At 37.6% G+C, this 121,896-nt stretch overlaps 4 protein-coding genes across 13 annotated transcripts in view; 1 reads left to right on the plus strand and 3 right to left on the minus strand.

The window, feature by feature from the left end:
* The window catches only part of ALDH18A1 (aldehyde dehydrogenase 18 family member A1), a 32,676-nt gene extending 20,875 nt beyond the window's left edge, over positions 1 to 11,801 (minus strand). For 2 of the 9 annotated variants that reach the window (XM_038140761.1, XM_038140760.1), the window contains exons 1-2: positions 11,256 to 11,748; positions 2,336 to 2,459 (exon numbers count right to left, since the gene is read on the minus strand). In XM_038140761.1, coding sequence (XP_037996689.1) covers positions 2,336 to 2,459; positions 11,256 to 11,498 — 367 coding nt within the window. In that variant the 5' untranslated portion in view covers positions 11,499 to 11,748. The other 7 variants (XM_038140766.1, XM_038140767.1, XM_038140768.1 and 4 more) reach the window with 7 other exon arrangements.
* A 554-nt stretch (positions 11,802 to 12,355) lies between these two features.
* TCTN3 (tectonic family member 3) lies at positions 12,356 to 28,137 on the minus strand. Its single transcript, XM_038140770.1, has 13 exons — positions 27,995 to 28,137; positions 27,167 to 27,288; positions 24,457 to 24,587; positions 23,441 to 23,549; positions 23,248 to 23,366; positions 21,748 to 21,783; positions 21,333 to 21,407; positions 21,106 to 21,231; positions 19,825 to 19,920; positions 19,525 to 19,622; positions 18,783 to 18,948; positions 17,917 to 18,054; positions 12,356 to 14,496 (listed from the first exon to the last, which is right to left on the minus strand). The coding sequence occupies exons 1-13, from the start codon at positions 28,135 to 28,137 to the stop codon at positions 14,275 to 14,277; spliced, it is 1,581 nt and encodes a 526-aa protein (XP_037996698.1). The 3' UTR covers positions 12,356 to 14,274.
* Positions 28,138 to 33,104: 4,967 nt separating this feature from the next.
* CFAP46 (cilia and flagella associated protein 46) lies at positions 33,105 to 101,168 on the plus strand. The gene is made up of 59 exons (XM_038141536.1): positions 33,105 to 33,298; positions 33,631 to 33,755; positions 34,715 to 34,846; positions 37,673 to 37,737; positions 38,275 to 38,439; positions 39,739 to 39,862; positions 41,063 to 41,157; positions 41,931 to 42,038; positions 43,072 to 43,171; positions 44,832 to 44,930; positions 46,286 to 46,476; positions 48,401 to 48,629; positions 49,664 to 49,784; positions 51,535 to 51,658; positions 52,578 to 52,708; positions 54,053 to 54,198; positions 54,725 to 54,858; positions 56,404 to 56,616; positions 57,886 to 58,096; positions 58,445 to 58,594; positions 59,329 to 59,436; positions 60,962 to 61,143; positions 63,329 to 63,460; positions 64,792 to 64,957; positions 67,693 to 67,777; positions 67,885 to 68,023; positions 68,543 to 68,726; positions 69,153 to 69,312; positions 69,811 to 70,034; positions 71,999 to 72,121; positions 72,506 to 72,673; positions 73,029 to 73,177; positions 74,542 to 74,640; positions 74,907 to 75,036; positions 75,958 to 76,104; positions 76,795 to 76,995; positions 78,184 to 78,290; positions 79,102 to 79,284; positions 80,735 to 80,870; positions 81,597 to 81,776; positions 82,200 to 82,388; positions 83,111 to 83,245; positions 84,136 to 84,315; positions 85,258 to 85,425; positions 86,246 to 86,343; positions 87,033 to 87,112; positions 87,526 to 87,677; positions 89,208 to 89,329; positions 89,706 to 89,791; positions 90,722 to 90,886; positions 92,538 to 92,614; positions 93,165 to 93,225; positions 93,317 to 93,352; positions 94,518 to 94,620; positions 95,812 to 95,924; positions 98,083 to 98,164; positions 99,196 to 99,332; positions 99,820 to 99,906; positions 100,686 to 101,168. The coding sequence occupies exons 1-59, from the start codon at positions 33,250 to 33,252 to the stop codon at positions 100,820 to 100,822; spliced, it is 7,923 nt and encodes a 2,640-aa protein (XP_037997464.1). The 5' UTR covers positions 33,105 to 33,249; the 3' UTR covers positions 100,823 to 101,168.
* Positions 101,169 to 110,203: 9,035 nt separating this feature from the next.
* On the minus strand, positions 110,204 to 117,750 carry LOC119702879 (vertebrate ancient opsin-like). 2 transcript variants are annotated; one of them, XM_038141541.1, is made up of 5 exons: positions 116,970 to 117,750; positions 115,769 to 115,979; positions 115,015 to 115,070; positions 112,424 to 112,536; positions 110,204 to 111,319 (listed from the first exon to the last, which is right to left on the minus strand). In XM_038141541.1, the coding sequence occupies exons 1-5, from the start codon at positions 117,358 to 117,360 to the stop codon at positions 111,092 to 111,094; spliced, it is 999 nt and encodes a 332-aa protein (XP_037997469.1). In that variant the 5' UTR covers positions 117,361 to 117,750; the 3' UTR covers positions 110,204 to 111,091. The 2 variants fall into 2 exon arrangements, with proteins under 2 accessions (XP_037997469.1, XP_037997468.1); XM_038141540.1 differs by having other exon boundaries at positions 112,424 to 112,663; positions 115,015 to 115,132.
* Positions 117,751 to 121,896: the final 4,146 nt, after the last annotated feature.

Genomic DNA, 121,896 nt, shown 5'->3' on the forward strand with positions numbered 1-121,896 from the left:
GAATGAGAAGCTAGCCTTCAATTCGCCAAAACAAAGAGAGAAACAGGAGTATCTGAGCAGCATTAACCATCCCCAAGGCACAGAAGGCAATATCCCATGCAACACAGAGCTCTGATTCTGGGAATCTAGAAGACCACACTGAAAGACACTGTAAAAGAGCCTATACAGCTCACATCTCAAGGACTAGTTTTAAAAACAATCTCTTTTGCCTTGCCTCATTAGGTAACAGTTTAAGAGAGTTTTCCTTTCTGAAGCAGCACAGAAAGCCTGATTTTTAGAAAAGAAACATAGCTTTTACAACATCTCTAAGCCAGGTATTTTTGCACATTGCTCAACTAACCCTAACCCTCAACTAGATGCAGAGGCATCTTTACAAATGAGTGAACATTACACCTTACTATTTAGTACTACTGTTTAGTATTTGCCTAACCTACACAGTATAACCAAAAAGGAGTTTATTTCCAGTTCTCTTGGCTTCAGGGTTTACAAGGTTCCACAAAGGTAGCTGTTGAGAGCTAACCAGTATCTGAAAAGAAACCATGTACTTTTTAAAAGAAAAATAAGGGAAAAGATCACAGTTCTAGAACAAGCAGAGAATTCAATTCATCCCCACTAAAGTCCTAATCATCCCCACAAATGTCTTGCTCTATGGCCACATAAATCTACCTCTTTCAGTTATTTACACTGGACGGAGATGTGAAATTGGCTCCCACATTACACATGCAAAACATTTATGGGGATGCAAGCCCATTAACTTGCTCCACATGCAATTAGGGAGGAACTGACATAGCCATCCAGTCCAGGTATTGAACAAGTAGTCTAAAGGGATTCCAGTTTTTATATCCCATACCTGTCAACAGTTTCAATTCCTTAATAAAGAAAGGGACACTGTGGTCTTTGCAGAGCAGCCAGGATGAGGGAAGAGACGAGAATTTTGACTCCATGTTTCAGAAAGCTGATTTATTATGTTGTGATATATATTATATTAAAATGCAAAACTAAAACTATACTAAAAGAATAGAGAGAAAGGAATCATCAGAATGCTAGGCAAGAATAGAATGGAATGAATAACAAAATCTTGTGACTGACTGAGACAATCCGGACAGCTGGACTGTGATTGGCCATTAAATAGAAACAACTACATAAGAGCAATCACAGATTCACCTGTTGCATTCTACAGCAGCAAATAATCATTGTTTACATTTTGTTCTTGAAATCTTTCAGCTTTTCAGGAGAAAAATCTTAAGGAAAAGATTTTTTCATAAAACATGTCTGTTACAGACACATATGAAACAAACTTAAGTATTTGGAACTGCAGATCCTTCACTGTGTAACTTGCACAAGGCTTGCTTCTCAGGAGTAAAGAAGCAGAATTTCAAAACACACAAGCTGAGCAGAACAGAAAAAAAAAACAACAAAACAAAAACGTGGAGAACAAACAGAAAACAGTGGAGAACAGAAAAAGAATCCCTGTGATAAATGATGACTCCAGCTTTAGATCACACCTGATGAAGTGACAAAGAGTTGCTCCACTGCAGGATACTGTCAATACTTGGGAACAAACTTCTCATAGGTAGCACTGTCAAAATTACTGACTTCAGAAAATGAAGAATACTTAGACATGTTACAAATATAGAAGTCAACAGAGCTGAAGCTCATAAATAAAAAGTTTAGAATTTTCAAGATTTTAACATCTAATTCATATAGTTATTAATGAAAGAGAACTGTTAATAGACAGACCAGTGGGAAATCATTCTTGCATGCAATGGTAAACAGCTACTCTCTTGATCCAATAGAGTTTATCCATCCTTACCTTTTGTAATTCAGACCATTAATCAAGCAGACATTGAATGGTTCTCTTAGATTAGGTTTTCAGGGAAGAACATACAGGGCACCTACATATTTAAACTCAGGTTTCCTGCATGCACTTTCCACTTGAATTTAATCCAAGTAAATATGAGTTTTGTTCTTTGCTTTACTCAAGACATCTGAAAATGTAGATAGGGGAGCAGACACAATCAGATCTTGTTTTCCAGAAATGTATGAGGTTGAAATAAGGAACTTTTACAGCAGCAGTACTTTTACAACTTGTTTTTTTTTCCTTGAAATGTATGTCAGAATGAAAAATATACAGACATCCAGCTGAATAGTATTGAGTTAAGGGAGAAAGTAACATCGAGAAAGTAGAGCTTCAACTACAGCTCACTTCAGAGGTTGTGTAAGTTTTCAACGATGTTAATGAGGTGGTTTTCCTTTCAACATAGGAAAGAGCAGAGGCATGCCCAGACACATATTGACCCACATTTTAGAAATGTGTGCTTTCTCTCATACATACATAAACGGGAAATGGCTGCGATGACATGTGGCGGTGAGACAAAGCACCATCCAGGGGAACGGACAAGAGGGCTCAGAGCAGCTCGACACAACATTGTGAGATGCCTTCTGCAAATCAAGGATATCTGCAAGTTAAAATGAAGGGAGGATGGTTAAATAGCAATGACTTTCCATCTATATTTCTCTCCTCGCCCACTCCCTCAGTCCAACTCCTCTTTTCCTGTACCATCTTAATACAATTTCCTCATGCCCACTCTCCATTTTGCAGAATTTGCACACGGACTATGATATAGAAGAACTGAAGGGCCCTCTTCCTTACCTGCTGCCAGATCTTTATTAAAGGTAAAGAATAAAACATGGCTCCCTGAGAAGCGAAAACACTATTAGTGAATGTACCTATAATAGATAAAAGTAATATTTCTTTTCATGGAGAAGCCTGGAAGTAAAAGATAAAAGTAGAGAGGTTGTATCATACAGACTTCTCTGTATACCTCACAACAGAGCATCTACTGTACTTCTCATGAATCTCAGCCCTATTCAATACAGGAAATATGCTCATTCACTTTCCCCTGAGCACTATCAAATTACAAGATCTTATCCATGATTACAAGTAAAGACAAAAAATTTCCAAGCACTTGGCATTAGTTTCCCTTGACTGAACCTTTCAACACTCAGGATTCTTCTAACCCTAAAATTCACTAGAGTAAGTACACGGCAAACAAGGGATATACAATTAACCATCTCCTATGACAGGTCTAGCCAATAATGCATCTAGTCTCGCCATAGAAACAAACAAGATTAAGAAGAATCCAGTTCTCCCAGACAGACAGTATTTAAATCACAAGACCTCTCCTTCCCCTTTTACAAAACTTTCCTTCCTTTCCTTGCTTTCAATCCATTTTCCAGCACCATTGAAATAAAGCAAACAAAACTGCACAAACTATGGTACAGAGAAAGCATTGTAAAGAGGACACTTGAAGAGGCCTCATTACCCTGCATCAGCATACTGCTATCCCTCACTATAATCCTTACCAAAATATACACGTCTACATTAGACCAGGCAGCCACCAGCACATAATGCTCCTCCTGTTTTGTCTACTAAAGCTTACATTGCACAGCATTTTAATAATATTGATCTGCAATATCCCTCACAGTTCAGTATTTCATGGGAAATACCGGCCATTGCCAGGATGAGGCAGACAAAGGACTCTGAGCAGATCATGCAACTAAGCAAGTAGTCAAAGTTCTCTTTTCATAACAGGGTAAGCTTAAAGCTGGGGAACAGTAGTATGTAGACAAAGGTTCCCCCTTTGAACCCTTACCTCACGCACCTGCCTCCGGGGTTGCACAATTCCCACTGAAGGCTGAATGTTTCAGCCTTCTACCTTGAACTCTTCTGTTAGACACTGTCTTCTCAAGGGGGTCTTTGCTGGGTCTCAGAGAGATGCTCCAGATCCAGCAGCTCCTGACATGAGCTGGCAAACGCCAGCTTCTTTATCCAGACCCCCTTCCACAACAAATACCCTGAGTGGAACTGCCCGGTCCCCTTCAGCTCCCTCAACAGACTATGCCCCTTAAAGGACAGAAACAGGCATGCTACCTAAAGTTTCACCTCCAGACACCTCCTTTTACCTCTCCTGTCAGACCTTCAACTCCTGCTACAGTAATAACCTCCACCTGGCACACTGCTGTCACAGAATACAGACCCACACTGGCCAGATCAAACTGTGCCATCTCCTGGGCTGCTCCTACTGATCTGCTGGAGAACCACTTCACACTCTCACTACAGGCTGCTTGCAACTAAGAGCAACCTTGTCCTTCTGGAAGACTGTCTCCCGTTTCCCTTTGCCGGAGACAACTTTGCTAAAAGCAGGCAGACAATGAAGAGTAAGAAGTGTCAGTGTGGATCTTTTGAAGGAAAAAGATTATAAAATCCAGCATGTTTCTAAAAGGTTGTGAGAGAAGGCAAAGAGAGCAAGTAAACAAGAAAACAGAGAGTTTAAAACAGCAGTAGGTATCAGTACGTGAAATGGAAATGGATGCTGCCAGAAGGCACAGACAGAGCACAGTTTACGGTATGATGTAAACTACAGGCTTTCTTTCAGGCTAATCAAACTCCTCTCCTCTCACTCAGTCAAGGATTTAAAGTTAATTTTAATCCTCATTTTCCATTCCACTCACATTTCCACCACTTCCATAGCTGGAAGGGTTCTGAGATTCAGTGACAAAAAAAAAAAAAAATGTAAAAATGCATAGAATTAAAAATAATTTTAAAAAAATAAAGCTTTCCTGCCTTACTCGGAGGAAGCAATAAAAAAAAAGCAAAATGCATTATTCAGGTATTCCTCCTAGCATCAGTTTAAAAATTTTTTCCACTACCAGAAAAATCTAATTCTTCCGAACTAGTCTCCAAACATGACCTTTAAAAATATCATTTTCCTATTATCTTTTTAAACAATCTTTTTAAATAAAGCTATCCTTGTATTATTGCTCATAGAAAGCAATACCATGACCTAGTTTTCATCTATTTATTACCATAAAAACAGCTGTTAGGTAGCATAGTACATTTGCATGCTGTTCCAGATCAGTGTAAAGAGACATAGTTACTCTCCAAAGCAAAAAGCGATGTCAAATCCTAAAATCTGTGCCTTGAAAACCAGAGTCCATAACCACTGTTTGTTCAGTCTGTTGGCTGCGGAGCCATAGCATGTCCACAATTACTTTTAGTGAATTGATTAAACTAAATAAACTGTTTTCACAGTTTTAGATATAAAGGCAAATATCTGAGCATCAAGACATTCTACAAGTGAAAAAATCTGGAATTCAAATCCTGATCAATAGAACTATTTTGCAAACACTTAAGGGCAGAAACAGAGACAAATCAAGTTCAAAGAAAATGCACACAATTTCTATGAAGTAAGTATTTCCCAGCACACAAATTTTAAGTCCTCGGCAACATTCAGAGGCTTTTACTATTTGAACCGCTTCATTACCTTACCAGCTGCAACTTCTGCAAGGGATTAAAAAAAAACCGATCTGCAGCTCTTCGTCCAAACTTTAACCCTAGAAACATTCCCAGAGAGAAGCCAGTTCAGAAGAGCTGACTACAATAAATGAAAACTTCAAATAAATGGTCTTTAGAGCAGCTCGCATGTAGGCGCACCCGGGTTCTGCAGATAGCATATGCGCAGAGAAGCGGCAATTCAAAGCAGCAAGCACCGTGCGATCCCTTTCTCTCAAGAACGCACCGCAGCAGCACAGCGCGGTCACGGCAGCACTGCCCGGCGCGAAAGAGCAGCAGCTTGTCGTGGCCTCGGAACCCTTCCGAGCGCCTCACAGGGCAGGACCTGCAGGAGCCTGGTGTTAGTCCATTCTGCCAGATCCAGCCCACAGACGAGTTCTGCGGCTCAGGAGGGGCTGTGCAGCAGCAGCGCGGGCGGCGGCGCCGGCCCTCAGCGGCCTCCGCGCGGCTCCCCCGGCGCTTTCGCAGCCCGCGGAGCAGCACGCGCACGGACCCCGGCCACGCACGGGCGCGCTCCCGCCGCCGCGGCCCCGCCGCAGCCAATCCCCGCCCGGAGCGGCCTCGGCCGCAGCCAATCCGCGGCCGCGGCGGCAGCAGCCGCGTCACGTGACCGACCGCCGCTCGCCGTCCCCGCCCGCGCTAGCGGGAGATGATGTAATTCCAGTCCACGTTGCAGCACAAAATCCTGGCCTCTCTAAGTTACAGCATTAACAACTGTTTAGTCTAGCCTCAGACTAGTTCAGACAGCCCTACCCAAAGCACAAACTGCTGAGCCATCTCCCACAGCGGCCTGCCTTAACCTAGAGTCTCCTCGCTCTCACATGTTTGCAGTCTGGTGCACAGCAGATAAAAGGGATCTGCAGCCAATCTCAGATTGGCTTTAGCTCCTTAGCCGTTTACATCCTTTCTTTTCTCCACTGCAGCCCAAACCTCTTCACAAGTGCAAGAGTGCTGGTTTTGCTCTCCACTTACCTCCCACATCCCATTTGAAGTCACTTCTAAATTAAGGGAACTGGGGTAATTTAAAACCACAAAATATTCTGAGCACTGAAGGACCCACAGGGATCATCAAGTCCAGCTCCTGGCCCTGCATAGGACAGCCCCAACCATCACACCACATGCCTGAGAGTTGTCCAAATGCTTCTTGAACTCTGTCAGCCTTGGGCCCATGACCAGGGCCTTACCAACCTCTAGGGGATGAACCTTTTCCTGATGTCCAGCCTAAACGTCCCTTGACACAGCTCCAGCAGTTCCTCAGGTCCTGTGACTGGTCACAGAGAGAGGAGGTCATTGTCTTGTCCCTCCGCTGGCCCTTGAGAGAAAGCTGCAGAGGGTGATGACGTCTCCCCTCAGACTCCTCCAGACCAAACAAGCCAAGTGCCCTATACAGCTCCACGTATGACTTTGGCCTGGAAACCTGTCACCATCTTTGCAGCCCTCTTTTGGATGCTCTACAATAGCTCTGTATCTTCCTTATGTTATGGCGCCAGAAGTGCACACAGTAGGTGTGATCTGCACACTTTTAGGAATTTGGAAAACATCTTTAAGATCATCGAGTCCAACCACAAGCCTAATGCCATCAAGTCCACCAATCCCTGCCTGCAGTGGCCTTGGATGCAGCCAATCTGCAACGGTGGTGGACCTAATCCAACCCTAAGTGTCATCTACACAGCTAGGAAAAGCACTGTCAGCTACCATGGGCACTGCTGGGTGCTTTAGATCCCTCCAGGGATGGTGACTCTACCACTGCTGTGAGCAGTGAAAGGGTGCCAGTGCCTGACCACCCCTTCTGTGAAGACGTTTTTCCTAATATCCAACCTAAACCTCCCTTGGCACTTCTTGAGGCCATTTCCTCTCATCTTGTCACTGGTTCCTGGGGAACAGAGCCAGACTCCCACCCGGCTGCATCCTCCTGTAAGGGAGGATAGTACAGAGCAAAGTTTCCCCCTGAGCCTCCTTTTCTTCAGGCTGAACCGCCTCAGCTACCCCAGCTGCTCCTCATGAGACTTGTGCTCCACACCGTTCCCTAGCTCCATTCCCTTCTCTGGACACACTCTAGTCCCACTGTCCTTCTTACAGTGAAGAGCCCCAAAACTGACTTCAGGATTAAAGCTGCAGGTCTCACCAGGGCCAGTGAAGGGCAATGGTCACTACCCTGGGCATGTGGCCACACCATGGCTGATACAAGCCAGATGCCCCTGGTGTTCTTCATCATGTGGGCTCATATTCAGCCAGTGGACCAGCACACCCTCCCTTTCCTGTCATTCTTCCCCCAGCCTGGAGCACTCCATGGGGCTGTTGTCACCCATGGGCAGGACCAGCACTTCACCTTGTTGACCCTCATACCACTGGTCTTAGCCCATCAATCCAGCCTGTCCAGATCCTTCTGGAGAGCCTTCCTGCACAACTGCAGATAAACACTCCTGCCCAACTCAGTGTAATCTTCAAGCACTCATCACTGCAATTGGTAGAAAGCACAAATCTACAGCTTTTCATCTTCAAAGACACCACCAAATCCACAGCAGTCCCACAGTTTAACTCAGACACTAGTTATACTGTTACCTCTTCACCTATGTTATATTACCACTATTGTATTCCTATTAGAATTCAAACAAATTCCAAGAGTATCAATTCCCATATTGTTGCAAGGCAGTTGTTCTGTAGGCTATTTTTGTTTATTTGTTTGGGGGGCTGTTTATTTTTTAGTTTTGTTTTGTTTTCTTAAATTGTAAACATCACCTTCTGGGATCAGGAAATAATCTTAAATGAAGGTCTCAAAATCATGGAGAAAACTTCACAAAGAATATAGAATATTCAAGTGGTGTAAAGTGGAGTTCAAGACATTTGGAAAAACTTCAGTGTCTCAAGAATTAACAGAAAATCCAACTCACAATTATCTGACATTAACATATCACTCTCTCCGAACAAAGGAAATTAAACAACTCCCCCAGCTCCTGCTAAAAAGAAGAAAAAATACCAAAAACCACAAGATCCTCCCCATCCTTCTCCCCCAAAAACCCCAAACAAACAAAAAAACCTTACCCCAAAAATAAGGTCATCATAAGGTCTTTGTTAGAAGACTATTTGGAAAACTTTAATTTGCCAGAAGTGGAATTTGGTTTAACCATTATAATGCATGTAAGCCCTGCTCTCTCCTCCTCCCCACTCCAATTATTAGCAATTGCAGAGTGACAACACCAAAAATGAATGACAATACCAGAGTGTTGATCACTCACAAAAAAATCAGAACGGTAACTAAAGATATATCACAACAGTTGACTTATATTTTTTTTTAATATTAAGTCAAGCCTTTCAGGAGGTAGACTTGGCTGATCCTTGTAGGTCCCTTCCAACACAGAATATTCTGTGATTTTGTGATTCATTTCAAAAAGCTAACAAGAAATGGGAATGCTCTCATTTTAAGCTCACCTGGCCAATTTTTAGCACGTGCAACTTCTCTAAAATGTGCTTCCAAATAAAAAAACAACAGGTTCCCCATAACCATTGCAGATACTGAGGAGGTGGTTTTCTTTTTCAGATACTCGAATAGGTATCAAATTGGTAAGAGAAAGTGCATACAAAATAAATCAGTACTTTCATTTGCCACATGAAACCAGTACTTTTTATGGAAGGACCCTTGTTAGTGGCAGGGAATCCTCGATTTCCTATTTGGCAAGAAGTTACTTACCTTAGTGTACTTCGCAAGCATACTAAGAAGTGATCAATGTAAAACTGCAATTTCAGACAGTTAAAGGTAGTGAACCTTCAGTAATCCTAAAAAGAGCTCCATGTTGAAGAAAAAGCATGGAACTATCCTAATGGTAATAACCATATGCATAGGCACACATGCTTCAGTCCACCTACCTGCATCCCAGACATAATTGCAAGGAACGCAAGTACATCTCTGTGCAAATACTGTATTCCCCAGCTAATTAAAAAGACAAAAAAAGAGGAAAAAAAAGACACAGAGTATCTGCTTTAATCAAACTTTCTAAGTGAGGAACACAAGGACGGGTTAATTTAATCAAGCATGATTAAACTACTAATAAACCTCAAGATAGAATTAATTAGCATCTTTCAAGCATTTCCTTTTTCCTAACATCTCTTTACTCTTGCCTCAATCAAATCTTGCTACTTTCTCCTACCACCAGTTTTGCGCACTGAGCAGCAAAACATCAGGTTGCACCAGCTGTTAAGATAAAGATGACACAACTAGCATCCCATTCTGTTCCAGTTCCCCTACAATCCATCAAATGGAGGCTGTAGAATTCACAGACATCACATAGGTAAACAAATAAAGTAAAACTCATAGGTAGAACAGCAGTCTATCAGATGACCAGATAAAGTACATGGGTAAGACAAGAAAGCAATCAAAACTAGTATAATACTCTCCTAGTTTCCAGCTTTGTGGAGGCTGGGGTTATTCATCTTCATACCACTGATGATTTTACAGACTTGCAGTGTTAACTACCTCCTCATTCCTCCATCTGCTGTCATGCTCGAGTTGTCCCTGAACAATTCTAGCACCAGAGGTGCACCAGTTTTGCCATCCCTTCTGGTCAAAGCCGTAATTCCTGTCCCCAGGCAAGACAGCTTGATGATGGTAATATTATGGTCAGAGACTAACTGACCCACGCATCTATACAAGTGAATATTAGCACCAGAAAAAGAGAAGCACAGCGATTCCTTACACTACACTGCCTCAAGACATCAGCACAGGATGCTCTTTCTTTCCTTATATCAAGGCTATTTCATTTACGTGTAACGATCTCCACTGCTCTTCCTTCACCTCCTTGATTAGCCCAAACACAGTGCCTCCTGCTAGCCAAGGGAGAGCCCGGAACGGCAGCAGAGAACAGAGTACTCAAATTTGGACGAAGAAAGGATTAATATACTGGCATAATATGGTCTTTTATTCTGCATTTCATTCCTTAAGTGATAACTTCTACCACTCTATTTACTTTTTTTTTCACTACATCTTGAACTGACTTTTAAGAGTATCACGCACAGTGACTCTCAGATGTTTTCTTCCCCAGATGCTGCAGAAAACCATAAAAATACCATTGTTTTTGTATTCCTAGTAACACAACATGCTAAGATCAGCTGAACAATTACAGAAGATAAGCCTGAAAGATGCTTACTTTGCTATTGAACACAATTTTTATGACAATCGTGACAAAACAGTAGCTTAGAAGAGCAAGGAAATACAGCAAAAAAATAAACCAGCAAAGCAGTTTACACAAGAAAAATATTCACTGACACAAATATGGAACAGGTAATACTGTTTCCAAAGTGACTAAACATAAATAGTTTACTACAGAGCAGAAAAGAAGAAAAGTTTATTTTAACCCTTCGTAAATTTCTTCTCAGTATCCTCAAGAGCAAATCTGGGAAGAGGAAGAAGGTAAACACTCTAAGTATCCATCAATTTTAGCGTACAGCATCGGCACAGGCATAATAAGCATGTGGAAAATTTTTATAAGCGTATGGAAATATTTGAGTTATTTTTAATAATTAAAACTCTTGACTTCATAATATAGAAACAGTTGTCAAATAATTCTGGTAAACCATGTAAGCTTTGCTTAAGTTTCCATTATCTAGAGTTTGATTACTCTTTCCAGAGAGCTATCAGGTTACTTAAAAAAACCTCTAATCTGATCCTGTTCTGTCTACTGTGAAGAAACAGTATGTGAAGAACACAGGCTTATCACAAAGTCGGGTCAAAACCTAGGGAGTGACTGTTAGCTGTCATGCAAGTGTCAGGAGGGTTTAAATACTTTGGGCATGGAGAAATCTCGTAAGTAGGCACAAGAGACCAGCAAGGAAAAAAAAACCTCTAGAGAAGCAACAGCTCTGCTTTCTCAGATCTCCGGATGGATGAGGCCCGTGCAGCTCTTACCAGCTCGTCGGGTGCTCGCAGGGGATCAAACTGCAATTTCAGACTGTCGGTAACTCCCCGCAGCAGTAACGCTCTGAGACTGCCGAGAAAAAGCGACCCCGAATCTGCGCAGCTCGGGAGAGTCTGCGGGGTCCGAGAGACCGGCGGTGTGCGGTGCACCCCGGCAGGTCCAAGGCTGCACACCTCGGCAGTTCCGAGGCTGAGCTCACTTCTTTCCCTCCAGAGCTCCCAACCTTCTCTCATGAGCGGCACAGCGGCCGCTCCCGGCTCCCCACGCGGAAGGGAACGGGCAGCAGCCAGCACGGGCCGCCCTCCGCGCAGGAACCCCCGCGCTCCCTCTGCCAGCTCCGCGTGGCGGGCCGGGCCGAGCCGAGCCGGGCCGAGCCGAGCCGCAAGCCCGCGCCCGACGCCCAGCCCACTCCTCCGCTCCGGGCCCGGCCGAGGCCGCTGTGGCCAGCTCGGCTCGGCGCTGCCCAGCCCGGCTCGCCTCGGCACTCACCTGCCCGGATCCGCGCGGCGCGGCCCCGCTCCCCGCTGCCTCCCGCCGCTTCCGGCCCCGCCCCGCCCCCGGCTTCCACAGCTGCTCCTGCTTTGAAATTTAAAATTACGTCTTCTAAAGAAACGAGGGTTATGTTTGGAAAGAACTTAAAAAAAAAATTACTTAGTAAAGATCGTCTTCACTCGGACAGTGTAACAACAGACCTACTGCCCCAAAAAAGGGAGATGTTGGAAAGATGGCTAGAATGCTGGCAGTAGAAAAAGAGTTTTGTCTCAGCCCTTTGACATGGAATACAAACACTCCATTCCTGTACATCCGACATATGAGTCTGCCTCATTGTGCGTGACAGTGTCATAATGTTGCCTGATACTGAATTGCAACACAGGCGATTTCAGATCAGGCAGGGGGGAAAAACACAACATACTGATAAAGTAGACACGAAATGCACTGCCAGGAAACTGCAGATTCTAAACACACAAGCACTGCTGTCATGTGGCCAGAATATGAATATGTCTTACTTCAGGCTGGACCAGAATATGGACAAGGCTCTTTCCAGCTCTTATTTCTTGCCATGACAAAATGTGAAAGGAGACAAACATGAGCTAAAAAATAGGACGTGCTGGAGGTTAGATAATTATGGCAGATAATTACAGTATGTAAGGTGATACATTCTTACAGGATTTCGTGTGTTTGCATAGAGAGAACAGTATCTCTGTGGTTATACCTAAGTGAATTACCTCAATAATGCAGAAAACAAGGAGGCCAGATCCTTTTCATTCAAGCCCTATGCCAACACATTTAGCATTGACATGTTACATTTGGGAAGTTTCTCCAGCTAACCCTTTGTAATTCAGTTACTGTCACCTCTAAATTAATTTCCTGGATTCCACAAGTTAGGGACATGAGAGGACATGGGACACACTACAAATATGTTCTGAGAAAAGCTTTTCAAAGGTATTACAGGCACATCTGAGAAGCCATATCTATCTAAAAATCAAAGATTGTTGTTGTACTGTGTAATACTGGAATGCACAACCGTTCTGAGTGTTCACTCCAGCTTGGTTGGGCTGCCCCACAGTAGGAATCAACAGACACTGCAGACACTTGCACAGAATTCGTTCCCAGCTAATAAACCATGAAAATAATGACAAAGATAAATATGTGACATTAACCCAGAAGCTTTTAGATGGGCTGTAGTTTTGCTTTACTTATCTCTTTTGATATCCTGACTAATTACTAGTTTTTCAGATTATTTTTGCATTATTTTTTAAGTTTGTAATGAGGAGAAGCAACAGAGTTGTTATGTGCAGTATAGATACAAAAGCAACAAATACATTTTATTAAAACTAGGCTCTGAAATTTCTGGCCCTTATCAATTCCATTGGAGCATCTGGCATCAGATGGGGCAGATTTTTCCATCATCTGAAGAAGATAAATAAAAAAATCTTCTGCTAAAAAAATATACATTCATCCAACAGCTTCCTGGAACAATTAAGCAGATTTCCTTTGTGATGGTAGAGGGCAGCCTAGACAATCAGACCACCTTTAACTTCAAAAACAATTCGCTTATTTCCTAGTCCCAGACATTGAGCCAGAGGTAAGGTATTGCAGCAAGCTTCAGTCTCAATACACCTACAAATTTTCCTAAAATATTCAATGTTTTAGCTTCAGAACTATTCCTAAGTCTCTCTGATAGTAGTTATCATTCACTTCAGTAGTTATAATTTTCAGTTTAGTTCCCATCTGAAAGAAGAGAATGTTTCTTTTCTAGGAAAAACTCCATTCAAGCCCATTTCTTCCAAGGGGAAAAAAAAGATCAGGAATATGCTTTGACACACCACTAAAATTCAACTGTATTTCAGAGCATTCACAATTACTTTGGTCCGTGCAACAGTGCTGCTAATGTAAAAAGTAATTAAACCATGAAAATTTCAATTGAATATCTGTATTTGAAAAGACACAAAAAACAAGATTCAAAAAATGTCACAGAGGTGCAGTTGTCATCATCTAACAAGGACAGGTTAGGGGTGACTGGTACACATGTTTACTCATAAAATAAGAATTCAGGCCACCTGGGAGAGCTCCTGTATTTTAAATGTTTGATTAGTTTCACATAGAAAAATCAGATGCTTCTCCAACTGAAAGCAGCTCCAAAAAGCTTTGATGGAACTTTGCTTCTCTCTCCATACTCCCTGGTTTAGAGAGCATTCTTGGGTTTCTGGGAACATGGAATAATAGTTTTAACGTTCTCTTCCTTGTCTCTCATTAACACAATCTCCCTGGATCTCTACATTTCTCAAGTGTGTCACTGCAATGATGTTCACAGATTCACATACAGGTTCACATACAAACAACAGGAACATGAGAGGTCAAGCAGCCCACACGGCTTAATCCAATAACAGAAGGCACACAGATATCACAGAAATAGTATAAAAACCTGATGACAAAAGTCCATCATCTGGGTCATATCCTGAATATATCAACTCACTCACCACACTTTAAATACAGGCTCCATCTATTTCAAAAGCAGAAAATACTAGACATTATTAGAATCAACAATAAATACCCAGCCAGATCACATCTGTAAGTTCTTTCTACATTCAGGGATACCTTGAATGGAAAAAATATGTCAAATGGGAGTTTCCAGTGCATTTGGGGCTGGCCTCGTGGAGGTTCTGGCCAATCCGTCATGTCAGTGAAGGTAACGACAGTTGTCACAGGTACCGTGCTCATGTTTGGAAACTGCAGCAAGAAGGGAAGCAAAAATAGTTTAGCAGTCTTAATACAAAAGGAATACCCCTCCTCAATTTTCTAATGGCAACTCACTGTAGATGACTGGCAAGCATGACATCTTTGGGATGGTAAGAGTTAAGCGTCTGAAGTTTTCAGAGGAGTAAGACATCTTTCCCAAAATTGATACTTAGCAGGTAAATTGAGGGTGTAGTAAAGATCAGTTGCTACTGTGCATCGTATGCTAGAGATCTCCAAAATGGCAGCAGTGACTTAAGCCCTGCTACAGTAAGCCTTCTACTCAGAGGAAAGACATACCAGCTAATTAGTAATAAGAATAGATGCAAGCTAGCTTTATTTTTTACAAAAGATCAGCTGGCTCCTTGGACAAGTGCTTGCTACCAGAAAGAACTGCCACAAGATGCAATCCTATCAATAAATGACAATAAACTACAGCAGGGACCCAATACAATATAAATTTATTTGCTCACATTTTAGGATGTTGTTTGAGGAAGGAGACAGATCAGTGAAGATCACACAGGGGACTGAACCTCTAATGTCTCAGTTCTATTTTGTTTTAACAGAATGCTGCAAGAAAACTAATACACTAGCTCTTTGAACTGCATGGAGTTTCATGGCTACCTTGGGCTGATTTAAGACCATGCTGCTGCCAAAAGAGCAACCTCACTCCCTGCCCCACTTCCCAGCTCTGCATGCTAATATTGAGAGGGCATTTACTGGCAGCATGCCTTCTGTGCTTGCACTGGTTTAAGCCAACCTGTGAAATTACCACCTCAATCACTTTCCTGAGAAGAATTTCAAAGATTGCCTTTAGAGCAAATTCTGGAGGAAGCATTCAAAAAATTTGCAAGATAGAGTTCATGACTCTTAAGAAAAAAATATTGCGATTCCTCTTGGGGAATTTTTGTGACATCCCTCAAGGCGAATTAAAAAATACTTTTGTGCTTTAATAAAAAAGAAAAAAATGAACAATGCATTGAGTACAGTCTTGGTTCTACAGGGAATGTGCAAAGAGGCATCATGAGCAGATTCCTTGTGCACCTTTGCATCTGCAGCACCAGTCCTGAGAGCATCAGCATGGGGCACTTCAGCCTGCTGTGGCTTCATCCCCCAGGCCTGCTCTGCTGCCCAAAGGTGGCCCCTGAGCAGTTCCCATTCCAGAATGGCTACAAGACAATGCTGAGGCTACTTCTTCTCTCATCACCTGGAAACTTTGCTCACTTGCAAGGTGTCCTAACATTCCTGCTTCCAGCCAGTTTAACACCTTCTTGCCCTCCATGCCAGATCAGTCCTTGATCACAATTCATCACTGTTGATCAGTTATAAGTAGAATTTCCCAAACACTTCTGATTGATATAAATTCTCTTATCAATGAGTAAACACACTCAAAAATAGGCCAAGTCACCCTAGTCAACAAGAAGCTTCAAGATGATTGATTTAAGTGTCTGGAACTTCAAAAACTGCCTTAAAATCAGAGAGTAGTGCAGGGAAAAAAACCTCCATACACAATCCCTCCTGAACAGCTGGAAGAAGGCAACCATTAGCAACTTCCAGCATGCTATTGTAGAACTCTACATCATTTTAGAACATCCTGTATTTTCATAAAGTCCAAATATACCTGTTATCTGATATTGTGGATGGGTGTGGAAATCGGGATGTCTTCCCTGGGTTCTCTGATTTCTGATCAGTTACTTAGGGAACTTTCCAGTGATGTAGTGTTGTCTAAATAAAAAAAGGTTTCTCTAAAGAATATTAAAGGAACTAAAGGATAGTTCTCAGATAAAGAATCTGTAGGCTAAAGCTGGGAAGTGGCATAATTTGAAAGTAATGTGCAACCTGGTATGTTTACAAATAGTTGCACTTCATAACTGCTGGCTATAGAGCAAGTTGGTTCTTTCCTAAAATGTCTTTACTAACAATCCTAATTTGTGAATTTGTGATGTCACTGATGAAGTCAGTACTGATTTTAATGACATGGGTTTTTTTTGCTGTCAGAAACTTGCTTTCTTATAATTAGCTTTGCAATATACCTTAAGGGTCTAAAGTAATTAGCATCAGTTGCTCAAGCAAATCAAATCTGAATCTCATTCTTCTTGATTAGCGAATCCTGAGGGATTTGCACCCTACACTTTTACTAGGAATACAAGTCTTCTTCCTCAGACATAAGTTTTGTTAATGAAGCCATGTAACAGGCAATTTAAAAAATATTTTCATGGGGTGGGAGTATCACTTTGCCTCAGGGCAATACGAGTTTCACATCTTCCTATCCTCTTTTCTTCATGTATTTTGCAAGAAGGGACAACAAAAGGATACCACGAGATGCATTCAAACAAGTATGTAACATCTCATTTAGAGTGAGCCTGAAGTTCAAAGAGTGTTAACAGATCAGACAGACACCTTCCTCACAGTCATGAAGATGCCTGGGCAGGTGTCAGCTGCTTCCCCTAAAGTCCTTAAGAGAAGTGTAAGCCTTGAAATATTTCTGCTGCCCAAAAGATATGTGATATTAAAAAAAAAAAAACAAAAAAAAACAACCACAAAAACAAAACAAACAAACAACCAAAAAACCAACCAAAAAACCAACAACAACAAAACCACAAAAAAAAAAAAAAAAAAAAAAAAAAAAAAAAAAAAAAAAAAAAACCACAAACCACAATGGGATCCACTGACACATGCCTGAAAAAGACTGCTCATTGTCCTCTGTGGTATTTGGTATTGTCCTCTGGGGTCATGTGAGCTGAGACATTCCTGCTGACATCACAAAATCACAGAATGGTCTGGGCTGGAAGGGACCTTTAAAGGTCACCTAGTTCAAACCTTCTATGATGAGCAAGGATGCCTTCAACTAGATCAGGTAGTTCAGAACTCCATCCAACCTGGCCTTGAATACCTTCTTTCTGGCTTACAGCCTTCCTCCTCAATTCTCCAAATATGCTGCCATCAGCATTAGTCACTTCCTCAGCTATCTGTTGGTGATTTCAGAAGCTCTAGAGGAATCATCTGCACAGATTATCAGCATTCTGTGGAGTCTATGAAATATTCCTAAACTCAAATCTCATATCAAGGCTTTAAGAGACAACTAAATATTATGCATGGAGTTACTGGATGTTTGTAACTACAACTTTATACCGACCATAACTGAAAGTTTAAAGATTGAGTCCTTAAGTGGCAGAAAGTGGTTCAGGGTTGGAAAGAAGGTATCTTTTCCAGTTACACAACTGAATGAGGACAGTACTGAAAAGACCACAAATCAACTTTCCTCTATAGAAGGCTACCACTGCAGACAGACAACTGCTAAAATTCAATAATCCTCAATTTAGTTTCAAGACCATTTGATTTCTTGGTTCTTAAATAACCTGTAAACCCCCTTTTATTACCTCTGTGTGTGAGGGAGGGTTTTTGATTTCATACCTTGAGGGGCCGACACTGGTAAAAGTGCCGTGTACCCAGTACTTGAGCTTGTGGGTTGGATAGGAGGCCCACTTTAGCCCACAATATCTGTATCTCCAGGGTCACAGGAACCATACAAGAGGAAGTGCAATTCACAGCCTGAAAATAAAATATATGCTGATGAATTTAATATAGTATTTTAAAAGTGATAAAGAACCATTATGGCCAAAGTCTAATATTTTGGATAATACAAGTCATAAAACATGAATCAATCACTTCAGTACTATCTCTGTAACTTCTGGTCATGTAAACCACCCATTCTGGAGCTACATACATCTATCCCTATTCCAATTAGAATTTGTCTCAGCTTTACCTCTTGGATTTCACATTCCACTTAGCCATCCCCCTACAGATTAACAATTATTAAAATACAATTGGCTCACAAATGTCAACCTTATTAGATAATATAATAGGATATAAATATCCCTACAAAAATATTCCCTATTCTGGAAAAGCAGAAAGGATTATAATAATAACTAACAGGAAGTAGCCAGCTACTATCAGTTCCAAAAGGCTGTCAGAAAATTATATAACATAACACTGGATTCAGTATTTAACTATTTTTGCCCATTTAAATAGCAGGAACAGCATTCTGATAGGAATGAGTAGGATAGATAGGAAATCTGTCAGGGTTTGTTGGGTTTGAGTTGGTTTTTTTTGTTAAGTACTCTAATAACATGAACCATAATGACTGCTTTCACATATTAAGACCCCTGAGAGTCATAGGATCATTATACAAAAAAGTCCAGATACCCCCACCTCCCCAAGGCAATACAACGATATGAAAGGAAAAATATTTACAGTTGGTCTTTTTGCATTCATACTACCTGCACACTGCAGTTCTTAATCAGAATGGTCATCCACTCTTCTGCCTGGCTTAAATGAGCACTGCCAGTTATAGCAAAGTCTTCTGTTCTGTTCATCCCCTGAAAAGCCTTGTATAACTTCTGCTGTATGTAACTACAGTTACTGTCTTCCAGTATTGGGGATAGGCTGGAAATGAGAAAAGAACACCTTTAAGAAAGTGATTTCCAGGAAAAAAAAAAAAAAAACCAAACCACTATCAACATCCTTTCTTTGCAGTAAGTATTTCTTCTGTTCTTATAATGAGTCAACAAGTATTGGTATTAAACAGATGCAGTTTCAATCCTCTCAGCAATGAGAAAGGAGAAAAATATGGCAGGGATAATGATAAGGAAAATTGACACCTCTTCAGCCATCTTATCTCATCAGTGGTCCTACACTTGCCCTTTCAAAGGAACAATCAAAATAATCAAAACAACCACTTTTTAAGATTGACTCCTCAACTCTACTCTTGCCCAAGACATAATGCCAGACTAGAGCCTCAAAATGTCCCAGAAGACCTTCATAATGTTCAGATTATTCTAGCAGTCCACCATCTTTCCTATATTCATGTTGTCTTAGAAGCATGTGAAGGATCTGTAGAGACACATCGGTGACCTCAGGGAAGGACCTAGGCTCCACACAGTACATGCAAGACTACAGAAAAACATGCTGAGTCCACAACTTCCAACTGTTAGAAAGGATGACTGCAGAATGTGTTGTTACCTGATTTTGCAGCCTGTTCTCATATTCCTTCCAAATTGCACGGTGTGCCTGAGGAATTGTGAACAACTTCCATCACTTTCACTCCTTAATATGCTCATCTGACAGACTGCATATCAAGAAGCCAAACAAAAGTATAAACAGACAACATACAACACACATCTTGTATTTAACAATCCACTCACCCCATTTTCATCCTTTTCCCTACTGGGACACTATAAAAGTTCAGACAGTGCAGTAACAGAAATAAAATAAAAAAAAAAACCCACTGATAAACAAAAACTCATAGCAGAAAAGGGATACATGTTGCTTGGCACCATTGGTTGCAATCAACAGTGGTGCTCCAGTGATATAGCCAGGGTTTCCACTTCTAGGCAACATACGAGAAATAGTCCTGGTCTACAAAGAGACAAAGAGAAGAAATAGAAAAAGAGGAAAATATTAGCACCAATGACATCCATTCATCTCCAAAGATCAAATTTGCATTCTCAAAAATGTAAATGTAAGCTGTTTTTTGAGTGACAGATTATTATATACTACTTAAACTATTTGTTTCCAAGGACTCTTTCTTACCTGGCCAATTTCATTTGCAGTCCAGGAGGTAAAAAACTAAATGTCAGTATCCTGAAATGCGGAAAGCTCTCAATACAATGAATTGCTATTGCTCAACATTTGTCTCTGAGGAAGTGAACATATCAGCCAGGGCAATTCTACGGAAGAACTGCAGAACAAACCCTGCCTTAACCCTGATTCTGAGTGGACCATTCTACTTCTAAATGGTTGCATGGCACTCTGGGCATTGCACACTTACCAACCCCTGAGGTCATCACTTATTCAATTTTACACTGCCTCCATGGGACATGATTTCTGTGAACTTAACAGACATTAGTATTTCCCAGATTTCTACCCCCTTCAAAGTAACTTTCTTTCTTGCTGCAAAGTTAAGTACCTGGAATAAATTTAGTAACTTCTTTCACAAACACTAAACGCATCAGATACAGCCCTAGCTTCAACCCTTTCCTTCACAAGGCCATGCTGCTGACTTATTATCTTCCCTTCTACCTCAACAAACAAACAAACAAAAACAAAAAACAACACCCCCCCCAAAAAACCAAACCCAAATGCCTCAACGAAACAAACCAAAAACCAAAACAACCCCACCAACACAAACAAAAAAAGACCCCAAACAAAATAAAACAGCGCCAAAAAGCCCAAAACCAAACCAACCAATCAAAAAAAAAAAATACCAAAATCCCACCCTCAAAAAAAAACACCAAAAACCCCCAAACTAACAAAAAACACCTAAACCAAACCAAGAGCAAAAACAGTCATATAAAAATATTCAGCTCCTTGAAATTTTTGCAATGAAAGACTGCATGCTTGTGCTGAGCCTGGATTTTTCTACTAGCATGCTTTGAGACCAGAAATGCCTCCCCTCTTCAATCATCTGTACCCCAGGGTTCTGTTACTACTGTACCACAGTGAAACTGCTCCAACCTCTTCAGGCGTCTTCTGTGCAAAAAATTAATCACATGCTACAGACTACAAATGTGGTAAAATTCCAGGGAGGATGGGGATACTAACCCAGAAGTGCATGGTGAAGTGCTGCTGCAGAGAGGATCTGGAGTTCACAGAGATGTTGCTGACTTTGAACTGGACAGAAACACTCTGAATCCCATTTGTGCCACTATATTCTATCTCATAGATCACCTGAAAGTCAAATTTAGAGAATAACAGGAGACAGAGTAAGGTAATAGGGCAATGGCTTTAAGATGGTGGTAAGCTGCTCATAAAGGAAACGATTCACATACCTCAGAAACAACATTGATGCATGTATTGTCTTTCATGAGGGGAGCTCCAGGTGGTGAGACTGCAGTGACATTTACCTGGAGACAGTAAGCATATTAACAATCAGTAACTGTTTAAAAGGAGTGTGCACATTTTACTCTTTTTCACTGCTTTTCCATCCAAGTCAGATTTACCTCCTTGCTATGATCTGGGGGGCACATCACACTGCTCCAGATCCCCAGTCTTTTTCCAGAAAAATAAGCTACCTCCCTGACTTTAGTCCTATATATTACCCATTAATTCAAAAATACACCCTTACTTATGTCCTTTTTTTCTATAATGTCGTACTTTTGTCAAGAAAAATCTTGTCTTAGACATAGCACATTCCCATTTTCCCTTCAGAACCAGAAATTCTTTTCATTGGCAACAGAGACTGACCTTCATGGATGGCATAATGGTGTCATTAATTGGGACCTGGGGAAAATAAGCAAACCGTTTTACAATACCAACAGAAAGAGAAGTAAATTGCTGTGTTTGCAACTAAAGCCATAAAATCATTACAAAAGAACCTGAATACTATATTGACAAAATTACTTTGTTTATTCCACATGTGAAAACGTCATCATTTTGCAATCTATAAATCACAGACATAGTCCACAGAAGGCATTTTAAAATACCAAAAGACAAATTTAAGTTTGGCCTAGCTAATGTCCTGCAGAATGCAGGTACTTTTCAGTGTCACATGTCTGATCCATTCCTGAAACTCCATCTTCTGCAATCAAGTACTTCAGCGTTCAGTTAAGGAAAAACTGTACTTTGGCAACAGTGACAAAGAAAGTCCTGAAAACATTAATTAAATCTGATCAATAGACTATTCTCTACTAGTTAAGTAGATTTAGATTTCCAGTATAAGGGTATACTGACTCATCAGCCTTAATAAGTACTCCTATTTACAATATTGTTTCCTCTTGGAAAACCAGAAAAAGTCTATAAGATGAGAGGAGACATTTTCATATAAGCATTCAGTAAAACCAGTGGGCTGAACCCACAACAGTAAACTGGTTATTTTGAATTTATTGTCAGGATAAATAGTAGAGAAACTGATATGGATATAAATAGAGCTCATATTAATAAGGGGGCATCAGTATGATTTTAGAGACAGCACTTTATGTAAAAAAACCACCCCAATTCTTTACTGAGAACATGTACTGCTTGGTTGATCAAGCTGATGGAACACACAGGATTTACTTTGATAAACAATCTGTTTAAAATGCAAGAGAATTTTATATAGGCCATTAGAACTATGAAATATCAATTAAGTACCTGTTAAATACATTAAGAATTTGTTAATAATCGAAGTTGATTGGAAAGTAGTTTGAATTGAAGGATTACCACCAGTCATGACATTTTTAAGTGGTTTCCTGTTGTAGCACAGCGTCCCTGACGTGGTGATAATTAGCATTGACTCTATGATTCAAGAAGGCTGACCAATCACTTTATTATACACTTAAGAAACTCATCATCCTTTCCAACAGTCTAATACAGTTTTTCTTAATTGGTCCTTGAATCTAAACACTATCACCATTGGCCAATTAAGAAATCACCCTTTGGTAAACAAATCTCCTCTCCATAACACATTCTACACGTTCACAACAATAGGTGCAGGAAGTGAAGGTAAGAATTGTTTATCATTCTTTTCTCTGATCTTCCCACAGTCTTCCCTAGAACAATGCCTGGGAAAGTTGTGCCTGCTGCTCTCTGTGGCCAGAGAGCAGCTACTACAGTTTCCCAGCAAGAAGGCTGTTTCCCAGCAACTGGGAGATCAGGAATGACATACCAAATGACCTTCAGTTTTACAGTTATCTGAAGTCCCAGTGGAAGGCAATGCAAAGTCAAACACCTAAGATTTTGAACAAAAGCAAGAAATCTGAAATGCACCTTTAGCACAGTGAAGTCATGGTAGTAGGAAGCAGCATCTAGGGCAGGGTCAGTCATGCAGCTCCTGCTCAAGTTGGCAAAAATCCGAGTACAGCTGGTGCTTTTACTGTCCAGGAAGCCTGGGTGAGTAAAGACATGTCAACAGCTAAAACAGAAGAAAACCACCCTAAGATATTCTTCCTCCTTTACTAACCAGCAGGATTTCCATCAACACAAAGTCCACTGGCTCCCATTTTTATTGGCTGCCTAAGCACGCTCAATACAGATGACGAATCGAAGTAGATGAGGATTGGATCACCAGCCTGAAAAGAGAATTTGGAGAAATCACAAAGTTACAGTGGAATACTAACGCCAAGGGCAAGAGACAGATCTATACTTCTTGGTGTGCAACTGGTTTTGCCTAAAAGGTTGTCCAACCTTTTAAATACATGGCAACTGACCAGAAATACTTTATACACTAAGGAATGGAAAGTACTGAAAGATAAACAGTTCAACAATGTGCTCTGGTAGCCAGGAGGTGCATCTGTGTACTGGGGTGCATCTGCCTCAGCACCACCAGCTGCTACCACTCTGCTCTGCACGCTGGTATGGCCTCCCCTTGAGTCCTGAGGGCACTTTTGGGTGTCACAACATAAGCCATAAAGCCGCTGGAGAGCATCCAAAAGAGGGCTACAAAGATGGTGAAGGGTCTCCAGGGGAAGCCATACAAGGAATGGATAAAGTCACTTGGCTTGTTGAGCCTGGAGGAGACTGAGGGGAAACCTCATTGCACTCTGCAGCTTCCTCCCAAGGGGCAGACACTGACCTCTGCTCTCTGTGACAAGGGACAGGATTCAAAGAAACTGCTGGAAGTGTGTCAGGGGAGGCTCAGGCTGCATATCAGGAAAAGGTTCTTCTCCAGAGGGTGGCTGGGCCCTGAACAGGCTCCTCAGGGAATGGTCCCAGTCCCAAGGCTGACAGAGCCCAAGAAGCATTTGGACAACACTCTCAGACACAGGGTGGGATTGCTGGGGCGTCCTGTGCAGGGCCAGCAGCTGGACTCAATGATCCTTGTGGGTCCCACCCAATTCAAGACATGCTATGATCCTATGATAGTATGGCTTCTAGGTTAAAAAAAATAATCGTTCAATCTGTTCTCATTAGACATCATTACAGACAGGTTTAGTAAAAGCACATGTGCAAATTGATTGCTATTTTCTTTCAACTCACACGGTAAAAAGCAGAGAACGATGGCTGAACTTGTGATGGTGCTAAGAAAGAGTGCCTGCCATACTTCTCTAAGAACTCTGCAAAATCAGATTCTTTGATATCCTGCGGCTGTTGAAAATAGTTCAGCTTTGCTAGAGTTTGAAAAGAGAAAAAAAAGAAATCCACCAATATTAAGTTAGTAGAAAAGATAAGAGTAAATACTGTGCCAATATTTTTAAAAGGAATAACTTTAGTAATTGTAAGCTAGTTGGTGCCTTATATTAATTAATCCATAGTCATGAGTACAGTTCATAGGAAACAAATATTAGGACACAAAGTGACTTTCCAAAAAGCATGAGACTCCTTAACAGCTATATTAATATGTCCTGTAATTTCCATGAGATGCCTGTATTAGACACACATGAAATCTGAATTACAAATTTAATTACCCATTTGTGAGTTCACTAAAAGCAACATTAAATGGATTCAAAATAATTAAGTAAAACTGGTAACTGGTAAAACTCAAGATAAGTATGAACAGATAATAGGCATCCTAAAAAAAGACCAGACTTTCTATTGGTATCCTACAGTGATAGCTTCCTGACCTGGTGGTATTCAATGGTATGGTTATGATGCTATAATGTAATAATTTCTTACTGCTAAAGCACTGTAATAAAATGGCAAATTATTAAAGGCATGCTACATAGACTCATCCTAATATGAATAACTTTTCAGTGCATTTAAATAAAGCATCTTACAAGATTCAAGGATTACATGTTCTACTGATAACAGGAACAAGCGGCAGTCTCAATTACAGTAGTACCAAAAAGAATTTACATAAACCAGTGGATTTTGGGGAAAAAAAGAACCTTAAGCTCTCAATACAATTCTGCTGTCCAAAGGCAGAGTGGATGCTCAAAGGTACAGCACAGCTAGAAGAAACAAAAGCTTTTTAATATCCAAATACACTATTAATTAAGCAGTAAAATCTTTCAAGGAAATAAAAATCAAAGAAAATATTAAGCTCCTACAAGGTTCACAAAAATAGGTGTGCACAGCAGCTTGCTTAATATTCACTTGAGAGCATCATCATTAGACTGAAAAAGAAAACATTTGCAGTTGCACTACTCACCGCCATTTAACTGATTTGGGATCCAGTTCATCCCATACTCTTCCATTACCAAAGTTGAACACTTGCTACCACAGGTTATCAACATTACATAATGCAAAATATATCTGAAAACTGGAAGGAAATACCTTCTGCAACAAAACTTAAAATATTCAAACTGCTTAAGTTTAGGTACTAAAGGCTATTTAACCTCATAGGAAAAGGCAAAATAAAATTTAATCTGCTAGCAATGGTTTCAACAACGTGAAGTCAACTTGTGCATGACTTTCACTGGCCACAATAATTCATCGGGCTTGATTATATCTCTGGCAATGGTAGCTCATCACACCATCCTGGAAAAGCTGCTGCCACAATCAGTTGGATAAAATATATGTGTTTCTGTGTTTCCATAGGAAAGGCCACTAGGAATGTTATGATCCTTCAGGTGATCTCAAATAAAAGTCTTCCCCATATGTTCTTCCAACAACAAGCAGAGAAAAGGCTGTATGAACAGTGAATTCTCTTCCCAGGTGCGCTACAAGTAACATACACATTCAGTCAAATGTTTAGGCCTCTTCAGTGGCCTAATCATGTGATAGATACAGGGTCCAAATATCAAATGACTAAAAAAATCTGGTGCCATCAATCTAGACACGGATGTTTTTTTCTGTGCATAACATTGAAAATTCAGAACTCTTTTAATCTTACTTTTAGGATATTATAAGTGGTGTGAGAAAAGGGTAAAATTTAGATTCCAAGTTACAGGCTGAAAAGCCCAGGACCCTGACAGCACTTTAAGCTGTGGTGACTCTAAATTCATCTTTACTGTGAGACCTACTGAAAACTAGAACAGGTAAAGTTCTAGTGCTACTACCTATCATACTATATATTATTAAGCTCTTATAATTTCTTTGTTCTTCTCTGTATGCAAAACACCCAGACAAAATCTGTAAAGAACTTGGCTAGCTGTTGTACCTGTTAACCTCCTGAGCCCCTCTCAACCTAAAACACTCAAAGATTTATGTCAGAAGCAGATGGAACTGTGGGTCACAATTCCCAAACAAATAACTCAAAAGAGAAAATGGTAAGTGTTCAAATGTGAGACCACAGCAATTGTACTAAATGCCAGGAACTCAACATTGAATCACACAAATGAAGTACAATGTGGAAAGCAAAAAGAGTAAAGAATGTTAATGGCATATCCTACAGGATATATGATTACCAGTGAAAAAAATCACCACCAGCAGAGAAGAAAGAATGAAATTAAGCATATATAATAAAGAATCCAAGACACAATAAGAAAAACAATTTTTGAAAATTATAGTAGTGGGATACTTTAAACGTCAACCCTTATCTGCTGCTCTATGTGTAGCCAACTATGTAAGATAGCTCAGATACATAAGCAATTGAAAAAGACTTATTTGTGCTCAGCCAGAAACCCTACCCTTAATAACAGTGCAATAATCTTTGTCTTTGGTGATCAGACCCTGATTCACCTTGGTCTCTCCGAAAATCTCTCCGAAGTCAAAATAATTAGCAACAATTACAACGCGTAGTTCAAAGAAATATTCCCTAAGCAGAGGCAATCTATGAACAAAATACATGAAAAGAAAGATTGCTTACAGTTATCCAACTGCACACAGAACAGTGGATCTCGTCCACCAGGGTCAGAAACGATGTCTGTAGAATAAGGAGTATTACTTCTGAAAATTAGTGACTTTTCCACACACACTTGACTCACAGACCTGTAAAGACAAGCCCCCCCCCATCCAGCAAACTATCAAATGGACCATACTTGCATAATTTCATATTTTACATTACATAATGCCAACAACACAACACAGTTTTATCTGACTAAAATTAACTTTTCATCAGTTTAGATGAGCTGTTGTACAATCTGTATTGATAATCAATTACAGAAAGCCTCTCTTGCCATGGTAGTAACTTTGTGGACACTCGGTTAGTGCAATTAAAAATCACTCTGACATTTCCTGGAAAAAAAAAGTGATTAAAACCAAAATCAATGCCCATACATTACAGCTCCTCCTGGTCCTCATCACAAGGCCAATCTGCAAAGACAGATTTTACTCTCTAATAGCTGAAACCATCTTCCTCACTGACAGCCCGTTGCAGTCTGTACTTGTCTGACCGTCTCCTCATAACACTCCAAAGCTCCTTTTACCTAAACCCAGACTTCCCAGCTCCCACCGTCAGCTGCCTCAATACGGAGTAACCAAGCCTCGCTTCATCTCGGCCACTGTGCCGTGGGCCCCGGGAAGCCTTTCCCAGTCCCGGCCCAGCGCTAAGATGTCCCTGGGCCCGGGGGCGCGGCAGCACCACCGCGAAGCACAGGCAGCCAAGCCACGGCTCCCGCCGGCATCGCGGCCCGAGCCCGCTCTCCGGGCCCGCCTCGGGCCGCTGCGGCAGCGGCAAAACCCATCCCCTACGCACCTGCTGCCGCCGGAGCGCTGGGACGCGCCCGTGGGGCTGAGGGCGGGCAGCAGCAGCGGCAGCAGCGACAGGGACACGGACAGGGGCAGGGACAGAGACACGGGCAGGGGCAGGGGCAAGGGCACCGCGCGGGACCCGCGCATGGCCGCGCACCAGAGCGGGACCGCCCGCGGAGCCACAGCGCCTGCGCGGCACTAAGGGGCGGGGCTGGCGGGGCGGGGCGGGGCTAGCGGGGCGGGGCGGCGCTCCGCTGCAATAGCGCGTTTAAAAGATTTAATCTCAGGTAACTGTGGCCGCGCTGTGTTCACAGCTACTGGCAATCATCAACCGTTCAGGAATTCATATTGTGTTACAATGACTGCGTTAAGAGCAGTTGCGTCTAACATTCAACATGAGCTACCCTACTGTGCGATCATTTATATAATTTATATTAAATTATTTAAATTGAGTGGATCACTAAGCAATCAGTGCTTTACATTACGTTAGAGTGCATAAATTGGTCTGCAGAGCTGCCTAGGTAAAAACACAGTGTTTCATTAATTCTAGACTTTGTATCACAAGCATTTCTACACAGTAGACTAGATGGGAGAAGATTCTTGATTTTGTCGTCATGAAAATTTTTCCCAAACAAATGCCAGAGCTTAGTTAAAATTCCACACAGATAAGTCCTGGGAGAGTTTGGCTTTTACAGTTGAATCTTTTACATAAAATTATTTTTCGAGGTAGTGTTTGTGAGGTTCTTTTTCATGCAATATTTATCTAACATCTGAATCTGACTGGCACAATATAGTGGAGATTAAAAAGTCAGAATGTGTTCAAGGAGTCAAATAAGCCAAATTCATTAAAGGAAGCATGCCAAAGGTTGCCAAAAATGCAGGTACTGTAACAGGGCCTGCTCAAGTTTGCTGGTTTTAAGGTGTTGGATGCTTCAGGGATTCCTTACTCTGGAAATATTGCAGTACCCTGTTTGAAACTCTTCCTTAGCCTTCTAGTACTCATTTCTGTCAAAGAAAAAGTCTAGGCCTTTATTCTGATCTAATTTCATTCCTATGTTCAGTGTGTACTAGATTTTCATCAGAAGCCAAGGTGGAGAAGAGATGCCTTAAGCCATTATATTTTGGCAAGTAAGGACAGCACAGACAACAGAGGCAATGTGTCATTGGATATTTACTTATCATTTACTGTCTTTTATTCAATATAAAATACACCCACTCCTCAGTAGATTAACTGCTTCAGGGATTTTGTTATAAGTGCTTTCTAGGAACAAGTGTTTAAACTTAAATAAAACCAGATTGATTTAAACTTTTATTCAGATTGATAATGGAAAATAATTTAATAATACAAGTTATGTGATCATGATCAATTTCTGAACAAAGACAATAAGATGCATAGTGTCTATAGATAATACTTCCAGTTTGTCTAAATCTCTTTGCAACCTTTTGTTTCTCCCCTTCATTGCCCAAATGTGCATTCATGGCTCTACATGAGTATGCAGCTTGGGAATAAACAGAATCTATATGTCTAGTCTCCTCAGGGTCACTCATGAATTCCATGGCATGTGATGAGATGTGTGAGATGCACTCACAGTACAGATAAGTTGGCCTTAAACTGCCTTAGGACAGAACAGAATGAAAGGAGCAACAGGTGAGAAAATGTTACGGAAAAGCATTTTTGTATTTTCTAACATGTTAAAAAAGCACACTGCGTCAGAGGCCTCTGAGAAGGACAAAGATGTAACATGAAATGAGATGTTTGAACCTGCAAACCAGAGTGCAAAAGAATCAAGAAGTAATTATAATAAAAAAAGCAGATGGAGCAAACCAATGGTTCCTTTGACATCTATATAATTCTCATTAGAGTATTTGGTCTGTACCATTTCTCATTCTCTCTAGATTCACCTTGCCTGTAGGAGGACAGGAATCAGGCATGTTATCTAGTACCTCATCTATTCAAGGAAAATAAAAGAAATCCTTTAGCAGGCAAGTGGACTGTAAAGTAATCCCCCTGGTGCACTTTCTTTTGACCATTTACAGGAGATGCTTTATTTTTAAAGTTTTTTAACCACTATGTGGGTTAATATGACTACTTTAATCTCTCATTTATACAGACATGTGACTCTAGTGGCAGTAAAGGACACAAACCCTTTACCATAAGATGATACCAGCAATTTGCTACTGGTTTCTGTTTTATAAAATATCAGGAGATCATAATTGTTTTTGCATAACAACTGGGAGGACAAATACCTGTTTCTTAAGTTTTCAGATTTGAATACCACTCATTTTATATTGGGTTATGATTTTAGAAAAGTCAGAAAGCTTAGTGAGGTGATATATGACCATCGCCCAAATATACAATTATTATTTTTTTCTTTAGCCAGTTCCTTGATTTAATTCCTTTCAGTTAACTTAAAAATTAATTCAAATTATTGATTTTAACTTGGTCTTGTTTGTTGCCTTCCCATGTTTTCCTGGTCATTTCACCATGACATAATTAGTAGATTTTGATAGTCACAAAGCATGTGACCACTTTTCATTATATAGCAGCCAGTAGTTTTCCATTGAAATTGGAGATAAGACAGCCAGACTCTTAGCACAGTGTCAGAGACTGAAATATTATAGTTTATCACTTAAACATTTTCATTAAAGACTTTTGTCTATTGTAGCAGAACTGTACTACAAAAGCTGCAGAGAAGACCACCACACTGAGACTTTCTGCGGCTCACTGATGAACATAAAGCATCAACTCAGGGCTGGGGACCTTCACAAAGCACAAGCGTAACGCCTTCAGGGTGGAGATCCCAGCCCCAGGGCTATCAGCTGCCGGGCTTCGCACAGACCCTGGCACCAAAGGGTGGGAGGAAAAAGGCTTTGTGCGTGTGTTGGAAAATCCTCCGGTCAGAGGCGCAGCGGCCGCCCATCCTGCGCTGTGCAAGGAGCCCAGCGGAGGGACCCCTTCGCCCGGGGAAAAGCCGCAGCACCGAAGGACGGCAGAAGGGGGGTCACGGCCCATCAGAGGCCCCGCAAAAGGGTCCCCAGAGCCTGCACCAGAGCACTGCAGCTCGATGCAACAAATCCAGTCTTGCAGGAGACACTGTCAAACTGGCCCCCGGCGAGGGAGGCACGTGGCCGTTCCCACCTGGCCCAAAGCCATATTAATCCACGGGATTCCATTCTCTTCGGCGCGGGGTGGGGGGACGGGGGACTCTCACCGCCAGGAAAACCAGATCGAAGGGAGCAACGAGAAGCCGCTGGGACGCACGGATGGGTGATACGCTTCCACCTAACCCTTGTCAGTCTCCCCCGGTTCCCCCAACTCCCATGCTTTTTCTATTTCTTTTTCTATTTCTTTCTTTATTTTCTCTTTCTTTCTATTTATTTGCCTCTTTTACTATTAAATAAAAGATATCAATTTTCGGCAACAATATTTGACCTCGTTTGGTTTTAGTCACGTTTTTTGGATATATTTTGAACCTTCAAAGTTCTTTCTATTTTATGCAGAGAGACTTAGTTTTCTTTGCTCTTCTGGGTTTAAACTGGATCATAACACACAGGTATTTCATGAGGATGAATAAGTAATAGAAAAAAATTAGATGTTTATACTATGGAGGTGCCATTTTGGCTATTATCTACATTACAGAACTTAGTTGAGCTTTCACATACTTATTTGTATATGAGGAGACACTAGTCTTACCTGAGTCTGGAATTCTGCCAAGAGACATTCAGAAGTGTCTGGGCTGTAGCCAAGTAAGAGTTACAAAGTTTGGGTACGAACATGTGTGTGTGTTTGTGTGTGTGTCTGTGTGTGTGTGTATATCACAGTAAGCCATTGTTATTATTATCTAACATGATTACACAAGACCAATATATTGCTTTCTGCTTCAGAAATCAACACAGATTTGCTATAGAGTTTTATGCTTGCCCACCTAATTTCAGATTAGTTTTATTTATGTTCATGAATATTCATAGAAGCAAGACAGTTACTTGATTTAAATGGGTAGTGTGGCCAGGGAAGGTTATGTAGTACAGTGTAGTGGTTGTGAGGGTCCCCAGGACGAGGGAAGAGATGAGGAATCTGACTCCGTGTTTCAGAAGGCTGATTTATTATTTTATTATATTATTTTTAAAATGCTATACTAAAACTATACTAAAGAATAGAAGAAAAGAATTCATCAGAAGGCTAGAAGAGAGAATGATAATGAAAGCTCGTGACTGACTCCTCAGAGTCCAACACAGCTGATGGTGATTTGGTCATTAAATTAAACCATTCACATGGAACCAATCAAACAACCACCTACCACATTCCAAAGCAGGAGACAATTATTGTTTACATTTCTTTTCTGAGGCTTCTCAGGAGAAAAAATCCTGGCGAAAGGATTTTTCATAAAATATGGTGACAGTAGAGGTAGGGATTGAGTCTACTCCTGAATTCTTTACAGACCCTTGTACTGGAGCAGCCTACTAGTACAGAGTTGCAGTCTAGTTCGAAGTGGAAAGGGTTTAGGTTTAAAATTGAATTTATGTACATAAGCCTTTAAATTGTCTTCATGACCACAATGATTTCTCTCACAGACTCTGGTATGACTCAGCAGGTGAGGGGCAGTGCTGAGGCTCTAAACACTTCATTTGTTATGTGTTGATGTCAGTGTAGTCAGGCAGCTTTTTCTTTCTTTCTTTCCTTTTTCCTTCTTCTTTTCCTTCTTCTTTCCCTTCACCTATGACATCTTCCTGCACTGGCAGATGTGATCCCAACGTTCTTGGGCGTTTCGTTCTGCTTTAGGTGGCGTATGCTTTATCCCCAAGGTTTCATGTTAGAAACTCTCAACACGGGGACAAAAATTACTGGTGTCAGCATTTCTTAGCACTGCGTTGATGGGCAGGAAGGCACCGGCCGTTGCGGCGTGCCCGTGCCCGCTCCGGGGCTGCCCGTTGCCGCGGCGGTTTCCCAGCGGCTCCCCCGCCCCGAGCGCAGCCCGGCCCGCGGGGGCGATCCCTGCCGGCTCGCCCGGCCCCTCGAGCGAGGCCGAGGGCGACAGGGAGAGGGGCCAAGTCCGCGTGCGTCGCGGGAGCGCTGCCGGGATACCGCCTGTGTTGTGGGAACCGCGGGCGGCCGAGGCGCAGCTGCGGGTGTGTGGCGGGCGCCTCCGGCAGCCGCAGCCCTGGGCTGCCCGGGCAAGCGCTCGGGACCTTGGGGAAAGCCAGCGCTGGCGACTCGGAGCTGCCCCCCGGCACTGGCGGCGAAGCCTCGTCCAGCCGGGAATGGAGCTGGCGGTGAGGGAGCGGCTGCTCGCCGCGGAGAGCGCCGGAGGTGAGCGGCGGCACCGCGACCGCGCGACCGGCTTTAAAAAGAAGTGAAATTAAAATCCGACTTCAAATAGGAAAACAGCTTGATCCTAATCTGTTTGTTAAATGCTCTTCCTAGTGTGCTAAAGTTGGTGACTTTAAACAGTAAGAGAGTTGTTAATGCTTCGTCTTAGAACTATGCCTAACTTCAAACAACTTGTGTGTGACATTATTTTCCTTAAACATTCTTAATTTATTTCTGCAGAGGAGAGACTGGATATCGTGTACCTCATTTGAATGCAATCATGTTGGTACACCTGGAAACAAAGACTTCTTTATTCCTTTTTTTAATTTCAGATGTTCAGGCCTTGAAGAATGCTTATGAGTTAATCAAATTAGCCAGTGAAGGAGAATCTGCATTTGATTCAACAGATAACATCAGCACCGATTTATATGTTCTATGTGCTGAACAAGCGCTTCAGGTTTGTAATTTAGGTATTTTATCTGTATTAAATAAAAACATGTATACCATGCCCTGTATTTTCAGCTGTTACAGTTACTATTTTAAAAATCTCAGAACTACCTGAGGAAAGTATTACAACATTCTGGTTTTGGAGAGCAATTGTTTAAACATGCATTTTCCAATAAAAGTCTGTGGTTTGTGAATTTTGTAATTGTACCAAAATTAGCAAGGTGTACTGTGATATATACAAAAATGTTTGCCATGCCTGTTTTTTTCTTGTTATGGAAAATTAAGCAGTTTTGTTATGACTGAAAGAAATACATTTGTGAACATCCGTACCAGGCAAAAGAACCCTAATAAAAATAAACATAACCCTGGTCCATTCTAATGATGAAAGGCTGTTGCCAATTGAAATACTGAAATTACTTCCATAAAATGTGGTCGTGATTTTAAATGTTTAATTATTTGTTAATATTCAATTTATGATCATAAGTGATTGGGTTTTAAGCAGACAGAGTTTGTAGTAAAACTTTTTTTTTTTTCCCCCAAGCTGCAATCCAGTCAAAATCTGCCTGTGGACTGAAAATTGAGACGTAGCACTGACAAATCCTGCCTTCTTAAAAAAAAAAAAAAACAACAACCCAGTATTCTTTTAAGAATTTTGTCTTTATGTTAGCAATTGTGTTTAAAAAGGAAACATTTTTTGGATATTGTAAGCAATTCTATGACTGGATGAGAAGTTTTGTTAAATAAAGAGGCTTTTTTTATCAAATGCATTTGGAATGACAAAACTATGCCTTTAATAAATGGTAATAGGCTTATATCACAACCGGTATGCATCTCTATGGAATATTGCTTACATACTGGTAAGGAGTTAGATGTTACCCTTGATTAGGCATGCATTTAAAAAACCTAACAATTCTTAATTATTTGTTGTAATTTTTAAAATATTTAAATGCTTTTTTTTTTTTGTTTTAGCTGGGATATCTGGAAATTAGCCGTGATTGTCTACAGATGTATTTTAAAGGAAGACTTCCTGTGAACCAGTTTCTTGGCAGAGCATATTTGTGCCAAGGCCAGTTGCATGCACCACATTCTACAGATAATTTGGTGAGAAATCATTAAGGTTGCTCTATATTAAGCCTGGTTTTACAGGTATTTACTCCTAGGTTTTTATGTGTTGCTTTCAGTAATTTAAAATACACAAGGATAATCAGGACTGTGCAAAAAATCCAAGGAAATATACTAACAAGTAATTTGGGAGTAAACAAAACTTACCATCTGAATCAGACTAATATTTCAAATATTTTGGAGAAGACAAAAAAAAAGAATACTTGTAAACTTTTTCAGCTTGATTGTTTTAAGTCAACCTCTTAACTTTTTACTTAAAAATTAAATGTTCAGACCAAATTAGCTGTAACTGTTAAAATAATCACCGATTTCATTTGGGAAGCATTTACATAGGCTTATGGGATGTGGAGGACTGAAGAGGCCCTCAGAGAGGTTGTACAGCTCATTTCTGTGGCAGTGTAGTTCCAGCACTCATCAGTAACATGTCCATGTAGTACTTGGATGTGGCTTTTTGTAATGAGTGATGGTAGCATCTCAGCAGGATACTTCTGCTTCTGTGTATTGCTTTGAGGTGTTGCAATTCCCTGTATATGAAAAGTAGTTTTTATCTCCTGCTGCTTTTGAAATGGAATGGGATCTGTTTTCTGTCTTCAGTATTTCACTTGTCCTTGTACTGTGATCAGTCAGTTTTGATGATCTGTGAATGATATCTGTCCCGCCAAAATAGCTTTAACAGATGTTTAGAATCATAGAGTATTCTGAGTTGGAGGGGACCCACGAGGATCATCAAAGTCCAACTCCTGGCTCTGCACAGGACTACCCCAAAAATCCCACCCTGTGCTGAGAGTATTGTTCAAATGTTCCTTGAGTTCTGTCGACCTTGGGGCCATGACCACTGCTCAGGGGAACCTGTTCAGTGCCCAGCCATCCTCTGGGAGAAGAACCTTTTCCTGATATCCAGCCTAAACATTCCCTGACAGCTCCAGTGGTTCCCTTGGATCCTGGCACTGGTCACAGAGAGCAGAGGTCGGTGCTGCCCCTCCACTGCCTCTGAGGAGGAAGCTGCAGAGTGCAATGAGGTCTCCCCTCAGACTCCACCAGGCTGAACAAACCAAGGGACCTCAGCCAGTCCTTACATGGCTTCCCCACTAGGCCTTTATCATCTTTGTAGCTCATAGTTTGTGTTACTTGTGTTCACAAAAATACCTAAGAAAAGTTTTAGTAGTTTCTTTGAATAATGTGTTTGAATTAACTTTCAAACTAGAATCTTTTCCCTGTTACGCTTTCTGTATCATCTTTCTTCTATGAGCACATGTGCAGAATAACTGGTCAGTGGTCACTTTAAAACTTCATGCATGTTTGACACATCCAATGTCCAGTTATGTTTCTAAATTAACAAATTATGCTGTTATGTTTTGTGAATCTCAATCAATATTTGCTGTTTTCTTCTTGGCTCTTGCAAACTTCTTTGAAGTTGAAAATGATCCCAGATTGTACAGTCCTGCTTGGTTCCTTGTGTCATTTGTTGTAATGGTCTTTTAAGATCCACTTCGCGTCAGTTGTAAAGTTTTTTCACTGCTGTGTTCCTAGATAATTTGTGAAAGTATGAGTGGCACAACATCTCATGCTGTGTGACTAAGTAATCATAATTCCCTTAAAAAAGATAAATTTGTCCTTGTTTTGATTTCCATCCTAAGGAATCTTTCTTAATTAACATGCTTTTGTTCTTAAGGGCCAAGTGCAACTTCTCTACTTTAGTACATATTTCATCTCTGTTTTTATCTAGGCAGTTCCCATTTATTGCTCAGTACCCTTCTTATGGCAACCCAGAGCCCAGTAAGCCAGTCCCAGTTCTCTTGGAGATTTTAGTTTCTCTTTTCTAGCATAGTGCAGAGACCCCCTCTGGTGTCATCCCATTCCTGCTCATCCAGCTCCACCTTGGCTTTCCTATTTGCACTGCATCCTGCTCCTAGACTTTCAAAAATACCTTTACAACACTATCTCTCCCATCTTCTTTACACCCTGCCTTCAGGAACTTGTACATACTGATGAAATCTTCCCTGAGCTGCCTTATTCAGGCTCAACAGTCTCAGCTCTGTCTTTCCCCGTAGGAGACATACTTCAGTTCTTTCTTGAACTTTGCAGCTCTGTCTTGGACTCTCCACAGCAACCATGTCTCTCTCCTCCTGAGGAGCCCAGAACTGGGAACAGTGCTCCTCACCTGTGCTGAGTAGAAGGGAAAGATCACATCCCTCAGCCTGCTGGCCGTGCTCCTCCGAAGGTGTCCCTGAACACTGCCAGCCACCTTTGCAGAGAGGGAACGCTGCTGGCTGGTGTTCCTTGCCTCGGTGTCCACCGGGACGCCTAGTTCCTCCTCTGAAGAGCTGGTTCCCAGCTCCTTTCATGATAAAAAGGGCATGCCTGTCACAATTTTCTGTTGACAAACTCCTGTTAGAGCCTTTTTGAAGAAAATAATTCCTCAAGATTCTTAATGGGACAAAAAAATATAACTTTTTTCCCTGCTGGATTTGCTCTTGGATATTTCTGAAGTTTCTTTTCTGAAAGCTTAAAAAGTATGCAGCTTTCTAGTTTTGGAACATTTCAGTCCTGGTAATTAATATTTGGCAGAAATCAAGTAAGTTGAAAATACAGTCTTAAAATTTAAAATCACGAAAACATATAAATAGGCTATCAACCAGTTTTTAGTTATTCTGTTTCTATAGCAGCAACTTATTTTGAGGGTATATTTTAGTTGTGATTGGTCTGAAAATTTATGAAATATGTTCATATTGAAATAGGAAAAGAATCTACTGATTTATAAAATCTATATTCAAATTGCACTTGCTTTTCTTTGTTCTGTTCTAGGAAGAGTTTGAAAAGTTTGTGCTGTTTTTTATGAAGGCGATAGATTTTGCAACCTGTGAAAGAAGGTAGGCCCTACTGACAGGATTAACTCTAAATCCCTATGGAATTCCCTCTAAATTCCCTCAGGAAATGCTACTGATCTGTCTTTTCAATTGTTTGTCTTGATTTTCATTAGGTAGCATGGAGTTGTGTTGTTTGGGTTTTTCCTTTAGATTTTTCCTTCCATTTTGTAATGTCTGTTTCTGCTGTGTGGGCTGTAACAACATAAGGATACTGCAGTCCTACATTAACAGAATGTAAAGTCCTGTTTAGAGCTGTTAGATATCTCAGCATTTCTTACCCTTTTATGATCTATAGGATGAAAGCAGAGTGTTAGCTTATTTTTAAGTAGTTAATTATTGACTAGAGTATAGTTGCAAGAGTTACCATATTCTTCTTGTGCTGTACTTGTCTTCTCAGTTCTTAGTCAGGATTGCTTCCAATGAAAAGTCAAAGTTGCACTTTTTAACTTCTTAGAAGTGTCTTACAGTACTCAAGCTGTAATTTTATGTTTATTCAAGTTCATAAAATACTAATTCTTTTTAATTCGTTTTTTTTTTCAGGTATTTTTTTTTGGTATATAATGCCTCAGTTCTTTATTGGCAACTTGTGAGGCCATTTCTTAAGCCTGGATTCCGCTATTGCCTTATTCCCAGCCTTTCACAGATTATTACAGCATTAAACCAAATTGAAGAGCAAGACAATGAATGGCGAGCAGAACTTATGATGTAAGTTTAATTGTATTTTTTCATATCGGCATTCTGTAGTCCTTTTGGGACTGCTAGCTGAGGTGGCCTTTAATAAAGTATATTTCACTGGTAATGTTGTAGATGTATTTATTGTGAAAAGCTTAATTAATAACTTTTTGAAGAGACATAAATGTACTGAATGTAAAAAGGTGCTTCATTTCTATCTTTACTTTAAGCTTGAACTTTTAGTGACAGAGAGCAGTGCCCTAGATGGGTTCTGAAGTTTCAGAGTAATTTTGGACGTAGTGTTTGAGTCATTGATAGTAATTGGAAATAAAAGGTGTATAAATATCAATGTATTACCATTCTCGCATTTCCTGAGCAAAGCTGGAGCATAAACCTTGAGATAACTGTACTGAAAAAACCCATTTTTATGTGTAAAAGCAGGAGTGCCTATGTAATTTTTCAGGGTCCCAGAACCTTTTGGCAGAGATGTTTTGATCCCCTGTTCAACAGACTGATTACAGTTCCTCTTTTACTCCTACCATAGTTTTCTCCCTTTCTCTTTGTGAAAATTTCTGTTTCTGTGGCCTTTGACTGCGGTTTATTGCTATGTAGCATTTTCTTTATAAACTGAAACTGGAGGAAAGTAACAAAACATTCCAAGGGGTGTGCTAAGGACTATCTGTAACACCATGCATACAGTTTCCTGGTATCAAACTCTTGCTAGGGTATTGATGAAAACAAACAAATGCACACAGTGTGTTTATGTTATAAAACTAATGGTTGTAATTTTTTAAAGTTGTATTTATTAATAAAGTTTTTTAAAATAATGATTATTGTTGTTGTTAATTTATGTTGTGGAGTCACAGGCTCTTTTTCAGTCAAATCAGGTAAAGTATAGAAAGTCCAGTAGATATATTGCTGTTTCCAATGTGAATAGTTTTCTTTTGCTAAATGGCTTTGAAATACTAGCCTTTCCAGTAGTTAAGGGAGAATCTTACAATATGTCTCACAGAAATGTTTTCCTCATACACTTTTAAATAATTAATCTTTTAAATTCCAGGTATCTTATTGAGAAAAGTTTTCACAAAAAACCTCCAAATTTTCCAAGATTCTTATTGTGATCTGCACTAAATAGGTGTATATATCTGGAAGAAGCAAAAATGTAGAAATTAGAGGGTCTCTTTCGTGTTGAGTCAATGCTTTATAGCATTAATTGCTTGTACTGCATTGAGAAGTAGTATCTTGAATACAAGGAGTGTTAAAAAATATAACTAAGGATTATTTTGGAAAGTGTTAATAAATATTTAATACAAACATTTATTTGATCCGCAGAAATTTACTTGAGTGCTTCCTCGACGCTTCAAAACTGGAAGAAGCAAAAGTGTTTTCATCTAATGCAGCAGTCTTTATTAAGGAAAATGTTCCGCATAAATACTCCCAAATATTTTCTTTAATGGTAATGATGAAAAATATTTTAAATTCCCATTAAGACAGGAGCTCTCTTTACCTTTCATAAGATCATAATTATAATTGTTATATAAGATGTTTTCTTCACTTAATTTTTGTGCTCTACTAAAAATTCCGTAGATATGCAGAGATTTTCACTAATTGTATATTTTTGATACTATAAGCTAAAGAGCTCCTTCCTCGTCCTTGTTCTTCTGGCACATCATAGTATAATGGGGATAACTGTGGCTAACCCTAAAAATTCCATTGGGATTAATTACTATTGAAAGAGAAGGTGTAGTAAGAGCAATTTAACCTGACTTATGCCACTAAGGGCATATTTAGTATCTGTTTAGTATTTCTCATGCTGATAAATACTTCTGTGATTCAGCTTGAACCATTTAAATAATTCTGAAAATTGGAGGAGATGACAAAAGTTTGCATTTCTTGCATGCCCTTAATTTAGGAAATAAGAGGGCGAAGACAAATGTGGCAAAAGCAGAAAGAAGCAAATAAAACTCAGAAGATGTGTGCAGGCATATTTCTTTCATTCTACTACACTATCTGTTGTCTTTTTCTGTCTACCCCCAGTCACTGTATTCTAAAAGTGTATGTTTATATTACAAATTTCTCTAACATTTGAATTAAGAGAACCAATATGCAGCACTCCAGAGGTGTGATAATAATGAAGCAATCCCCCTGGGGCAAGCTTGAAATTGCTTTTGTATTTTGATAAGAATTATTGAGCAGAGCAGAGCCGTTTGACAATGTCCTTAAAGAGAAGAATGAAGTAGTTCTAAAACTCTGCTTGGGCTGCAGAAGTAAGATCCAAGCTATTGAATGCTTTACTAGCAGCATACTGGAGTCCTGCAAAACTTAGTGTTCCAGTACAGCTTAAGTAATGAGATGAGATGATTTCAGAATGAGTTCTATCACAAGGTGTTAAAAATGCATTAATTAGGATTCTAACTCAGAAAGCAGTTCCACATTTATATTTCTGCTTATAGTTCTGATCCTGACTCTTTGAAGGTCAGTATAGCTCTACTGGGTGATCTTTGTATTATCTATGCTGAACAACATAGATTATCATAGTAGCCACATTGCCCTTAAAGTCCATGAAAACAGTCAACATACCTGCTTTATTTTAGCCCTGTTGAATGTTGGTCCTTTGCTAATTTAATGAAATAATAAGTAAATTGTTATTTTATAGGTGTATCACAAACTAATGGATACTTCCCAGGTAGAGAAGGAAATACAAAATTCCATCTGCCTTTCAGTTATTTATAAAATGCAGATGTTAAAATTGTAAGTATGAAAGTGTATCCTTTCACTTGTACTTTGATGCTGCATATTACAGAGGAAGGATCAGGTTCGGGCATCCCATATGCTTGTAGAAAAAATCAACTGCAGAGTTTAATTCCTCAAAAGGAAAATCATAATGACATTTTGGGTAGTAACAGTCAAGTCTGTCTAAACAGCCTCATCAAAAAAGTGAGTTAGCTCTTTGGGAATGTAGGGATTAGTGTGTTGTACAGATATTGCCAGGAGAAAGAATTTAGGAGTCTGAAAGATATTTTAATATCAAATGGACTCCAGTTCCATCCCCAAGCTGTGTACAAGAAACTAAAGTGGAGAAATCACTTAAAATACAATGTACAAATAATGGAGCATAATGCTTTTTAAATTCTTTACATTTTAAAGGTATAAGAAAAATTTGAAAATTAGACTTCATAGCAAAATCTCATGTAATTTTTTTCAGTGTCTCAAGATTTCTCCATTTTAAAAATATTGATACTTTTCTTACTAGCAGTGGATTAATCTATAATGACATTATGGGAAAGGAGTCTTGCACACCTGGTTTTTTTCCTTCTGGATTAAAATTTATTGTCTGAAATATTAATTCACATACTGAAGTTAGGTTTTCTAGATTTTTTTTCTTGTTATTTCAATATCCAGGTAGCCCACTGATACTTTGGAATAAGAGTCATCCGTTCTGAAGTTAGGAGAGTTATTTTGAATTTTTAATGCAATAACATTTCTCCAAAAAAAATTATGACCCAATTCCTCATATGTTGCAGGCAGTGGAACACAAATGTATTTCCAAGTGATGCCACCGCAAATCTGAATTCTTTATATGTGCTTTTGAAACAATATGATGTACCTCCAGCATCTGTTCTCAATGTGAAGTGAGTTTTATTTGTCATAGCCCCTTGGAAATTGATGATGAAGCTGATCCTGCTTCCATTGAAGTCTGTCAAAATTCCTGACGACCTTGCAGAGATCGAACTCTTACTTAGTTGTTTGTATTGTGTTAACACATAGGTCATCTTAAAAAAGGACAAAATCCTGTTAAGCTTTATGACAGAACCCAAGATTAAATACCTTTTTCCACACAGCTATTTGTATAACATGATTAAATCTTTCCATAATAATTTCTTGTTGATAAAATGAGATTTTTAGAAGGTCTTAAAATTGACACGTACTTTTCAGACTGTAGTTAATTTTTAACTTTTCCTGGGGCCCTTCCCAACTCTTCAGCATAAGTTTGAAAGACTAAACTGACCACTATTCCAGTAGTTACATCACAGCTGTTACATATGGAAGTAATATTACATCTTTACTTGTTAAGGTAAACACTCTTTGACAATATTCAGGTATCATCACTTCTTCTGTTCCAGACAGTACGCTATGCTCACCCTGTTATTTACAGATATCCAAACAGTTAGAACATAGTCTCCATCTCTGTGTCTGTGTTCTTAGTTCCTGGGTAGCAGATTGATGGATTTAACTGCTTTGTGTGCCAGTTCATTGAATTGTATTTCCAAAATTCTGCAATCTGTCTGCAATCTGAAGTTTCTTACTTCACCATGTCTGTGCTTCATGCATTTCCTTCTGTATTTCTTGTCTTCTTCAGGGACTGTTTGTACAGACTGCATAGGAGTGTGCTAATTATTTTCCATAAAAAGATTAGCTTTTGTATTTTTCATGTAGCCAACTTTAAACTCTTTCTTTTTTCCTTGTTAACTGTGGGCATTACTGGTATTATTGTAACAATGATAGCTATAATAGTATTTAACATTATAATAATAATTCTAATAGTCATATGACTTTAAGGTTTTCAGATGCATTGCACAGTTACTTTCAAAAAATGTTTTTTAATTCCATGGAAAAGCAATATCAAATTCTCTGAATGATTTTTTTTTTTTTGTATTTTTGAAGGATTCCTTTGATTCTGGAATTAGCTCATTTTTCTCTGAAAATAAACTGCACTGAGCTTGCAGGTCATTGTATACTTGATTTGAAGAGCGCTCCAATTACTGTAAGTTTTAATTCTGTGGGTTTGGATTTTTTTACATGCACTCCCACACCGCTTTTGTGTTTACATTTAAAAAATAGTAGTAATGGTTCTACAGTATTCTGTCCATCTGTGTGTTGTTTATATATTCATTGATATATAATTATTGTGATACTTGATCTATTCCTAAACTAGAGAAGTAGATGCAAGGTCAGAAAGTAGGCTGTGGGTAGACTAGGGTGATTAGCAGTGCAGTTTATTTTGGCAAATAAATATTGACTGTAAATTTTTGCTATGTTTTTAGAATGTTACCTGTGCAAGAGTATGATTAGAAGTTAAACTCTAATTTCTATTATAATGATCCCACTTAGAGCTACTCATAAAATTTAACTTACTCTCACAGAAATTTTTTTTTAAATTCCAGATGTCTGAATCAGGCCCATTATTCTGAACATTTCCTGAAAGTCTAAAATCATATACAAATCCATAGCATTCCACTGGAAGATGTTTAAATCCCCTAGATCAAAGATTCACAAGGATTAATCTAAGTATTTGTGTAGACAGTAGTGGGAAGTATCTGTTGTGTGGCAGTAACAGAGCAACTTGGTTTCTATTTCAACATTTTCCATTGGAGTTAATGTATTTTTAAGTGACCATCTTGTGATTGCTCAGCATCGCTTGACAGTGATTTCTTGTTATAGCAGAGTAAGAGAAATCTATGTCAAAATTTCAGTTCCTTGTCTTTTGCCAAGTACTGCAAATTTCTCAGTCATATCATGAATTCCATCTCAGTGTGTATTTGTCATCAAGTTTTTCATGATCTCTTTTCTCTTTTCCAGTCATGGGGATGTTCAGTTACCAAAGGTCATTCTGAGTGATTTGATAATAGCTCATAATGAATTAGGAATGGAGAGGCTGTCTAAATTTCCTTACTACACCAATTTAACCAATTTAACAAATACAGCATAACTTCGGTGTTTCTGTGATCCATACATATAATTTATATGATTTAATAGTCAGCTCTTTCCTAAGCTGTTAAAAGTCTAACCTCATTTTTCACTTAAAAGTTTTACTGCCCATCAAGCTGAATCCTTTCTATTTATTCCAAGCATGTACATTTTTAATAACATTAGTGAGTAAATGGAAGAGGGCAGATTTAAATCAGATATTGTGAAAATATCACTGCTTGTGATAATGGTGAGGCCCTGGCACAGGTTGCCTGGAAATTCTGTGGCTGCTTCATGCCTGGAAGTGTTCAAGATAGGTTGGATGGGGTTTGAGGCATATTGGGATAGTGGCAGGTGTCGCTGCCCATAAGCAGGATGTTGGAACTGGATGGGGTTTAAGGCCCCTTCCAACCCAAACCATTCTGTGATTCTATGATTCTATTAGAACTGAAATCAAATTACAGTATAGGAGGAATCAGGTGTACACTGTTTTTCTTACTGCAAATTCTGGCAATGAACAGCTTAAAAGTTATTTTGCAGCTTCCAGTGAGTAAAAAGTGACTGCAGTTCAAACAACAAATTCTATTCCCTTTGTATCATTGCAGTTAACTGGCTAGTATAGTGGGATTATCAGTAGGAAAGTACAGTGGTGTGTTACTGTAATTGCATAGGTTTAGCCTTTATAGTATTTATTTTTAATTATTAAAATTAGCATTTTGTGTATTAATACTTTGTAGGAGCAAGGAAAACTTATTGAGATAGAATGTCTGGAATGTGAATATGAAATGAAGAAAAATGGCACTGAAATTGTGACTTATACCAAAGGAGTTGTTGAGGTACATTCTTTAACTTTGAGAAAAAAAGTAATAGTTTTATTTTGATAAATGTGGAATATTGCATTTGACTGTATGTCTTAATTACATTATACTGATAAGGAATTCTTTTAACCATCATATTCTTTTAAATTGTACTTCCAAGAAGGAAACAGAGAAAAAAATAAATCGCGGTTGTATGTTGCTCCCTTAAGTTTTGTGTCTGACCGTAAAGGTTCATAATATATTATAATATAATATATAATATAATATAATATAATATAAAACCATAATATAAAGGTTCATAATATATCTTGCTTTCCAAGAGCAAAGATGGTAGCATTGAGGCATGTTTCCATATTTTGCCTTCATGGGACCTCTTCTCATGGAATATCTTGCATTGGAAAGGACCACTAGGGATCATTGAGTCCCATCTCAACTGTGATTGCATGTTATGGTCAATCTCGTACAAATTCTTAGGTCAGAGAAATGTGGATTGTTCCTGATAAATTGACACACTAGGAAGGATTTTCTTGAATTTCTGTGGTTGGTTGGCTCAGTTGTAATTCAGACCATCAAAGTTAGAAGACTAAATATGACTATTATCAATGGTGTTAGAGAGATACCTACAATGAGCAGTTTAGAGCTGTTAGAGTCGCCTTAAGTTCCTTCAGTGGGAAGTGGGAATATGTTTAATGGAACTTGGTAGTGCAAAGACTTACTCCTATCTAGGACTATTATCATCTTGGGGTTCAGAAATTCCACTCACCTTTTGAAAAAAAACCCCTCTTTTTAATGAATTCTTCATAATATGAAGCACTACTGATACTAAAATGTAAAACAAGATATTTAGGTATTTCTAAACTTTAAGTCTACAGTGTATGCAGTTGGAGAGGGATTTAATTTGATTTTTTTTTTACTGATTTTTTTTTTAATTGCATAACCTCTAAAAATAATGTAATAAATGAAAAGTCTGTTACTGCAGGTAATATTGGCTTCTGGATTAAATAAGAACCAAGTTTAATTGACAGTATGGCAAATTCCATTCATAATATTTATTTTTGTCCTCTTTTGTACTGCATCTGTAGCTGAATATAAAAAAAAAAAAAAACAAACAACCCAAAATGTCTAAACCCTCTGAATTCACAAGTATTCACAATTATCAATTTTTGTTTATCATAAGAATGGGGAGTAGCTGACAGACTTCTGCCAGAAATATGTGATAGCAGCCTGGAGCACCTAAAAGAAGTACTTTCCAAAGTTTGCTGACTGAGGGACTGCTTTCTACTGAAAACAGTCCTAAGATGAAAACTTGGAGAAACATGTAAGAAATTTCATTTATTAATGCAGTGGTGCTATTTAATTCTTCATGTATGTAGGCTCAGCTGAAATTGATCAAGAATCTTGAATTAATGTTAAAACGTGCAGTTCAGTTGGGAGATCCTGGTGTGATTCAGGTTGTTTGTGCAACCCAGTGGAATCTGTGCTTACCACTTCTTCAACACAATTTGCATCAACATGTACGAAAGCCATTGATCTCAGTTGCTGATGTCCTTGAAGAGATTGACAGGTAATTTTCAATGCTGTGTAATTTTCTGAAAGGTCTCAAAGCATCAAACTCGTTTAAAACCTCAAGTTCTGTGATATTAAATGTCTTTGAGAATTTTCCACTAGCTTGTAATAAATGCATGTCTGCATGTTGCATACATTTCCCTGTTAATAATTTAAAGAAAGGTTCCTTTCAGGCACAATCTTACACTGTTTATTGACCCATAACAAATATTGTAATATTTTAGGAATTTAAAAATACTCTAATTAATCAAAATTATGTGAAAAAATTCCAAAGCTGCAGTATATGTGTTGGATTGTGGTCAAGATTCTTGCGTTAACATCGCTTTTGTTGGTTACAAAAATAAAACTTAAAAAATTGCTTCTGAAAAAACGTCATGGCTTCTATATTATATGTCAAAATAGACTCTTGCAAGATACTTTTGTATCATTGGTGATACTTTTTTTTAATTAAAAAACCTCCAGTATTAAGAAAACGTTTTTTAAGGTACATTCTTCGATTTGCTATTATGCTGTATTTAACCTTAAGCACCTAAATATGTTCATATTTTTTGTTAATTTGAGTTGACAAGTAAACACTACTATTCAGTACTTTACGTTTGGACCTATGCATCATCTGACTGTTAAAAACAGAGATCAGAACCTTTGCAGTAGAGTGAGTCACAATTGACACAGTCTGCCATTTGAGCAGGACAGTAGGTGGTTGCTGCATGTATTGCAGAGGAAGATGAGGAATCTAGTTTCAGTGTTTTTAAAATTTTTTTCAGTTGCATAAGGAGTGGATATACACATGCATGAAAGCACTATATTGTATTACTGTACTGTTACTCTCTTTCCATACAGAGAATTCAAGATCACCATAGGCAACTTTGAAATTTGTACTAAATGTTAGTACTGGCAATTTTTCTGTAAAAGCCTGCAGGGAGATTTTGGAGAGATTAGGGTTTGAGGGTTTGTCACTTGTGTATTCATAACAATTCTGCAGACTCAGCCTCAATTCCGATGTGGTACTGTCTCTAGAGACTGAATGAAGTAATTTGTATCTATTAATTTGCCTGTCTTAATTTTTGGTTTGATAGCAGCATTAATTGTGGCTACTTTGGTCCACAGGAAAAGGTTGCTACTTGCTCAGTCAGGCTGGCTCTGATGTGGACACACATTATTTCTATGGCATGATATTTGATAGGCTTGAAAACCTTTCTTCTCTCTCTTTTTTGTAACATTGCTTTAATTTATCTGATGTTTTGCTTTTTTTCCTGAAAATAATCAGCAGTGCTATGTAGAGGTCTGAGCTGTCATGAGCAGCTTCCTGGGGCAGGTGATGGATAGGGAGCTGGGCATACCTGAGACTGGAGAACGTGCAATTTTTGGTGAAGATATGGTGGCTTCATAGAGTGAAGTCAACAACATCTGGGTAGAGACCGTACTTAGAGTGAATGTGTGGGCCTGAGGTGAGCCCCATCTTTAAAAGAGCTGAGCAAGCATGACCAGGGCTAGAGTTTCAGGAGTATTAGCATCTCCTTAAATGTTAGGAGCAGAGAATAAACTTTTGTCAGAAGTCCTTATTCAGCACATTATAGTTTCTCTGTCAGTTAACTACTTTTGAAAACCTCTTCACCTGATTTGCAAGCCTAGGCACTACTGAAAAAGAGTTCCACACATATGTAAAGACCAGTTAGTCCACAAGATGTGTTGCTTTCTCCTGCAGGGTCAATGAAAGTAATACGCAGTAAAATTTTCTTATTAATTTCAGTTTAAAAGGCATGATAGTGAAAATTAAAGCAACAAATCAGTTAAAAAGAGAATATCAATTTTAATACTGGAGTCACTTTTAATTACTGAGTTTCACCTTCGGGTGAGTTTTAGGTCTAAGAATTTTAGTGTGCCTTATTTTAACAGTTTACACTTAAATTTGTAATCCTTAGCATGTTGATTTTGTTGCGTTGTCAAGTTCATATGGAAATAGCTCATATTGAAGAAGATGGGGATAGACTAGAGGCTGCTCTGGAACATTTGCAAAAAGCTCTGCGCCTGAACAGCAGTGGGCAGTATCAAGAACATCTAAGACTGAGTTTTAACCGCCTTCGTTTGAGCACTATGCTGTACGAGTCACCCGAGCATCTAGAGGATCAGGCAGTAATGCTGATTGAGCAGGTAAGCATGGAGAACAAAGTCTGTAGCTGGAATAGGCTTGCTTATTGAATTCCAGCAGAGGAGAGACAGCTGTTTAGTAGAACTGCATATTAGTAGAGCCAGCATCAGTTTGTTTTCAGCAAACTGTCTTTGCTTTGTTGCCTTGAAGTGGTTGTGCTGCTTCACAGTCTGAAGATCATAATAAAGGACTTTTTTTCCCAGTTCTTTCAAAGCTTATTTCTTGGGAAAGGCAGGGAGTTGTTAATTAGCAGAAATAGCAGCAAAAAAAAAAAAAAAGAGAGAAAAAAAAAAAAGAATAGCAGTTGTCAATAATTAGGATTTCATTGCATGAAACAGTTTTATTTAATGAGAAGCACAATGTCCAAATTGCTAAACATCCTCACTGGCTATGAGATAAATCAATATCATGTGGCTCTCACAAATGCCACTAAATAATATACTCTGCAGTCACAATATGGGCACTGTCAAAAGTTACTGCATCTAATTCTGTTGTGTTGCCTTAACACCTGAACAAAAATCATACTGGCAACTGATTTATTTATTTTTCTGGTTTAAATGCTTTTCCATGCAAGCTTAGTTTAAATGTTGCTTCAAAAAACCCACACCTCCTCTGACTTTAGTTAGTTCTTAGCAGACCAGGATTTTTTTTCTATTTTATAGCAATTCGTAGCTACTGCACACTGGATATGTTACTCTTGGTTGTGAATAAATTCTGTTCTTTGTTTGAAAAGGTATAACATAATGTCAGGTTATATACTGAGGAATATACTGTAAAGATTCATGAGAAGCAGAAATGGCACTTTGTATTAAATTATCTGTGGTGTAATCATGTGAATATCAACAGAAGTTTCACAGTCACTTTCAACGACAGTCATGCTGTATAATGATGTGTAAGATACCTAAAGATACACAATTCTATGGGTATTTTTTGGTTGTTGCAAGTTATATGATGTGTATTATGTTATGTTTAGTAAACAAGATCTAGTTCGAATATAAAATTAACCTTATGACAATGAGTTCTTTTCTTTATGTAGGCTAAAAGGGGAAAACAGAAGGATAACGTGAGGAAAAAGAGATCACTTCTGGTAAATGCAGGTCTTGCTTTAGCTCCTGACACATTTCAAATAGTCCTTGACAGTGAAAATGAAGCTAAAGGTAAAGTTTGTGCATGTGACTTAAAGTTACTAACTTTGCTGTGCACACTCTTAAAGGCTGGACGTGGCATCCAGTGGCAACATATAGGGAATATTGCAATACGGATGAAGTGATAGTTCTGCTGAATTCTGTGGCAGACTTACTATTATTTTCATTAGGGATAAGAAAGTTGTATGGTGATACTGGAAAAGGTGTTGATTTCCCCTCCAAATTCCTCTGAATCCTACTGTTGTGCTGTAGTGTGCTGTAAGTAGTTCTATTTTCACTATGTACAATTCCTGAATGTTTTTAACCAAGGTGGTTAACCTCATTTTTAAGTGGTGTTTTCAGAAATTTCACGCAATAATACCCAGTGTTAATTACACTGGGTATTCTTTCTGTATTGTAATTGTCTTTCACTTCTAAGATGTTGCCTTTGAGAGTTATAGTTTTGCACAGAGATTTAGGTGTGAATTCATTATTTACTTTCTAAAACATGGAACATAAATGGATACATTCCTTATGCCCAAACAGAAAAACAAAATCAGTTTGTGATTATACAGCCTCTGGTTGAGGAAGAGGGGACAAGGAACAGACTTTCCAGATTGCTTAAACTATTTTGTACTATCTTGGCAATCAAGCAAGTGTGTGTAAGTGACTAATTTTATTAACTTTGAGTAAAACCAGTGTACTCCTGTAGTAGAGATTATGCTGGAGGAAGGGAATGCTGCAGAAGGAGTCCTGTTGCTTCCAGAGCAGCCTGTGTGTGCTGTAGAACACCATGCAGCTCTCTCATGCTGTCTGTTCAGCCAGGCCACAAAGTCCACCTTGCATATCCCCATTTCAAACTTGATCAACTAATCACTTACAGGCCAGAGTCATATTTATACATCAGCTATTCCACTCTGCGCAGTCCTTTTAAGAATATGAAAACTCTGTTGCTGGAAAACATTTTCATAGATTATTTAAAGTGATAAAATTTATCATATTTGTGAAATGAAGAGAATTAAAATAATGGACATCTTGTTGTTAAATTTTAACTTGACAACTGTACAATTGCTTTTGAAGTTCCTCTGAGAATAAATCTGAGCACACATTCGCCTTCTGGGCTGAGTCTTTAAAATGAGTCAGATTATTACTACATTGAAGCTATTACAAGACTTCTTTTGACATATTTAAAAAATTTTGTTCTGAAAATTTTCAGTTGTTTCTTAGGCTGTCATCCAAGCAATGAGTTTTTGCTTTCTCTATGACTTAAGTTGCCACAAGCTTATACATGTGTATTGAAGGAGTAAGAAAATATATATGCAAATTTATTATATTAAATGTACGCAGGACAGAACATCGGATTTATATGGTTATTTTTTCTTTTCAGTAGCAAAAAAAAAAATTCTGTTTTCAGAATGAGTGTGTACTTTGCATATTACATGGTTCACTTGCTCTTGAATGAACCTAACTAGAGCACTACATGTCCTGTCAGAAAAGAGGTGTATTTGAGATACTTGGATACTAAACAAGCACAGGACAGTTTTGGATGGGACAACTGTATTTCAAGATACAGGAAAAAACCAAAACAGATGTTGGTAGAGTACATACATGATTTTATGTTGGTTAAATGGTTTGGGGAAAGCTTGAAGAAATGAGAAAAGGGCTGGATTTTGAGTGTTTCAGCAGGGAATTATGGATCTAATTCCTTGCCATTCTTGCGGATTTAAAAATTTCTAATATATAAAAACTATTAACTATTGTTAATTTTTATTTCATTACCAAGTTTTCTCCGGTAAAAGTAATAGTCAAATAAGCTACCTCTGTGCAAAAGCCCAACATCATACTAAAAGTGTGAAGAAAGTTGATGAACATTTGAAACACTTAAGAAATGGAAATAGCAGAGAAAGGTAATTGCTACAGACCAGAAGTGTCCCTTTCATCTTTTGTAGAAGTCTTTAAGAGGAAAGGTTCTGTCTCAGAGGTTTTTAGTGGATGGTGCCTTGTAAGAGGTTGAATATTTCAGCCTCTGGCAACATATTGAAGCGTGTGTATAATTTCTTGTTCAAAAAGCTCTGTTACATTTCCATGCTATGCAGAATTTTATTCTTTCCTTCTTTCTAATCTCCTCTCTCACATGCACACTTAAACTCACCTGTTCTATTGATATGAGCCCAACATACAGAGGGATGCGTGGATTAAGGCTTGTACTTGATGAAGAATTGATACTTGCAAGTGTCTTTTTAAGTCCTTCACCTAAAAAGCACAGCATGTGCCACAGCTTTTTTGGTAAAAAAACTAAGAAGTTCATTTTGAGAGTCAGAAAGATTAATCTGTAGAAAAATGACAGTTTTAATTTTGACTATTTATATACCATTTTGTTATTCTTTAGTTAAAAGGATGTGTCTACCTTTTTGCTGCACTAAAAATTCCTGTCCTGAAATTTAAAGGCAGTTGTTTTCTAAAAGATTCTAAATCCAAACTAGTTTTCAAGACTTATTTTTAAATTCTCAGCATTAGTTGTGAAATATTTAGTTTAGTTTATGACATAGAAAATTAGGGTTGTCACACATGTTTTGAAACTTCAGTAGAATTACCATCCAAGAGAAGAATTCTGTCTCTTGGTGTGCTGAAGAGATTATTTTTAATAGATAAAGTAATAGTGTTGCCTTTGCTACTGACAAGACATCTTCCACTTACTAATTTTGATTAGATGTAATTTTTTTTACTGATGGCCATCATTATTGACATGATTATTTTTGTCAGTCCTGAACTGTGGAATCTAATCCTGCTTATTAACTAATTTTATTTATGCTTTTTCTTTGGTAGAATTATACTTTGGGCAGATTTGGCAAAAGTTGCACGTAAACAGGAAGTATGGGATGTCTGTCGTGCAGCATGTAGATTTTGCCTCTTGTATGATGATATTTTGTTTGGGGAGGCAACAAAGCATAAAGAAAGTAAGTGACAAATCATTTTCAATGTTGTAAGGAACTTTTTAATCGTTTATTTAAGTTACTAAAAGGAGACAGACAGTATTGTTTTCTTTCCTCCCATTCCCAAAGTTCCCTGAGTTTCTTTTCTGACACTGCATGTTGGCATACATGGAATATTCTTTATACTTCCAAATCTAGAAATCAGTCATTATGGTTTTTTGTAGAAGCCATACTCTGCTGTCAGAAGTGTTTCACTAGCACTGTAGAGAAGCACTTCTTTGAAATACATCTACCTGTCTTAAGAACACAGGCAAATTCCCTCATGGTCTTTAAGTCCATATCATTCCTGTCTGATGGAGCTGTAGAAAAATGGGTTGTAAGCCACTCGGTATGAGGCCCGCGTGTTGACATCTTTTACCCTTTAATCCCCTGTTAGGGAGTGGTTCCTCTGAGGTATCCAGTGTTGTTCCTTGAGGGTCTACTGGAAACCTAGTACACATTAAGAGTTTTTAATTTGGGGAAAAGCACTTTCAAATTACTCTCTGCTTATTGGCTTTTAAAGTTGGCTTTGTCAGGGAATTTGTAAAACTCACATTTAAGAATAAATGAAATGGATTTTCTTTTCACTAGCCAAAGTTAATCAAACCTATTCCATATTTTTTCCAAAGTCCACTTAAAATAGCACATCAATTTGCTGGTTTTCTTTCACAAGTTTTGCATCTTCAGACTAGCCATGTTTAGTCTTTTGTCTTCTTTCCAAAAAAAAAAAAAAGGGAAAAATAAATACACTTACCAGAAACTGATGGCAACCATGCACCAAAAGCATCATTAATAGAAACTGGTGTGTTCTTACAAACTTTGTGTTTATATTAAAACAATCTTAGTCCTTTCTCTTCTTTATTAAACTAAAGAAAAAGAATGCTGTTTTTTGTCTTTACCAATGTGTGCATTACCAGAAAGTCAACCCAGTGCATCATTCAAATGCACAAAGACTTTAACCTCTGCATAATCCAGTTCTATGCTCCACTTCCATTTATGCAACAAAATTGAACTAGAGGCCATGGAGTCTATGCACACTGAAACTTCAGTATGCATACCATGACTGGAGCAAGTTATTTGCTGCAAATATTGAAGATGTAAATAAATTGAAATGCAGCAAAATGACAAGTAACAAATGCCTCAGCAATGTTTGAGAGCAGGTTTTGAGTGCAATAAACAGTAATAATGTAAAAGTTAGTTACTTGAAATAGTTAAAAATCTTTTCTTGCTGACTATTCCTTGTGAATTTAAGAATATGTAGGGATTTGTAAATTTAAAAATGAAGATGATGATTTGCATGGAAATATTAATGGGTTTATTTATTTTTAGCACAGAAGAAAAAAGCTACTGCAACTGTGATGATTGATGGTCAAGGTGACAGCTCATCAGGAGAATCATTGTTGCCTACTAAATCCTTTTCTTTTGAAGCATATTTACTCAGAATACTAGCAGAAATAAGATTTATTAATGCAGAGGTAAATAAACTACACAACTGTCATTCATATTTGTTTAGTTTTGTTTTACATACCAATCTTGAATCACTGGAATTTTGAGTTTAGTTATTTTCTATCTCCAGAGGAAGTAAATGAAGAAGTGGTTTCATGAAGCAATCTTATCAAAATACTGTGCGAAAGTAACTGTAGCAATAGTTTTACTGCAGGTGCTGTTAACACTTCTTAACAAGAGATTCTACTGTAAATTTTTGACATCTGACATTACATTTCTGGATCCATGAAGTTCCAGCATGATTGAAAAACTTACATATATAAATTATGGGGTTTTCTCCATGTAATTTTTTTAGTAAAATTAGCTGTAGACAATTGTAAGCTTATGAAGTACTGAGCATTGTATTTCATATACTTGTACATGCCTGTACAGCATTTGAAAAACACTTTTTTTTTTTTTTTAATTTTTGAAGCGGTAACAGCACTAATATGAAGTAATAATCTGTTTTTACATTGATAACCAGGGTAGAAAATTTATTTCTATGTGTCTTTTCAGGCAACTGTTCATTTATTAAGATTGCAGGGAGTCAAACTGAATGATCATGCTGTACCTCCAGAAGCTGCATACCAGCGTCGTCCAGGATGTGTTTCATATCTTCCTGACAGTGATCCAGAATGGAGAGCATACAGGTACTTTTTTGTAATACATATCAAGACCAAGGAACTCTTAACAGATCATTATTATGAGACACTGATGATAACTTTAAAAACTGTTTCTCCTTAGAAAAATTGTCAACAGATTCTTCATTTTTGTGGGTAGTCATGGGAAACAGGAAAAAGATATAAAATATAGTTTGAGATATTTTTTGTTAGGTTTCCTTTCATTCTGGAGTGTGGATTTTATTTTTCATTTAACATTTATTTCTCTGAGACTAGAAGCTAGTGTTCCAAGCTGAAAAATAATTAAATGGTTGCACTTTGACACTTAGATAATTAAATTCTGTATTTAAAAATATGTTTTCTCAAATCAAAAAGAAAGCTCTTTTTTTCTTGCTTTATAACTCCTAGACATCTAATGATTTCATAGTACTGAATGCATGCGATGAATTATTCCAGTTTGCAAATCTAGTGTGCTCCATCCAATCAACTGAAATGAATTTTGGAGAGTAGAATATAGCAAGCTCTGTTTTTTTCTAGTCTGACATGATTATTTATTGCGAAGGAGAAGAAGGAGGAGAGAGATTTCTGAAGATGATGCTTAGACTCTCTGCTGTTAACATTCATAGTAATACCAGCCTTATTGTTACAGTGGTCATGTCCTGAGAGATCAGGATGGCAGAGTTGTGTCCCTAGGTCTGTTCATTAAATCTGAAAATTAAGTAAAGTTTCTCACACTATCTGCTTGCAAATGTTCAGTAGAATGGGAAAATTATAAACTGATCAGAGCCAAGGGGCAAGGAAGGTGAGAACGCTGTTCCAAAATTTGATACTAGCTATTTTTGAGTTTGCATAATTAGATTAAAAACCCATAGGAAGAAGAGGACTTTGGTCTGGTACTGTGTCCTGTACCATTGTTGACACAGTAATACCCATTGTCAGTTTGTGCTTTTGAGTTTATGACTTTGGAACCATGGCAATTCTGTATGATCATTCAAGACTGTATTTTTAGTATTGTTTCTTTCAAAGTAATAATACATTTTGATAATTAAGAAAGAAAATAAACTTACTGAAAGTTATTGCATAGACTGTGAAAAAAATGTTATTCTATTTAAAACTATTACAGCATTTCAAAGCACCTGGAAATGTGTTTGAGTGCAACAACACATACAGTTTTGAGTAAAAAAGACTTACCTCTCAGATGGCATGCCTCACTCATATCTGTGTTCAAGTAGAGCCTTGACATGGTTATTTGATTTCTAGCACTGATGCATGGATTCACACACGCATTTAAAAAACCCAAACGTGTGGATGAAACATGAACCATAGACACTTTTTTAAGCCAATAGCATTTGAATGTCAGAGACTACTCATTTCATGTTGATACTACTTCCTTTTCTGAACCATCTTCTCATTGAAGTAAAATATAAGTCAGTGGATGAGAACTTAATAAATGCAACTGGAAAGTAATTAAATTTTTGGTTTTGTTGTTGGTAGTACTGCATATTTAACCTTATGATAGAATTCCTTCCAGTGTTGGAGCTTTGGAATAACAGCTTCTTTATACTAATTTTATAGTTTATGGATAGACAACTTATCTCGGTATGCTATGGAAAACTTCCAACGTGCAGCTGAAATAGGAGAAGAATTGAATGAAGCCTGGATTGTTCACAACGCTGTGGTGTATGTCTTAAATTATAACAGACATGTGATTTCTTCAGGAAGACAGAGGGACATTATTGAGTATCTGCAGACTCTTCTTGGAGCCATCAAGACTGTTGGGCACAACGGGTAAATTGAGATGTTTGGATATGAACATACTCTTTTTTCTAAAACACAGAAAATATTATTGCAAGCATGGAAAGCCACTTTGTGCTGTGAAATATTTATTGCTGGCTTTCATTGGCAGTGAAGGAGCCTTGGTATATATAGAGTAGCTCAGGAGATAAATTGTGAACATTAAGTGTTAATCCTTTCTGTTTGTTCTTTGTTACTATACACTGTAAGCCATGCTAACTTTAGACCAATAAATATTACTTTCTCTTCAGTGTGGAATAGCAACATGTGAATGCAAAGTAGCATTTTGTTAAGTTAGTCAGAAAATTGGGAAAATTCTCTGAGACTCTGAATTTGCACAACAGCTCAAAATGCATTTGCTTACTGTCAGTTCTCTGAACTTGAATTGTTTTGTAAATATAGTTCATTGCAAATAGTTCTAACCAGTGTATGGTGATTACTGCTGGTTCTGAAATACAAGAAAATAATAAAAAAAAAAAAGAAATAAAGGGAATGTGCTCATTAGTAGACCATGAAAATGGGAACATGGATTTCACACTGGTTTAGAGAAATCCTGTTCTGCAGTAAATGCAATGGGAGAATGATCAAGCATTGTGGAGTAGATACTCTAGTCAAAGTCTGACTATAGAACAAATTCCTAGATGTTTTGGAACTTGGTTGAGAGTGACTTCACCACTAGGTAATGACCAGCAGCAAATAAATCTCTTTTAACAGTACTGGGGAATAAAATTAAAATTTCAGTTTGTGTAGAGATGAAGGCTGGCAATACCTGCTTGTTTATTTTGATACTTGTATCAATATGTTCTTGCAATAATCTCTTAGATATAATTAGGTTTATGTTTTCTCAAAAAACCCCCCAAAAAACAAAAAAAAACCACCAAAAAACCCACAAAAAAAAACCCCACAAAAAAACCCCAAACACCAAAACCCAAAAAACCCAAAAATTTCAGCTTGGCAGTGGATTGGCATGATAACCATAAAAAATGTGAAGCGCTTTGTTTAGGATACTTTTTTAGAAAATAGTTGCTCTTTTCATATGAGAAAAATTGATCCTAACTGAAAAACTGATTCTGGGTTTCGTAGTTTTAGTCATTAAACTGCTTTACCAACAGGCAGGTTTTTTGGGTAATATCCATCATTTTGCTTTCTAGGAAAAAACTAGATTTTCAAGTCATGCTGACTTCCTGAAATCAATAACTTTATTCCTGCCTTTTGTTTTCATCTGATGCAGTATGCACTTCTGATTTTTGTTTTCTTCTACAGAAGTACTGACATTTTACTGATGTTATGTAATGCTGTGGCTCGAGGCCTAATTATTTCTTGGATTCCAAAGCCAAAACCTGCTGAGAAGATAGAAGATACAGCAGTAGAGAGTAGCAGAAAAGCTGCAGCAAAGAAACAGGAAAAAGCAGATATCATCCACTCTTTTTCAGTAGATCCTAGTGGATTTCCTGACATCAAAGCTGCCTTAGAGGTGCAAACCCCTGATTCTTTATAGTCCCTTTCATTCTGCTGTCATATATTACAGCAGAATGAATTCCTATAAATTCAAGAGTACGAGTTTATTTTTAAAAAAACTACCTTCTTTTACAGTTTCTGTCCCCACACATCCTCCCCAAATGCACATTGGAGCTCCTTACCAACTTGGGGCTGAGGATTGTAACTTCTGTTTGCCTTGGGTTGACTTAAAGGAGATGTTAGGCTTAGAGATGCATGTGCAATAATCTAAAAATAACTAATGGATAGCATGTCCCATACAAGAAACTTTCCACATTCTCCTGTATTTCACTTTTTTTTTTTTTTTTCTCTTCTTGGTGTTTAGATTTGTGAATTTGCCCTAAATGCAATGACTGGAACCATACCTAATGAAAAAGTCTCTATTGCTGCACAACAACAGATCATTGCTACCTGGGTGAAAGCAAAGCAGTTAAATCAGCAGCAGATCAGACATCATCTTGGGACTCGGGAGGAGGTATGATTTCCCTGAAATCCTGTATAATGCTGAAACTTTACAAAGAAAAGTTAAATTCGTAAATTCGTTTAATAATGACTGATGTTATCAAGGTACATTTTCTTCTGTATATTTGATTGTCATGTAAAAATGAATTTTGTCTGCAGCTCCTTGTGGAACACAGCAAATTTTTCACACTGGGTATAGCAGTGAGTCTACATTTCTTAATTCTTCCTTATGCTGTTAGCTGCCATGGTGATGTTTGTCATATGATGACTGTGGAGCAAAACTGCTTTTGAATTCACAAATGTAAAATAATAAAATAGCTGCATTAAAAGTGTTAAGAAAAATCAGCTATATTAATGTCAACATTTACTATGGCCTCTTTATATATATACATTATATACCTAGCAAGCTGGAAAGAAATATTTAATTCTTATATTTTTATTTTATAGTGTCTATAAAACTGGAAACCCTCAGGGGCATATGAAATTTGCCTTCACTGTATTGTTGATGTGGGCTTTTAGTGTTGAAACTAATAGTTCAGAGCTCACAGTGTTAATTAAAAATATATAAATACAAAAAACCAACCATTTTAAGGACACAGTAGAGAGCAGGAATTGCTTAGAGCAAACTGATGTTTTCAAATATTATTATTATTATTATTATTATTATTATGTCATCTCAATTAATGTCCTTAATAATATTAACGTGCAAAAAAAATCTCTGAATATGAATTTTTTATTTCTGCTTAGAATAATCATGAAGCACAAAATCCTCTGGCAAGAATTCTTGTTGGTCTGGAAATGTATTCATGTAATGGCTTGGGTCTCATGGATTTCACTGTTCCTAGCTTATCTCAGGTATTTAGGGTTTATTTTATAAGCTCTTGAGTTTTAAGAAATTGTGTACTATGAATTTGATTTCAAATTCAATTTTAAATGGAGTTTAATTATTTTTGAATCTTTTATTGTACCATTATTTTCTTTAACCAAGAGATTAAGTATTTATGACAGGAAGGAGATTTTTGTGACAGAATAATTTTATTTATCCAAAGACCAGATACCATTAGAATATAAATATGCAGTTTATGCTTATGTTGCTCTAGCAGATGGCTTCAGTAACCATTAGATGAGCATAATGGGTTCAGGTGAATTCTGTACAGAACCATACTTCTAACCTTTCATCTTTCTCTGGAGAAAACTTAATGGAAGCTTAAAGTTGTTTAGGTTAGAAAAGCCCTCTGAGATCACAGAGTCCAACTGTTCCCCCAGCACTGCCAAGGTCACCAAGTGCCACATCCACAAGACTTTTAAATTCATCCAGGGATGGGGATTCCCTTTCAGTGAAGGAATTTTCCCAATATCCGACCTAAACCTCCCCTGGTGTGACTTGAGGCTGCTTCCGCTTGCCCTGTCTCTTGGTACCTGGGAAGAGGCACTGACCCCTCCCTGGCTCCAGCCTCATTTCAGGTAGTTGCAGTGAGGTTTGGCTTTGTATTAGAAGCATTCAACATTTCAACAGAAAACTTCACGTTAGAGTGAATTTACTTTTTTCAGTTTCAAGTAGAACACAACTACACTTGGTTACTATTGATTGACTGTGTAAAATAAAACTAGCAGGTTGCCAGGACAACCACAAACTATTACTGACAACTGGGAACTGGGTCCTTATGAATATATAGGTATCTAATTCTAGTAGGTGTACAGATTTATGTCAAATATTATGAGTTAACTTTAGTTATCACTTCACTGGCATAGTTTTGTATAGCAGTGTTGTAGTATCTTCATTTGGACCAATTCATTAACAGTTACCACTATCCTAAGAAGGAGGGCCTTTGACACGTACAAAAGAAATGAAATGAAAACGTTGAGATCCTATAATGAAACTATATGTAACTATCTATATCTGTATGTGTATATATATGTTTAGGTTGGAAAAGACCTCTAAGATTATGGAGCCCGAGCTCTCCCATGCTGCCACGTATATAACAGCATACACAGCAACTGCTTATTACAATTACTGGTTGTTGCAAAACCACTTCTATGTCCCATTCTTACTTTTGGCCTAACTAAAATGGGCTCTGAGTTTTGAAAGTCTTATTCCACTGGTTTTTGAAAGATGACTGAGGACATAGAACAAGTCCTGGCAGACACTTCTGGCCAAAAGGCATGCACAATTATACCTGGATTTGCACACACTATGTTAATACTTACTACACTGTGAACGAGGCCTCTCTATTGTATATTTTGATTGTACTTGTAGCTCTTCCATTTTCTAGATGGCTTTATCATATACTTTTTCCATGCCCAGGTGGGTTGTAAAAAAAAAAAAAAGCATATAAAAACTTTGAATTTAAACCTTTTTTTTTTTTTTTTTTAATCCTAGTTACTGGATTTGGCTTTAGAATGCAGTTGGTCAGATTCCTTAGTGGAATTGCAAACACTGACACGACTTACATATTTTGCGTATGTATCACAAGACTATAAAAGAGTGATGACTTGTTCCAAAAGGATCTTGGAATCAGATGAGAATTTTGTCCTCAATAGAAATATTAAGAAATATGATGTGTAAGTACATAGAATTTCCTATGATATGGTAATGTACTTGAACTAAGTTTTGAAGAAAGTAAAGAGGGTAAATGTGTCTGGTCACATAAACAAAAATGGAAGAATCTTTTTTCCAAAAAAATTTTGCAGCTACAGATGAAAATGAAAGTAAAAGGCACTGGGAGATCCAGATTGTGGCTCTGAACCCCGTTCAGATAGATGAAGCTTGCTATGCAAGGGAGTCAGAAGCTTGTACATCTCTGCGTTTGGGTGTCTTCCTGGAGCACTGCTGCTCTGAAATGATCTCTGGCAATCATAGTATTTTGACTCTTTTATAATCTCTAAGCAGAAAATAGCTGATTCTACTTCTTTTGATGAAGCGAATTGCTTTCAGTGCTCATCTGGCCCTACTACACTGAAGGGCTACGTAGTTCATGGACTAAGTTGAAGCTGGGGGTGATGAAAGATACGAGCAGTTCCTGTATTCCAGGCTCTGCTGTCAGGTAGTCTGACAGCACTAAATTGCCACCTATGCATATGGGTACAATAGGAGTGTAACTAATTCCTTTAAAAGCCCACTCTCTTACTTAACTGATATTTTGAAACTTGGCTTAAAAAAAAAAAAAGCATATATAAACGGATCTATTAGTGGAGTCCTTTATTATAAAAAAGGTCATACCCTTTGAGCCCTCTATTTTGAAAAAGAATTTCCTCCAAAAGCAGAATTTAATTTTATCCAAAGAGGAAAGAATCAACTCCATTTAATAGCAGTTTTTTCTGAATCTAGGAAGTTTGAAATAAACACGTGAAAGATTTCAGATACAATATAGCGTTCATTTTTTTCTCTGCAAAATAATTGACCTTATAAAAACAGTATTCTGTTCCTTGAAACTCGTAGTTGTTTTCTACGTGGGTTTAAAAACACGTAAAACCAAATAAATTATCTTAATATTATATAGATCATTTCAGAACTTCACAGAAATTCAGAGACTACTTGCTGCACGTGTAGCAGTGTGCAGAGTACTGCGAGGTAGAACGCTGGCTTGCGCGGCCGCGCCTCGGTGCTGCTGGCGAGCGGCGGGCACGCGGCTGGCGAGCGGCGGGCACGCGGCTGGCGAGCGGCGGGCACGCGGCTGGCGAGCGCGGGCACGCGGCTGGCGAGCGGCGGGCACGCGGCTGGCGAGCGCGGGCACGCGGCTGGCGAGCGGCGGGCACGCGGCTGGCGAGCGCGGGCACGCGCCTGGCGAGCGCGGGCACGCGCCTGGCGAGCGGCGGGCACGCGGCTGGCGAGCGGCGGGCACGCGGCTGGCGAGCGCGGGCACGCGGCTGGCGAGCGGCGGCACACGGCTGGCGAGCGCGGGCACGCGGCTGGCGAGCGGCGGGCACGCGGCTGGCGAGCGGCGGGCACGCGGCTGGCGAGCGCGGGCACGCGGCTGGCGAGCGCGGGCCGTCCCTCCGCGGCAGAGCGCGGAGCCGCGCGCGGGGCGGTCCGAGCCGGCGCTGCGGGCAGCGCGCCCTCTGGTGGGCACCGCCGCGGCTGCGCGCGGCTCTCCCGGGCGGCGCTCGGTGGCCGCCGCGCTGGAACTCCTGCCAGTCGGATTTATTCTTTTCTTACTAAGCTGCTATTAATCAATGGCATCAAGCAGTGATATCAGTTTATTTGTGTATTGATTTTTAACTGATTAACTCTGGAACTGAAATCTATATGGGTTTTCTTTTACATGTAGTGGAGTGGGATCCATATCAATTTCTCCAGAGCCCTGGGCATACTTTACCAGACACAAGCATGACAAATCTCAAAATAAAGTATCAAAAATTATCTCATTTTCCTGATTTCTGTTTTTAATTGCTTGGTGTATAAGTTCGACTTAGACGTAATACTTTTTTTGATGTACAATAGTGAAAAATAGGGAAAAAATTACAAATCTATGTTCTTTCCTTGCTGAATACAGGTAATAGTTTTTTTAAATCTGATGTCACAGTTATTTTCTGTAGAGGTGTGAAAAAGATATTTTAGTCTACCTTTTCACAAAATATTCCGTTTTTGAAATGTTTTCTAATTTTAAAAGAAAGCTCAATAAAAAGATTTGTAATTTCCTAAGCAAGGGACATCTATATAGAAACATCTTGAATATATCATAATAGAAATTGATATCATCTTCGCCTGTAAGACTTAGCACTTCTTGAAATATTTGCCTTTATGCAGGCTTGGTAACAGGGTGAGACAAGAAATGTTAAGCATTGCAGCCTGTATACAAGGGAAGAGCATAATGGAGAATTTGTCTGGAAGAAAACATCTCCGTGTAGCAGCATCAAAAACCTTTGTTCAGAGTGCCAGGTATGTTCTATGTTGAGAGAAAACTAACATAAAACAGATCTAAAATTTAATTACAGTTTTGGGGATCATCATATTTTCTCCCAAGGCGGATAAAAATCAGCATAATTGTGAGTTGAAATCTTTAACAAAGGATTGGACAGATTTTTGCACTTCAGTAAATTTATCAACTACTTTCCACATAGCTGACTTTGCAGTGTCAGAGAATCATACCATCCTCAGAAGGGATCTAGTTCGGACTCCTGCTCAAAGCAGGGCCAGTCCAGGGCTTTATCCAGTCTGGCTGTGAAAACCTCAAGGAATGGAGACATGCAGCTTCTGTGAATAACCTCCTCCACTGCGTGGTTGTACCCATGGGGGACATTTCTGAACCCTTCTCGTTTTAACTTATTATTTAACCTGTTCTTGCTTGTCCTGCCTTTCACTGGGAAGAGCCTGACTGTTGCTGCTCAATAACTTTGTTAGGTTATTGAGAAACTCCCCCTTGTTAGGACCCCTAAAGCCACCTCTTCAACTAGCCCTCTTCTCAAGGCAAATGCAGTCCAGTCCTTGGATCATCTCAGTGGCCCTTCACTGAGCTCCTCGTGGTTTCTGTGTGCCTGGCATGTATTGGGTGGCGTAGAACCAGATATAACAGTCTAAATGGGATCTCAAGAGTGCTATCTAGAGGGTGATCATATTGACAGTTTCAAAAAACTGCTTTTTTAAAAACAGTAACACTATTCAATTGATGATTACATTACATCAATCTGTAATGTTTCACTAAAATGACAAGTTTTATTCTCACTCAGATGAGTACTGTGTTGTGTCACAATCTGGAGGATTATTAACTTTGATTAATTCAAAGTATCATTTGCAGAAATATGCTCAAAGCAATTTGGATGCAGCTAGTGCCATTTGGGTCATATTCTTGTGTTACAGTGGTACTGCACTAAGCAAAATCCGCAGTACTGTAATAATTATTATGTTTTATTTTTAATGGTTTTTTAGAATGAGAAATTAATATTATAGGAAGCCAAATAAAGTGCATTATTCCAACAAGAACATCTTTCTGCTATTGTTTAAATGAATGCTCTTGAGCTAAGATTATGCAGAAATAAAATTAATTATTATCATTAATATGCTACTTATTTATTCCTAGTTCTGCTGAGTGTGTGAAATTGTTTGGTATATCAAAATGGAAAACAGCTTTTCTATGAAGCTCTTATGCTAAGTCGTCATTGCTGAGGTGATCCACACATCAGCTAAACTCAAATGTTCCTAAAAGTAAAATTCTTTATCATAGCTGAAGTGTGGCTGTTTTTCCTTATAAAGTTCTATTTCCCTTTCTTCAGGCATGCAGGTGAAGCTGGAAATTATTCCCTTGTAATGTTTGCAGCTACACACTTTTGGAATGCATGTTTACCTTTGCTAGGCTCACCACATGACAGAGAACAGTTTAAAGAACCTACCAAAATAATTCTTAAGAGTATAATTAAAGCAGAAACTAAAAACAAACAGGTAAGAATTTCTAATAGGTATTGCTTCTTTTTAGTGACTGATGCTGATGGTAGAGAAACCTCAAGATAGTTTTCCTAAGAGGTAAAAGTGACTTATTTGTCATAAATACATTTCTGGTTTCTTACCTGTAGTCACACACTCTTGTATTCCATTTGGTGACTCTTTTAGTTTTGGTCAATTGTCAAACTCTCAACAGTTTTCTGCAAAGTAATTTGCTGTCTGATTTTCACTGTAGTGTTTCACTTCATGAAGCTTACAAAAAAGAATTTTTAGAAAATATTCAAAATCCAGAAAAAAAGCCACTTCTGGCAAGTATGATAATAGATTTGGAAAATATAATAATAGATCCTAAAACACTAATTTAGGGGGAAAAAAGTTACTGAGTTAAGGTTTCTCCCACCTGCAGACTCAAATTTCTTCTACCTGCAAAAGGAAAGTTTTACTTTGCATATCTTCAGGTTTTTAACAGACTGTTTAGGACTTTGGCAGTAGGAAGGAGTCAAAATTTAGACTGTGCTGGGAATCTGTGATAAAATTAAATACTTGTTGATTATGAACAGCATGTGTATTCCAAAGAAGTCATCCTCTTGAAACACTATGCAGGTAATGTCTGTCATATAGCACATGGTTATATTCACCAGGTGGAATTTCTTCTGCACACTGAAACCTCTATGCACATTTACAACTTTTCTTACGTCAGAACTCCGTAATGGAGTTACAGAGCTTATCCATTTCTCTTTCTAGATTTGATTTACATGTCAGTGGAGCTGCTGTGAGTTTTCCTGTACATTTCCATGGGCACAATTGTTGTTGACTTTTGCATCCAAGCTTAATGGTACAAATATGAGTCTGCGTCCCAGATTATCAAGGGGGATAATGCAAGAATCAAAACCTTTTTATTTCTCGTCAAGCCATGTATAAATCACAAATAATCAGTGTTAGTGACTGGCCTGCTTATTCTGGGTGTGTAGGAACTGATGAGTACAATGTGTACTTGAAAGCACTGTGATAATTGTGAGTTTAATGGAACTTTGACAGTGTTTAGATACATAACGGTAATTGCCCATAGACACAGTCCTAAAGTTTGTTATTTGTAGAGGTACATTTAAAACCAGTAAAAAGGAATACTTCATTATGACTATATAGGAAATTGCCACCATAGCATAATTTCAGAGTGAATCCTTAATAAGTGGTATTAAAAAGTAATTATATGTAGATGATGAAAATTTACAGTTACAAGTAGCATAGGTATTTTTATGTCTGCAAATGTTAGTAATTCTTATGAGTTAGAAGTGAGTAACTTCTGATAGCAATTAGGAACAAAATTCCTGTTAACAGAGTGATCTATATTTGATTATTTCTGGAGCTACTGAGCTTTTAAAATACATATACACTGTAGTAACCATTGTGAGAGGCAGGAACTGATTTCCAGTGATCCTTGACCAGGATAACTATTCAATTTTTAAATGCAGTCACATCTGGAGAAGGCTCTACCAGCAGATGTCCAGATTCTCATCTACCAGTACTCCCAAATCCTTCACCACAGGACTGCTCTTGTTTCATCCCCTGGGCTGCACTGATTCTGGGGTTTGCCCTGACTCAGGTGGAGGCCCTTGCACTTGATCTTATTGAACTTCTAAAGGTTGCCTTGGGCCCACTCACTGAGCCTGTCAGTCCCTCTAGGTGACATCCCTACCCTCTCATCAATCAACCACTCACCTCGGTGTCATCAGCAGATTTGCTGAGGTGCACTCAATCCCCTTGCTATGTCAGCAAGGAAGATTTGAACAATATTGGTTCCAGTATCCCTGGTATTGGTATCCCTTGAGGTATACCACTTGTAACTGGTTTCTTCTGGATATTGAGTCATTTGGACATTGAGCCAGTGACTGTAATTCTTATCCACTGAACATCCATCAAACTTCTGTCTGTCCAACTCAGTAGCAACAAGGTTACAGACCACCATATCAAAGGCCTTACAGAAATCCAGGTGGATGACATCTGTAGTTTGTGTCCATTGGTGCAGCCACTCCATTGTGGAAGGCCACTAAATTAGACAAACTTTGTGCCTTCATGGAAGTAAATGCTTATTAGATCAAATCTGATAGATCTTTGATGATGCTGATATAATACTTATGCAAATGTTGTGGCTACAGGTTAGTTAACTTCTTAGCATCATCCTACATGTATTTAATGGTTAGTGAGTCATATATGGATCTCTTTTTGAAACAAGACAGTAAATTTTTCATTGAAGATGCAGAATTGTGCTGTAGAGGAGAGGGAAACGAAGGTCTTTGACCTTTGGGTGAGAATTGTGACAGTCAAATTTTCACAGGTGAAGAGTGGAGCCTGCTTTAGGTAGGCATGTAGGCAGACAGCTCTGTAGGATCTCTGCCAACCTCAGCTACTCTGTGACTTGCTAAGAGTACTTCAGGATTTAATGTTATTTAATGAGTGTAAGAAATTTAATATTACTTAGTCTGGTTATTTTTGTATTGGGTTTGTAGTATAGGACTCACTCTGGAGAAATGCTTGTGGCTTTCATCTGGTCAAGAAATTATTCAAATTACAGGTTACTATTCATACCATTGATATGGGTATGGAACCATGGATATGGTTCACAGACAAAATAGAAGTTCAGTAATACTTAGAGATATATGTCATCTGAAAGATAAAGGGTTTTTTGTGTTTTGTTTTGGTTTTTGTGTTTTGATTTTTTAAATTTTTTTTTTAAGGAAAAGAAAGATACATGTCCTTTGCATCAATGGATTACAAAGGATTTTCAAAATATTGAGTTATCAGTTGGATGCTTTCTCCCAGGCATGTTCTTCCTTCTGTTGATCTGGTAATAAAAGAAAACCCAGTATTTTGTAATCATTATTCTAATTCTGCAGTATATTAATAAATAATTTGAATATACTTCAAAGGTGCTGAGGAAGATCTGACATTAAGAACCTCCTTATATGGTCTATTATTCCACATTTATGCTGATAAATCTGACTGGGAGACAGCACTAAAACTCCTGGATGAAGCTATTCAAGTTTTGCCTCAGACAAGACACAAACTGTAAGCTAGTTGACTTACTTTTATTAAAATAAGTATTTTGGTTTTTAAGAAGTATAAAACTTTTGAGTATTTTTCATTTTATGTGCATTGGGAAAGTATTATGATTACTTTAAAGCATCCTGTCTTTAAAACACAAAACATTCTTGTGTCTTTTCCCCGAAAAAGACACACATAGGCAGTGCTTCCTATCATTAATCTGCTAATTCTTGTAAATTTAATTTTTAAAAAACTTAAATAAAAGTAGTATCTTGCTTCCCAAGCAAATAGATGCATGAAATGTGGCTGTATAGCAGAAGCTTTAGTTTTCCTAATTGCAAACCCTTCTTCATTAAATGGAAACAAAATTATCTGGGGTACTGTTTGTATAATCTTGTCTGAGTTGGTTTCATGCCCCTTTATGCCAGTTTATAAGTTTTGCATCTTTGTACTATACAGATGTGAACTAGTATATGTGTCTTACAAAGTAACTTGACAGGTACAGATGCAAGTAATTTGTAATTTGTTTGATCTTTTTTCTAGCCTAATTTTCAAACTTATGGCTACAGTGATGGCAGGATCAGGATGCAATTTTATGAGGGCCATTCAGAAAGTCAGTCATGAAAGTGAAGATTACTTGTCACAAATGTGGCGACACTTGGTAACAGTCTCCAGAAGTATTGGTGGACAGTTAAGCTGTTTTCAAAGTGCTGTCATTGCTTTGCAGGTTTGTCAGCTCTTACTGTTTGTTCCCATGCTGATAGAGTGATGTTTCTAGAGTGATTCATAGGACTACAAGTTCCTGAATGGGTAGGGAGGCCATATACTTAACCATTGCTTTTTATAATTTTGAGATTACTCTTCAGTAGGAAAACTCTCTATGGCTGAATTTTTATATCCAGTTAAATTTTTGTTGAGTTCTGCCAAAGAAAAATGTCTAAGAGAAGCAAGTAGTTTAAATAAAATGAAGATTTTACTGGTGGTGGAGTTTTCTGTTACAATTTGTCATAATTCTGATTATGTGATACCAATGAAACTGCATAATGTCAAATTATTAATTTTTGCTTCTATTAGGACTATATGAAACTTTAGAATATAATTTTGATGGTTTACATAAACAAACAAATTAACTCCTCCTTTATTACTTTTATAGAAACAAGAAGATGATTGGCAGAGAGTTGATTACCTGATGGAGTTTGCTGAATGTTTATATTGCAATCAGTTTCCCCTCAATGATGCTATTAAACCTCTGGAGTGGGCAGTAGATCTCCTCCTTTGTATGAAATTCCCTATGCAGTCCTCACAAGAGGAAGGTATGTAATGGATGTTTCTCCTTTAGAGCAATTTCTCAGCAGGAAACACAAGTGAGATTTTAAATTTGCAGCTTAGTTATCAAAAGGAATGGTACAAGCTTGCTTGTATTTTCTCGTGCACTTACTGTCATTTATTCAATGCAAAGTCAGTTTATCTGTGAATTCTGTGTTATGCTATGGAGAATTACCCTCAGTCTTTTGCTATGGTAAGACACTGTGCCCTCTGACACAGGGATTCCTGAGATGTGAGATGCTTCCAGAAAGCAGTGCTGGACAGTTTGCTTCGAGTCCTCAGGGAGGGACAGATGAAACTGAAGGATTAAAAACATGGTACAAGTAGCATTGCGTCACTTTAACAAGAACATCTTTAGCAGATAGATTTCCATTTTTCTTTTTTCCCCCTAAATATTTTCATTTTCAATTCAGAAATTTTAACTTTTAAATACATTTTTACAATGCTGTCACTGTGAGCATATGTTTGCTGTATTTTTTTAACAGAAAGCAATGCTTTACCAAAATTGTTGCCTACAGAAAATGCTAAGATGGACAATGGAGCAAATGGTACCATGCCCCAAATGAATTTGGAAGATTTGAGTAATATTAAACAACTGGAAGCTTTGTTTAGAGCACAGACATTAATGGCTATATTTTCTGGTCATGGATCTTCTTTTCATCAGCAGCACTGTTTGATGGCATATGCTTGTATCATCCGTATCTGGCAGGTGAGATTATTGTAACACAATACAACATATAATCTCATACAATGTGGGTAGTATATTTCACATTTCCTTGTGTAATTATGGTAGCAGATACTCATTTGGTGTTTTTCCTTGCCCTTAGAGTTTTCTGTTGTATGGTGCAGTTAGTGTATTTTCTCAGGTTTAAGGATTAAACAAGAAAATTGTTTCTCTTAGGCAAATGGAGAGGAGACACTAAAAGCAGTGGGCCATTGTTTCTCAGGAGACCATTCATATGTTTAGTGCAATAGGTTCTCAAATTTTGTATTTTTAATTTGTTAAGGAATCTCAGTAGTGGCAGAATACATACTGAAGACATTTCTGTCAGTTCTGAAGGTGAAATTCATGAAATTGAACCAAAAGGACTGTCATTTGACTGAAAGGGATTGTAGAGGCTGGCAGTGTTCACTGATTGATTTCTCTAATTACTTTTTCATAGTTAGAGCATTTCAAATCAATCAAATCTACTTCACTTCTCATAGACATGCTCAATTGAAATGTCTACTCAGAATCACAGCAATGATCATAGGAAAACAATTATATGTTAAGTAAAGTAAATATTTGGAGGGACTAAATATGTACTTGATAATAGTAATGCAACAAATCATTACAGGAACAGTCTCAGCTGGGACCTACCAAGTAGATTGGCAAGCTAAGGCTTGTGTATGATTTTACTCCAATTAGAAGTGAAAGGCTGCAACTTGTTACCACTTATTTGTGGTAATAATGAGCAAGAATTTAAAATAAAATAAAGGTCAGTTTAACATGTGATGTGAGACAGGAATTTGCAAAATAAAAATGGAATATTGATGGTTTCAAATTTACACAAGCATAATTTTTAATATCCAGCACTTGACTGTGCATCTTACTAGGGAAAAAAATCTACCTGAAGAGAATACTACTGTTTGAATAAGCTATTAAAACTAAAACTTAGAGTTGATGCTGCCATCAGTGCCAGTTGTAAGATAATGATAGTAATTCTAAGAATCATATTTATAGCTGAACAGTATTGTGAGAAAAGAAATAACCATGTGGTATTAAAGGAATTCAAGTACCACAGGATACCTTGTTTTGGCTTTACAAAGTTAAGCAGACCTGACTGCAGACATCGTCTTGAAAGCAGGCTCTTTAGTGCTAAGATTCCATAAATAACTCAGTAGAAGATCCTAAAATGTTCTCTGAAAAAATCAGCTGCCTCTGACTTTTTAAAGATGTATTACCTTTAATTTGAAATTTTATTTTGTTTTGAGTATCCAGAATTATTATTTGTTTCATATTTTGTATTCTACCCTTGATTCCTCCAACAAAACATATCAGTCTTCTCAAATTAATGTGGCTTTTGGTTTTGCTTTTTTGTTGTTGTTATTTGGTTGGTTTTGGTTTTGTTTGTTGTTAGGGGGGTTTTTGTTTCTTTTTAATTTTAGGTAAGATTAGAATCTGTGCTCCTGCTTCTACAGAGAAAGTTTTGATTAATTCTTTTGTCCGTTTAAATATTTAGAAATTTCTTTAATGTAATATTCAGTAGTAGCATTGTAAAAGACTGACCCAGAAAGAGTACAGAGTGACTCTGTTGTCTTGCAAATTACTTCCTTATAAAATTCATCCCTTCTAGAAAATAAAGCTAGTTAGACTAATGGTTTGAAAAAAAGAATTGCATTTGCAACCATATAGGTTAAAGAAAGGTAGCAATAGTATTTATCCCAGGGATGATCTTGTCTTTTGACTGATCTGCTGCTTAGTTGCATTGCCATGCTTGTACAAAAAATTCAAGCATCCAGTTATTTTACTGAAGAAAACTATTATGCAAGGCAGACTATGATATGTGACAATTGTTAATAGCTGTAAATATTGACTTGCAGTGGATAATAACTATTGCTGGAAAGTGAGATTATTATTGTTCTTAATATTGCAAATTTAAATTAATTAATTGTAATTATTTGATAATCTAGGTGTCATTCTCAGCATCAGGGATTATTACAAACGCATTCTCAAAGACTTCACAACCTGCAAGTCGTCAGAAAGTGCAGTCAAAAACTCCTAAAAAAGACAAGGACAAAAAGAAAGATAAACAAGTAAGACCCACTTTTCTGGGGAATTAAAACAACCCTCTCTTTCTTAGTGATGTTTCCCTCATCATTTGGTGAATAGTTCAGATGCTTTACTGTACCAACTCTCAAACCCTGGGAAGAATTTCTCTGTGAATCTGTGGATCATTCCTTCACTCTTGATCACAGTCTGGACAGATCGTGAATTTACAAATGCTTTATCTTTTGTTTGTTGCCTTGGTCAAGATGCTGCTCTTTTGTAAAACTCACAGTGTAGAGATCCAAAAACCACCCCAAATCTGACAAAACTTCAAAGGACATTAAGCAAATGTGTTCAATTTTTTTAGCTGAATATTTAATACCAATAGGATTGTTAATTTGATCTCATAAGTGTTCTTGTTTTTATTATAGTTTGAAGTTACTGTTTCAAAGGAGAAACCTAAAGGGAAAGAATCAGTTGATAACTTACCAGCAAATGTGGAAGAATGGGCCCAGTATGACTGTCCCAGTGAAATCAGAGATACTTTTAAACAGAATACAAATAGTTATGGTATTCACTGGGATAATTTCCCAAAACCTGTAAGTATGCTCCTCAAAAATCTCGAGCATTTACTATTTAGGAGAAAATCAGTACCAGAAAATGGTTTTATTTCAGTTTTTCTGTCTGTGTGTTTTCAGACAGCTGTCCCAGATACATTTGTATTGTAGTATTCATTAATACTTTGAGGTATTAGTCATCTGCGTGCTGAAATGAAGCTGACTTAGAGAAGACATTTACCAGCTTTCTGTGTACCTTGTTGCTCTTTCAGTTAGAAGGTTTCTTTATGTCTTTTTTCAAGTTTATTTTGGAACTGAAGATGTAATTATTAATATAAAATTTATTTTCTACAAAATTATGTTTATACTGACTGAACTTTAAAATTTTTCTTTTCAGACTTGCACTTTGTATTTTATGGACCTTTTATCAAAAGAGCTACAAAACATTTTTTGCCCCCACTTGATTCTTCCAGTCTTTCAGCTAGCTGAAGTTATTGCTAGTGAAGTGCTGGAATGTAGAAGTCTGTCTGATCTCTATCACCTTCGGTTTGTATCCTTTGTTTATTTTAAATAAAAGAGAAACTGAATGGAGTGGATCATCCATTAATATCTCACCAAGTAGTAACAAGAATTTTTTGTGACTTACTGTTTTATATTTGTATTGGATTTTTATTTATTTCCTTTCTTTTTTTAATGCATTTTAATTGAATTTTGGTGAATAGGTTTGTGGAATTAAAGGCACTAAATTTATTTGTTACAAAAAATGATCTCCCATGTGGAAAGCTATATGAGATTATGAAGCCATGCCACTTTCATGTGAAAAATATTTGAAATGCCTTATTGTCATCTAACTGAAAAAAGCAAAGTCAAAAAAAATTCTATGAAAGTCTTATCTATTAAGTATTCAAAAGGCAGACTCCCTATTTGCATCAAAAATAAATTCGCCATAAGGGCACAAAGAAGTTGCCCTGGTAAGTGCATTTTTAGAGAGATTTGTCTTTGTGACCAAAATTATTTTATTTTTATGGGTGATAACCCCTAAAAGTTGTGATTTAAAAGTATTTCATTCGCATGTAATTGAAAATTCTTGCTGTTTTAGTTAAAGCATTTTATCATGCTTTTTTGATAGGTATTAAATAATGCTTGCTTAGTAAGTAATGGTCATAAGCAATAATTGTTTGCTTATTTTTTGATGGTTTGTGAAATATCACACAATGAATCTTTAAAATGCCTGAAACTGATCCCACCACGCAGAGCAGATACTCGGTAAAGGGACTTTCTGGTAGGAAATTATTTTCGGCCAAGATTTGCCAGACAATTTTTTTTTTTTTTTTTGTTGATTCCTCAAGACTTGTGTTTTTTTCGTGGTATTTTATATATATATCTATGACCTGAGGTCTATATATTATTAGACAGATGTAGGAATATATTACTCTTTAACCAGGACAGAAAAGCAGGGTAGCACATACACATGGAGGGGCAGGGTGGAGGTGGTTGCATGCTATTGTGAAATCATATAAATATTTTCAGACTTTTAGTACATAATTTTTGCCATTAAGTTGGAGTGATACAAGTTTGATGGACTAGACTGGGGCTACTGGTGGATGTCCCATCCCTGGAAGTGTTCAAGGTCAGATTGGATGCAAGGGCATCTTTCACAAAGACCATCTAAAGATAAGATATCTTTAGAAGTTCCTTCCTGCCCAAACCATTCTTTGATTCTGTGACCTCTGTCCATGGGTAATTTTCCCTGCTTTTATTTACAATCTTTGTTATTGCCAGCATTATTCAAGACAAGAGAAGGTAGAATTGACAAATGGGGAATATGTGCTATGTATATATAATGTGCTTATATGAAGCATATGAAGGATTCAGATTGTATATTAAACATTTCTTCTTTTTATTTGTAGAATTGCTGTAATATGCTCAGATTTAAAGCTGGGTCAGGCATCTGTGTATCATGAGAAAGCTGCTGGAGATGTATACATTAGTGAATTAGAACAAGCAATGTATGTATTATTTTCACTGCTGAGGCAGTATTTATATGGGACTGTTTTCCCTACAGTTGATAAGTGTTGTTGGGGGAAAATAGTAAAAGAAACTATCTCAGAACACACCTTTGCTATATTAGCTGTGCCCTAAAATTCTGTGCATGTTTGGTTAGTGTTTATTTACAGAGTAGTGTATGGTAAAGATTCCTAACACACTAACACATTTTGTTATGAAATTATTTTACAAATATACTTGAGTTTACTTTTTCATTTTTGTGATTTAGGTGTAGGCAAGAGATTGCACTGAAAAAAGAAAAAAATGTAGGCATGAAGACAGAAGAAAGAAAAGTACTATTTGAAAATGCTCAGCTTAATAGTAGTAGGAATGAGAATATCCTTACTTCAAATGAAAAGGTTTTTATTTCTGCTTCAGTTTCTATACTAAGTTACTCTTTCCCTTTTTTAATGCATTTACTAGTTTGTTTTTAGATAATACTTGAGAAATACATGAACACAAAAATAATTAAAAATGCATGCTACCTAAATTGTGCTAGCAATCATCTGAAGCTGAGGTTTGCCTGGCATATTATTTATATCGAGGAGAAACAAGATTGGAATCTTTATTCATACAAAGTAAAACTACTTTCCTACAAATGGATTTGGTGACTAATGCAAATGGATTTAAAAGACTGAGAAACAAAAAAGATACTGTATTCACTCTTGGTCATGTTTTTTCTCTTCTTTCTCCATTACATCAGCATGTACTGTTTTGCTTCTGCTTACATATCGTTTTAAGGGCATGCAAGTATTTCAGCTCTGTATTTCTCATCTCTTTTTTAGGAAGGTAATTGCCTTACTGATTTCTTTAATGCTTACCTCCACTTTGCTGTTTATTGTGGCAATGCAGTCTGGATTATCATTACACTATTTTGCTCTCTTGGAATATTTTTTCCATACTTGTGCATTGTTTTTCTAATTACTAATGCCTCTCAATTCACCTCTTTTAGCTCTTGTAAATAGTATTCTTCTTTTAGTTTTAGTTATTACAAAAGTCAACTTTGTGACATCAGCATATCTGAAGTAGTTAATCTGTCATACAGTTAGTTTAAATGTCATACAGTTAGTTTAAATAGTATCAACTTCCTAGTGCAATGCCTTTTGAGGATTGTAAAATTCAAGTCTCATAAATTACCTGTTGTTATTGTAATATAATGTTAAATTTTAAGTTAGAAAATACAAATACAGCTGATGTGTGGGATATCACAGTTAACAACTTGTATTCTGTCTAGGTTTTTTGACATTTATGAAGATGTAATACTTCTTCATTTTTTTCAGGGTTTTGAGGTAAATGCAGTAACAGGAAAAGGACTGAGTGCACTTTCTTTCCCTCACTTGTGGATTGAAAAAGCTGAAGTACTAATTCAGCTAGGCTTGTATCAACCAGCAAGGCTTCTGCTTTCAGAGGCCCATGCTGCAACTCAGGTACAATACAAATTAAATAGAAAAAGAAACACTAATAACATGTGTAGGGAAAATGCAGTTATTCATCAGAATAATAATAATCAAACTGCAAAGCCAAGCCTTCTCCCACCACCCCAAACCAATTTCTTATTACATTTCAAAATATATAATATGTACATTCAAATATATGGCATTTCAGTCCAACTTTATGGGAGTTGTCTGAAGGTTATATAAATTTCTGAAGTAGTGTCAGCATCTCTGTCTGCTTTGCAGTAGCCTTGGAAGATATAGGTATATTTCAACCTTGTTTGTTTAAATAGGTGGGAAAAGTTCAAGGTTTGTTCTGAAGAGAGAGAGAGCATTTAGCCCCAACTCTCAATATTTTGATCATTTGAAAGTCTGATTATTTAATCTTTAGCTTCATTATGGATTTACTATAATGTGTATCAGACACTGACAAACATTAGCAGATATATACATACTAAATATTAGCAGAAAAATAGTTTATTTGACTGGTGAAATAGAAGGTACAGGAACAGAAAGAAATATGAAGTAGATGTACCATCAAGAATAACTAAGAAATTCAGCAGATACTTGGGGGAATAGCATTCACTTTTTATGTGTTTAAGGTTAATATAAAATGTGGACAGACAAAAATACGAAAAGCAGTAGTGAATTTTTAGTATATAGATCACATCTCTCTCTCTCTAGGAATTGAGGGCCCTATCTGATATGTCAAGGTGCTTGTACTTACTTGCTGTGTTGGCTAACCTGGAAAGAAACCACATACAAGCTAAAGCATTCCTTGAGAAAGCACAGCTTCTGGGAGGAGATGAACAATTTTGGTATAACAGTACTCTTAGTCTAACGGAAGCAATTCTAGAGGAAGAGGGGGAAGGAAAACAGAGCATGGTAAGGAAATTTTTTGTGTTTGGAGATTGTGGTTTGGGTTTTTTTTCAGCAGTGGTCTCTCTCAGTGAAATAGTACAGCCTTTACATTTCAGTGAAAGCAAAATGAGGTGTTAAATGTAGTTAATGTTGTTTTCTCCGAGCATTTAACAGACATTAATTACAGATTCCAGACAGATGCAGGACACTCGGAGTGAGATTATACCCACAGAAGTTTAAGATGTTTTTGTGATAAGCTGTATGTTCTCCTATTGGAATAAAAGCAGTTATAATCTAGTATGTATGACTAAACCCCCAGAGATCTGATTCTCTTAATTAGAATTCTTTTGTATTCAGACAGTTCTGTTACCACTGGTGTATTTATTTTTCGTATTCTATAAAAATCAAACCTTTCAGTATTATTTTCTATTATGCTTTTCCTTCACCAAGTATTTAAAATAGTTTTACAAATATTATTTCTAGATTCTGGAAGATACTTCTGTAACGCTTTTTTTTTTTTTTTTTTTTACTAAAACCCTATAACATCAAAATATCCATTTACTGTTACACCCTTAACTTTCATGAGTTTCAGCATAAATAGTCTTATGTCTGTGATGATCTAACCTGTCTTGATAAACTGTTCAAGGCTGTGTCATGTAGAGGGATTATTTTGATTTTCACTAAACTCCTATTTACTGTCTTCTGCTATGTACCTCCAAGATGAATCTGGCTCCATCTTCTCTCCTTGTATGTATGTGCAGCATTCATGTAATCATCAGAGTATCTAAGTATGATCATAACACAGAGATGAGGACACAGTCTTAAGCTGTGCCAAGGGCAATATAGGCTGGTTATTAGGAAAAGGTTTTTTATTGAAAGAGCAATCAAGTTCTGGAATGGCTGCCCGGGGAGGTGGTGGAGTCACCATCCCTGGATGTGTTTAAAAAAAAGCCTGGATGTGGCACTGGGTGCCAGGGTTGAGCTGAGGTGTTGGGGCTGGGTTGGATTCGATGATTTTGAAGGTCTCTTCCAAGCCAGTGATTCTGGGATTCTGTAACTCAAACTTTCTAGACTTATTCACAGTTATCAAGAGCCAGCCATCTTGGGGATAACTAACATGTTCTGTACAAAATTTAAGTTTTCTAAATGAATGTTTATTATTATTTGTAGACATTTAAAATAGAATTATGAAAATTCTGGTGTTGCCTGCAGGCTTGTGAGATATTGGAACATACTGTAAGTGTGCTTCGATCTACTTTATTGAAGAGACCTAGCAGGCAATCAGAATTGGGTTTTATGATTGCATCCCTTGAAGCCAGGTAGGCTGTATTTTCTCTAAACTATGCCCAGCTTCTAAAATGCAGCTACATGGCAAATATATGTACTTTTTACAATGCTGCCTTATTTTAGTATGGCAAATTCTGTGGATTCTCAGATATTTTTGTTCCAAGTAATTTATGTTGCGGTTTGGTTTTTTAAAGTTTAAATTTCTTTCCAAATTTCTGTATTTCCTTCTCAAATGCTTGCATGTAGCCCTACTACCTGTTATGTTGGTAAACTAGACACCACAACCTATTGTGCATAGCTTGCAGTACAGGTTACCTAAAGGTGCAATGTATATTTGCCCGTGCAGAGGTATCTGCTAGAACACTCCCACAGCACTGCTGCAGTCTACAGTATTGACTTCTGTTCTCAACATGAACCAAGAAGCCTGTCATGGTGAAACTAAACAATAATTTCAGTTCCACTGAAACCCAAGCACAGAGACCTTATAGTGTGTTGGTGAAAGAAGAGAAGTGTGCAACACTTACAGTCCTGTCTTTCCATAATTGGGAAGCTTTTCTACTAGAAAAAGAAGACTGTTATGAGTCTTCTCAGTTCATCTGCTCTTAGAAGACTGATGTGGAATAAGATGGAATAATTAGATACATGGAACAAGTGATACCTCTTCTCTAATCTCAAAATATAATATTTGGATTTTTTCAGAATTACTATAATTTGTAAAACACACAATTGTGATGCTTTTTGTAGACTTCTTAGAATTTAAAGGAAGGCAGAGAGAAATGTGTTTGTTCTCAAAAATAACCTGTGCTTTCTGACTACTATCTTGTATTTCATTTTTCTTTCTAGAAAAACACTCATTCAGATACATTTTGCTCAGGATCAAATGACAATTGATGCCAATTCTGCTCAGTTGCCACACATTCTACAGGAATCCTACAATAAATTAGTTCAAGTTGAAAAGGACTTTCTTCATCATGGGCATAAAAACTACAGTGCTGAAATATTGCTGGAATGTGCAAATATTTGTAGGTAAGGCTATACCTCTACCAAAAAATTTTATCTAGGTTAAACTAGTCCATGAAGTGTGTTGTTTACTTTTTATAGTCTAATTAAGATGGAAAAGAGCTGCTAACATAGTTAGGTTTTATATATTGGTGCTAGATGTCTGTTTGCATTCCTCATGTGTTCTGTATTCAGAGCCGTACTGTAGAATCAAAAATTGTTTTCACTGAAGGCAGAGTTCTCTTTTGTTCTCTTTTGAGGTGAAAACAAAGTGTTAGGGTTTCTTAAGTCAGATTTTTGACTTCCCATTTGTGAACATATTTTAGCAGCCACAGCAATCATTATCTATATTTACAGACTTTTACAATTCTTACTGTTGAAATGTTTGTCCTGGATTGCCAAGCAAATTGTATTCTATTTGCCATCTGTATGGCAGTTGTCTTCTGGTGAGTGGGCAGTTTTCCTTATCTCTTCCACACCCAATCCTCCCTTTGGGAGACACCTGCTGATAAGAGGCTATTGAATGTCACTGCATGACTGATAAGAACTACAGCATCCCATTGGGAGATGCTCTGCCCAGAGGGAGGAGCCAGGCATTTACCCAGATATAATCTGGAGGTTCTGGAACACCAGCACAGCTTCTCCACTGGATTTCCCAGAGGAACAGCTGCCTCTGCCACTGGATCTCCACAGGAAGACTACACCTTTCTACAGGATCCCAGCTCCAGCAGAACCACACCTGGCACTCCAGGAGGGCTGCAGCCACAATTCCAATTGGACTGCTACCAGCACCCTGACCCACAGGGTGCCAGACTGTGTTCTGACTCCGTCAGTGTTGTTTTAGTTTACTGCATTGTTTATTTTATCTTTTTATTTTCTTTCCTAGTAAAGAACTGTTATTTCTGCTCCCATTTTTTTTTGCCTGAAACCCCCTTAATTTAAAATGTATAGCAGTTCGGGGGGAGGGGATTTACATTTTCCATTTCAGGGGAGGCTCCTGCCTTCCTTAGGAGACACCTGTCTTTCAAAACCAAGACAATGTTTTTCTAGAAACTGCTGCAATAGTAAAAGTGCATAACATGGTATGCTGGAATCCCAGCTGTTTGCAAGGCACCCCTTAAAACAACAGAGATATGTTTTGTACCTGGTATACTGCCATTGTGTTCTTGCTAAAAACATACTCTAGAATAATATCTGCCTTTCTTCTCTTTGAGTCTTGGCATCTTCTTGCATCGCAGCCATACAGTTCTAAGAGCAAGACCTTGGAAAAATGACTTGTAAGGGTTCACTTATCCTATTTGTACATTTCAACACGCACAAATTTAATCTTTTTTATCTATTATTAATCTATTTGATCTATTAATTAATAGATTCATTATTTTATTATATGTGTTCAACAGTGTTGATACCGTAAAAATAGGCACTTTCTTACGGTAGTTCTTTTGAGTTTATGGTTGTTTTGTTTTGTCTTTTTCAGGATGACTGCCAAGCAGGAAAGGAACAAAAGAAACAAACATAGTCACTATCTAGATGCTTATAGCTTAGCTCAGAGAGCAGTATCCCAAACAGAGGAAGTATTTCATGATGTTTGTAGTTTATTTGCATTTAATGAGGTATTGACTTTTTTTTACCTTAATAGTGGAAAGGAAACCTAGTTTAGTTGTAATATTTATTCATTCTTGGATAATCTCATTTGTGGCTTCAAGGATTTATCTTCTTGTAATGATAAACGTTCTTTGTATATGGAAGGAAAAATTGCATGCCAAAAGAATTTACAGTTGAAAAAGGTATGAAGAGAGGACTTGTTTGGTCTTTGTCAAGTTTATTTAATTCTGGCATTTATCTAATATCTACAAAAGAAAAAAGTATAAACTTGGAGATATTCTTAATTCACTGAATACCTTGAAAGTTTAAAATTCCTCAAAATGTGTTTCTTCTCAGGAAAAACAAAAAGTCTTCACAAAACACTATAAATAAAGAATGTCTGTCTTCAAAATAGTGTATTTTGGGTAATGAAGGCCTGCAGCCTATTTTGCTAGTATGCATGTAGTATTATTAGATATTACATATTTGTACCAGATACATAAAACATGAAAAGCAAAAACCCAGCTGCTCTTACTCTATGGAGCTGCTTTGATTGGCTTGTAATATATTTGACATCACTGAAGTTTTTCTTTTAAATTACTTAAATATCTTCGTTGCAATATTTCTGCTCTATCAAGGTGGTGATGCTAAAATGCTTGTTTCTTCAGTTAAAATAAATACAACTTTCTAACTTCTTATGAGGTTAATTTGCAAAAATACTTGAAATTAAAATTGTATTTTATTTTGTATTTCAGAGTAAAAATATTAGTATCCCATTAATGAGACAACTAGCCCTTAGAAAAATAAATCTTGTGGAAATTCTTTTGGATATTTTTCATCTTGTCATTACTGAGAAAAAGCCTAAGAATGTGGGAGAAGCAACATTTCATGAATTTATGGAGGAAATCATCATTGAAGGTGATGCAATAGAACAGGTAATACAAAATATTCAGTCTTATGATTTGCATAAAAGGTATAACAAGGTTTTCCATAGCACAACTTCTTTCGCTACTGAGGAAGTGGGTTCCCAGAGCAGTCATGTAGTTTTGTAACAACGGGGGTTAAGTGTGTGGTTTTAGTCTTGGGGATGGTTTGCTGGCCTCCTTCCCCTTATGCCACGTTTTCCTTGGCACTGGTTGAACTTTGCTTATGGATGTCACATTGAACTTTTTTTCTTAATCAGTTGTTAATGAATTCACACATCTATTACAGACAGCTCATTTGTAGTTGAAAGTATAATCACATTTAACATATGAATTTTTATGTAAATGTATATATGTGTTACATTTTTAAAAAATACATTCTTCTGTCTGTGTGGGGATATATGAGCAAATAAATATAAATATGTATTTTACCAGGATTGGAAGTACATGAAACGCACCATGGCTCATATTACACTGGCTCAGTTAGCAAACATACAGAATCTTTGCAAAGGCTGTCCCAACATCAAATCCAAATGCCTGTATCTAACTGGAAAAACCCTTCATTTACTTGCCATCAATGTAGATCCCATATATTCAGAGATTTACTGGAAGCCAAATGTTATGGTATGCATTCTTTTCTTCAGTTCTTTTTCTGTGTAAAGTTTATCTGCTCTAATAGTTTTTCTATATACATGTGTATAAAAGATGTTCTTTGTGTAGAGCTAGGTTTCATATACTGCATGCAAGCCATAATAAAAATGGATGGCAAAATGAGTAATTTCAAAAACATGCTTCTGCCTGCATGCTATCCTCATGTAGCGAATTTTTGATTTGTTTGTGAGGTATAGTAATTGCAACATTTTCAGAAGAGAGATAGAAAAATTCCTCACATGCCTAAAGGGTGAGTGAGGTACAGTCTGTGAATCCATGTGATCAAGTATTGATTTCTAGGTTAAAAACTTGGGTCTGCAAGTTCCTTCTGTGTTGCAGTAAGAACTTCTGTAAAGAATCCTTGTAAAAAAAGGAGAATTGATGGAGCCATTATAAATAAAGTGATGAATTAAAGTTTTCAGAAGAAATGAGTGGAGGACAAATATGAGAAAGTCAAACTCTCAGAAGTTGTATGGGGGGGCTTTTTTAGTTTAATGTTGGTCATATTGCCTTCATAACATACTAAGAATTTTTGATGGTTGATAGTATTACTAAATCTCTCACCATGAAGGAATTAGGATAGTGATTTCTTTTAAGATTAATTCCATTTCCACATAAGCATTCATAAAAGAAATGAAGCCTGCCTTACTTAATGGAGTGATTAATTGTTCATTTTTTTAAACTGTGATGGGTAGGAAGATGCTATATCAGACACCAGAAAATCTTCGCTGACTTCAGCAGAATGCAGTGAACAGGACATGACAGAGAGTGGTTTATCAACTAATAAATGTCATAATGATAAGTACAGGAGGAAGATACAGGAATTAAAGGTATATTACTTTATGAGCTTGCATTAGAATTTGAGTGGTTTTTTTAATGGAATAATACTCGAATTATCCGTTCTGTTTAAACTGATAATGGAAATGTTGTAACAAAAACTTGATCTTAAAAAAGAAAAAAATCTACAAAACACCTTCCAACAAACAGCTTTCCATCACTCTGTGCTGTGTAGCTCAGTCCTGCTCCTCAGTAGATTGTGTGGGAGCTCCTGAATGAGCTTACCCAGCTGCTCTCAGAAAGAAATAATTTCTCCTTCAGTGGTTTCCCACTGTTTGAGCATGTAGCAACCAGGACTAGATGAACAGGCAGTTTCTTTCTGCCTCACAGATATGACATTTTAAGGAACCAAAACATTTTACAGACTGGGAACAAAGAAAGAAATTACTTCAATCACAAAACATTTGTGAAATTCAGTGAGCTGTTCTCTGTTAATTACTGCTGTTGAAAGCACACTAGGAATTGGGGATGTACAGTTTGTGTTACTAGTAAAATCAATAAATACCTGAGGTAAGAGATTTGTGGGTTAATTTGGACTAAATATGTTAACTGTCCACAGAAACAATTGTATTGATCCTTGGTTCTGAACTGCTCATATTGCCTGGAATTTAAAGTCTGTTCTGCTGAGTACACATTTTATATTAAAAGAAATTTCTTTGTTAGACCAAATATTTTTTAATGTTGTAAAACAAATGTTGGTGTCTGCTAAAAAATTAATCAGTATTTGCATATTTTGATCATACATTAAGTGCCTTAAAAAGAAAATTCATTCAAATTGCTCATTAAAAAGCAATATTTATCTTCTCTAACATGCTGTAATTGGTGTATGTACAGCAAATACTTAATATTAGCCAATTTTAATATAAAGTTTTTTGTCATCTAGACGCAACAAAGGATGGCTCAAAAGTATCTTTCTCAATCCAATGAGGCTTTGCTACAGTCTCTGGCTATTGCATTCAGTCATAATGTTACTGATGTACTGGCTCTTGCTAGTTTGGAAATGGCTGAATGCTTTCGACAGTTTGATCCAATTTCAACTAGCCAGTTTTTGGCACTTCATCAGGTGAGGCAACTAATGTTTGTGCTGCTTTTCGGGTGGAGGATGTTTGAAGTTGCAGAAATGAAACTGTATTTGCATAGTCTGAAAATTGGCCATAGAGCACACATGTAGGGTTCCACGTGTAAGAACCAGTGTGTAGTATAGGTCATCAAATATATGGTATATTTGCTAAGCTCAGAACATTAAATCAGTGGTTTGTTAACAATTCTAATATCTGCTGTGTTTGACCTGACATTTTCATTGATGATTACATACATGAAAAAATTTTAATAGGAATAAATTACTATATTGTCATTAGCAAAGATGTTAAATCATTATTTTGAAAGGGGTAATTCAGTTTACATTCAGTTTCTCAGATTGATACCTGCACAACATGGTCCCATAGATGGCTTGAAGGTGTATGCATGTGAATATGTGCCTCCATCAAAGAAAAGATGGAGAAAAGCTGTAGGGCTTATATTCCCTGTATCGGGAACAAGTAACCCATATTTCCTAGTTCAAATGACAGGATTAGTATATTTGCTGAAAGAAAAGTTGATATAGTCTTACCCATTATTTTGCTTTCATAGAAGTCTGCTGTGTGATATGATGGGTGTCCAGTAAAACACAGAAACAGAAAGACTCAGCTGACTTGAAAGGCTAAGCTTGAGAACACAGTCTTTGCCATTCCATGTAGACCTTAGATGACTGAATGCAGGAACCTTCATTGTAAATGTAGACAAAGAAATCAATTCCAGCTATTTGTATTTAAGAAATCTTCCTTAGTTATTGTCAGGCTGTTTATATTAGCCTGTAAGAACAAACAGCAGTCTTCTGCTAGTTCATCTCGCCTTTCAAGGAAGAGAACTTCTCTTCAATGTAGATATATGTTATAAAAACATAGTTTATATATTTTATTAATTTTATTTTTGTGAAGGAAAATAAATAGATGTAAAAATTTTGCAGAGTTGTTCAGTGTCTATGATGATGAAGAATATCCTTCTAACTGCTACATCCAACACCAGCAGCTCTCAGCTGGCAGCATTGCTGCAGCTGCAGAATCAGTTAAAACAAAACAGAAACACAAGTGATCTTCTAAAATGTGTGGAACAGCAACTGACTGCTAATTCAATGGTAACTTTCTGAGCTACTTAATTAGGGGTTTATTGTATGTTATATAAATGCACACAGAGAGATATTTGTGTATACAAGACATGAGTTGGTGGTGGTTTGGCAGTGCTGAGAGGGTGGGTGGTTGGACTCGATGGTCTCTGAGGGCTTTTCCCACCTGAACAATTCTGAGATTCTAAGAGCCACCCCTGTACCTTCCCCTGCTGTCAAAATCTTGCCACGTAAACCAAATACAATTTTATATAATACTTGTTGGTGAACTGTCTCTCAAAAATAAATGTTACTATGAAATATTCTACTCATTTCCTTTGCTAATACTCTGCTATTATTTGATAGCATTTTAACTTCAGAAACTGTAGCGGCAGTAAAAGTCATGTTGGTATGGAGAGTGGACTAAGATACAGTATTTGTAATTTGTTTTAAATAATATTTATAAGTTCTTCTGCACTGCACAAAAATTATACAATCATAGAATGGTTGAGGTTAGAAAAAATCTCTGAAGGTCATCTTGTAAACCCCTCCTCCTCAAGCAAGGGCCACCTAGAGTTTGTTGTCCATGACCATGTCCAGATGGCTTTTGAATTATTTCCAAGAATGGAGGCTCCACAGCTTCCTTGGACAACTTGTGCCAGTGCTTGCTTCCCTCACAGGGAAGCAGTATTTCCTGTTGTTCAGACAGAGCCCACTGTCCTGGCACATCTGCTGAGTGTGTGGGACTTTAGGTACATTCTTTCCTTGAATTACTATCAATTTTCTAATGAAAGAACTGAGAATGGGATTTTTAAGTCTATGAAAATAATTTTACTTCTGAACTACCGTACAGGCATGGAGAAACCTCTGTATTCCTGTTGAACATTTTAATATAGTGGATGAATTGCCATCTGGTTTCTGCATAGTTATTCTCCAGCATTCAGAAGACAGGTATAAAATTTTATCATTTTGATTTAGCACTATTTGCTACAAATATAATCTTTTTTTACGTGGTTGAATATTGCCTTTTACTTCTAATTTTGATGCACCTGAATTTTAGGATAATGAACTAATTAATATATAAATAAAACTGCCTGCAGCCCAGTGTTATGTTTTCTGTTTCATTCCATTTCCCTAATTATCTTTTAAATCCCCAGAGGTCACTTGAAAGGTTTCAAACCATTCTTGATGAGATTCCTAAGTTCTGTTAAGAGTTTCCTGCTTTTATTGCTTATGCTCTTGGAAATGTTAGAAGGGGTCATATTTAGCTTTATAAAACCTCCAATTATCTGATTATTGCAGCCTAATTAGCTGCAATAAACTAGCTCATAAATTGAGCTACAGCAACTGACTATGAGAGCATTCACCAATTTAAAAAGTTTTTAACACTTGTCATGGAACAAATAGAAATCTACCTTATTGGTTACACAGTGATAGAAGAATTTACCTTACCACTCTCAGTTTGTTCCAGCTAGAATTTGCAGGTTTTTGCAACCAAGGCGGGGGTAGTTACTGCATCTTGAGAGTATTTGTGAGCACATTGAATTAGAGGACAATAATTACTCATCTAATAAATCTGAGTCATATTAACAAGGCTAGACAGTCAAATAATCTATTCAGCACTTTTCTGTTTTTCACAGATCACAGCTGTACAGTTCGTTGATTGAGGTGCCCAAAGTAAGTACTGCAAGGCAGAAAGGAAAACTCACTCAGCAGATGGGTAAGTACCTCTTACTTGTAAGAGATAAAAATCATTGCACTGATGTTATGAGAAGGCTCATATCTTTCATTGTTGCAGTTAGTAAACATTTTAGATACTTTTAAAAAGAATTTTAACTCTTCCTAATTGCCAAGGAACATAAATTCATAAATATGTGTCTCATTATCAGATGTCATGTATCTAGTCACAATTTATGTAATTTTTGTTTATATTTGAAGGCTGAAGTTGTTAGAAATAAGAGGTTTTTTTCATTGTACATATCTGTATATATTGTGTGCTTATCTATCTATCTATCTAAATTTTATTTCAAATAACACCATGACTAGAAACTGATGGTGTTTATACAGTCACTTCTTCAAGTACAAATATGTCTCAAAAAGACTATTAAGAGGGTGTTATCTTTTTTTTAATAGTGCAGGCAAAAGTCTCTCGATTTCCTGTGAATCCTGATGTGTTTCGTATTTTGTTGGAAAAAATGCGTCTTTACAAGCAGCAAAAGATGAAGAATCATCTTAAACAAACTGTTATCCACAACTTGAAAGAGAGTGTCTCCAAAACAGATGTGGTAATATATTTTTTTACCTTATCTTTAAAATTGGGTGAACGACATGTACTAAAAATATGATTGGCATTCTTTATGCAGAATTTTTCTGTTCATGCCAAGTGTGGCATCCCTAGTCTTCACAGTTACTATATGCTCGGTACTCTGCTTCAAAATGTCATCTTACTGTGCTATAGTTGCTGTATTTGTCATTCAAGACCTTTGAAATGTTCGGTAGTTAATCAGAATTAAAATCCTCTCTCTTGATGCTGGCTGCAGATGAGCACTAATGGAATCTGCCCTGAGGACACCCAGGACTGTGAAATGTAACTTCGGGGGGAGGTGAAAATCCCCAGTCATAGCAACCCCCCAGAAAAACGCAAGAGAAAATCCAAAAAGGGAGCATCCACCTGCACTGCCTCAGCTCTACAGCAAAAGCCAAGAGGCAAGAGAGAGCTAAGGCGCAAGGAAGCTCTGCTTGGGTGACTGACTTATACAAAGGGCTGGCACTCCTCTGCCCCGTGGTTCTGGTTCTGGCTGCAGGGCCTGAAAGAAACAGTGACAATTTTGGGCACAGATAGATATAAGATGCAGTAACAGTAACCCAGACTGCACATTGACAAATTTGGTTCTTGAATTATAATTCTGTTTTATTCATCACGTTACCATCTTTCTGTTAAAATACCGAGTATTGCACGTGGTTGAAGTGTTGATGGTCACTTTCTCTTGCCTATGGCCAGCCTTTGTTGTATTGGCAAGTTTGTAAATATTGTTGTATTTGGGTAAATCGAAAAAAAAGGTGCTAAGGTAGTGTCAGGTTGAACAGGTGAAAAAAACAAGTGACTTAGGTTTTTAAAAAGCATATTAATTAAACTTCCAGGACTTTGCATGCACCCTATACTGAGCCACACAAGCCCTGGATGAGGATTTAATTCATTAATAGCAACACTCTTCACCATTTAGTTTAGTTTGTTCAGTTAGTGGATTTTTGTCCATCTAGGTTGATTTTACAAACCTCAGTTTTCAATGTCTTTCTCTCCTGCATGATTCTATTTTCTCCTTCTCTATTTTCTTCGTTCTGATTAATTTTTTTCCTAAATTGGCTCCACTGATCTCTCCAAATGCTTTCATTTGCTTCTTCTGTCATTCAGTCTATCATACAGTCCTTCTATCATACAGATTCTGTTCGCTTCTCAAAGTTGTCCTTATGCAGTTTCTTCTCATTATTTGAAGGAACACATTATAATTTCTTTCTCCTGTAGTTTTCTGCCATTCTCCATTGAAATTGCTGAAGTATATTCATTATTTAAATAATAAGTATTGACACCTTCTAGTAATTCTAATGTTAGAGTATTTTGCAAAATGCTGGTACAAAATTTTGAAATAAAGTAGTTTTGAATCCAACTTCTTATATTTCTATTTTCAATTTTATGATCTTTCACATTATTTTGTTTAGTCTCTGATTTAACATATTACAAAATTTATATATATAATGGTATTTAACAAGAATGGAGATTGAAAGTATTCTAATTTTTGCTTCTATGTGTGTGATAGACTCGAACAGAGAAAACAGGTGATAGTGAGCTTGATTTGACATCAGATTTCTCTGAAATAGTAGAAATGATGGAAGACTATCTGAAACCAACCCTGTCACAGTTTGATTTTTCTGCTGTCAGGTAAGATGTATTGACTTTGATTATAATTTGTGAGAACAGAACTGTGACTCAAGTCCCTCAAAAAAAGGAATGGTTTTAGAAAGGATACCCTGTTGAATGAAGGTTTCATGTCTTGAAGGAGAATTTATTCAGGATATGTCAGACTAAGAGACTGAGAAATATGATGAACAAATGGCCATTTCTGAGGAACACTGTTCTCCAGCTTAAGTTATGCTTAAGTTGAAGGTCAAGATGCAACAGTATAATTAAAATTATTAAAGATAGGATTTCTAAAGGACAGGAAATTCTAAGGGAGAGTGTCCTTTGTGTTACATTTCATTGAAACTGATGCAGAAATTGAAGCTGGTAATATTTTCCATTAATTTCCTCTTCCCAGAGAATCCCAGTGTGTATCAGTTTCATCAGCTGAAACAGGAAAAAAGAAAGTGAAAGATAAGGACACCAAACAAGTTGGAATGCAGGGTATGTGCTCCCTTGAGTTGTGTGTGTGTGTGGACAGATACCAAAATCTAGTAATTTCAATTTTAATTTTATTTAAAAGAAGGAGAGGACAAAGGCTTTAGCATTGTTTTTCTCTGTTTTATGTTCTGTATCAAGTCAAATATTTCAGTATACTTTCAAAGATAGATTTAGATGCTGGAGCAATGCTTCTGTATTTATTTAGAATCTTCCAAACCATACAGTCTGTAGACACCTAAATGAAATGGCTTTATCACAAATCAGTTTTCGGGAGAAGACCTAGAATAAAGAACTTTCTTGAGTGGGTAGATCAGTAGATGTCTTTGTTTTGTCTACTTTTTTTGCTTTTATCTCTATGGACTCTCACAGGTTGACAGATTGCATACAAGCCTAATGCTACAGTATGTCCCTAAACACATCTCAAGAATACACATCTGCAAAAACTGGATAAATTGTCTCCCATGCATATGCTCTTTCTCTGTAGAGCAGAAATATTGCCATAATAATATTTAGTACTTTTTTCCTTAAATAACAGAAACAAAATTTTTCTACAGAGCAATACAGTATTGGATAAGAGTGCCTTTACAACTCTGTTCATTTTAGCCAATCACTGCTGTGGCAGTTTTGCATTTCCAAATATTGTTTTCCTGAATGTATTGTATATACCTGGACTTGGACCTGGGATGGTTGGTAATTAATTCAGGGATGTTTTTCCCTCTGAAGAATTGGTGCTAACAAGTGCATAGAAATTTGAGAACATCTTAAGCGTAATTATATAAAAAAGAAATATTTTTTCTTAGTGCAGTTAATCCACAGTACAATGAAGTTCATGTGTCATACAGTGGAGGAAACTTAGGTTTTTACATCTAACTGCAATTGTTTACAGACAAACTGAGAACTAAATCTCAATAATGTTCTGTCACATCTCTTTAGATACACCTGTGGATTCAGGATTGTGTGTGGTATTACTGGGGGATACATTATTTATGGAGTTGCCTTTGGAAGCTCTGAGTATATTTAAGGAAGAAGGAATAAGTTCTGTTTCCAGAGATTTTTCTCTACAGTTTCTCTACAATCGACTACATTGGGCTGAGTCAGGTACTATTAGATAACATTTTTTCTTGTAGCATAATGATGCATAAAAAAGATACTTAAAATTTTAAATATTAATTGTGGTGCATATTTTACTGGAAGAAAAGCACATGCAGTAGGTTTCCATTATCTTAGGTGGACTAGATAGAGCAGCAGACTTATTTCAATAATGTACAGGCTGATTATAGGAGCAGTGGTAGCTAATTTAAAATAACCTGACGCATTACACAATTATGTAAAACTTAGTGGAATCTAAACCTGTAAGCAAACTTACAAGCATGTTGTTAAAATTTCAAAGCTATTTTCAGCTGCATTGAAAAAAAAGGAAGTAAGAATTTACACTTCTGTAATTTTTTTTCGCTACTCTAAGACTTTCCTTAAAATACCAAATGTAAAATTTTACTCTCTGAAATACTTTCAGTTCTTGTGCTACACCTGTGCAAAATCAATTCCCCACAGGCTTTATGAACTTTCCCTACTGCTGACATTTATACCCTACATAAACTCTAGCAAAATGAGGTTAAGTAAGGAAGTTGGACAGTTGGTAAACTTCTCCTTATGGCATCTTAAAGCTGTTTTCTTAGATCTAGAAGTGAGTAATAAATGCAGGCACCAAGCCATTTTTGTATTAATCAAAGATACAATTTTTAACTTTATTAATAGAGGGTAAGCTGCATTTTTCTCATATGTAGAGAAAACCACATAAAATTATTAAAACTAGTTGGTCCAAGATAAAAAATAGACCAAGTATAGAAAATCTGACTCTGTACCATGAAAGTATGCTGTTATAGAGAGGTTCTTGTATTGTGTCTGTTTCTGAAATATTTAGTAATACTTAGCCTCCAGTATAGCCTGTTCTGTTTTTCCATTTCACTCATTTTTTAAAGGGAAAGAATTGTAAGTTATCTGAGATGAGCATATTTTTAGTTTACATACTACTACAGGCCTTTCAGAAATACAAGTTTTAGAACATGTAGGGTTTTTTCTATTTCTGTTTTTCCCTTTTTCAGTGTGGAACTATGGTTACATAATTTTAGAAGTAGATAAATGAGAGGAAGCATACTGAATGAGGAAACATGAGCAATATGATCTCAAGCTTCCATGAACTTCCAGGGCACTCAGTAAAAACTGGCTGAGATGTACTCTGGGTGATAATCATATATACAGTGAGAAACATAAGACAGTTTTCTGTGCTTTCTAAAATTCCCTTAAAGAAATAAAAAAATCCAATTCAAATACAAAACTTCAGTTTTCCTTTAGATCTCTGCGTGTCCCATAGAAACTTCAGTTATTACATTAACATCAACAATTAATAGATATGGTAAATTACTTAGAAAGTGTTTTGATGATCACTATTTAACTCTATCCAAAATTGGCAGAAGCATTTCATGTCTAAGGAATCACATCTCCTCCTTGTTTTTCACTTTAAAGACTTTATTTTTAGGGAAGAAGGCTTGGGTAATGTCCTTACATTGCCGTGTTTTGAAATGAATTTTTATGTTTTGTTTTAATCTGTTATTGTTATTATTTTTATTATTGCTGCTAGCAGTACTATTACTACTACTACTTCATGATATTAAATATATACAGTCCTTCAAGGACATTTATTTGCTAAAACTGCCTATACATTATTTTCTTTTTCTTTTCATTTTCACAGAAACTGAATTTAAAAAAAAAGTTGAAATATCTAAAGAAAAAACCACAAAAGCTCATCAGAAAAAGAATGTCCAAATGGTGAACTTTCCACATTTTTTGTAAATAACCAGAGAACTTGCATATAAAAGTGTGAAAGTGCATTGTATAAAAGCTCATTAAGTGTGCTAGAATTCTGAAGTGGAGTGAATGTCTCATAAGTCCATAAGAATCTTGCTTCCTGTTGATTTTGCAAGGAGTTTTTCTTTGAAGAATTATGCTTTATAAGTGGGACACATTTAATAACCCACAATGAAGCTGCTTAAAGTAACTAAAAATAATTTCTGCAACAAAATATAGTATTTTGTATAGTGATTGCATATGTTTTATAAATCTGTATTTATATTTGCGCATATATACATATATGAGCGCACACATGTATATATGTTTAAATGTGTATATGCATTGTAGCTAATGCAGAATAGTTTATTAATTTCCACTGACAATTGAATAATACCATGATGCTTTTAAACCCTGATTCAAAACTTTGTTAATTGTTTGATGTGTCTTTCTCTTAGTTGTTTGACACAAATAATGCAATACTGTTAGTATTTATTTGGAATTTTAACATATGTTAAATTTTTAATTGTAGGCTCTGGTTAATCGTGATCTACCTTCTAATTGCTTGCCTGTTGATACACGTAATTTAAAATGTATCCTTTCACAACCTATTAGCTATGTGTATCAGCTACATTTCCTTCTTTTGTTGTTTGAATACATTGTTTGTGATTAACTGTTTATCAGATATTGTGGACCCCTATAATGAAGGAAGAGAAGCAGGTAAAATATATTAAATAATATTTTATTCACGATCTACCTGTGGAATTTAGAATTGTTTTGTACCAAAAAATGAAGTCGTTGACATCAAGATGTTGGCAAAAAAGCATTCCTTTTCATCAGAACAGCACAGCCTATCACCTGTGTGTGGTGCATCTGTGAAACAGCACAACCAACAGTTAATGGAGGTTTTTAGCTCTAGAAAGACAGACTGGTTGGGTTGGAAGGGACCTATAGGCTCATCTCATTCCAGCCCCTGCCATGGCAGGGACACCTCCCACTGTCCCAGGTGCTCCAGCCCCAGTGTCCAGCCTGGCCTGGGGCACTGCCAGGGATCCAGGGGCAGCCCCAGCTGCTCTGGGCACCCTGTGCCAGGGCTGCCCACCCTCACAGGGAACAATTCCTTTCTGATATCTAACCTGAACCAACTATGTTTCAGTGTGAAGCCTTTCACCCTTGTCCTGTCACTATGTGTTCTTGTAAATAGTCTTTCTCCATCTGTCTTGTTGGCACCCTTCAGGTGTTGAAGTAGTTACTAAGTCTAAGCACCATGCAAAAGAAGCTACAGAACAATCAGTAGCATAACAGAGTGTGTCTCCGTGGGTTTGCAGTTCTCCTTCATAGCAGATCAATATAAAACACTTCATGTGCTCAATATCTGACTCTAGAGTGTATCTTTTAACTTATACTAGTATGAAAATGTAGTCAGAAGGAGAAAATTGTTTATCATTAAATGTGCAATGTCCTTGGAGAGAAGAGGTGATTTTGGGGTCTTGTTTCCTGAAATCAGGACTCTGGAAACTCAGTTAGTTAATCCACCCACTTAAGTCCTCTTTGAGCCTCTGCAACAGAACTGTATGAGCAGTACTGGTTTTCAATTCTTTACCCTTTTTTCAGGATACCTAAATTTTTTTCTTTGTGTCCTTAACCTGTCTACCAAATAATCCTTGTTCAATATAAAAGACACCTTTCAAATGGGCACCCCAATTTTATTCAATAATAATAACAATTGTTTTAATTTTAAAAGCCAGACTTAGGTTTCAAAAAACATGAAATCTAATGATGACTTAAAACCCCATAAATACGGTAGTGTCATTTTAAAGTTACTGAAATTGAGATTGCCCAAATAGTTTGTTACATTAATGATGATGAAATTCTGTTATTACAGAAGATTCAAGTCCTTCCCGAAAAATACAGGAAATACTAGAAAAATACCATGACCGATTTACAGTGCAGTGGGAAGGTGTCATTGGCAATTTGTGTGCTCCAAGGTATGTAATATTCTATCTGCTTTCTTCTTTTATCCGTATTTCTTGTTTAAAATTGTGCCTATTTTCAGAGACCTTGTTCATAAAATAGGGTCACATTTTGCTGAGCTGATAAACACATAGTAAACCACTATTGTTGTATCAAACACAGATCTAGGTTTGTAGACAGAATATTTCAGGGATCTGAAGTAGAGTGCCACAAAGTGATTTAAGCAGGTGGGTTTTGTCAGAGTTGCTGTATATGTAAACAATCTAATTTGGATAGAAAGTCTTCTGGTGCAGTCTTTGATGAATACACATATGTGAGCAGCAGTGTAATTTCTGGCTTTGCTCATAATTGTTTGTAAATCCAAGTTGTAAAACCATAGCATCTCCATGCACCTTAAGCCAGCTGTAAATGGGAGCGCAGGTTTCAGAAGCAGAGTGGTGAAGGTACAGCAGTTTCCAATTTCAAACGCTGATCATGATGCTACTACCATTTTATGGAGTCCACTCATAAACCCACTTTGTTCTTCATAGAAATACTTTACTTTTAAGATCATAGCCATAGGGGAATAAAAGGGACCTCAGGAGGTCAAAGAGTGACAAGCCCTGTGAGACAACATGCCCATCAGTGGACCTTCCTTCCTAACTGCTAGTTCAGCAGTCAGTCCTTTGGAATTTTGTCTGCTTAGCTAATAGCACCGAGTCGGTACTCTACTATTTTTTCATAAAAATTGCAAAGATCATTATTACCAAATTACAGTTTTTGCTGCCAGCTGGCCTGATTATCCACATCTCTATTTAATTGCTCATATCCTGGTGGGTATACACGACTACTGCCTTTGAATGTTAGACAAAGACTGTATTTTAAAGCTGTACGATACATACAGCGGTGATTTTTTAAAATTTTGTTTTTTTGATGGAGAGGCTGGTATTTAACTAAAAATACACTGTGCCTCTTGCTCGCTATGATATGTTACTGAGTAATCATTTTAATACAAGAACACAGTATTAATAATTCATATGATTTATTACACTTCTCACAAAATTCTGCAGCCATGTTTACCTTCTTGCTTTGCATGCTGACTTTTGTTATAGTTATTCTTGGAGTAAACAGCACTGAACTGTTTGCTATGGATAATTTCTGAAAAGTATGCTTGTAAAAGAGTAACACGAAAGTAACTTACTTTCTTCCTTCTTCTTTCCTTTCAGCCAAGCTGAGTGGGAGCAGCTGCTGACAAACTGTAGCGCATTTCTGTTCTATGGGATGGAGAGATTCCTGTCTCATGTGTTGCTTGATTGGTTGGTTGCTATGAACATCCCAAGTAAGATAAGCAAATTGAGAAATGCTTTTAATTGCACCAACTTTTATTCCTAGATGTGTCTTATTGTGTCATTATCACAATATTGATGTTGGCAATTAAGGGCTTTTTTCTAGATCCAAGGTTTTTAGTCAGAGAACCTTTGTATTATGTAGGTTTTATTCTGTTGCACAGCTTTCTTGTAAATCCTCACAAATAAGCTTAGTCCTTCTTTGCTCCCATGTGTTGGAATTTCTTAGGTTTCAAAAATTAAGTCAATATCTAATGGTTTTCTCAGTAAACCATCTCATTTTCTTTGCAATTTAGTATTTGGTTGCAAAATATTTTTTTAATGGTACGAACAACCTCTGCAGTGCCACTTCAAGTGCCAGAATTTGTAAGTCTCTGCTGAGGCAAGCAAGAATTGTCCTTCAGGGCTAGGTTAATGCTGAAGGATTACCCTGGTATTGCAGAGCATTTGTAGACTCTGTAAAGTCTCTGAACCCTCTGTAGAGGATATTTTTTCTCAGTTTCCTCACAACTAATTAGTCTTTCTGTTGTAGCATAAGGCTTAGATTCAGGACTGGTTTTTCAGATTAACAATTTTCATTTCTCCTCCTGTTTTCCTTGCACATCGGAAGAAGCTTGATTTCAGAATTGTGCTGAATTTGTCAGGGTAGCTATTTTCTGTTGACATGTGAAAGTGAGGACAGTACACATCCGATTGTGAAGCCATGTAGAGCAACAGGAAGCTTCTTTATGAAGCTTTGATTTTAAAAGTGATTTAAATATCTATATGTAAATATTACAAGAAATAAGAAAATATGTTTTCTCTATATTCATGGATCATGTCTTAAGTTGGTGTTTCAGATATCCATAAACCAGATATTTACAGGTCTGGCAACTTTTGGAAGGTTGTTAAACCTTGCCCTTTTTCCCACTCTTAAAATATGCCAGAATTAATTCTGTCTGAGATTTCTGAAAGCTCTAACCTAGACCAAATAATATGAAGTATTTGGTTTGGTCATTTACATGATGAAATAAAATAAATAATTGCCAAATCCGAGCATGAGACCAGGCTGACAAAGAGAATGCAGTGGTTTAGCAAACCCTGAAGTGCAAGATTATGATACAAATTAACCTTGCTTTATGCGGGGTGTAATTTGGGGAGGTCTAGTGGGAGATATTATGCTTCAGGGCAAATAATCAATTAATCACTATTAAGTTAAGGTGTGACTGCTTAAGGGGCGGAGTTGCAGAGCAGACTCGAGAGATGGATCGCAAATTAAGCGACGTGCCCTTGCTGGCGTCAAAAACCCGCCCAGGTCTGTATAGGGGTAGCTATACAGGAGTGTCACGTGCAAGCTGTGTAATAATTTCCCACTCTACAAAGTATTCCAAAGTTCTCAGCTGGAGAAAAATATCAATCACATAGAGTAAGTTACTGCTTGAGAACATTAGGAGCCGTCAAAAGGCTGCACTACAGCTTTTGTGCTTAGTTTTATTAATAAATATGTATGCATTGATATGTTTATATGCATTTAAAACATGCTTTTAGAGGAAAGATTGACATATTGGGAGGAGATGTGATAGAAGTTTTAATTGTGTCAAAGACTTTCCAGGCAGAGAGGTAATTTACTTCTCACCTGCTTGGGATAGGAGAATAAATAACAGATTTAAGCTACAGCAAACCAAATGGCAAAACCTTTTAATTCTGAGAGGATTCTGAGTTGTTTCATTGGAGACATTTAAGGAAAATAAGGTATGTTAGGGATGTAACTTGGTTGTACATTGTGGACAGGAACTGTGGTACAAAAAAATTTCAGTACCTGCATACCATGAACTCTTCCAGGAGTTCGTAACTACGGTTGGGTCACGCAGGTCATTGGCTGTAATAAGATGGTATGTGGACTTCATTACCAATTATGCTAATGTGGCATGGGGAAAAAACCCAGCAAAACACTATGGAAAAGTGTTGCAAAATTACGTGAAATAATGCCAGGATGAGTATTAGTGTACTTTTACATAATACTTGACAATTCCAGCTGAAACATGTAGGTTTTATACTAGTGGTTTAGACTGTGTTCAAGACAGTAATTAACTTACAAAAGGCCTGATTTACTTTAATTGTTGTGCTGGGCATTATTATCAGTGCAAACACCATTGCTATATTTTTTCCCAGAATGCCGTTTGGTGATTCTTCTCGATCTGGTAAGATCACAGCAAAGTTACCAAAGAATTGCAAACTCTGATTTCCACAAAAGGTAGGTAAAGTCAATTTCAGTAAAGTCCACAATAAAGTAGATTATTTCAAAGAAAAGTTAAAATTTTGAGTTATGAATATTATCCTTAACTTCTGCAAGAAAAAGAGCTTCTTTATAAGACTAAATAGGATGAAAGCTCTGTTAGAAGGTTGTGATAAGAAAATATGACACAGAAACCTTGCTATATTACACATACCTCACAAGTCTGAGAGCAGGATTCTCCAAATGTTCTAATTGAATATATAAAATTTTCCTTTTACAGATAAACTGGTAAGAGTCCCTCTGAGGGTTCATACATGGAAAAGTTTAACAATCAGATTTTTATTTAAACAAATTATTCTAGCATGTAAAATAACCCATTCAGAATTTTTTGTATTAATTGCAGATTTTTAAATCTTTAAAAGCATTCCAGTATTTTCATTGCTTTTAACTTGGCAGGTGGTATGGTTTACATTCTTTTAATGCATGTCCACCATGAATTCTTGACAGATGCCACAGTGTCCTAATTTTATTCATTAATTATTTAGACCATGCTGGATTTTCAGATAACCTGATCGTACTCTTGAGGGATGAGATGCCTTGCAGAGAGATTGTAGATAGATTGGAGCATTGGGCAATCAACAGTGACATGAAATTTAGGAAGAGCAAATGACAGACTCTTCACTGGTGACAAAGTGATGCTGGACACAAGTGTAAACCTGGAGAGGGGCAGCTGGAGAGCAGCCCTGCAGAGAGGCACTAGAGGCTGAGCCAGCACTGTGCCTGGGCAAAGAGTGAGCAAAGCACATCCGGGGGACATAAATATCTCTTGACTTTTCTAATTATTCATTCCATGAAGAAGAAATAGGAAAAAAATTCTCTAAAAAATACTGTTTAATTAGTGCAACAATGCATAAGTTAAATCTAGTTGTGTGTAAAATGCACTCTGACATTCTTTATCCTTCTATCAAAAAACACTGTATATTTAGTTATATTTTTATATATTATGTACATTTTTCTTTTATTGATCTCATAATTCTGGTCTCCTTTAGTTGTCTACGTATTGCTCTAGAGAGACCAACAGAGACAGCAATGCTTCTAAGCCTTACAGGTGTTGGTTCTGTACTAGCCGTCCAGTGGTACACAAGCTTGGAGGAGAATGCAGAAAGGCTGGAGACCTTGTTTGAGAGTGAGTGTTTGTGTTTGCCTCAGCTGGGTGTGTACTGCTCCAGACCCTCGTGTGTGTGCTCAGGGACTGTGTGTATCTGCCGTCTCCTGTCTCTTCTGTCTCTGCAGGTGAGCTGCATGCTGGAGCCACCGTGTGGTTGACAGCTTGATCTTTCACGCAGAAAACTAACCTCCTTAAAACAGATTTGGTGGGGTGTTTGTTTATGGTCATATGGTAGGAATAGGATTTATATGGTGAGAAGCACTGCCCCGGGATGTGGCCATCTTGTTACATAAACTATGGGGAAAAAATCCCCTGGATGTAACTTATATCTGCACAGATGCATTGCTTAAATCTGTAAAGATATCCTTTTTCATTACATTCTAAATGAAAAACCATTTCATGGTTTTCACTGTTTCATGGTGAAAGCACCAGGCTGTATGGTTGATATTTTCTTCTTTTTCAAAACTTTCATTAAAAACTCACAGAAACTAATATTTCTTTGCAGATTTGCTAAGGTTTGGTAAAACGACTGGGCAGACAGTCCATGCTCTTCAGAAAAGTAGAAGTCACAGGAAAAGGTGTTCCATGAAAAGTAAGAATTAAAAGGATTAATATGAAAGACTGGCTATAAACACTAACTAGAACCCTTAGATAGGTAGCTCACAGGTGTAAGTGAAACCTTACAGATGAGCTCTTACAATTTTCTCTGAAACTTCTTAAAAGAGCTGGGAGTCAGAAGACCACTGATACAATAACATAATTGGAGTAGCTATATTTTATATAAATAAAATTTTGGGGAGGCTTTGACATAGCTGACCAAAGGCTAAAATTTTTTCTCCAGTGAACATGTAGTGCTCAGTGTTACTAACAAGGTAAATCAGGAGCACAACATAGACAATATAAATGGTGTGGGATTTTAAATTGCAAAAAGATGAGTAGGGTCTGCTGTGATTTTATACAGTCTGCATTGTACAGGGCATACTAGACATGAGAAATATCTGGCATCTCGTTGGAGAGAGGGGAAGAATTTCTGAGTAAAACAATTTCTAATATACTGTCTATAAAATTGTACTGCTATTTTTCAATGTACAGGACTTACCTTTAAAAATAAGGTTTAATAAAATAAATCTTATTTATAGTTTTAACTGTCATAGACTTGAAGAAAGAGCTCAGATCAGAAATATTTCCTAGTTTTCAGGTTTTCTTTTTCAGAAAATGCTTCTTCAATATAGTGACAGTTGTTAATATTTTTAAAAGAATGTTAAAGAACCACAAGTATTAATCTAAGAGAAGTTATGTTAAATGATGGCACAGCATTCTTATATTTAGTCATATTCAGAAATAACAATGGTTTTTAATACATTTTTATAGCGGAAGCAGATTCTCACAGCTCTCCTGGAGAAAAAATAGAAGAGCAGACTGTTTGCACTTCCTCAGATCCTCCTGCAAGTCATCCATCATGTTTTAATTGTGTGCTCTACGGTTTACCCAACATAATGCTGATGTAATTTCTGTCAATATTTTCAGGCTGATCTAAGGAGAGGTGAGATTAAGAAAATGTACATATTGCTGTTTCAGATGCAAACAGTTTGATATTAGAATGTCAGGAAAATAGCATATATAGTTCAGAAATTTCAGTTAGTGCTGTAGGGTTTTTTTAACTTAGTGAATCCTTTAAAAATTTGGTAAGTACCAACATTTTAAAGAAAAGTGGGCTTGATGCATGAATGGAATTGGAATGTATCGATGTCAGTGCTTCCATTTGGAAAAACATTTCCTTGATGTATTTTATTTTCACATGGACAATTCATCAGAAACATAGCTAGAAAATTTACCAAGTGACCTTATTCTGAATAAACTGATCTTTTTATGTGGAAGTAGTTGTAGTTTAATTAGAAAACAAATTAGTGTTAAATAAAATGGTTAATAATTTTTGCTTTCTTTATTTTCCTGTGTTTTTCTTTAATAACATTCCCAGCATAATTCCTTCCCAATCTCCCATCCAGCCCTGCCCTGTGGCACTGGGAGCCATTCCCTGTGTCCTGTCCCTCCATCCTTGTCCCCAGCCCCTCTGCAGCTCTCCTGGAGCCCTTCAGGCCCTGGCAGGCTCTGAGCTCTCCCTGGATCCTTGTCCTCTCCAGGTGAGCCCCCCAGGTGTGCCAGCCTGGCTCCAGAGCAGAGGGGCTCCAGCCCTGGAGCAGCTCCAGGGCCTCCTCTGGACTCATACTGGGGACTCTTGAGCTAGATGCAGTTCTCCATCTGGACTTTCACAAGAGTGAGAAAGTATTTTTATTATATTAATCAGTCAATTATTTTAATGAAATAAAAATATTAAATTAAAATATTTTAAAATTTAAAATACTTATCTGTTTTTTAAAAGAATTCTAAAGTATTCATTTATTTGACTATGAGCTCTTAATTTTTACAATATTATATAGTGTTCAGCAACCTGCAGGAAAAAAATCCTACCAACTAATGACCCAGAAATAAATTACAGTAGATACACCTTAGGACGTATGAGTTCTCTTGTCGAATGACATTGGCACAAGCCCAAACAACAAGAATAAGAGCTTCTGAAAATATTTCATCTACGTGGCACTACATCATTCCCATGCACTGTATTCATTCATACAAGAAATATTAAGCAGTTAGTGCTATTCCATGTATCAAGGGCTTTAAAATAACTTTCTGAATTATGTCTCAGCAACATAACAAATCACACTATCAATTAGCTTTTATAACAGAAATGACATTTCATAATATATTTTAGCATGAAAAGAATTGGTCAGCTAAAATTTATGTAATCTGAAAAATGTGAGGAAGAAAAAAATCCTGGTGAATTTATTGATGATGTTCTAGGAGAAGAACATAATTTGAGTTGTACATAGCTGTCCAAGAAAAGTGTGTGGTTTTAAATAGACTGCAGTAAAAAGCTGCAGCAAGTTTGCTACAAAAGGATAAAACAAACAAAAATAAGAGAAGCTCTGTCATTAGTCCCTGGTTTAACCTCTTTAAAATTATACTTCCTTAAGCAGTCCTGAAGCAGTGATTTCCTGTCACATGTGTGTCTCTCTCTCCAGAGCTGCAGCAAGGCTGCTGTCCCTGCTTTGCAAAGGGATGCAGTGGAGCAGACACCAAAACAGAGCTGCTGCTGCTGCAGGTGTTTGTAGGCAGGGAAATTAGAGCAGATTTTAGTGGTGTACAGATCATTCCCATAATTATTTAAGACCATTCATCTTGAGTTTGAACACTAATTTTGTGATTTTACAACCTTCTAAGCCTTCCAGCCTGTGCTTTGGCACCGTCTGACCTGGAAGCTCTCCCACAATAGGGTGTCAGAGGGAATTGAACCATCCTATATGAGTGTAAATCCTTTCTTCTCTCGCGTGTGGATGAAAGACCAGCTCATCAGTGAAAAGTCACGAGGAAGACTCTCATCCCTTAAAGTCCTTCCTGGGTATTAATTCAGGCCTCCAAATGCAGTGTCTTCGTGTGGATATAGCGACAGATAGTTATCAGCATGGGTTTTAAGGATGTGGTCAAGTTAAAATTTAAGGCATGCCCATGTGTCCTGAAATATTTACTGGTTGGTAGAAGACCCAGATTGGTACTCAGGTGATAAATTGATGAAATACTTCTCAGCCAGTGATAGAAGAGCTTGTGGGATCTTTCATGAACATGGCCGCATTTTCAAAAGTAGCAGGCACATCAGTCTCCACTTCAGAATAAGAAGAGAAGAAATGTATTTAATATATTGCAGCTTTCCAGATGGTTACTTAAGGCTTACGGTTACCTACAACTTTCTTAAGAAGAACAATTTTAGATCACTTAATGTCATGTTTATAAAAATGCAGTATGGAATGTTAACAATATTGCTGGTGGATAAAATATCAATTCTAATATTCCCTAAAAGATGAATCTTGATACCTATTATTATATGTATGTATACTTTTAAATATACTAAAATAAACATTGTAAATGCAGTAGTCTGTCTATGAATAAATGTTTTCTTCCTCTGCCAAAAGAGTGCTTGAAGTCAGTGCTGAGTTCAAACAGTTGAAGCCAACAAAATAAGGACCCCTTTCAGAAGTAAAGGCCAATATTTTGGTCTAGGAAGGTATAAGAAATTAAAAGGGTGTTTTGTGACAGTGACCATTACTATGGGAAATATTTAGGAAGATGTTTCTTTGTCACTGAATAACTATTGTGATTTCTTTTCCCTTTGTTTCATAATATGCTTCAGCCTCACACATGATGGCAGAAGAGGGTGAAAACTGTCAAGATTAAATTGAAAGTGAGTCATAACTGAGCTTGAGTGGAGCATCCTTTCCAGTAACTGAATGTTCATGACTTGTCACTTTTCTTTATAGTGTCATACTTGACATTTAGCATTTAAAATTGTTAGGAGAAACTAGATGTTTACAAAGATGTACAGCTTTTCCAGAAATCAGGGCTGCACTAATTTGGATATGTGTTTATTTCCTGAAAAGGCATCTAAAAATATTTTTATAATGTTCTGGCTTTTTTGATGACTTAATTTTCTTAAAGAAATTGAAGTTAATGTCATAAGTTTCTTAGCAAGGTGGATGGTAAAGACTTCTGTTTTTTACAGGCCTACCATAACCATAATCAACAATTTCACAATTTTAAGTTGACATAACTTTTCTGTGCTATAGGTACACTGAGATAAGCTGTAGATAATAACAGTGAAGTAAACTGAAGAATCAGATTCATTATTGTCTAAAATTATTTTTAATTTTGAGTGGGCTTTTTTCTTAATTTTGCCCAAGTTTGTCAATTATGAAAGATGTCCAGGGAGAGGTCCAGGAAGCAAAGAAAAACAAAACCTAAGTTTTTCAGAAGTGCAGATGGTAATATCCCTTGACAAGCATAAACTGTACTGGCTTCTGTGTGAAAATATTATGTAATACAGGTGTTTTATTATCTGACTGGATACCTGGTAGTAAATCAAATTTATATCATAGCAACAGTGTCCACTCTACTCTTCTCTGTCCTCTTTTTGATGCCAAAATTTTAGGAAAGAGATCGGTGTTCCCAATGTGTTTTGATTAGTGCAATGAAGACTTGGTCGTAATCCATCAGTGAGGGAGAACAGTTTCATATTGTAGGACAGAAGTGTTCATTTGGAACACTGCAGGCAATGGCTTGGAGAACAGCCTCTTAAGTACAAAGTGGGTTTGATGAGAGAACAGTGACAGTGGAATTACAGTTAAGACCTGTAATCTGCAATATCCTGGAAGAAGAATGTAGGGAAACAAGTTTGTGATGACAGCATTTAATCTGCTCAGAGCAGACATCTTGACCTTCATTCTGGTAGTAATGAGCTTGTCTGCTGGAGTTGTCAGCATTGCAGAAGCAGCCAGAACAGTCTGTTCTCCCACTGATGTGTATTAATTACCTGTCAATACACCAGTGGAGAGAATTAACTAAGACTTCCTGATGGAACAAAAGAATGGATTTCAGAAATATTTGCGGATATTTCTGAAATGTCTCAGAATTTATGTCACGTCCTCAGAATTTACCTGGGCCTGCAACTCTTGAAGTAGGTTGCAGAGTAGAAAAGGAGTACGAAGTACACTGCAGCTGAGGTGTGTAGATGACCACCTGTACTTTGGTTAATCCTGAGAGTGAGGCAGCAGCTAAATTGCATAGATCATTGTGCACAGTACTGGCATAGAGTTCCTACCTTGTCATTCTGCATCTGAACCTCTCTGGGCCATTATTTTTTTCTGATGATTAGCAAGTAATCCTGTCACTGTCACTAAAAACACAGGTGCAAGCTTTCTGCTGCACTGGTGCTCAAGAAGCTCAGATACACATGGATACAGAGGTGCAGGCATAGAGTGGGAACAGACTTCAGCTGAGGCAGAATTCACCATGGAGATACACTGCCAGTATGCTTTGCTTATGGTGTGTCTGCTGTAGCAAAATATCACTGACATAACTACCTTCTGAAAAAAGGTATGAAATATGAAAAAATATGGAACAGAAGCTGTTTCCAGCTTTTAAGTTATAACAGCACAACTTCAGTTTTTCATCACATGTGATCTGTGTGGGCACCAGGTAGTTGAGAGGTATTTCATCTGCAAGGATTTGTCCCTTGCCACTCCATGACGGGCCCACATGTGCAACTGGATGCACAGTTTGTGTGTGCAGAAAAAGGAAGGCACAGTCCTAGTGACCACCAGAATGGCACAGAAGCCAACACTGAGATATTTGTAACAAGGTATTGCTATCAAATATTTATACACTGGTTGTCTTCCTGACACAAAAGCATATACTACATTTTCTGGTCCAGCAGAAACAGAATTTAAGCACTACTATTCTCATACGTAAAGGAAATGTTTGTTTTGCTCCTTTGGTAAGGCCACATCTGTGCCCTTGGGCAGTATCTGTGTTTGCCCCAGCACACTGGCTTCTGGGCTGGTTTTATAGTTTTTGGTTTTTTCTCCTCCAACAGAGTTCACTGGCATTTCTCCTGAATGACATTGATCTTTTATTTAATCTGAAAATACCTATTTAGCATTTTCTGGTTATTAGTATTGCAAGATGGCATAAGAATCTGAAGTGGGATCCGCACTGAAATAAATTTGCACTGGAATTCCACAAACCTTTCTGATTCTTCATCAGTGTGATTCAAGGGACATGGCCTACATCTGTACTCAATCAAACAGGGCTGTGTTGGCCAATATAATCTAATTGTTTGACATTTTTATAGTAATTCATTGAGACTAAAGAGAGATGACTACATTAATATCTTGATGCAGCTAGATAATAGTTGAGCTAAAACTAGTGTGCCAAATTGCTGAAAGGCCCTTAAATTCTCTTACAGATTTTTAACTATTTGTGACATAGAAAAGGAAAGAGACTTCAATATAATGTAATAAAGAGAAAAATACTACAATCCATAATACTAAGTATTACAATAAAGAACATTATCATAAATTTTCTAGGAATCTTCACCAATCATTTAAAATTATATTTCTTAATAATTGAGATGAGAATTATTGTTAATGTTCATGACTGTTTTCTTGGATAATCATTTTCACTGAGGTCATAATTAAATAGAAATGTTGTAGCCATATAATATGTATAATATTCCTCTAGCTAGACTGTGAACAAATATGTCAAATATGTCTGCCCTGTGTATATCTGTGGGGACACTCGGGCTGGAATAGGGGTGGAGGAACATCATGGACATTCTAAACATATGTGAATGCTGAACTTGCTTAGGCTTAGACCTCATCTCATGGTCAAACCCTTCTCTCCTTTGCAAGTGCATTTGTTGGGGGAAGGAGTCTCCTCTGAGTAGGATTTCAGATCTGCAGGTAAGAGCAACCAGAAGCAGAATATTAGAAGTGTTTTGTTTTGGAGGTGTTGCTCTGAGCACAGTGAAGAAATTATTGGAAGAGAAAGCAGGAAACAAACAAACAAAAAAACCCCAAAAAACAAAAATAAACAAAAAAGAAACAAAACCAAACACAAACAAACAAACAAACAAGCAGGAATTAATATTTCATCCAAAATCAGAAACAGAGAGAAATGTGTTTCTCAAACTTGGTTTGATTGATAGTTGCATTTTTGCTTTCAGAGCCCTTGGCAATGAAGGTTCAGTGTGGGTAAGGGCAAGGTCTTATCACTCAAAAGTGAAAGAAACTCAGATATGTAGTAAATATATATTTGTAAATATATGATTTAGAAGCTAATCTGCATCAGACCTGTGATGGAATAATCTGGTTTATGGTGAACTTCTGGTAGAGCTGATCTTCAGTAACAATCTCTGCCCCTCTCCATGCCATTGCACTTTGAACAAGAACTCCTCCAGCAGTGCTCTGCAGTACATGTGGTTTTAGGAGAAACAAAATCTGTATGTTAAGACATTTGTATATTCAAAAAGCACTAAGGAGTCCCCAGACAAGCTGTGCTGTTTGTTGTCAAAGCACGAACATGAACATTTTGTAACGTGGACCAACACTACATTCAGTGTCTAAGCTTTCACCATAATACCTGCAAGTAGGTGATGAGGTGAGCTGATCTTATGACCTTTTAAAATGTATCCTTTCTCTAAATTTGAGGCTATTAAAAATAATTTGGACAATGCACTTTCAAGCCTCAGTATTTTATCTCTTACTGAAATGATTTTTGAGAGCTATTTTGGATATTTTCTCCCATGCCCAAATCCACTTGTTTGTTCAGGATTTTTTCTCAAGAATATACAACTTTAAGAACAGATTTGTCTGTCAGTTTTTCCATGAGAAAGAGCTGACACAACTATAAATGCAGAGTAGCTCTGGTGGGCCACAGCAGAAGACATGGAAACGAGGAGATGGTGATTTCAGACAGAGCCTGAGCAGAGTTTAAAGAGAGGCCTCAGCTCTACAGACCTGTTCATTAGCTTGAGTCGCCACTCCATACCCTGTGCACATGCCGTGATGTCAGGATACACTCACCTTAAAAATGCACCTGTACGGGCTCATTCCTAGTGAGAGAGAGCCATGGTGTGTCAACTGGAAAGTCCAGCACTGTACAGGCACAAGATGGGTCACTCTGTTCACTTGGACATACCATAAAGATGTCAGGAACAAGGCTGGAATACTTCATCCTGGATAGGGTCTGAGTAGCATGTCATGGCCTAAAAGGAGAAGATTAATTTCATGCTGAAACATGAGATGTCCAGCACCAGAAGGGTCCTAAGATTGCTGTTATCTGTTCCATAATTTCTGTTTTTCACTCAGTGAATCATTTAGCTAGGCTTCAGCATTGGTGCCTTTCTTACTGTTATCCCAAAGGAACCAACAGGACCTCATAACACAACAGTAACTCTTATGGCAACCATAATTTATATTAAAAACAAACAAACAAACAAAAACTATCTCCATTACAAACAAGTAGATTGATGAAGTATTGCTGACATTTTGAAGAAAAAATACAAAGCAATTATCCCCCTATGCCATGGAAGATTTGTTGGAAGGGCAGTATCTTTCTCCAGGTTACAGCATTAAAATGCAATGATCACAAAACAGAAAGTGCTGTAGTGTTACGTTGCTAGTTTTGCAAACAATAGACAATGCTACAATTTTTTATTTTTTTTTAAGAATGTGATTTCTAGGCACGCTCTTGGTGGCAAAATGAAAATTCAAGGACACAAGATACTGTTTATTATGTCCCAGTCAAGTGTAAGCAAGCTGACTTTGGCAGCGTTAACACCTTTTATTCATGAAATCTTAAGGTCTTAAAACCATCCATTGCCTAAATTACTTTTTGTATATAGTAAAATGTTCATGTCATGCTCTTACTACATACTGCAAAAATGTGTCCCTTTAATTACTGTGCACAACTTTGAACCCCTAGTTTTGTTTGTAGTTCTAAAAAAATTTTTATTGTGTTACATTGAAAGACTTAACAACCAGCTCCTGGGAGCCCTGTAATATTTTGCTCACAGGCTGATACTGTTCTGGTTGGCCCATCATGACAATGTGTCAAGATGTTCACATTTTTTAAATGTACTTTCTGACCAGTAAGTAAGGAAAGAAGGTATCCTCCTCCTCCTGAAAAGCATTACTGAAGACATTTTAAGATGAAAATACCCATTGATTATATTATTCCTTGTTTCTATCACAGATGGGTACATCTCATAGAGACAGCTTGCTGTTTTCTACTACTTTCTATACATTACATCATTTCCATGCATTTTTACATTGGTTTTTTTCTTTGCGATTACTTAATTTTTGTTGCTTTATTTTGTATTACAGAGCTATACTTTACATATCCTCACCTGTTCTGGAGATAAAATAATTCTGTTGCTTTTAATTAAACACTAGCACTTCTGCCAATTCTTCATGATTTAATATATGTAATACCATTAACTTGTGATTAACCTAGGCCAATATATCCTTGAAAGAGAAAATCTGAGTCTTAAATGCAAGAATTTTCACTTTCAAATCACATCTGGGTGTTTTAATGGACTAATGAGCACAAAAAGGTGCAGAGAATTAATAACTGAATACCATACTCTTCCTATTCACAGTATTGCCAAAATATTTTAAAAAGGCATATACATCTGTTCATTGTTCTGCTACAGATAACACAGGATTAGAGAATGGTAAAGAATGTGCCTGTCAGATTAAGGATCAACATTTGTGTTTAAGATTGAGCCCTGCAAAAGTTCAAGCCAAAATTACACTCTAAAAGGCAGTTACCTAATGAAATTTTCTGAGATGAATAGGACAACTGTACAGTCTTTTGCAGTAAGTTCTCACATATGCAGCTCATGATTTTATTTATAGACTAACTCCTCTCTTTGGATCTTACCATCCCAAAATGAAATCAGGGCAATGGGATCTGAACATCCTTCTAGTAGAAAACAGAAAAGTATCTGATGCTTCCTAACATCTCCTCCTCTTCTGCAAAGGACGCCTTGTAGAAAAGGTCCAAAGGGCTTTTGTAAGATGCAAAGCAAAGCACCTGGCTGTCCATGAGGTGAGTGCTGTGAGGGGCAGGAACAGGCGGCCAAGCAGTTCACTGGGCATGCCAAGGCCAGCGTGGCTCAGGGACACGGCCGTGCCTGTCCCTGCACCCCAGCAGGCAGCTACAGCTCGCCCCTCACCAGCAGGGGAGTCAGACAGAAACCAGTCTCTGCAACATACCAGGGCTCCAGGATATGCTTCGTGCTGGATGTCTGTGTTACCCTTTCCTGACCCTCCAGCATCTCCAGCTGCTGCAGGAATGGTTCTTGACTTCTAAGTCAGCAAAGTACTGCTTAGAGACTAGTTTTAACCACAGGTTTCTCAGGTAGTCCCACTCTTTTTCAAGGCAATATAGTTAATATAGTTTTTCAAACATTAACTTAACAGAAAGCAGAAAAAAAATCTGATAGAAACAAAATTTATTTATTCTGTGTAAAATAACACATTTCTATAGCTAAGGCCCATACAGGGTGGAGCTAGCGTAGCTTCTCTACACCATTAGGGAACAACATTTGTTCCAGCTAGCATGGCTCTAATGTCTTCTCTAGAAATAATGGTTTTCCATCCTAAAGCATTTAAATACAGTCAGTCTTTGCCTTTTCTCCTGAAATGCATTCAATTAAAGATGGATTTTATATAGGATTAAAATTCCAATGTGCCTTAGCACAAGCTTAGTTCTTAGCAACATTTCACACAATGATCCCAAACACTTTGTAAAACAGAAGTCTGTCTTTATTACACTCATAACCTCGTTTAGCTTTTCATGTGCAAGTGACATTCCACTAAAGCTAAATATATTGCTGCACTTCATTGTGTGAATTAAATATGAGATGGAATACAGACATGGAAAGCTGGCAATTTCCATTAGTTTTCACTGTTTACAGAAGCAGTATTTGTGCTATAGTCCTTGCTTCAGAAAGTGGAGGTGTAGTAACAAGTTAGTAATTTATTCTGGAATCAGCAGCCCAATTAAAGCAGTGAGGATGTGACTTAAGCAGAAACAGGCACTTGAGGAGTGGAGGGAGAGAACACACAGCGGTGTGGTGCCACTACCTGCTGCAGGTTGGCTGTGGATTGGGAGGAGAAATGCAGGGGAGGAAGGGACTCGCCTTACGGCTGGGTGTTTGCACCCACAGAGCCAAGCAGCTCCTTGCTCACACTGAGGAGCCTGGGACCGCAAAAGCTTGTGCCCACAGGACCACAAGGACGCCAGTGACAACATAGCTTTCTATTAGGTGATTGTAACAATGAAATACAGTGTAGCATTGCATTAATGACCCATCTCCCACTCTACATGGGACACATTTTGTTTTCTGAAGCTGTCAACAGAGCCAAAGATTGTCGGCTTCTGTGTTCATCTCCAGCTTTCCTCGTAGAAATGGTGCTGTGAACTGCCATGGGGGCCATCTCACCCCTTCTGTCCTGGGTCAGCACTGCTCTCTCTGAAGCCAGGTTCATGTTGGACTCTGCAGTTCCTATGGCACTGCAACTGAACAATTGAATCAGACACTGCCTGAACTAAAAAGGTGAAAAAACAGGAGATCAGTCAAAACACATAGGAAATGTAAAAACAATTCTATAAATCAATCTGAATATTAGCTAAATGTCTCGGAAATTCTCTCATTAATCAGTTGGGAATATAAAGAAATAACCCTATAAAATAGATTTGCCTATGCCACCACAAAGAAAACTCTAAACCTAAAAATTAACTGTGTTCTGAAAAGAGCCAATATTAATCTAGAAAATATTTTTTCTTTTCAGCTTCTAGGTAATCATATCTAATGGAGATGATTGGTCATTTCTCCAGACTCATGCTTCCATATACTAAATTCCTGGCTACTCAAAGATGGGTTTTCTCATCCACAAACAGGGTAAAGTGTAGCACACATCTACATGGTTTGGGAGATCAGGGTGCTGTCCACAGGATGTGACAGAAACAATAGCTCTCTCTGCAGGACTGGATAAATAAACTCAACATTTCTTATTCAATAATCACTTAACTGTTTTTCTTTACTTAATTTATGAGCTTAATGCCACCACTCTCAGTTGCTGCATTCATTGCAGAAATCTGCCCATGTTTATTATCATGCCTGTTACCACTGTGAGCACACAGCACTTTGGTTCATGCCATGCCAATTCTTTTTTTCTGCATCCAATCCTCTGTCCTCATTTCAGAGAAAAAAGCTCCCTGTTAAATGGGCATGTGCAATACTTCCCCCCTCTGCACGTAAACCACAAATGCCTCATTTCCCCAAGACAAATTCAAGCTTTGAAAATGTGCACCCCATCTCAAGATCAACTTAATGGTGTTGCATTCTTACAGAATTATTGAAATACATTAGGACAGTCTTGAGAACATAATTTTCACACAGGAAGCTAACTCATGTTCCCTAAGGATTTTCCTTTATAATATCTAAACCTAATAATTATTAACATTTATATTTCAATAATGCTCAGAGGTTTCCACTATCTTCCACCAGGCAGATTTTTTTTTTTTCACTCTAAATTCTGGATATTGTAATGCTTGTTAGCTAACACATAGGTAGTTAAAAATAATTCATTATAAAGCAAGACAAAATAGCAAAATATGAGTGTTAGAGACACTCTGAGAGCATACAGTACCTGTTTGTTCATAAAGACATAAATAATTGGATTATAAACAGTAGCTGTTTTGGAAAAGAAGGCTGGAATTGCTGCCAGACGAGGATCCAGCTCAATGGAGGGGTATGCAGTGACTAGGATAGAAAAGGTAGCATATGGCATCCAGCAGATTAGAAAGGCAATGATCATAAAAATAATCATTCTAGTCACTTGTCTTTCAGGTCTCCTGGTAGTTCCCAGCCTGCCTTGTGCATCTGACACCTTTTAAGAAAAGAGAAAAGATTCTAGAAAAAAAACAAATTGTCCAACCAGTGACTTTAGTGAGCTGCCCAGCTGCCACGCCAGGAGGAAAGACCTGCTCTTCCCAAGTGCAGCAGCACAGAGGGATGGCTGCTGAAGCTACTGCTGAGGGACATGAATTACCATATACCAGCATGAGTAAATTTTCCTTTGCTTAAGTATCTTTATATTTTATTGTCAAAGTGGAAAAGAAGGACATCATGGTGAGTCATAAGCAGATAGTGAGCTGAATTCAAGCACTTTCTATTCCATGTAGCTTTTGCAGACAGTTGGGCGTCAGCGAAAGTATTACATGGTAAAGATTTTACCAAATTAGGTTTTACCAAATAAATACATGGGTATTACAGACTGAGGCTGTGCAGCCTCCTCACTGAGGGGCAAATTCACACCAGGGGAGTATGTCTGGCTCAGTGGTGCTTTATGGCCTTCCCCAGAAAAGATTTATGATCTAATGATATCAGAATTAAAGTGAGATTGGGGCATTTAGTAGGAATGCTCTCCCTCTTTTCCTCAGCGATTATGCAAGAAACTTAAGCACAGAGGTTCATACAGAAATTAGCTGATGTCAAACAGTGTCTGTCAGGGAAACATCCCTGTTTGGCTTCTGATGACAGCCAAACAAGGCGCTGTTATGAAATGTTATTTTACACGAGAAATAATTAATAACTCTGTATGGCTCCAGAAAAACCTGATGCCAGGTCTTGCAATATTACATTCTAATAAAATAAGATTTGTTTGCATAACATGGCCTTTTAACTTCCTGCAGTAATGTTAGAACTCTATGGAGATATTGTCCCTAATACTTCTGAACTGCACTTGGATAATTCAATGTTTGTGCTTAAAGAGGTACAGATGCACCTCCTAGGAAGGGCAATGTCCTCACCTCTGTAGAAAGTTGCAATTCGCATCAGTTTTTATAAAATATAAACATAACACCAATAACAACAACAAAAACAACAACAATGAATTGTTACAATAACTGCCAAGTTATTAGGCATTAACAAAGGCTGTGTTTGGTACTGATAAGATAGTCTCTGCTAATATATGAGATTTCTACAGCATTTTTTAATGCATGCTGTCCCTACACAGAGAGCAGCCCAGCCTCCCTTCCAGCAGAATTGCAGTCCCCTGGAAAAGAAACACAATCTCCTGTATTGCACTCTCAAAGGTTTCATCTTTGTCTCATATCAGCCTGGTCTTTTTTTCACATATAGCTTTTCCTTTCTCTCTAAATACTGATAAAGAAAAACATACTGGTGCGTTATCTTACAAACAAAGGAATACTGCCATAATAATTAATTTACCTCTATTGTAAACTGCTAATTTGTTATTTTCCCAAAGATTAATTTCTTTCATCAACTTTGATGTTGAAGTCAAAGTTACAATTAGCATTGTAAAGCTGGGGTCACTGGCACTGAGGGACTGGCAGATTATTCCACCCAGGAACAAGCCTGCACTGCGACAAACGTGGGACAAAATGCATGAAGAGGGATGGCTGGGAACACCACGGCACCAGTTCTGGTGCTTGGATCTCTCTCTGTTCACTCTAGTCAGATTTTTGAAAATGAGCCTAGTTGTGAGATATAATCATATGGCAATTCAATATAGAGTTACAGAATGTGTTGCAGGTTCTGGCTTTTCAGAGCTTTGCAGTAAATAGAAATATCAATATTGTCCCAAAATCTTGTCCCCAAATCCTGGACCAAATAGGAATTTTCCTCTTCTATTGTCTTTTTTGTCACTTTTTGCAGCTTGTCCTTTGGATCAGGTCAACATAATCATTAAAGAAAATTTAAAAGCATTTCTCAAGTCTTTTAAATATTCCTGGACAATCTAATATTTTGTTTATTAAACAGCATTGCATTATTTGCAAAGGCTACATCTTATTTTGAGCATACAACTAAGTAGTAGGCAGCACTCTTAAAACTTACAACTGCAGTCATTTTAAGCCACATGCTAATTTGCCTGGTTTGAGTCTTATGAAATATCACTGAATTGAAGCATAATTGTGAATAAAGCAGTACTGGATCATTCTGCTTATTTATGAGGTAGACATTCTTTCACTTGTATGATGTTTGACTAATGAGATGCACTGATAAGTGATGTGAACTCCACACTTTAAAACATCACTTCTAACCATAGCATGAACTTCTGTGTGTAAGGGTAATTATATAACAAGGGATGTAACTGAGTGTGTTTGCTGCCTGCAAATCTGACCTGCTTATGTCTGATCTTTATAGAAAATCAAACACAGTAATTCCAAACTTTTGCATGCATACACATTTTAGAAGTTTACTTAAGCTTCTTCTTACCTTTTTTAACTTCTGCACCAATTTTCCATAGGACACCAAAATCACCAATAAGGGTACTATAAAACAGGTGGTGAAGAATGTAATAATGTATGTACGGTCAGCATAAGCTCCTGAGTACCTGCATAAAACACAAAATACCTTTATGCATTTTAGTAGTAGTTATGTATTATCATGTATTATGTATTACTACTACACGTTCTTATTATTTTCTTGGAACATTAATCTTTCTTTTCAAAGATGTCACTAGTATTTTTGTCAAATGTTTTTATTCAGCGTGCCCCTTTGCAGCTCTAGTCATATCCTCAGATGGAGCCCTGGACCATCTCCCTGCCCAGGGGCTAGGAGGGGATCCTACAACTATAGGTACAGTACGAAAGAACTGTGGGGCTGATTACACGGGGAGGGACATGTAGTTCAGCCTCCTGCTCCAAGCAGAGCCAGCTATGGGGTCAGACTAGCTGGCTCAGAGTACAGGCTTCTGAAAAAAATCTATCTCTTTGTCCTTTGACTCCTGACAAAAAGCACAAGGTCTAGGGTGATTATTTTCATTAGAGATGGAGGCTCCACCCTCTAGAAACTTTTGTTTTAGAAACTGATGACAGAGAATTTTGATCAGTTTCATTACAACTTTCTTTATAGCTGTTTTTTTTTTGAGATTTACATAATCTTTAACCCTTTCCTTACATTCCTGGCCCTGAGGCATCCTGAGCTGCAAGTTTCATTTTTTCACCATAGTCTGTGAGAGTGGCCTTACCAGTTAGGCTCACAAGTAGTTCCAATCCTACTGGGGGTGTAACTGCTCCAACCAGTTGTTGGTGGAATGGTCCAGATGAAGGAAAAACTCCACACAAAGACAATACCTAGAGCTGCATGCTTCCCCCTCAAGCGCGCATTTCTCAGCGGGCGGCAGATCACAACGTACCGCTCAAAAGCCAGCAGAGCAAGAGACCAGAGAGCTACAATGCCTGCAGCAAGAGAGAACAGTCAGCATCAAATGTGGGTAGATCACTGAACAGCAAACACCATCCCAAATTACAGAATCCCTGAACTGTTTGTTTTGAAAAGCATCTCTGGAGGTCGTCATTCCCCCCCAAGCACTGTCCATCTAGTAGGCTGTTCAGGACCAAGCCCAGCTGGGTTTTGAGTGTCCTTGGAGAGGAAGACTCCACAACCACTCTGGGCAACCAGTTACACTCTTTGACTACCCATAACATCAGACACCTTTTCTATCAACACAAGTTATGAAAGGATGAGCAATTTGTGTGCATTATTCTAATACTAATGAAGAGCATAAGAATTTCATGTTTGTCCAGTTTGCCAGTCTACTGTATAGTATGAGGGCTACAAAACCAAGCAGCTAATCAGGCCAGTTAAGTGATTAGGACTTGCACTTTTAGTTCTGCACTCAAAAGCTGCAAATTATGTGTAGCATCCAAATTAATTAACTAAAATCATCAAAACATTATCTTTGCAAAAATTATGTTACAGGTGTGTTCCTGCTTGTTCCTGCTCCTCAGAGCCCCTGGAGGACAGAGAACACAAGATATTCTGTGCCCTGAAATTTTCCACAGTTTATGGGCAGCCACTCACTCTTTTTCTCTCTATCTTATTTATCCGTATATGCACACACCTAAAAACAAATATTGAAAATGGCTATGCATAAGGACTTTTTTCCTGAAATTGTTTTACCATAAGCCCCACTACACTGCTATTCTATTGGAAGGTTTTTCTTATTCTGTGGAACATATTCAATGATCACTACACATGCAACAGGCCATGTATATGACAGGGATAGAGAGATATATTTTTCACTCTCCGCTACAGAATATATGTATCAGGGGAAAATACCAGTGAATTCCAAGGCATGCAAAGTTAGTGACTTAAGAAGCTACAGTAGAATATATTGAAGGAAGTTGAAGAAAAGAACATACAACTACAAACAAAATCAAGCTTACCAAAAAATGTGACAGCAAATCCTTCCAATACGCAAGCCCAGTATCCCATAAAAAAATAACCTTTTAGATTTGTTAAAAAGCTGATGGTACCACCAGTCAGTGAGACCAGGAAATCAGCCACAGACAAATTGACTATAATATAATTGACAGGTTGTCTCAGTTGCTTGAACTTAAAAGTTACCAGGATTACAGCCAGGTTCTCAGCAAGTGACAGGGAGGTCACCAACAACATTACTGCCGCCAGAAGCCTGAATTGCCAGGGCTGGATGGAGTCCAAGGGACGACGGAAGGGATCCCATCTGGCAGGAGCAGAGTAACTGGGCAGGAGCGACCCATTTTCAAATGCTCTGAATGCATCCATTACTTCGTTCAGTAGCAAAAATAATATCATATAATATTGGAGCTTCAAATCTGCAAATAATATTCAGGATTAAAAGATGTTTGCTCTCTCCAACAGAAGTGTGAACAAGCTCCCCCTCCTTCTGCTCTCCAATACTAACTGAGGAAAAAAAAGTTTCAGTTGGAGGAAAGTTTAGTGCTACAGAGTGAAAGTGGGAAGAGGGATTAGCAAGAATATCTTCTTAGAGCAGCTTCTGTCCCTCTCTCTCACTGCAGCTGTGCCTTTATCTGCAGTAGGTTTCCTCCTCCTGCAGCAGCCAGCAGTGCTGAAATACCCCTCAGATCAGCCCTACTCTGCTGGGAAAAAAAATCAGTGTTTGCTTGGAAGCCTCCCACACTTCCATCACTTTAAAAAGAAAGGCTGCCTGGTGAGAGGGAGTTGCCCGTGGTGAGCCAGAGAGCTTACAGGAATTTGGGAAAAGTGACTGTAAATGCTGAAATCAAAATAATGTCAAGTTTGACATTGCACTGATGCTTTTCATTGGGTGGTTCCCAAAGAATTCTCCATGGATGAACTTTTCTCTAAGACCTTCAGAAACCAACAGATAAGGTCACACATGGAACCAACAGGGAGCAAAACCAGACCTAGGGATTCCTTTCCTCTAGCTGCACAAGATAAGATCCCACTGTCCCTTTGCAAAGCAGTTATTGTTTTCTTAATCAACCTGATGATCTCAGATAATCAATAAATGAAAATAAATGTCCTAAATATTTCACTTGCTCAGAGGCCTTTATAATGACTGATGTAAAGACAACCTACATCTGGCTGTAGTGATATGTGCAATACACATGGGGTCTCATTATATACATGTCATATTTAGTGAAGTTCTGCTGCTAATTTCTGCCCCAAATGCATTACTTTTAGCTCAGCTTCTCAGTAGTCTTGTTTTCTTAGATCAGCTGATGATTGAAAAATATTTTGAAAGCCTACTAAATATAATTACAATGTTAAAAACTGAAATTCAGCATCAACAGAAACAAAAGCAGCTAAGTTTTTTGCTTCATACCAACAACTGAATCTATCTTTACCCAAAACAATTCCTGTAGCCCAGGTAGGTAGCTGGTGAAAAGACTTGGCTGCACATTGCTGATAGGAAGAACTGTATGTGCTGTATCATTTTGCTGGCAGAATTTGTCAGTTTGTTGCTTAACATGTCATCCAACCTCTGATTAAATTGATGGAATTTAACAGAATAGTAAGAACTGAGGCATTACTGAAAGTTAATTGCAAATATGGATTTTAAGAGCTGACCCTTACTTGATCCTACATGACTTAATATGTTCTTCTGCTCTAAATAGTAATTTTGGATATTATTAACAGTATTCAAGACCCTACATAAAACATTCCTATCTCCTTCTGCTCACTTTGAAAAAACCAGTCTGAAATTTGAAAAATTACAGCGGCTTTTTTATTTCTCCTGTCCTATCAGTAAATAATAATTATCAGTCTCTTTGCAGATGGTTTCCCCAAGTAGGGCTGATCCGAACATAAGTTCCATTTCTGCAAACTGAATACACTTGCAGGTGCTTTAATGAACATCAAAATATTTCCAGAGTGCTTCCTTTTGAGATGCACCAAAAGTTATCATCCACATATCAGGTTTCCTCCAGTGTCGATGGAGCTCGTAATTGCCTGTGATTGGATTTTTCTGATAGCATAACATCTTTTATATACTTTCTTGCCCGTCTGAATTAAGTTTTACCAAATAAATTTTATTTTTGTATTTGTACTGAAATAGAACATTTATTGCTGAGAATTTATGGGAAGAAAGTAAAATGTTCTGAGATAGTACTTTAAGAGAGTTTTAGGTCCTGTATAACCCAAGCCATATCTGACTTCATCATATACAAAGCTCCATGACAAAAGAACAATCACTTCTCAGTTCAGTGACTCTCTTATTCCTAGCTCAAATGTCACAGATATATGTCCCTGTACACTTCAGATTGTTCAGGGTTAATTTTTTAAACAAGAGTATCTATTGCAGCCCTAAATAAAAAGTTTACATATCTTGCAGCCCATTAAATGAAGGCTTATACTGATGCAAATGCCATTAAATTCTATCACCAAAAGTGAGTCCCATTAAATCAGGGCAAAGAGGGGAGAAGTGGCAAGGATACACAGAAGGACCAGTGCCAGCCCCTTCTCCTCGTTCTGGGGCAATGCTGCCTTTGCAACACTCCCTTCTGGCCCAGCAGAAGGATTCAGCCTGGGGAGGGACTGCCAGAGCTTCACACAGCTGGGCACCAGCCTGAGAGCCAGGGACTGTGAAACTTCAAGGGGAAGTTTGCTAAGCAGTCCTTCAGATTCAAAACAGCACAAATTGCTCAGGCTGCTTCAGAGCATAGGCAGATATCTTGCAGATAAACTCAGGCTGCCTGAGACATCCTGTGTGTGGAATCCCACAACACCTCTGTTACTCAGTGCTTTGGAGAGAAAAGCAAAGGAAGGGTGTTGAGAGAGGAGATGAGGCTCTCTCAGGCAAGGATGCAGGGTGGGCTGACTATGAATTGCCATAGTGAAAGGCAGTGCACAAAGATAGCTTCCTGATCCTGTTGACTTCTCTACCAGAAGTATTACACCCCAGTACATAGTTTTCCTGTATAATCATTGGGAAATGCAAAAAGCACAGGCTCAGAAGAAGAGTCAGAACACTCAGGGTAACACTGAGATCCAGCACAAAGTAAGCTTCTTCATGCATGGAAAAAAATTCACCACTTATGCAACGTGATAAACGACTAGCAAGCAGCTCTCACAGCTCTGATCTGGCATTCACTGTCATGGGACTCTGGCTAGAAGCTGGCCAGGGTGGACAGGTGGGCTTGCAACCCTTGATAAGAGGAACCTTTGATAGCACAGGGCCCTCCCCTCCATTCTGCTGGGTGTGCATACACCGAGTAAGACATTTCTGCATTAACTGCACCAACAGGCAAGCACTAAGCACATCTCCCTCTGCCTGACTATTCTGGGGACAATTTAAGATACATGAACTTCAAGAGAAATATTGTCTGTACAGAAACAAGAGGGTTTAATCTTCAAAATGCATGATGTTTTCTGCCTTCTTCACATTTACAGATGTCTAATTTGCCATTCTAATTATCTTTCCTATTGAAGTAGACATCTTCTCAATGTTTGTTTTTGGAAAGAAACAACTATAATATCTTTTCACAATCTTTTCTCCCTTTGAGAAGGTTATTTTGAACCATTCTTTCCATGAGGTCTTATAAGTACTGCTTCTTAGTCTTTTGACCCTGACTCAGTGACAGATCTTGTTAGTAGTTTTGTTCCTCCTTCCAAATGTGAGTTCATACAGAGTATTTCTATATCATCAGCAAATAAAAAGTCCTTACATTCTGCATAAGTGGTTACAAGATACTTCTAATTTTTGCAATTCAGATTATCTGAGCTAAGATGAATGTAAAACCATTCAGAATTATTTTAATCAGTATAAAAAAATCCTATATTTCAATACCAAAACAAGGGGCAGTGGGGAAGAATGACCTCAGAAAACCTGAATACATAGTGTGGAATAAAGTGAAGCAACAGCACAAAAGAAAGGATTACTGTCATAATTCATTTGGCAAATTGGATGTCAAATGAGCAAAAATTAATGCCAGAAAGGATAAAAAGAGGTATTGGTCATTTGGCAAGTGAGAGGATAGAAAGTGCACATTAGAATGTGTGAAAGTAAAGTTAAGCCTCGTGATTTCACATACAGAGTGTACATATGGAAAAAAGTTACATTCCATGCTGACAGAATATCACTGGAAAGTGTTTGCTAATATCACATATTAAAAAAAAAATCTGCTAGAAATAAAACTGCCTAAACATCTGCTTCATTCATAAACACTTGCTGTGAAACACAGCACATATACTCTCCACAGTAATTCAGTCTCTCACTAGAGCAAAAACTAACTTCCTGGTCAGATTTCAGGAATACATTTCAAACATATTTGATATTGATGACCTTAATGTAACAAAATAATGTATTAGACTGATCATATTTCAAGGAAGGAAAATCTCAGTGCTTCAAGATACTTAAGTATCTATAAAGAAAGTTAAGACATACAAACCAACAGGACTAGTTACAGAGGATGTCCTTGTCTTTTTCTGTTTTGTTGGAATTGCTTTATTGGAAGAGCTAAGATCTTTTAAATAACTATTTATCTGTTCCTATCCCCAATACAGGGTTCATACCATGCCTTTTAAAGGTAGGGTTGTCTTTAAATGAAGCTTTTAAAATCCTTTTTTTTAGTTTCATTTTTCTTTAATATGAGATCATTTCTCAGTGAATTATTCCAGTGTATTTTTAAACTACATTATCTAACACAACTTTCTGTTTTCTACTATGTGTTCTAAAAAATCCTGTTATGCAAAGCACAGTTGAGCTCATTCACTTCTGTCCTCAACTGCAAAAGAAACAGTATCATTGCCTTGTTAATCCAATTAGCATACACAAATTAAAAGTATTATTTATGTCAGTCAAATTGGTCATTGTAGAATGTATTATCTATACAACTATTCCTGAAT

Source organism: Motacilla alba, chromosome 6 (genome assembly GCF_015832195.1).
Source record: "Motacilla alba alba isolate MOTALB_02 chromosome 6, Motacilla_alba_V1.0_pri, whole genome shotgun sequence".
NCBI lineage: Eukaryota > Metazoa > Chordata > Aves > Passeriformes > Motacillidae > Motacilla > Motacilla alba.

What these genes read in the sequence shown, in the direction of transcription:
- TCTN3 (XM_038140770.1), bottom strand. Translation starts at nt 28,137, where the DNA reads ATGCGCGGGTCCCGCGCGGTGCCCTTGCCCCTGCCCCTGCCCGTGTCT. An exon ending in CGTTCTCTGCTTTTTACCGT is followed by an intron (nt 23,550 to 24,456) that starts GTGAGTTGAAAG and finishes TTCTCTTTTCAG; the next exon opens with GCTGGTGATCCAATCCTCAT. An exon ending in ACCAGTGTCGGCCCCTCAAG is followed by an intron (nt 14,497 to 17,916) that starts GTATGAAATCAA and finishes TTCTTGCTGCAG; the next exon opens with TTTCCAAACATGAGCACGGT.
- CFAP46 (XM_038141536.1), top strand. Translation starts at nt 33,250, where the DNA reads ATGGAGCTGGCGGTGAGGGAGCGGCTGCTCGCCGCGGAGAGCGCCGGA. An exon ending in ATTGCATCCCTTGAAGCCAG is followed by an intron (nt 78,291 to 79,101) that starts GTAGGCTGTATT and finishes TTTTCTTTCTAG; the next exon opens with AAAAACACTCATTCAGATAC. An exon ending in AGAAAAAGAATGTCCAAATG is followed by an intron (nt 92,615 to 93,164) that starts GTGAACTTTCCA and finishes TTTTAATTGTAG; the next exon opens with GCTCTGGTTAATCGTGATCT.
- LOC119702879 (XM_038141540.1), bottom strand. Translation starts at nt 117,360, where the DNA reads ATGATATTATTTTTGCTACTGAACGAAGTAATGGATGCATTCAGAGCA. An exon ending in ACTACTTGTGAGCCTAACTG is followed by an intron (nt 115,133 to 115,768) that starts GTAAGGCCACTC and finishes TGTTTTATGCAG; the next exon opens with GTACTCAGGAGCTTATGCTG. An exon ending in ATGTCTTTATGAACAAACAG is followed by an intron (nt 111,320 to 112,423) that starts GTACTGTATGCT and finishes TCACCTTTTTAG; the next exon opens with TTCAGGCAGTGTCTGATTCA.